The sequence below is a fragment of the Chrysoperla carnea genome, chromosome 2 (assembly GCF_905475395.1).
Source record: "Chrysoperla carnea chromosome 2, inChrCarn1.1, whole genome shotgun sequence".
In the NCBI taxonomy this organism is placed as follows: Eukaryota; Metazoa; Arthropoda; class Insecta; order Neuroptera; family Chrysopidae; genus Chrysoperla; species Chrysoperla carnea.
Window position 1 is genome coordinate 96,607,365 of NC_058338.1, and position 124,531 is coordinate 96,731,895.

The 124,531-nt window shown below is 30.0% G+C and overlaps 6 protein-coding genes across 6 annotated transcripts; 1 reads left to right on the forward strand and 5 right to left on the reverse strand.

Annotated features, from left to right (window-relative positions):
- Window positions 1-6,321: 6,321 nt before the first annotated feature.
- LOC123293102 (gastrula zinc finger protein XlCGF49.1-like) lies at window positions 6,322-11,805 on the reverse strand. The gene is made up of 4 exons (XM_044873817.1): window positions 11,647-11,805; window positions 9,695-9,812; window positions 7,774-7,998; window positions 6,322-6,503 (listed from the first exon to the last, which is right to left on the reverse strand). Exons 1-4 carry the CDS (start codon window positions 11,782-11,784, stop codon window positions 6,322-6,324), a joined length of 663 nt encoding a protein of 220 aa, XP_044729752.1. The 5' UTR covers window positions 11,785-11,805.
- Window positions 11,806-14,461: 2,656 nt separating this feature from the next.
- Window positions 14,462-23,368, reverse strand: LOC123291783 (oocyte zinc finger protein XlCOF15-like). Its single transcript, XM_044872202.1, has 4 exons — window positions 23,171-23,368; window positions 21,501-21,618; window positions 16,175-16,399; window positions 14,462-14,962 (listed from the first exon to the last, which is right to left on the reverse strand). The coding sequence occupies exons 1-4, from the start codon at window positions 23,366-23,368 to the stop codon at window positions 14,781-14,783; spliced, it is 723 nt and encodes a 240-aa protein (XP_044728137.1). The 3' UTR covers window positions 14,462-14,780.
- Window positions 23,369-25,353: 1,985 nt separating this feature from the next.
- On the reverse strand, window positions 25,354-40,817 carry LOC123293103 (zinc finger protein 569-like). The gene is made up of 9 exons (XM_044873818.1): window positions 39,591-40,817; window positions 36,577-36,697; window positions 35,088-35,309; window positions 34,268-34,299; window positions 32,306-32,515; window positions 31,580-32,170; window positions 29,948-30,068; window positions 28,219-28,440; window positions 25,354-25,638 (listed from the first exon to the last, which is right to left on the reverse strand). Exons 1-9 carry the CDS (start codon window positions 40,740-40,742, stop codon window positions 25,457-25,459), a joined length of 2,853 nt encoding a protein of 950 aa, XP_044729753.1. The 5' UTR covers window positions 40,743-40,817; the 3' UTR covers window positions 25,354-25,456.
- A 4,264-nt stretch (window positions 40,818-45,081) lies between these two features.
- LOC123293104 (zinc finger protein 91-like) lies at window positions 45,082-51,259 on the reverse strand. The gene is made up of 5 exons (XM_044873819.1): window positions 51,042-51,259; window positions 50,341-50,976; window positions 46,695-46,815; window positions 45,334-45,555; window positions 45,082-45,266 (listed from the first exon to the last, which is right to left on the reverse strand). Exons 1-5 carry the CDS (start codon window positions 51,186-51,188, stop codon window positions 45,082-45,084), a joined length of 1,311 nt encoding a protein of 436 aa, XP_044729754.1. The 5' UTR covers window positions 51,189-51,259.
- Window positions 51,260-55,907: 4,648 nt separating this feature from the next.
- Window positions 55,908-64,089, reverse strand: LOC123293105 (zinc finger protein 615-like). Its single transcript, XM_044873820.1, has 5 exons — window positions 63,940-64,089; window positions 63,240-63,875; window positions 59,491-59,611; window positions 57,446-57,667; window positions 55,908-56,092 (listed from the first exon to the last, which is right to left on the reverse strand). Exons 1-5 carry the CDS (start codon window positions 64,087-64,089, stop codon window positions 55,908-55,910), a joined length of 1,314 nt encoding a protein of 437 aa, XP_044729755.1.
- A 43,659-nt stretch (window positions 64,090-107,748) lies between these two features.
- Window positions 107,749-110,290, forward strand: LOC123293267 (pathogenesis-related protein 5-like). The gene is made up of 4 exons (XM_044874029.1): window positions 107,749-107,760; window positions 108,711-108,868; window positions 108,946-109,173; window positions 109,918-110,290. The coding sequence occupies exons 2-4, from the start codon at window positions 108,728-108,730 to the stop codon at window positions 110,257-110,259; spliced, it is 711 nt and encodes a 236-aa protein (XP_044729964.1). The 5' UTR covers window positions 107,749-107,760; window positions 108,711-108,727; the 3' UTR covers window positions 110,260-110,290.
- Window positions 110,291-124,531: the final 14,241 nt, after the last annotated feature.

Sequence of the window (124,531 nt, forward strand, 5' to 3'; positions counted from 1 at the left end):
ATAGGTCGAAACGTGATTTTTGATGAAAAGAAAAATGTAAATTCGGATAGTATTAGTATCGAAAAGGAGTTGGTATGTGTTAAAGAAAAAAGGGAAACGAATGAACGTGAATTAAAAGACGAAAATGATATTAATGAGGATATAGAAACTCAAGACGAACAAACACCGGGTATTGCTGAAACGCGAAGTGGTAGAAAGGTTAAAAAACCAGGTTGGTTAGGAAACTATACAAATTTTTGTGAAGACGAAAACATGTTTGCATTTTACGGGTTTGATCAGAATGGTGTAGACGGGATACCGAAAAACGTTGAAGAAGTAGAAACGTGTTTAGATAGGGATTTTTGGAAAAATGCGATGAAAGAAGAGTTAGAAATTTTAAACGAAAGAGATACTTGGGAAATAGTTGAAAAACCGGTTAACGTAAAAATAATCGAAACAAGATGGGTTTTTACAAAAAAGAATGTAGGGACGAAGGATGAAATTTTTAAGGCACGTTTAGTAGTCAAAGGGTTTCAACAGATAGATCAACAGGATGAAATCTATTCACCTGTTCTAAGGTTCCAAACTTTACGGATTTTATTGGCTATAGCGGCGCAAAAAAATTTCGATTTTTGTCAAATGGATGTTAAAAGTGCGTTTTTGTATGGGAAAATTAAAGAGGAAGTTTATTTAAAACCACCGATAGGTGTTAAAATTAAAGATAGCCAAGTATTAAAATTAAAAAAATCTTTATATGGTTTAAGAAAATCTCCAAAATATTGGTACGATTTATTTAATGAAGTTATGATTGAATATGGATTTCATAGATCGGAAAATGATTACTGCGTATACATTAAAAGTGATAATTTGTATTTGTTATTATACGTCGATGATTTGCTTATCTTAAGTAACAATCAAAATGAAATGATAAAAATTAAAGAGTTTTTAAGGTCAAAATTTAAAATGAAAGATTTGGGAAATCAAAACTTAAAGTATTTGGGAATTCGTATAAATAAAGTAAATTCAAACATATTCATTGATCAATCCGAGTATTTACAAAAAATTATATTAATGTATGGTATGGAAAATTGTAATTCATCGGATTCTCCGATGGAGGTAAATTTCAAAATAGATTCAAATTGTAAGGTAGATTTGAGTTTAGAACATAAATGTAGATCGTTGATAGGATCACTCATGTATGCTACTATAGGTACAAGACCAGATTTGGCACAACCTGTGTATTATTTGGGTAGATTCCAACATAAGCCTAGTAATGAACTATGGGCGGCATTAAAAAGAATATTACGGTATGTGAAGGGAACGACTCATTTGGGGTTGAAGTTTTCATTTTGTGATAATATTAGAACATTAATAGGGTATGCAGATGCTAATTGGGGAGGTAATGATGACAGAAAATCAACGTCAGGTTATATATTTAAATTGTATAATAATTCAATAATGTGGAAATCAAAAAAACAAAGTACGGTTGCTCTAAGTTCCACTGAATCAGAATATATTTCTCTTTGTGAAGCAACAGTTGAAGGTTGCTGGATATTAAAAATGTTAAATGATTTAAATGTGAACATTTCAAATGTATTAATATATGAAGATAATAAGAGTACAATATTAACTGCTAAGAATCCTGATCAGAAAAGATTAAAACATATAGACATTAAGTATAATTTTGTGAAACAAAAGGTAGAAGAGGGAGTATTAGAATTACAATATATAAAAACAACACAGCAATTAGCCGATATGTTAACAAAACCTGTTAAAAAAGATTTTTTAAAATATGTAATTGATAATTTGGGTTTGGTTAGTGTAGAAAATAAAATTTGTAAATGAATTTGCAATTGAGGGAGAGTGTTAAAAGTACAATTGCAATCTCATAGATGGCACTAGTGTGATGTAATTATTTTGTAATATGAGAGTAAGTGTGTGTGTGTTACTGAGTCATTGCAACCGGCATAGAATAGAGTCTGGTATTGTAAGTTGATCTGTAAACATCATGTCATTATGTATTTGGAATAATAATTTATTTAATAAAATATAATAATACTTTAATTAAACTTAAAACTGTATTAATACTTTATTTCATCAACAATAAAATTAAAACAAGCAAAATTAAAGTAGGAGATTTTGTAACAATAAATTTTAAGGGAAGACAAAGCAAACTCAATAGGCAAAACAATGGCCTGTATAAAGTATTAAAAATTACCGAAAATAATGCTACCCTACAAATATCATCAACTACAACAAAAGAATACCATTTAAATTTACTCAGAAAATATATTGTTCCAGATGAAATTTAAAATAATATTATTCGCTATATTGTTACAAACCGTTACTGCATCGGAACCAAATTATGAAACGAAAAAGATCGCTAAAGGATGAGGATTACTCTTCAAACACCTAGAAAATGCCGAAGTATGTACTAAGAAAATCTCTATATTATTAACATATAATATGACGATATTATACAACTATTATAAAAATATAAATCGTCACGTTGGAAAATTAAATGATATGTGCCAAAGTGATTAATTATAATAAGCAAATAGATTACTGTAAAAAGGAACACGCAAATCTGTTATATCTACTTACAAAAATCTACAAGAAACTATCTATATTATCTGAACACATAACGTTAAACAAAATACTCGATGGATTATCATATCCCATCAAATGGATATTTGGAACGCCGAATGCCGACGACACTAAATTTTACGACGAATCATTACATGATCTAATTAATAACAAGAAAACCGAAGATATAATTTTGAAGAATCAAGCTGATATTATGCCGCTACAGAAAATCTCGACAACAATTTGATAAAAATCAATAACCAATTAAATACGAACACAAAGAAGATAAATCAAATAAAAATTCAACAAACGCATTGGAACAAACGAACTACCTCAGAGACTCAATGGATGATTTAGATGAAATGGTTTCAAATTACTTAAATGACTACAATCTTATCCAATATGGAACCGTCAACTACAATATCTTACCACCGTTACAATTCAAAGAAAAATTATACCAAATTGCAAAATCTTAAAAGTTACCGATCAGCCCCAAAAACATAATGAATTTCTACGAATAATTCAAGCCTAGAGCTTTCATCCAAAATGACAAACCGAATGTAATATTAGACATTCCAACATGCAATCAATAATACCAATTATACACCGTTAATAATTTACCAATACCTACGAAGGAACACGTATTCTCATATATAGATTCTGAATATAATTATTTTCTATTAGAAATGGAAACAAACCAATATAGTCTTATAAAAGAATTGAATCAAGATATAATTCAATTGGAAACTACATATGTAATCTTGGAAAATTTACCATTCTACACAGCTACCGCCAATAGATGCGAAGAATTACTATTTTTCGAAAAAGGTATTGACAAAGAATGCCAATTTAACACAATTAATGCTAAAACAAATATTTGGGAAAAACTAAACAAACAAACTTGGCTATATGTTCTTACGGAACCTTTGGTAATGCAGATAAAATGTAATGAAGTTTTAACAGATATAATTTCCTTAAATGGAATAGGGACTTTAAAAATAAAAACAAATTGCATAGCAATAAGTCCTATGGTCATACTAACTGCAGGAATTGAACCTGTCGAAAAATTAAACATTTCTTATGTAATATCTACATTAGGAACCCCAGATGAGTGTATCGAAAAAGAAACGGAATCTGACAATATTAAACTTCAAACAATAGATTTGGATAATCTAAACTTCGACAATTTGGACATCACATTGAAGAAACTAAAAGATCAAAAACAAATATTAGACGCACACCTAAAGGAACCATTTTTAGTGCATCAAGGATCAAATACAATCTCTATAATATTAAAATTACTAGGTGTAATAATTATAGCAGTTATCAGTATAAATATAATGAAATGGCTGGGCACTTGCCGATTACTAAGAAGGATGTTTAGAAGCAAAAAAAGTTGCACCAGTCCTTGTATTAAAGTCTGCCAGACATTAGTCTCTTGCGGGCGTGGATCAAGAGTCATCCATACACATGATGATGAACTCGATTTGGAAGAACTAGGAACCACTCGAACCTGAGTGTCTCCTTTTAACGGTCGGGGTGTTGTATAAGCCATAGACAATAAGGCTCATTGTATTAAATTAATTAATTAAGCAAATCAAGCAAAATATTATCTTATCAGTTACTTATTAAGCAAAATATTATCTTATCAAATTAATTATTATATGTGGACTACCCACACTTAAATAATATAATGTATTAAGTAATTATTTCTTTTAACACGTATGATAATAAAATTATTATTCAAAATAAAAATTGTTTAAAATATAAACAATAAAAATTATTATAAATAAAAATTGTTTAAAATATAAGCAATAAAAATTATTGTCCAAAATAGAATTATCTAAAATGTAATTCCAAGAATAGACATAAAATAAGGCAGGAAATCAAGCTATCAAAATTCAATACACAGAAATTGATAATCGTTATGACTATTCTTCGAAATTAGAAAATATTGTACGTGTAATCACAGGATGTTGATTCCTGTGATTACACAGGAATCGTTATTACTAATAGTTATACTAAACAAAATTTAAAGACAAAGGAAACCTTTGTCTAAAAACAGTATAAATACCAGCATCCAAACAAGCCAAAAACCACTCTTTGTTAACTCTTTGTTCAACTCTTAGTCTGACGCTAAGTTACGTTCAAGTATTGATTCAATTGTTAAAGTGTTCAATCTATTATTTTGTAAATAATAAAAATATTCAACTTAATAAAATTAATTAATTTAAAAATTATTCAAAATCTTATTATTTTCAACAACGCATTAAAAGTGAAGTAAATACAAATACAACGAACACTAAAGTTATCATCAACTTTATCCAAGAAGAAAACTATCAACATCAAGTGGAAGAACCATCCATTATTGACTTAGAGTCGCTCGATGTCAATTGTCGAGTGTAAACAATTCATTGACTGGTGACAGCGAAACTGCAACACAAGAACCAAAAACATTTTGGTATATTGGAACATCTCCGGGATATATCACATGCATTAAAGTCTGTCAGACGTTAGTTTCTTGAGGACGAGGATCAAGAGTCATCCATAAACATAATGATGAAGTCGATTTAGAAGAACTAGAAACCACTCGAACCTGAGTGTCTCCTTTTAACGGTCGGGGTGTTGTATAACCCATAGACAATAGGACTCATTTTACTAAATAATAACTAAGCAAAATATTATATTATCAGTTAATTATTATATGTCCACACATAAGTATTAAATAATTATTTCTTTCAAGGTCACACGTATGACAATAAAATTATTATTAAAAATAAAAGTTATCTAAAATGTAATTCCAAGAATATGCATAAAAGGTCAGTAATTAATTAAGTTATCAAAATTCAATTCACAGAAATAGCCAAACTTTAGGACAACAGGATGTTGATAATAGTTATTACCAAACAAAATTAAGAACAAAGGAAACCTTTGTCTAAAAACACTATAAATAACAACATCCAACAAGCCAAAAATCATTCTTTGTTCAACTCTTAGTCTGACGTTAAGTTACGTTTAGTTCAAGTATTGATTCAATTGTTAAATCCTCAAAGTGTTCGATATACATATTATTTTTGTTACTAAAATTATTATTGTAAATAATATTCAAAATAACAAAATTCATCAAATTAAAATTTATTCAAAGTCTTATAATTTTCATCGACTTATTAAAAGTGAAATAACTAAATCTACAACGAACACCAAAATCATTATTAATTCTACCCATGAAGAAAACTATCATACGATCTACGTATAACGAAAAACAACATCAAGTGAAAGAATCATCTATTATTGACTTAGAGTCGCTTGATGTCAATTATCGAGTGTAAACAATTCATTGACTGGTGACAGCGAAAGTTTTACAACGCAAGAACCAAAAACCCTTTTGGTATATTTGGATCATCTTCGGGATATATCAATCTAACTACACTAAAAACAGTTTTAAATGTAAAACAAAAGAGTTTAGTTATTTGACTAGAAATTTGATATAAATACTAAAGTGTACGTAGCTTTAAAACTCATTATTAAGAACTATAAAACAGTGATATTTCAAATCTCATCCATTCTTCGTGTTAGAAGCTTTTGAGATTCTCTCACCACTTGTTACAATATCACACCGTAGCTTTATTTGCTTCATTATTAATCTCTGCCACCAAAATCATCCTTGTGCCATTTCTGTTGTATTTAATAATTTTTACTTAGGAATGTTTGAGTTATTTTCCAGGTATAATCACTTCATTAAACTTTATTTTAGAGTTATTCAAGCACTTCTGAATGAGTTTTCATATGACTGTTAAGTATAAATTTTTGATTAAACTTTTTTCCACATTTAGTACAAGTAAACGGTTTTTCTCCTGTATGCGTTCGTAGATGCATTCTTAGTTTATAACTTTTAATAAATGCTTTATTACAGTACTGACAAACGTGATTTAATTCTCCTAAAATTAAAAAACAAAAATTTTAATAGAATTCCTTTTATTATATAACTATCAACTAACAGAATCACTTATTTCGAACTATGGAGGGTAGAAATAAGGAGAATCATCTTAAATGGAGGTTTAAATAAAAAAGTTTCCAGCAGAAAAAAGCAAATAGCAGTTCTAAAATTGACCAGAATGGCGCTTGTGTAGCAAAAAGTTTTTGATATGAACTTCTCTATCGTTTTTTAACAACTAGCTTAGATTTTTATCTTACTCTTATTAATTTGTATTTGATGTGAACTTCTCTATCCTTCTCTAGCAACTTATTAGAAAACAAGTGAAAACAAACAATTGACTGAGTTAATTGTTGAAATACCATGTATAGGCAGTGTTGATAACATCACATTTCACATACATACATATCTGACATATTTAACTGATATTCTCATATAATGCGCAAGTGTTGATGCGCAATCGTTTGTTTTTTTTGACGTCATGTAAATAACAAAAGATATTCACTTTGATATTCCTATATTAATACATACTATAAAATTTGTACCTAATTAACGCCCTCGTGGGTAAACAGTGATGTTTACAAAAAAATGTTTCAAACAAAAGTTGTTTATTTTTTTGTAAGGAACATTTTTTACATTTAAACTTTTATTCTATCTCTAACGGTTTACAAGATGGGTACTACGGACCCATGACCCAATTGACCCATGTTGCTCATTTACGAACTTGACCTCACTTTTTACGTCCTAAGCACGCTGTAAAAATTTCAGCTTGATATCTCTTTTCGTTTTTGAGTAATCGTGACCACAGACGGACGGACGGACAACCGGAAATGGATTAATTAGGTGATTTTATGAACACCTATACCAATTTTTTTTTTGTAGCATCAATATTTTTAGGCGTTACAAACTTGGGACTAAACTTATAATACTATGTATATTTCATATATACATGGTATAAAAACATGGTGGAGAAATAATATATAGGTTAATTAAGTTAATACATTAGAATTTGTGAGCACTTCATTTGAATGTTTACATTTGCATTCACGAATATTGGGAATAAACATTCTCATTTGCCAATGTACAAATTTCAACATTCGTCCCATCACTAACTAATATATATATATTTATATATATGACTGTGGTAAAAGCCAAGTAAATACCATAAAATAATTGGAAAATACTGCGTAGTTTCGATATATTTATTTAAATACGGTTTCAATACGACATAAATGTAAGATATAGAAATGATTCCGCTAGGATATGAATTTTACCTGTATGAATTTTTTCATGTTCACGTAAATAATCTTTTCTTTTAAATTCTTTATTACAAATATCACAAGAATGTTTTTTGCTATCTAGATGTTGAATACGTCTGTGATATTCTAATTGATCTTTACTTTTAAATTTATTTTTACAAACATCACATTCAAATTTTCTTTCGTTTGAATGTGCTGTGTAATGCCTTTGTAATCCAGAAATGCATTTAAATCTTGCATCTAAAACCAAATTTTAATTCCAATTGATTGTAGTTCTTATTTTATCGTAAATTTTAATCTGTAAGATTGTTATGAAATAATACTATTTAATGGCTAACTTTCCAAAAATTTACAGTCAACTTCATATAATAAGAAAAGTATAGCCAGTCAGGTTAACAAGTTCAAATTGGCGAAATATAGAAATAATAATCATAAAAATATGTGTGATAGGTAGTTGGATTCGAAATGATGTCTAGAAAATTGTGCCAGAACCATTTTTCAGTACATAAAAAATTGCGAAAGTTATAAACAATTAAAGGTGAAGAAAAAAAGGTATTTCGTTTTTCGACAATCACTACTTCTTTTTAATAGATAGAGTGATTCAAGAGGAAGGTTTTTATGTATAATACATCCATATTATAGTAGAGTAAGGGGTTGAAAAGGGGGTTGAAAGGGATATGCTTCAAAAAATAAAAAAGTTGTGCATCGATTAAGCTCAAATATTGACACGATATACAACCAGCTTCAAAGATCTATTGTTTTTATCTACTTTTAACCTTCGGAGGGTAGAAAGCTGTAGCGAGAAAGTGGGAAGGAATTATCGAATATTTACAAATATACCTAAGTGGGGTATCAAATAAAAGAGCATGACGTGTACATTACAAAACTGTTATCCCACGCAAGGAAATGTGGAGGGAGTGCAAGTGGGGATGTTGCCCAGCAAAGCGGGTAGTTCATAGCTAGTATTTCATAAAATATTAATATTTAAGAAATTTAAAAAAAAAAAGGTTTTTTAAAGAAGGGGAAATTTCCCACTTCCGAAAGTCTATCTCGATTATTTATAATTTTTATTTAACGCTGAAAATAAGTCTTATTGCGTCAATTTTAGATTGTTTTTATATTATTCAAAAACGAGTCCCTGGTGGAAAAAATATTTGAAGAAAGAATAAAAAATTCTGAAAAAGTCTTAGGATCTTTGAATTTCTCAACGTTTTCGGACTTGTCTAATTCAGAGTTATTCAGAGTTCTTAATACTTTTTTAAAGTTTCTAAGACTTTTTCAGAGTTTCCTAAGACTTATTAAGACTTCCACCAGGGGTATCTCATACTAAAATTTTTTTTTTTCATATTAAGTATTAATTAAAAAATTTGAATCTATTACGGTGTATTCTGAACACTTTAAAGAATTTATTATCGTTGGAAATTTATTTAAAGTTAATTTTTCAAATTTTTAAATTAATATTTAATACTTAATAAAAATTATTGTATGAGATACTCGTTTTTGACAATATAAAAACAATCTAAAAATTAAAATGAAAATGAATAAAAAAGACCTATTTTCAGCCTTAAATTAAATTAAATTTAAATTATATATTTTATTGGAAATTTCCCCCTCTTTAAGAATCTTTTTTTAAATTTCTTAAATAAAAATATTTCATGAAATATTGGCGAAAAACCAAATACCTTTTTTTCTTCGGTACAAAAGCAATAGCTCTATTTCCTGCGGATTTTCGCTCTATTTCATGAGGAAATTCGCTCTATTTTCTTCGGAAATAAAAAGACAAAAATTTTCTTCAAATTAAAATGTAAAAAATTTGATTATTTAAAGTTGGCAGCAGATATTTTGTTCTATAAATTTTGTATGGGACTAAGTGAGAGGGGCAATAGCACCCTCATGGAGTTTCATAACAACCCTTAAATTAAAAATAAATATTTACCACATTGAGTACAGTGATATGGTCTCTCTCCTGTATGAGTTCGTACATGAATAATGTAATTCGTACTAATGGCAAACGCTTTTCCACAATATGTACATAAATAACGTTTATCGTGAGTCTAAAACAAATTAAAAGTTTATAAGCTATACATTTCTTATCACTAGTCGATATAAAATATATAAATCTGGACTCGAACCCATAACCTCTTATATATCGTCCAAGTATTTTCCTTCTTCTAAGCTAATAGATTATGGTAAATATGAAAAATATTTTTATTATACAGTGTGTTGCATTTAAGATAAATACACTCTTATATTTTCGTTATTTAAAGGAATATGGGTCACATTTTTTAAGATACTTCCCAAAATAATAATTTTAAACACAACCTACTACAAATGGCAAATGGGGCCGATTCTTAAAATTTTGTCTAGCACCAGAGATGGTTAGAGATATCGAAAAAATATTATTAGAAAAAGTTGGTTAGAATATTTTTTTATATCCATATTCCGATTTTCTTGACAAAATTCGAATTTTTAATTTTTTCATTATTTTGGTATGATAAAATTTCAAATCGATATTCCTATAAATAACGAAAGATTACAACTGATTCGGTTTAATCAAAATTGTATATATTTTTCTTTAAGATCTAGTTTTAGGGACGGATTATCCGTCCAATTTAGGTTAATTGTAGAAATCAATGATTTTTTATATAAGATTTTTCCATTTAAGAAACGATGTACAATGTTTATATATTTCGATGTATTTATAGACCTTTTCCACATTTTTTTTTAAATGAAAGTAAATGTCTTAATAAATGGGCCAATTTCTTATTCTCCGATTATTTTTAGAGCCATATGACCGAGGAAACAAACAATGAAAATCATTAAAATTCAAATTGGTGAAAACGATCCGGAAACTCACGAACTTATACCAATGGAGGCTGTGACGTCGATTAATAAGAATTACATATTTTCAAACACTGTTTTGACATAGTTTGTATTATTGTTTATTGATAACTCGTTTATTTTCAATTTTACACGAAAAATGGTTAGTATCAAAATTATTTGAAATTTAATTTCCTACAAATTTGGTTCTTATCAATTTTTCCTAGGATAGATATTTTTCGATTTAGACCCGAAAAAAAGTGTAAAATTAAAAATAAACGAGTTATGCAACAAACAAATATTCACGACCACCTTTTTTCGGGTCTAAATCGAAAAATATCGATCCTAGGAAAAAATTGATAAGAAATAAAACTGTACGAAATTGAATTTCAAATAACTTGGGAAATTATCATTTTTCGTATAAAATTAAAAATAAACGAGTTACGCAACAAACAAGAATTCACGACCACTTTTTTCGGGTCTAAATCGAAAAATATCGATCCTAGAAAAAATTGATATGAACCAAAATTGTAGGATATTGAATTTCAAATAAAATCAAATTTGATACTGACCATTTTTCGTGTAAAATTGAAAATAAACGATTTATTCAATAAATAAAAATGCAAACTATGTCAAAACAGTGTTTGAAAATATGTAATTACAATAACTAATTGGCATCACAGGCTACTAGCCAATAAAAAACGTTTTAAATTATTTCAAATATCGTGACTTTTTAACAATTTTTTTCGTAGTTTTTTTATTGTTAAAAATGCGTAATTTTCTAGTTACAGGTTCTACTCGACCTATATTTTCATTAAAAAATTAAAAAAAAGCATTTCAATTTTTCATGAAAAAGGTCTATTTTGTAGGTAAACTTAGGCTAGGAACTATAGATTCTAGGACGTATTGTAATTCAACATTGTAAACTGACGATATTAATAAATAATTTTCAACTTCAACTGTCTTCATCTTAAATGCGACACACTGTAGAAACGATTCGTAAATCGTAACCATCCAACTAATTTAAAGAGCTCTTTAAATATATTGTATCAATATTGTTATACTTACTCTTTTTATGTGAAGATTACAAGCTTGTACACTTTTACATGTTTTGCCACATACGTTACACGTTGTGTGTCCCAGTATATGAACTCTTAAACTAGTTTTACATCCACAATCTTTTTTGCATATTTTACAACGAACCATTTCCGGTGAATGTCGCTTCACATTTTTTATCATTTCAAAAGTTTTATCACAATACATACATTTTACTATTTTGGAATGTGATAATTTAAAATGTTTATAAAATTCTACTTTTAATTTAAATACTTTTTCACATTCTGTGCATTTATAATTTTGTACCGTACTGCTATCATTTAATTCTTTATTTATATTTTTATTTAATTCTTCCTTAACAGAAATTAATTCTTTTTTAATAACTTCATTTGGAGATGATTCTCGTGAATTATGAAAATTAAATGAAACATCTTCATCCTTAAAATCATCATCTTCTTCAATTGAAACTTCTACTTTTATATTTGGTTGCGTGCTTGAGATAATTTCTTCTAATAATTTTTCAGTTGATAAATATTGAATTTTAAATTTATAAGATTGTTCTAAATATTTTAAACATTCCAAGCAGATATTTTTTGGTAATAAATCATCAGTGGATATCTACGAAATTATACAACTTAACTTAATAATTAAAAGTTTCAAATTTTAAAATTAGACAAAATAGTTAAAACTAATAACAATTGACGTCATGGAGAACTATCTATTTCTAATCGTTTTAATTTGTATAAAATGTAAACAAAGTAAACTGATATATTTGTAACGTACATGTACTGAAGCACATTCTTCTAACATTTCTCTGTATGTTTTTATTGTGTTTATTAAATTTGGAAGTAAAGAACTTTCAAACATTGAAATCATGTTTTCTTTTTTGCCCAAACAAATTCTACAAACATATTCGAAATCATTCACCCCAATAACTTTATCATCCATCGTTATAAACAATTTCTTTAAATTTGTAAACAAGAATGGTTGTTTAACCCATATGAATATAAAACCGCTTCACTAATGTAGAAACTTTCTAATAAAAAATATTTTTTCCATTGAAATTTGAGATTTTCCTTTATTAAATCGTTTTATTCAATGCTTTCATTATAAAAAAATGTCTTACTGTAATTTCAACAAATTTTCTAATTGGTTAACATGAAAAAAAAAATCGTAAAGAAAAACACATTTTATTTTTATGAATTATTTACATTTTATTCTAACATTTAAAATATATATTAAAAAAAAAAAACATAACTTTAATTTGAAAAGTCAATCATTTGAAAGTAAATAAAAACTATTAAAAGGAATAGTGATTTGAGTAACACCCCTGGTGGAAATATTTTCTACCAATAGTCTAATTTAGTCTTACAGTGTTCTGAAAAACAATTCTAGAAGAAACAGTAAGTCTAAAAAAGTCTGAAACAGTTTGAAAAAGTTTGAAAAGATCGTAGGTTTTATCATATATATACATGATTTTATTTTATACTTCTCGTAAGAAATATAAAAACTTGCCAGGAAATTATTAGGTAGAGAGAGTTTTTCTGAATTATTTATTCGCTTTGAAGAGAAACCAGATAAGATATAGTTCATAATATATATAAACATGACGCCTCTGACCTGAAATACTTCATGTGCGAATAACCATACATTTAATATAAACTAATATTGAGTACATAAAGGACTATAATGCTCAAATTTTGACAAAAAAGTTAAGCGCAATTACATTTTCGAAATTATGGTTCTTAAAGTTCTCAATATTAGTTTATACTAGAGTGGTACCCACCCGCTTCGCTGGGTTTAAAAGTAAAGATTGATAAAGATTGCTCTCACTTATCCCTTTTCTATAACACTCGAAATAATGGTAAGGGTTGTTTTACGCAGGTAAAATATATGTATGGTTTTCTATTTTTTTAAATGTATAGATGGCCGTGAAATATTTTATATTGACTATTTTTACAGAAATCTGTAATTTATGACATTGTCAAATGACTACTTTTACTGAAATCTGTAATTTATGGTAATGTCAAATGTCAAATTAAATTAAATTTTTTTATTTTTTTCAAATATATCTTTATAAATTATAGTTCAGGTGTTATTCTGATGCTATATTGCTGTACAGATTCATTAAAAACCATTCGCTAGTTTAAGCGTGAAAGCGAAATTAAATATGTTATTCCTCGCACATGAGGTATGTTGAAGTCATGTATATATTTCAACAAATATTATTATCAATTAATTAAAATTATTTACTAATTTAATGAAAATATAAATAGAATTAATTGAATTTGTAATAGGATTTTGGTAGTACATACTAATAAATAGAATTTATATAAAATTAAAATTTGTTTATTTATTTTAAATTTTCTACTAGCATCGCTATTTGGAATCGACATATGTGGCGCTGTCTAGTGTTTAATAATTTAAATAAAACATTTTCATTAAGATTGGATTTGTCAGAAGTTAAATGACTTTGTATATATTATATGACTGTAGTTCATATATTTATGAAACAAATAAACAGTCACTCTGGTTTCTCTTCAGAGCGAATAACTACGTCAAAGAAACTCTAAATAATTTCCTGGCAAGTTTTTATATTTCTTAGAGAAGTATTTAATATGATAAAACCTAGAGGAATTAATTTTTCGAAAATCTGAAATGTTTTAAATTTTACTAATTAATTCTGAAAAGTCTTACTCTTACTTTAGCTTAAATATTCACGAAATTTCTGATTAATTCTGAAAAAATCTTCTAGAAAAGTCCAAAAACTCAAAATAAAAGTAAGTAAAAATGCAGTCTTCAAACTGATTAATAAGTTTACATAGATCTTTTCATACTTTTCAGAATGTTTCAGAAATTTTTAGACTTACTCAAATTCTTCTATTATTGTTTTTCAGAACACTACAAGGCTAAATTGGACTTTTGGCAGAAAATATTTCCACCAGGGATTATCCAAAAATTCCTGAGGAAATGAATCACCGATTCTCTTGATACAACACTATTTTCATTTAATTAATTGAATTCGCCCTTTAGTTGCATCTCCTGTCTTTAATTGACTTCAGGCGTATCTACATGGAATCTCTATTGTATTTATACTTTCCAGATATAATCATAAAGGAAATTTTAAAGATATATACATATTAAAGTTATTTAAGCACTTCTGAATGAGTTTTCATATGACTGTTAAGTATAAATTTCTGATTAAACATTTTTCCACATTTAGTACAAGAAAAAGGTTTTTCCCCTGTATGCGTTCGTAAATGCATTTTTAATTTATAAGGTTTAAAAAATGCTTTATTACAGTATGTGCAAATACAATTTCGTTCGCCTAAAATATTAAAACAATTTTTATACATCAATGTCATCAATTCGCGTCCATACTATTGTAATAATATAAACTTATTCGTAGGAAAGTGGGCAAGATCGTGTTTAATAATTATACCACAATTATTATTTTAGCAACGTTTCAATGTTTTTATTAGATCTTCATCAAGCATCTAAAATTAACAAAACACGTGCTAATTAGTATAAGAGCCCATAACAGAAAAAAGCACATAATTTATAACAAAAGGTCTGCCTGAAGTTAATTAACAAAAATTCTCAGACAGACAAATTTTGTCAAAGCAGGTGTTTTGGAAAAATTATTCTTTTTTTTTTTTTAAAAGTTATAAAAAATAACAATTAAGAAATTTTTACCAGTCTGGGAGTAGTAAGATGTTTTTGACATGTTTTTAGCCATTTTTATACCATGTTATGAAATATATAAAGGTATATAAAGTTTAGTCCCAATACTGTAACGCTTAAAAATATTGATGTTACGAACAAAATTTTGGTATAGGTGTTCATAGAATCACCTAATTAGTCCATTTCCCATTGTCTGTCTGTCCGTCTGTCATCACGATTACTCAAAAACGAAAAGAGATATCATCTAGTTAAAATTTTTATAGCGTGCTGAGGACGTAAAAAGTGAGGTCGCGTTCGTAAATGAGCAACATAGGTCAATTGGGTCTTATACAAAAGCTTAAACTTGCATTCACAAAAACGCTTGTATGCCAAGTCGTGATGTCATTCAAGACGCCATGATACTCGAATCGAAAACGATTATTTTCGAAGTAAATTTGAATTGGTTTTTAAAAATGCAAAATACATAATGCAAATAATTTTTTTTTTTATTAATACTATTTTGGTGTAAATCAGATTACCAATGTAACGTATAAACTAATTTTTTTAATTTAGGACAAAAGCTTTATTGATTTTAGATGTTTGATGATGAAGATCTAATAAAAAGTTGAAACGTTACTAAAATAATATAATTGTGGTAAAATTATTAAACACGACCTTATTCACTTTCCTACGACTAAAATGTTTTTTATACAATTTCATTCGATATAAAGTTGTAACTATATCCTAGCAGAATCATTTATTTCAAATATACACTACATAAAAACCGAGAAAGTAAATTTCGCGTAAATGTGGTGTATGTGTGCGTACAGTACTTATTTATCTAATAGAATTAATTCGACTAGAGTATTAATTTTACCTGTATGAATCTTCTGATGTTCACGTAAAGTGTCTTTTCTTTTAAACTGTTTGTTACAAATTTCACAAGAATAGGTTTTCCCATCTACATGCTGAATACGTCTATGATTTCCTAGTTGAGCTTTGCTTTTAAATTTATTTTTACAAACATCACATTCAAAATTTCTTACGTTAGAATGCTTTGCAGAATGTCTTTGTAACCCAGTACTACAATTAAACCTTGCATCTAAAAAAATATGATATTGTTGATTATAGTTTTTGGTTGTTCGTAAAGTTTAATCTTCAAGTATCCTGGTGGCAATATTTTCTGCCATTAGCCTAATTTAGTCTTGCAGTGTTCTGAAAAAACAATTCTAGAAGGATGAGTAAGTCTAAAAAATTCTAAAACACTCTGAAAACGTCTTAAAAGATCTATGTAAAATTTATTAAGACTAAATTTTTATAAGTTTTTGGACTCTACTAGAAGACTTTTTCAGAATTAATCAGACATTTTATGAAAATTTAGCTAAAGTAAGATTAAGACTTTTTCAGAATTAATAAGTTAAGAATTTCATAAGTTTCAGAATTAATGAGTTAAATCTAAAACATTGCAGACTTTCGAAAAAATAATAACTGTAGGTTTTATCATATTTAATAATTCTCGTAAGTAATATAAAAACTTATCAGCAGGAGGGTTATGAGTAAAAAAAATTCGTATTTTATACATTTTTATATTTTATTTACAGATTTATTTTGCTCTTGCTCCTTAGTTATTTAATATAAACGGTTGCTTGGTCATTTCTGGTTTACATACTGATGAGATATATTGAAAGGCGCCTGAAAGAATTTATAACATTAGATTACAATGAAAAACAATTTAAATACAAAGGCATACTTTTCAATCTTATTCTGTATATAGCAAAATCATTCACATTTCACATACATCATCATACATTACACTTTTAATTTTCCATTTTACTAATCTACGCTTACGGACTGCTGTGCTATATTTATTTATTTATTTATTTATTATAAACGGGCAGCTAACCCTTTACAAGTATAATTAGTATGTACATAAATAAAAATAATTAAAATATAAAATATAGAAATACAATAAATTTAGGAATAAAATAAATACAATAATTTTAAAAAAAATGATATAAATATCTACAATAAATACAATAAAAATTGTTATAAAATATAATTTAAAAGAACAAAAAAAATTTGTATATATAAAATAAAAGAAAGTGAAAACTTATACATTAAAGCAATGAATTTTAGTGCTATGGCTAAGAATTATTATTTTGTATACTTCTCTTAAATGTATATAAATTTTGCTGAAAAAAATCAATGGAATCACAGAAGTTATTGGCATTACGCATTATTCTATTAATTGGTTTGTGAAATAAATAATTACTTTTGGCAAATGGAATATTAAATAATTGATTTTTTCTTAAGTTCACATTAGGAACATTTAAATTAATTAAATTTAAGAGGTAGGAACTGTCTATTGTATTGTTAAGTAATTTATATAGAAATACCATATCAGCTGTATCTCGTCTTTTACTCAACAAATCAATTGAAAATCTACTGTACAACTCCTCATAATTATGGTCGTCAAATGTATAGCCAAGTCTGAAACCAATCATTCTCAAAAATTTTCTTTGTACGCTTTCAATTCTGTCGATGTAGCATTCATAGTGCGGGGACCAAACTAATGTACCATATTCTAAGATAGGACGAACTAATGCAAGATACAAGGTAAGTAAAACGTTCATGTCTGTAAAGTTAGAAGAAGTTCTAAAAATAAAGCCTAGCATTCGATGCGCCTTTTTACAGGTGGTATCGATATAATGAGCAAAGGAAAAATCATGACTCATAATTACACCTAGATCTCGCACCTTCTCATACCGAGCCAGTGTGTGACTATTAATTGTGTAGGGATTGAAAATTGGGGATTTGTTTTTATAATAACTAACGATGGAACATTTGGAGTAATTCAAATATAATTGATTAATTTCGCACCAGTTATCTAATTGATTAATGCAGTTTTGAAGAATTGCACAGTCATTATCAGAGGAAATAGGCAAAAATAATTTAAGATCGTCTGCGAATAACAGAAAGGAGCAACGTTGTAAGAATGGTTTGATATCGTTAATATATAACAAAAAAAGGAACGGTCCAAGATGTGAACCTTGGGGTATTCCTGAAGTTGCTAAATAGATAAAAGAAGAAGAAGAAGATTCCAAATTAACGAATTGCCGTCTTCCACTTAAATAACTGGATGTCCAGTCCAATAATGGGCCGGAGAAACCATAGGCTTGGAGTTTGGAAATAAGGATATTATGGTTTACTTTGTCAAACGCTTTACTAAAATCCGTGTAAATGACGTCCAATTGATTGCCTCTTTCAAATGCATTAAGAACTTCGTTTTGAAATATTAAGAGGTTTGTATTAGTTGAGCGTCCTTGAGTAAAACCATGCTGTTCCGAGATTATAATATTTTTGAAAAATGGAGTAATAAAATCCAACACGCAACTTTCAAAGATTTTCGCAATTGTAGATTGAATTGTGATTGGGCGATAGTTACGAACGTCAGATTTATTGCCAGATTTATAAAGTGGTACAACTCTACTTATTTTTAAGCAGTCAGGAAACACACCAGTTGCAAGAGAATAGTTGAAAAGGTATGTAAGAGGATTGACTAAGATTTCAGCAAGATTTCTTAGTAATAACAGAGGAGCGATATTATCAGGACCTGACTTCTTATTCACATCTAAAGAATTTAGCTTTTTATAAATAATTTCTGGAGATATATAGCATGAGTTAATATTAACAGATGATGGGTAACTGAAATTCGGATTTGTATTTGCTGCAGTTTCATAAACAGAAGAGAAATTAGCTGCGAACAAGTTGACTATACCTTGACGATCATCGGCAGTTACATTATCTAAATACATATGATTTGGTATTCCTCCTGATTTTTTGAGTTTATTAACAAAATTCCAAAAGTAACTTATATTTTGAGGAATAGATTGTTGTACTAAATCAATATAAGAGTTATGGTGTTGTTTTACCAATAATTTACAGGCTTTTCTAGCTTCAGTAAAGAGATCATAATAACGAATTGAATTGGTTTGTTTGTAAAGCTTATGGTATATTTTTTTATTTGAAATAGCTAATTTAAGTTCCCTAGAAAACCAATCAGGATAGGTCTTATTATAAAGTTTCTTAACAGGAGTGAATTGTCTTACGTTATCCATCAGGCAGTCATAGAAACTATCAAAAGCTGAATTCACTGATAAATCATCAAACACATCAGTCCAATCAATACTATTAATGGCTAGAGATAAATCATTATAATTACAATTTTTATAATCTAAAAGGTGGCAACTTTTATTCATTGTGGAAACATCGAAAGTTATATCTAAACTACATGAAATTGCAGGGTGGTAGCTATCCTCAACAAGCAAAGGTTCAGCTCGAGTAACAGATAAATCATCAGTAGATGAAAATAAGAGGTCAAGAGAATCATTAAAAGAGTTAGTTATAAAATTACGTTGATACAGATGAAAAAATGAAAAACTATCAACTATTACCTGAGAATTACAAGTATGATTGGGGATAGCTTCGTTTGACCATGATATGCCCGGCAAATTATAGTCACCTACAATTAATATTTGGCTGAATTTTGAATCATTTCTTAGAATTTCTTTAATAGATTCGCAATGCGAGGTATAAGAACCCAACCCTGACGATGGAGGAATGTATACAGCACCTAGGAGTATACTTTGTTTATTGCAGACAACTTTGATAAATAATTGTTCAACATTTTCATTTTTTGTGGTTAAACTGAACGAAATAAATTTCTTTTTAATAGCAATTAATACACCCCCGCCGCACTTTTTATGACTAGTTAATATATCACGATCTTTACGATATACATTGTAAAACTTAGAAAAATTAAATTCACTATCTAAAATAGAATTATTGAGATTAGTCTCGCTAGCTATTATCCCATCATAATCAGAAATAAGAATATTATTGCTAAATTGGGTAACTTTGGATCTCAGTCCTCTAACGTTTTGATAATAAACAGTAAGCTGCCCAGAAATTAGTTTTTTTGCTTCACAACTTGAGGAATTCCACGCACATATTTAATTGTTAAGTTCTTTTCACCTGAATCGATTCGGTTTTTTAAAAGGGTTCGAACTTTGTTTAGGTATGCTCTCTCTTGCGGAGTCCTATCCCGTGATGCACTGATTTTAAAATGAGGATTAGAGCTGGAATATATTTTGATATCACGTAGTAAAGTATGTACAAGAGACTCCGACGATAGGATCAATTTTAGTGGCCTCGTTTTATTTGTATCAGTTTTGCCGAGTCTGATTACTTTGAATTCTTCAATCGTTGTACTAGATGATGTTTCTTCTATTAATTTGCGCACCTTACTATTGTCATCAGCAATTCTATCAGCAACAGACGAAGATGATGATTCTTCAACATTATACAATATAATATTTTTGCCTCTTTTTGATCGATCATTTATCTCTGCAACTGCTGCTTCAATGATATCAATTTCGTCTGGAGTTTTTGATAAAACTTCTGCCATTTTGTCTAGTTTATTTTCCATTTGTAATATTGCGTTCTTAATTTGATCATTATCACTCTTGGATGACTTTACACAAAAATCACAGTGAAAGATAAGTTTATATGATACATAAATAAATTTCACAAGACAATTTTATCAGATATTCAGATTCAGTTATTAGCTGTACCAGTGTATACAAGTTACATTTCATTCAACAGACAACATACAATAGAATATACATTTTAGCATTATGTATAAGGTTGAAAGCCTTTGCATTTAAATTGTTTTTCATTGTAATCTTATGTTATATTTTCTTTCAGACGAATTTCAATATATCTCATCAGTATGTAAACCAGAAATGATCATACAGCAGTTTATATTAAATAACTAAAGAGCAAGAGCAAAATAAATAAATTTTTTTTACTCATAGCACTCCTCCTGACAATTTTTTACATTCCTTACGATAAGTATTAAATATGATAAAACCTACAGTTATTATTTTTTTCGAAAGTCTGAAATGTTTTAAATTTTACTCTGAATAATTCCGAAAAGGTCTTACTCTTTCTTTAGCTAAATTTTCATAAAATCTCTGATTAATTCTGAAAAAGCCTTCTACTAGAGTCCAAAAACTTTTTCAGAGTGTTTCAGAATTTTTTATACTTGCTCATTCTTCTAGAAATGTTTTTCAGAACACTGCAAGACTAAATTAGACTATTAGCAGAAAATATTTCCACCAAAGTAGAAAATAAATATTTACCACATTGAGTGCATTGATATGGTTTTTCTCCTGTATGCGTTCGTACATGAACAATATAATTATTACTATCAGCAAACGGTTTTCCACAATATGTACATAAATAACGTTTGTCGTGAGTCTAAAACGAATTAAAAGTATGTTACAAAACTTTACATACATATGTAGTCTAGTTAACAAGTTCAAATTGATGAAATATAGAAATAATCGTCGTAAAAATACGTGTGATCGCTTCTTAGATTCGGAATGATGTCTAGAAAAATGTAACAGATAATCCACTAAAACGGTGCACAAAAAGGGGTCGAAGTGGGAAGTTTTGGTGTAATTGTTTTGATTGGTTTATTCTATGTTTATTTGGGGTGCTGAACACGAATCTGAAATTGTCCAACAAAAAATTGCTCGGCAAATATGAGAAATCATCAAAAAAGCACTAAAAATCATGTCTTTTAGGGGTTTTCAAGCAAAGCAAGCAATTTATGCAAAAAGTGTTTATGTAGTAAAATAAAGAAAAGAAAATTTCCTATAATTTATGTCTCATAAAATTTTTTCGTACGTCGTATGGTTTCCACGCAATGATTATTAGTGTTTTTTTGATGATTTCTCACATTTTCCGAGCAAATTTTTGTTGGAAAACTTCAGATTCGCGTTCAACACCCAAAAAAAACATAGAATAAACCAATCAAAATAATTACACCAAAACTTTCCACTTCAAACTACCGTTTTATTGGGCTAGGAAGCGTTTTTCAAACAATAAAATTTTGCAAAAGCTATAAACAATTAAAGATAAAAAAAAAAATATATTTCGTTTTTCGCCAATATTTCATAAAATAATAATAATTAGAAAATTTTAAAAAGTAATTCTTAAAAAGGAGGAATTTTTCAATCAAAAATCTCCACTCCCGGAAGTGTATCTCCAATATTTATAATTTTAATTTAACGCTGAAAGTACGTCATTTTGAGATTGTTTTAATAGCGACATGAATGACTACATCACATTAAATAATTTGATTACTTTTTGTTTTTTGTTTACTTTTAATCATGCACACGATATTTATTTATCATGGTCTCCCGATAATAATTGATGTTTTTAATACAGGCGTATAAAACTAAATATTGACAAATATCTTGTCTAGTAATCTTAATTAAAGAAGAGAGGAACTGAATAAATCTGAATTTCTAAACGATTTTGGATTGTTTAATTCAGAGTTATTCAGTATGAATTAGATTAGTTCCTAAGACTTTTTCAGAGTTTCTAAGACTTTTTAAGAGTTTTTAAGACTTATTCTTTCTTCAAATATTGTTTCCACCAGAGTGGGCAGTAATTTGGAATATGATATATATCGAAAACCAACTTTCTCAGACGTCACGATCCCCAGTGATTCGCTACACCCACCAGACAAAAAGGACATCCTATCAGTCAATGGTATATAGGGCATTAAGCACACTATTGTCCACGGAGATTTTGAGATACTGGATGAAAAAAAATGAGAGAATAAGCATTTGAAACTTTAAAACTTTTTATGCTGCTAAAATATGCTCCGGCACATTTTTCTAGATATCATTCCGAATTCAACGACCATTATCATACGTATTTTTACGACCATTATTTTTTATATTTCACCAATTTGAACTTGTTAACTAGACAGCTGACATAAAATTAATAATATAATTACTCTCAAATGAAGTTTAAATGCTCGTACACTTTGACACGTTTTGCCACATACGTTACACTCAAACGTACTGTGTCCAAGTACATGAACTTTTAAAGTACTTTTACATCCAAAAACTATTTTACATATTTTACATCGAACTATTTCCGGTGAATGTCGTCTCACATCTCTAATCATCTCAAAAGTTTTATCACAATACATACATTTTACTATTTTCGAATGTGATAATTTATAATGTTTATAAAATTCTACTTTTAATTTAAATACTTTTTCACATTCTGTGCATTTATAATTTTGTACGGTACTGCTATTATTATCATTTAATTCTTTATTCGTATTTTTATTTAATTCTTCCTTCATCGAAATTAATTCACTTTTAATAGTTTCATCCCGAGAATCTTCATCTGAATTGTAAATATTCGAAGAACTATCTTCATTCTTAAAATCATCGTCTTTATCATTTGAACATTCTACTTTTATATTTGGTTGTACGCTTGCGATAATTTCTTTTAATAATTTTTCAGTTGATAAATATTGAATTTTAAATTTATAAGATTGTTCTAAATATTTTAAACATTCCAAGCACATATTTTTGGGTAATAAATCAACACTGGATATCTACGAAAATATACCAAAAAAAAAATCTGTAAGGATGTAACCTCAGCTTAACGCGCTAGCTTTGAGCGTCAAATTTTGGTTCCGCCTAGCAAAAAAAATAGAGTCATGTCCAGGTCAAATTTTAAAAACAAGTGACAAAAAAACTTTATTGGTAGCGAAATTCGTTATCTGTTATCTCGATATACATCCTCTTTTTTAATAAAACGAATGATAATGATAAATGAAAAACTATATATCCATAATGACTGCTGAATATAACTATCAATAGGTAATATTCATGAAATTTTATTACCGCATTTCCTAAGAAAATATGAAAATACCATACAAGTGATAACAAAATCAAAATCGGTCAAGAAATACGAATGATATAAGCATTTTAAACTATTAACTAGACTCATATTAGACAGAGAGATCGGACTTAGTATTTGACGTCATATACTATGTTTACCATAAGAACTTCATGTTAAATTCTGTTTTGCTAAAGATATGAACAAATCTATGATGGCTTTTAGCTTGGTGTTTTTATAGTTATTCGAAAAATAATTTTTGTCTACTCTTTGTTACATGAATGAGCTTTTATTAAAGCAATAGAAAAAAAATTCATGAATACCCTGGTGGAAAAAATATTTGAAGAATAAGAAATTCTGAAAGTCTTAGGAACTTTAAATTTCTCAACGTTTTCGAACTAGTCTAATTCAGAGTTATTCAGAGTTCTTAATACTTTTTTAAAGTTACTAAGACTTTTTCAGAGTTTCCTAAGACTTATTAAGACTTATTCCTTTTTCAAATATTTTTTCCACCAGGGTATTCCCTATTGTGGGTTTATCAGAGCCAAATAATAATTACTGTATTGTCAAATCAATCCTAAGAATCAAAGGCTACAGTAAGTCTAGCTTTTTACTATGTAACGCAGCTGAATTTTTTCCCAAGTGAAAGCACACTAAGTAGAGCACAACTTAAACTAACCACGTGACCCAATTTGACGTTCAAACTCTGCGTCAAGCTTCAGCATAAAAATACACCTTTACGTCATCCATTACTGTCTATCGTTTTCACTTTGTTGAATGTAAACAAAGTAAATTAGTTTATTTTTTAACTTACGTGTACTGAAGCACTTTCTTCTAACATTTCTCTGTATGTTTTTATTAAATTTGGAAGTAATGAATTTTCAAACATTGAAATCATATTTTCTTTTTTTTCCAAACAAATTCTACAAATAATTTCAAAATCTTGTAACCCAATGATTTTATTCTTTATCATCTTAACTAAATTGATGCGATTATTTACATCACAGATCAATTTCTTTATCAAAGTGTTTCTTCAATTAAATCATGTGAACTTAAAATAAAATAATAAAATAAAAATTATCTAAAATACTAATTTTATGAAATATTTCTTTTAATAAAAAATGTTTCTTCATATACTACATCGAAAATGATAGATATATGTATAAAGAAAATATATAGAAAATTTATTTTATTTTTTCGAATTATTTACACAAAATTTTATCACAAAATTCAAAATAAATCTAAATTTCAATACGTTCGAATGAAAAACTGTTGACGTGATTCACTCTATGTAAACTACAACTCCAAAAAAATGTAACACCAAATGTTGCAATGCTCAGCAGTGGTATACTTTCGTACTTTTGAACTATACATAATTTAAAATTTACTCAGGCACTTCAAAATGAGTTTTCATATGACTGTTAAGTACATGTTTCTGACCAAACTTTTTTCCACATTTACTACAAGTAAATGGTTTTTCTCCTGTATGAATTCGCAGATGCACTTTTAAATTATAACTTTTGCCAAATGCTTTGTTACAGTATGTACAAATATAATTTCGTTCATCTAAAATGACAAATTTTGTATAGAATTCTTTCCAAAAAACCAAAAAACAAAACTATATTATTTTTCTATATTTAATAATTGGATTTTAATACTAAGAAAGACTCTATCTAGCGATAGAAAAATGAACTATAGTTTGCAACGCCCATAGATAAATACGGAGCTCGATTTAGCTATTTAGCCGCTCCAGGCAAAAATAATATTTGCCGCCCTTTCACTTATACCATATACAGAGTGTCAAGTATAAGTTGACATATGCTTGAAACTCGATAAATAAATTTTATCGAAGAAAATGCTTTAAACGAAAAGATCACGTTTAATGCCTGCGTAAGATGTGCGCCTATACACTCAATATTTTTCGCTTGAAGCTTTTTTATGATAAAAGTTTTTGTTGAGTTTCAAGCATATTTCAATTTAAAATAAACATCCTGTATACAGAGTATATGTATTATATGTACAGTTTCGCTTAAATACATAGATTCCAATGATGTTTTTAAGTGTTTTACTTTATAAATTAAAAATAATTTTTCCATATAATTCCAGTTTTCGGAATAGCCCGATTTTTATTTAGTTCTAATTATCGAGATTACTGTATATCAAATTTAGGAATTTGTCGCCTCACATTTTTGCCGCTCCGGGCGGTTGCCCGGCTCGCCCTCTCCCCTCTGTATCGGGCCATAAAACATACGTACATACCATACACGTATAAAAGAGTACAGCACATTAAAATTTATAATAACTTTTACTTTTTGAATCAATGAAAAAATCGGTTGAGTTGTTTAAGTATGGTTTACATTTTTTTTACTCGTGGCGCTCATATCTTAGCGTTAAAATCTAATATTAAGGTAATTTAGCAGTCGAAGTCACACCATTTTAATCAAATCAGCAATAATTTTTCTTTTCAATCTATATATATATAGGAGACTTTCTATAGATATAGATAGTCACTCATCACGATATCTCTGGAACTATAAGACCTAGAGACTTGAAATTTGGCAGGAATATTCCTTTTGCCAAGTAGAGGTCAGCTAAGAAGGGATTTTACGAAATTCCACCCACAAGGGGGGTTGCGGGGGTGTTCATGAATAAAAAATTCATATTTTTCAATTATGATTTTTAATAGTTCAAAACTTGGTCAGAATGTTTTAAATTACATTTAGAAATTTTTTTAACCTTCGGAGGGTAGAAAGGTGTAGCGAGTAAGTGGGAAGGAAATATCGAATATTTACAAATATACCTAAGTGGGGTATCAAATAAAAGAGCATGACGTGTACATTACAAAACTGTTATCCAACGCAAGGAAATGTGGAGGGAGGGGTGCAAGTGGGGATGTTGCCCAGCAAAGCGGGTATATTTTACGCCACGCAAAGCGGGCGGGTAACAGCTAGTATATTATATAATTTTTTCAAATTATGTGTTTATTATTTATAATAGTAATTTTTAAGTAAAAACCTAATAGCAATTTTTAAAGAATTTAAAAAAAAAAGTTCATTCTTAATAATTCTTAATATTTCGACTTAGCGAAAAAATTGCTTAGAATATTTTTTTATACCCATAGACCGATTTTTATGACAAAAATTGCATTTTTAATTTTAACATTATTTTGGTCCACACACATAAGTTTATTGAAATATTTGATTACATAACAATATTAAATTATCAATTTGTCCAGTTTTTATATTTCATAGCACACTCTAGTTTTAAAAATAAAACTTGTAAAGTCTTTGCTAAGTCAAAAAATTAAGAATCGGTCCTATTTGTCAATTTGTAGTAGACTGAGTTTAAAGTTCAGATTTCGGTTAGATATATTAAAAAATGTAACCCATCACTCTGTTTGTACGTGCAAAATTTCAAATCGATATTCTTATAAATAACGAAAATATGAGGGTGTTTTCATTTTAAATGCGACACACTGTCTATCTCCCTAAATATGTCTTTTGATACAAAAACAAAGACAAATGCCAAGTTCAAAAATGTATATACCTTATATTTTAACATACCACTAGAGAGAGGAGTAAAAATTTGTATCTATGCTATATTAACTCTGAATAACTTTTCTGGAAGAATCCGAAATTTGGAAATTACTCTGACTTATACGTCAAATTAAAAGTTGTTCCGAGTTTATAAGACTTTTTCAAACTTTTTAAGAAAAAGTAAAAATTTGAGAACTCTCATTCGGACTTATTTTTCAGTTTTCACAGAGAAATTTTTCTACAAGAGAACTATGTATGATATTTTGAATAAATTTTTTCTAAATAGTTGTTAACTATGACCTTCGATACAGCTATATTACCTTAATTTTAGGATTTTTTAGGGTTCTATATCTTCCTTAACACTTTATCAGTGTTAGTAAATGTTTAAAGATGAAGTTCACGCGCGGCTAATGACCAAAAATAAACAAATAACCGAAAATTAATTTTTTCGTTTGTAAAAATATTTAAAAATCTTTAAATAAAAAATTTTAAAGCGAGACACAAAAAACTTACTTCTCATTAGGTATTATATTACCATTCGCAAACTTACAGAAAATAGAATAAGAATAATTCGCAAGCGTTAAGTAGTAAAACATTATATTAATATTACCTTTATGAATGACTTGGTGACGACGTAAATTTTTTTTTGTTTTAAATTTTTTATCACAAATATCACAAGAATAATCTTCTCCTTCTGCATGCGTAAGTTCATGCTTTTTTAAGTCCTCTTTACGTTTATATTTATTTTTACATATTCCACATTCAAAATTTTTTTCATCCGAGTGCGTTATGTAATGTTGTCGTAAGCGGTAACTATCCTTAAATTTGGAATCTAAGAATAAAATATAAATTGATTGATAAAAATTTTTAATTTTCTGCACTTTTACTGCTTAAGGTATATTGCGAATTATAGTCTCGCCACCTGTGAGTGAATTAAACAAGTTTTCATAAATCTTAGTCGGTAATGTACGTTAGTAAAGTACACGCAGCCTTTGCGCCATCTCATAGCTTACTTTTTAAATAATGGTTCATATGGCGTAGTAATGAAGAAAATTAATAAGTGGCTTCCAGGAAGTCCTATTAGACATTTTCCGTATAAAGAGTATTTCGAAAGTACAAAACTTCTGATCCGTTCAATTCAAAATTTCGCAATTGATCAAAACACCATCTTTAATAAAATCTAAAAAGTTCTCATCGATCCGAGATGTGGAAACAAATTTACGCGGGGTCAAAGGTCACTAACACGGACTTTTCGCGATTTTTAGCGAAACGGTTGGCATATAATCCATGGCTTACATTAAAAATTTAATAATGTTTTCTAACAAATTTAAAGCAGTAATTATGTTAATTTACATATAAAAATATTATTTTAATAATAAAAACACAATTTTTATTTGCTTAATTCCACTTTTTAATTATTTATTTGTTGAAAAATAATTGTTGACGATCGTTTCATCTTCTTATTAAGACATTATCAAAACAATAATAAATAAATAATTAAAAAGTGGAATTAAACAAATGAAAATTGTGTTTTTATTATTACCCTGGTGGAAAAAATATTTGAAGAAGGAATAAGAAATTCTGAAGAAGTCTTAGGAACTTTGAATTTCTCAACGTTTTCGGACTAGTCTAATTCAGAGTTATTCAGAGTTCTTAATACTTTTTTAAAGTTTCTAAGACTTTTTCAGAGTTTCCTAAGACTTATTATTTTTTCAAATATTTTTTCCACCAGGGTAATCATTATGGAATTCCACAAATTAAGGCTCAATACAATTAATAAATAAAAAAATATTATTAATACAATTTCGTATAATTTTTACTGGGCATTGGCTATATCATTTACATATAAACAATTGAAATTTAGCCATAACAGCCACCTTTACGACAAAATTATCCACTGCAAGCGCTGGCCTCGATTTGATTGTCCCTACCATGACTACACACCTAACGGATATATTTAAGTACAAATTGTTTATATGTAAGTTAAACTGACCGATATACAAATATTTTTACTTGTATTACAACTTCAGTGATGTATATACGTAACTTATACATATTTAACGATTACAACTCTTCCAACTTTGTTGATTCGTTATATCTCAAAAACGGTGGCTCTCAGGAAAAAAAAGTTTTGAGATAGTAGTGTATATAATTATCTGATTTACAATTTTTGCCTGAGTTAATTCTATGATAAAACTTATCGTTTTACTGAAAATCACGAAAAAACCGTTTTTGTAATCTTTATCGCCCCCCCCCCCCCGTAAATTTTTTTCCCCACATCTCGAATCGATGAGAATTTTTTAGTGCAATATACCTTAAAGTCAAAAGAAATTAATTACCACATTGAGTACAGTGATATGGTTTTTCTCCTGTATGAATTCGTACATGAACAATATAATTCGTACCATCAGCAAATGCTCTTCCACAATACGTGCATAAATAACGTTTGTCTCCATGAGTCTAAAACAATTTAAAATTATAAGTATATGCTTTGTAGTCTACCGTACAGAGAGGAGGTAAAGTTTTGTGATTAACATTCTTAGGAAACTTCGTGAGTAGCTTCAATTTAGTGTAACCTATAACGTTTATAACCTATAATCTATAAACTTTGAAATTGAGGCGTTTTCAATGTGGAAGACGGGAAACATGTCATTTAAACGACCTATTGAAAAAATATCCATTTGCGTTTTTCTTGAATGTAAGATAAATGAATATAATAAGAGAGAATAATAGTGGCCTACAAAAATATTGAGCCGTTTGGCGTGACCTCCACCTCCACCCCCAACGTGTCGGAAAAAGAAAAATTTATCGACTACCGGCAAATTTTTACAGACCTCTCAGACTTTAAACATGTCAGTTGAACGACTATGTTTTATTACGAACACATCTCGTTTATTTTTTGCACTTCAAATAAAACGTAGAATGCAATAAAATATGTGGCTTACAACATAATTGGGCCATATAAGAAAAATATATAATACAAATTTTTATTTCACGAAATATAAATTTAATGATCTTACTGACCTACAAATTTCATGAATCGCTTTCTCAGACCCAGGCCTTAAACATGTCAATTTAACGACTATATGTTTTATTATGAACACTTGTAGGCCGAGCTGTTTTATGAGCAAAAAATGTAGTGGCCTACAATCTAAGACAAGCATATATTAAAAGAAAATTATTTAGTTTTAATTTTACTGAATAATATTTAAAAGAAATCGTCAAGTCGAACATCCTAGTTTTATTGTTCAAATGGCTACCCACATACATGTATTGCAGTAGATAATTTCGGAGCCCAAATAATCAATATCTATCTATCAACATTACCGAATAAGCCGCGATAAAAAATTTTTATTTTTTATTTTTTGTAGGCTACGACATAGGGGTTAATATATTTGTAGCCACTAATTTTTTTTTTTTCATAAAACAGCTCAACTTTCATGTATTTTTCGTGGCCTACAAGTATTGATAATAAAGCATATAGTCGTTAAACTGACATGTTTAACGGGTAGGTCTGAGAAAACGGCTCATGAAATCTGTAAGCCAGTATAAGCATTCAATTTTACTAATATTTATTAAATACTTCTGTAAAAATTAGCCGGTTGTTGATAAATTTTTATATCCTCGTTTTTCCGACATGATGGGGGTGGAGGTCACGCCAAATGGCCCAATATTTTTGTAGGCCACTATTATTCTCTCTTATTATATTCATTTATCTTACATTCAAGAAAAAAACAAATTGTTGTTCATATTTTTTCAATAGGTCGTTTAAATGACATGTTTCCCGTTTTCCACATTGAAAACGTCCCAATTTCAAAGTTTGCGTAAATATAAACGTTGTAGGTTAAACTGAAATGAAGCCACTCACGAAGTTTCGTAAGAGTGTTAATCACGAAACTAGATCTCGTCTCTGTACTGTAGACTATTGATTTTTTCCGTTACAATTATAGCCATAATTAATATATTCTTACCCTTCGATGACGTTTACAATGAGGTGCAGTTTGAAATTTCTTGCCACATATGTCACACGTCGTAACGTGCTCAAATACATGATCCTTCAAAGTACCCTTACATTCACAAATTTCCTGACAGATTTCACAACGAACTATCTCTGGAGAATGATTTTTCATATTTCTAAAGGAGTCAAAGCTTTTATCACAGAATATACATTTTAGTATTTTCGAATGAATCAATTGATGTTTATAAAGTTTTGCTTTTAATTGAAATTCTTTTCCACATTCGGCACATTTATATTTTTGTTTTAGTTCTCTATTTGTAGGTTTGTTTGGTTCTTGCTTAATCGAAATGAATTCTTTTTTGATAGTTTCATTTTGAGTAGTCTCAAAATCTGAATTATGAAAATTAAAAGAACTGTCTTCATTTTTAAAATCATCATCTTCATCAATTGAAACTTCTACTTTTATATTTGGTTGTGCGTTTGTGATAATTTCCTCTAAAAATTTTTCAGTTGATAAATATTGGATTTTGAATTTATAAGATTGTTTCAAACATTTTAAACATTCGAAGCATAAATTTTTGGGTAGTAAATCATCATTGGATATCTATGGAATTATACAAAACAATATTATGTTAAATTTGAAAAACGAATTCTGACGTCATCCAGTACTATTTTTATAATCGTTTTAATTTTTATACAATGTAAACAAACTAATTTGGTATACCGATTTGTAACTTACATGTACTGAAGCACATTCTTCTAGCATTTCTCTGTAGGTTTTTATTAAATTTGGAAGTAATGTAGTTTCAAACATTGAAATCATGTCTTTTTTTTTATCTAAACAAATTCTACAAACGGTTTCAAAATCACTCAGCTCAATGACTTTATTCTCCGGCATTGTAATTAAATTTGAGCTACTAAAAGCATCACAAATCTTTAGATTTAAAAACTTTCACCTTGATTGCATATAATCTAAGACATTCCTTAAAATTTATAAAACATTTTCGTAATTAAATCAATTTTCAAATGTTTCCATTCGTACTACTCTCATTTTTGTTCAAGACAAAACTAGGACAACATTAAATTTCGACGCTTAATAACATGCATTGAGCTCAAACCTAAAATCATTCAACTAAATTACTTTATTCCCCACAGAAACTAAATTGGTGCAATTAGGTATTAAAAACATTACAGATTAACAATTTCCATTGTGGTTCTTACTAATAAAAAATGTATCCCCAAATAACTTCTATTCATTTATCACTAACTCGATGCAAATTCGTGTACTCGAAACAGAAATGGTTTAGGGTCTCTGTCTCTGGTTATGATGGTCTCTAGTCATGTGGCAAAACTTCAATATACATTAGAAAAATAATAATTTAAATAAAAAATACTTATTATTTTTCTAATGTATATTGAAGTTTTGCCACATGACTAGAGACCATCATGACTATATTTGTTTGTATATGGAAAAAATGTATAATGTAATGTTTTTGATAGATTGCCTATTGAAGTCTATGAAATTATGATTGAAACATAGATTTTGCAATTATTAATCAAAACCCCGACATACTTTCAAAAACTAAAACCCCGACGACTAAAAGTATGAAAACAAGAAAATACCCTATATATATATCCCCGCCGGGGTTTAATTTTTTGAAAGTTTGTTGAGGTTTTGATTAATAATTATCAAATCTATCAATCTATCAAACACATTACATTTTGTTTAAATATATCGCCTTCAAGACGCATAATATTTAAATAGATATATGTAGCTTGATTTATAAAATTATTATTAATTAGCTAGACCGGTTTCGATTGCTTTGGCAATCCTCTACAGTATACCTACCATTACTTCAACTAGAGTACTAAAAAAGTTCGTTATACATTACCTCAAACGAGCTAGACCATTTTTTCCATATACAAACAATTCCAAGTTAAAAATCGAGCTTTCTCGAAACAAAAATCAATGCTGAAAGGTCTAAACTGTACGTCAATGAGGTTTTGGATGTTAAAAAGGTCGAAGCATATAATAAAAATGATTTTATATTAGCACCAAAATACATGTAATTGCTATGGCAGCTCTCCATATGTTTGCACTAAAATGGCGGCCGAGTGTACTCCTCTTTATAGTACCTTACTTTAACCTAATTAAGGATATCCCAAATAAGTAAAGACACAGATCTTCTATCTTTGTCCAAAAGTGCTGTTTAATAAATGTAAAATAAATTAGATTTTCCTTAATTGAATAGTTTTTGACAACTGTCCGAAACAAAAGCAAATCGATGAAAAGGTTTTTTTTTTTTTTAAATTTTTCAAAAAAATTTTCAAAAAATTTTAAAAAAAATTCTGTTTCTTGACGTTTTGACCTGTCAAAAATTACAAAAAATAATTAATTGACATAAAATAATAATATTTTTCAATTATTGTTATTTTGTTTCTATGGTGTTAAAAATATATTTTGATAAAAAAAACTGCTATTTAAGTTAAATAAATTAAATGAAATTTTTTAATAAAAATGACTTGGCCAAATGCAAAAACTTTGGTAAACTAAAAAACAGCTGTTTTTATCGGAGAAGAGGGTTGATATATTTTTTTTTTTTGTATAATGGCACTGAAATCTTAATTGTGAAACCTACTTTCTACTTTTGTTTTAATTTGGTGAAATGTAAGCGAAGTAAATTTTGTATTTATAACTTACCTGCACCGTACAAGTACAATTTTCTAACATTTCTTTATAAGTTTTTAATAAATTTGGAAGTATTGCATTTTATTTGAACATTGAAATCATATTTTCATTTATATTCAAACAAATTCTACAGACAGTTTCAAAATCATGCAACCAATGACTTTATTCTTCATATTTATGACTAAATTTGCATTACTATGAATGTAAAAAAATCCTTTAAATATATAAAAGTATAAATTTTGAAAAAGTCCCGCTTTTAAAAATTGTTTTGTAAAGGCTTGTCCTTGTATATCAAAAAGATACGTTCCTAGGTAATGGGTTTTATCCAGGAGGCTCGGGTTCGATCCCAGATATCGGAAACAATTATGTAAGAAGTCCGCCAATATCGAGAGGAGGCAATTTAGTAAATTAATAAAAATAGATATTAATTAATTGTAAAACATATTTTACTTTTCTAAATTATTTACATTTTATAAGACGGTTAAAAACAAAATATATCGCTCTCTTATAAAATTAAGAGTATCACTTTGTGTTAGAGTCTAAACCGTACTTTAAAACTCAAAAAAAAAATATATATAAATATTTTACAATTATTCAGGCACTTCAAAATGAGTCTTCATGTGACTATTAAGTACATGTTTCTGGATGAACGTTTTTCCACATTTACTACACGTAAATGGTTTTTCTCCTGTATGAATGCGTAGATGCATTTTTAGATTATAACTTTTATAAAATGCTTTGTTACAGTATGTACAAATATAATTTCGTTCACCTAAAATGATAAATTTTTTATTTCTAATATAATCCGCAATGAGATAACGCCTATTAATACCTGTATGAACAAATTGATGACCACGCAAAGATTTTCTTGTCTTAAATTTTTTACTACAAATATCACAAGTATAATTTTCTCCTTCTGCATGTGTAAGTTCATGTCTTTTTAAGTCCTCTTTACGTTTAAATTTATTTTTACAAATATCACATTCAAATTTTCTTTCATCTGAATGTTTTGCAGAATGTTGTTGTAAGCTAGTACTATCCTTAAATTTCGAATCTAAAAATAGAATACAAATTAATGGATTGTAATCAGTGGCGGATTTAAAGGGGGTGGTTAAAAACCTCAAGAATCTAAAAGGGGAAGATGATAAAAGACACACACTTTTCAAATTTCGCGCGTAATTTGACGAAAATACAGCACGCACTGGACGCCATATTACTCTGTAGTTATGACATCAGTTGGCTGTGTAAACAATTGTTTATAATTTAAATGTTAATATTTCATGGTACTAAAAAATTGAAAACTTTGAATTGAGTGGAGAATTTACGTTGGGGGTGGCATTAAATATTCCCTCTCTCTTAGGGATTATTAATATGTCATTTTATATCAGTCATATAATATAAACAATTCATTTAACTTCTGCCAAAACCATGGATCTCTTCATGAAAATGTTTTAGTTATATTATCAAACACTAGACAGCGCCACATATGTCGAATCCAAATAGCGGTATTAGTAGAAAATTTAAAATAAATGAAAAAGTTTTAATTTTGTATAAATTCTATTTATATTTTCATTAAATTAATAAATAATTTTAATAGATAACTTGCATTGATTTTTTTATTAATTATCAATAATAAATAGTTATATTTTTGAATAAAAAAACGGCAGTGACGTATTTACACTTGTTGAGCCAGTTAGCCAATCGGAACCACTCTAAATTCACATGTTCCGCTTGTTTCTATGGTAAATTACGTTATAATATATTGAAAGCAAGTTTAGAAACAAACCATTGATCATTCTGTATGTTATTATATCATTTCTCCGTGCGGTGGCGTTGCTAAAAACGATGTGTTGGCGTCTCTGGTGTTTGAATTTATAGTTTAGAAAAAAAATTTTCAATTGTAAAATTACATGAAAAACAATTAAAAATTTTTTTCTTCGTAATTTTTAGTAAAATTTAAAAAAAATTAAAAAACATGCAAGTTCTCTATTAATTGATAATAATATTTGTTGAAATAAAAATTAATTATTAATAAATAAATTAATTATTGAGTATTAATTAATAAATTAAGTTATTGGCCAGTGGTTTGGATTCAATACTGGTGGCGTTGCTATGTATCAATTTTGGGAACTAACTTGTACATCAATAAGAAAACATATGTTCCTTATGTATTTTATGTCGAGTTAACAGACTTGTATATATATATGAGTGTGTTTTGTATATCTAAAAACAAAGGGAAGATGATAAAATACCGGTTTCGCGCCTGATTGTAGTTTTCGGTTTTTTGCTAAATTCAATTAAAGTTAAAAATAAATATTTACCACATTGAGTGCATTGATATGGTTTTTCTCCTGTATGAGTTCGTACATGAATAATATAATTCGTACCATCTGCAAATGCTTTCCCACAATATGTACATAAATAACGTTTATCTCCATGAATCTGAAAGGAGTTACAATTTGTAAGTATAATTGTTAGGGACCCGTACCCCTTATATTGCCTTATGTATTTCATTTACTAACCCTTCGATGGCGTTTACAATGTCGAACACTTTGAAATCCCTTTCCACATATGTCACACGTAGCGTGCTCACGTACATGTTCTCGTAGAGTAGTTTTGCATCCACAAACTTGTTGACATATTTTACAGCGAACTATTTCCGGTGAATGAAATTTGACGTCTCGAATCATTTCAAAAGTTTTATCACAATACATACATTTCACTATTTTTGAATGAACCAATTTTTGATGTTTATAAAATTCTACTTTAAACTTAAATCCTAAATCACATTCTTCACACCTAAACTTTTCTACCGTACTGTAGTCGTTTGAATTATTTTCGTTTGTTTCTATATTTGTATCTTTTAATTCTTCTTTAAGAGAAACAAATTCTCTTTTTACCGTTTCACTTTGAAAAGTTTCATCTGAATTATAAAAATTAAAAGAGTTATCTTCATTTTTAAAATCATCATCTTCGTCATTTGAATTTTCAACTTTTATGTTTGTTTGTGCATTTGCAACAATTTGCTCTAATAATTTTTCAGTTGATAAATATTGAAGTTTGAATTTGTAACATTGTTCCAAATATTTTATACATTCAGAACAAATATTTTTGGGCAATGAATCATCTGTTAATATCTACAAAACAATTTAAATGTTTAAGATTTTTATTAATTTTAAGTGTTCTATTATTTCTAAAAAATAATGCTAATAGAGAGAATGCAACAGTTTCATTTATTTCGTCATATGATACTAAACTATTGTTATTTCCGTTTTAATCTTGTAAAATATAAACAAAGTAAGTTTATTTATTTGAAACATACATGAACTGAAGCACATTCTTCTATCATTTCTTTGTATGTTTTTATTAAATTTGGAAGCAAGGATTTTTTAAATATCGAAGTCATCATTTCTTTTTTATTTAAACAAATTCTGCAAACATTTTCAAAATCATTCAATTTAAGCACTTTATCTTCCGCCATTATAAATAATTTTTTCTCACTATTTACTTAATTCTTCAAAATTATTTTGATTAAAGATTATTCTTAAAACTGATTTGAATCAGTATATTTTAAATAACAAATCCTGATTTATGATTTAAATTATATTTGGAGAAAGATACATTTTAAACGAAATTTTTACAGCAGTCCATAGACATTCAATATTTTTACGCCTGTGTTCAACTACCACTATTCAGCGTATTTTAAAGTGGCTTCTAGACTGTCAGTAATATTGCGCAATATAATTAACACGCTTTCTATCTGCTTTTTTTTTTTAAATAAATAGTAGAGATTTAATATATTAGCTCTGTTTGTAATAAAAACTACCAACATTTGTTTAAAATTTTTCATTAATCAAATAGATTTAGCAGAAATTGATTGTAAAAAGAAGAATTTCGGATTCAAATTCTACCTACTCTACCTAACATCGACAAAATATTTCAAATAAAAAATATTAGTTTATAATATACTCTCTTAGCAGTTACGAATACGAGTTGACTTCAAAGTGACTCCTAAGTTGAATTTATGTTTTTTTTTTTAAAGTATCTTACTTCAAAGACAAACAACTTTTCCTCGAAGCATTTTTCCGTACCTAACTTACCCTATTAATTTTTAACTAAAGAGAACTATTGAAACATACGACATTGAGTATTTCAAAGATGGTTGAAATGATTTATGGCGAAATCTGAAAAAGTAGGTAATCTTTTACTTTCAGTTTATATTTGAAAAAATATTAATCAGTTAATTTAAAAGTTTCGCTGAAAAGAAATTTGTGGGGATAAAATTACATAATACCAAATGTTTTCCAATAAATATTTGTTTTAATTTTCGCAATATTATAGATCTTAGCTTCTCACAGAATACTTAATTTTGAATATTCGTTATTAAGCTATAATAGTCTAGTTGACAGTTCCGGGAGCGTTTTTCAGCACATAAAAATTGCAAAAATTAATTAATTTAAACCCCTTATAGTTGGAAATTTATTTTCAAGTTATTTTTTTAACAAGCCAGATAATTGTTTATGAATAAAATTTTCGAATTCATTTTTACTTAAAAAAAAAAAAAAATGTTTAAATAATTGGCGTAAAATTTTTTTGGTTTTGTGGATTACTTCTTATATGTATATATTTACTTAATAAAAAATGTTTAACTTGTTGAAAAATTGACTTTAAGATAAATCCAACGATAATAAATTCTTTAAAGTATTCAGAATCGATCATACATTTTTTCAAATTTTTAAATTAATATTTAATCACCTACAAAAAATTATTTAGTGTGAGATACTCATTTTTAACGATATTACAACAATCTAAAAATAACGCAAAAAGACGTATTTCAGCGTTAAATTAAAATTATAAATAATCGAGATAAACTTGCTGTGGAAGTTTTTTATTGAAAATTTCCTCCTCTTTAAGAATTTTTTTTTAATTTGTTGATTAATATTTTATGAAATATTGGTAAAACACGAAATACCTTGTTTTTCATCTGTAATTGTGAATAACTATTGCAAAGCAAATTTTTTATATGCTGAAAAACGCTTCCAGCACATTTTTCTAGACTTCATTCCGAATCCAACTAGCTGCACACGTATTTTTACGACCAGTATTTCTATATTTCACCAATTTGAACTTCTTGACTAGACTAATAACATCAAAATTTCATTTTTGTCTTGCAATCTCAAATCTGACTTATTTTTTAAAATATTATTAATCTGTGAGAATCAAAAAATAATTGTTTGAATTCTTATTTTGATAAATAACAACTTAAATAAAAAGTCTTCTCTCTGTTTAAATTTTAAACTAATTTCTATACTTAAAAAAATGAACTTCCGTGTTACGTCGTAAATCCAAGAACCGGAACCTGTAAAATAGTCATATGATGTTGGCCATGTCGTTTTATATGTTTCACTAAACCTCCTTTTGTGATAAATGTCTTCGGACAATCTTCACATTTAAACGGCCTCTCACCGGTGTGTGACCGCACATGTTCCACCAATCCGTCATGGCGATTAAATGTTTTCTCACAATATTCACACTTAAAAGGTCTAATTCCCGTATGGGTACGCACATGTGTAGTATACGTACTCTGATACGTAAATGATTTCTCACAAAATTTACATTTAAATGGTTTTTCCCCCGTATGTGTACGCTCGTGTGTTATTAAACCATCTTGTCGTTTGAATGTTTTATCACATAATTCACACTTAAACGGTCGTATATCTTGGTGGGATTTTAAATGAGTACCTAAAGCGCTTTGAAATGGAAAAGATTTATCACATATATCACATTTATACGGCCTTTCTCCTGTATGGGTACGTTCATGGGCGATTAAATGATTTGGTTGAGTGTAAGTTTTCTCACACGCGTAACACTTGTATGGCCTTATTTCCGTATGTACTTTGTTATGCGTTATTAAATGAGCCTGCTGGACAAAAGTTTTATCACACACATTACACTTAAAAGGCCGTTCCCCAGTATGAGTACGTTCATGAGCATTTAAATTATTCTGTTGAATAAATGCTTTGTTGCAATATTTACATTTGAATGGTTTCTCGCCGGAATGAGTCCGTTCGTGTGCTGTTAAATTATTTTGTTGCGTAAAAGTCTTGTTACACACAGTACACTTAAAAGGACGTTCTGTCGTATGGGTTTTTTCATGTTTTTTTAATCTGCTTAAATTAGGGAATTTTTTGTAACAAATGTTACAAACAAGTTGAAATGCTGCGTTTGATGTAGCTTGTTCAGAATCTTGATCGTCGGAATCTGATCTCTCTTCTTTTATGATCACTTCGGCTTCGATACTTGGTTCCTCATCTTCGTATTGCTCGAAATCTTCATTTTGTTCATCTGTATCCGGTGTATCTGATCGTTCTTCTTTTATAATTACTTCACATCCATTTTCTGTTATTTCATTTTCAAATTCTTCATTAATTGGTTCAATTTTTACAGGACAATTGATCGTCTCAAATTGTGGGTTATATTCAGACATTTTTTGTTGTGAATTTTTTTGAAATAGAATAAAGATAAATATTTAGGTTTGTTCTATGTACAACTTTTAATGATAAATTTTTGACAGTTCATACATTAACAGTTTAAATAATGACCTCTGTATAACGACGATCGTTTAAATATGTTTTGCGCATTCGTTACATATTATTATTCATAATATCAATAGTTTGTACATAGGGAAGAATTTAAATCGTTGTGTTTATGATTTCAAAAAAAAATTTACATGTACGGAATATTTTTATACCATGTATATATACATAGTATATTAAGTTTAGTCCCAAGTTTGTAACGCTTAAAGATATTGATGCTACGAACAAAATTTTGGTTTAGGTGTTCATAAAATTACCTAATTAGTCCATTTCCGTTTGTCTGTCTGTTTGTCGTCTGTCATCACGATTACTCAAAAACGAAAAGAGATATCAAGCTGAAAATATTATAGTGTGCTTAAGATGTAAAAAGTGAGGTAAAGTTCGTAAATGAGTAACGTAGGTAAATTGGGTCTTGATATCGTAAACCGTTAGAGATAGAACAAATGTTTAAATATAAAAAATGTTCCTTATCAAAAATTAAACAACTTTTGTTTGAAACATTTTCTTGTAAACATCACTGTTTACCCACGAGGGCGCTAATTAGGTGCAAATTTTGTAGTACGTATTAATATGGGAATATCAGTTTTGTGTGTGTGGTTAAATAAGAGTGGAAATCTTTCTTTATTTACGTGACGTTAAAAAACAAACGATTGCGTCTTCAAAACTGTCTTTACATGGTATTTTAACAATTAACTCAGTCAATTGTTTGTTTTCACTTGTTAAATTTAAATACACTTTTTTTTGACAAATGACAGGTGTAAAAGAATTGTTCTTTTGTAAACAATTGAGTATTTTCATGAATTTTAAATCCATTGAATATAAATATAACTTTTTTACTATTTTTTAAAACTTTTAATTGTTTTTGGGACTAAATTTTCTTTTTTCTTCATAATTATTTAAATTATTTTTTGTCTAATAAAATTAAATAGAATATCATGGTAATTAAGAAAAAATTAATGCATCTTTGAAATCGACCTCTCAGGGGCATACCTATCCCCTTTTTTGGGACGGTAGTTGGAAGTTTTAATCATTTTTTTACAAATTACAGAAAAACTATGCTTCAAATTAAACAAAAATTCCAAATAAAAGTTCTAGCTGAAGTATTTGTGTATATTTTCGTTCTTTACGACTTTCTAGCTTCAAAATTGACAGAGATATGCCAATTTTAAAATAGAATTTTTTTGCTCATTCAATCAAATGAAAAAGTATTCATCTTGTAAACCGTTAGAGATAGAACAAAAAGTTTAATCGTAGAAATTACTTATAAACAAATTAATAACTTTTATTTGAAGCATTCTTCCGTAAATATCACTGTTTGACTGTGAGGGCGCAACTTAGGAAAATACTTTCGATGTCCATTTTCTCCATAACTATATAAATATAGTTTAACAACATAAAGAAGTGTGTTTCAAAAATTTCGAAATTTTTGCAAGAATTTTTTTTTTCTCAAATGTCTCACAAAGCCACTAGTTGAAGTTAACCTGAAAAAAATTAATAACACACTTTTTTATAGTTTTGGAGAAAATGGAAACCAAAGTTTTTTCCTAAGTTGCGCCCTTACGGGTAAACAGCGATGTTTACGAAAGAATGATTCAAATAAAAGTTGTTAATTGTTGTATAGGAATAACTTTTATATTTAAACTTTTTCATTTGATTCAATGAGCAAAAAAATTTAATTTTAAATTGGGCATATCTCGGTCAACTTTGAAGCCAGTCGAAAAAAAAAAAACGAAAATGTACACAAATACTAAAGCTAAAATTTTTTAAATTTTTGTTTGTTTGATGCAGTTTTTTTTTTTTTTTTTTTAATTTGTAAAAAACTGATTAAAACCTCAAAAAAAAATGGGTTGGGTACGCCCCTGAGAGGTCGATTTTTTTTACGAAGTGTTTACAACCTAATAAACAACTTCTGGGCCACAATTTTTAAGATACTTACCGAAATTCGAAATTTAAACTCAGCCTATTACAAATTGACAAATAGGGCCGATTCTTAAAATTTTGTCAAGTGTCAGAGATGATTAGAGAAATCAAAAAAAAAAAATTTTACGCTGACATACACATCATCATGAAGGTTATAAAGAAGGAAAACGACCGCTACGTGTTAAAGCATTAGCGCATCTGTCCTTGAAAATTTGTAGAATTTATAGTTCATTTTTCAGCCACCAGCCGCGCTGTCATCATGAAGTAGTATCTGCGAAGTTAGCTGTTTATGAGTACAAGTAGATGAAGTTAGTTGCATAATGTACAAATTGATATATCATTTCAAATTAGAGCACAACAGCCCGCTTTTATTGATACTATTTAGCGGTCGCAGCGCCTCACTTATTTTATCCATATTTCGGGGACAATATTTTCTATAGCGATCGTTCTCTTTCTTTATAACCTTCATGCACATCATCATGAAATTACATCCTTAGAAAAAGTTGCTTAGAACACTTTTTTATACCCATATATACGGTTTTCATGACAAAATAAGCATTTTTAATTTGTTAATTATTTTGGTCTTTACTCAAAATTTTTACAAGTTTATTGAAATAATTTAAGTGTTATGTATTCAAACATTTCAAGAAATTTAATAATTTTGAGTAAAGACTAAAATAATTAAAAAATTAAAAATGCATATTTTATCATGAAAACCGGTATATGGGTATTCAAAAATGTTCTAAGCAACTTTTTCTAACAGTTTTTTTTCGATATCTCTAACCTTTTTTGATGCTAGACAAAATATTAAAAATCAGCCCTATTTGCCAATTTGTAGGAGACTGTGTTTAAAGTTCTGATTTCGGTTAAGTATCTTAAAAAATGTAACTCATCACCCTGTATGATTGTCCAAATTGATATTCCTGTAATTAACGAAAAAATGAGGTTGTCTGCATCTTAAATGCGACACACTGTATAATGTATAAGTAATACTAATATGCACAATGGCGGTAGACCAAGCACATCATGTTTCACGTCACGTTATTATCATATAGGATCACTTTTATTTATTTATAACCCTCTAACCAAAAAAGTGGTGTTATTAGTTTGACCACTAAGTGTGCCTTTGTCTGTGGCATCGTATCGCCCAAACGGATGAACCGATTTGGATTTTTTTTTATTTCGTTTGAAAGGTAATTTAATGGAGATTGTTCTCTGTTACAAGTGTGAGTTTAGGGTTCCGTACCAGAAATTCCTGGGATTTTTTAAGATTTTGTTAAACTTCACTTGTATTTAAAAATCATTTGTTAAAATTTAATTTTAATCTAATTTAGTTATTTTATGTATATCAAAGAATTTGTTAAATTAATTTTATGTGCAAAATCACTTTCATGAATATACCCAATTCTTAAATAAATATAATGGTAGGGGAGCTGAAAAGAAATTTAAGGGTAGGAACACAATTATTTTGTGTATGAAATGTGTACAATCTTTTAGGATATTTGAACGGCTCGAATACTCAGACCTGGTCAAAGAGTAATGGGATCTCGCCAAAAATATTTTCGAACCATTTGGAAATTTTAAAACGTTCCTGATTATTTAATCGAGTCTTTATGGCTCATGTTGACGCTTGAGGCTGAGCTTGAGTATCAAACATATTTCAACTATCAAATAGAGTAGCGCATATATTGATATATAAGTCTTTTATGCCTCATTTTTTTATTATTTGCGCCTCACCTATTATTTTTTTAATCTGATAAACCCACAATTGATAACCATATTCACCAGCTGTTATGGATTATCATTACGTTTTATGCGTTTTAATATATACAGGACATTACTTTTAGTGTTTATATCTTGACATATCGACTTTCGATGTTAATGAACTTTTTTGTCGCTCATTTTTACAATTTGACGCTAACTCTATTATTGTCAGCTAGGTGAGGCTAGGGATGTGATTTTACCAGTAAAATATATTTTTTACTTAATTTATCAATAAACTGCTGGTAAATTACCGGACAATTAAACAAATAAGTTTTTAATGCCAACTAGCATATCTAAAACGTATGATCGGAGCTATGAAGCATAACGCGGGATATATAAATATTAAATGAAATTTTGTATTCCTTCTTCTAGTTTTATAATTCAAAATTGAATTGAATAAATAATTTAACTTGATAAAATAGTCAAATGAATTTAGGATAGATGAATTTGACGGGGAATTGTTAGGATTTACATTACTGGGTGGTAATTTTTCTAAAATTGGAAGTAGAAAGAGAAAACATTTTTTTAATAAACATTTTGTAAAGGTCATATATTATTTTTAATGTTACAGGTTTTCATGTGACCATTCAGAACATGTTTAGCAGAAAAACCTCTTCCACATTTATTACAAACAAATGGTTTTTCTCCTGTATGAATTCTTAAATGCACTTTAAGATTATCCTTTCTATTAAATAACTTGTTACAATATGTACATACAAGGTTCCATTCACCTACGACAATAAAAAAAAAACATTGTTGTTAGTGATCTAAATTGATTATCATACCTATTAAGCATACCTGAATGAACTAATTGATGTTTTTGTAAATACTTTTTAGTTTTACATCGTTTATCACAATAACTGCATGCAAATTCACCGTCTGTGTGTTGAGATAATTTATGTTGCTTCAAACCCCCTATCCATTTATATTTTGCATTACAAATATCACATTCGTATTTCTTTTCCTTTGAATGTTTGGTCATATGAAATTTCAAATGACAACTGTCTTTAAATTTTGCATCTGAAAATTATTATAGAAAAAGTCAGTAACACACTTCAGGCTTCATGAAATTAATGTAGGCGCTAAATAGAGTTGAATGTGCAAAATCCGATGACCATATTTTGTCAATTGATTCTTGTTCAGAAAAGCTTATAGATTAATATTCCGGATGTTGCCAGAAACCCTTTTGGTCCAATTTTTGTATAACTCTCCCCGTTCCACAGAAACAGTTAAATGTAATTTTTTTTAACCAAATAATGCTACCGGGGGTTTTTTTGGGTAATTTTATGTCAGAAAAGTTCCTTGTTATTTTTCCCTAAAGTTCACCGTTTTTTGAGTTATTAACAGTTTAATGTTTGGAAAAACTCCAGGAAAGTTATTTTTAAAGTTGAAAGTTAATAAAAATAAATTTAATTTTTGAGCTTTTCAAAATCTTAAAATCATCTTTGAACATCTTTTATAAAGTTTTGAAGAGTAATTACAGATTGTTTGATTTTAAAGAATCAATTTTTAATTGTTAAAATTTATAAATTATGAATTTTTAAAAGTGTTATAATATATAATAGCTTATTTTATTTGTATTCAGATATCACCGTGGTGAAAAAAATTTGAAGAAAGAATAAGTCTTAAAAACTCTGAATTTCTAAACATTTTTGGACTGTCTAATTCAGAGTTATTCAGACTTATTCAGTCTGAATTAGACAGTCCAAAAACGTTTAGAAAATCATAGTTATTCAGACTTCCTAAGACTTATTCAGACTTCCTAAGACTTTCTCAAAGTTTCTAAGACTTTTTAAGACTTACTAAGATTTATTCCACGAGTATGACAGAGTACATGCGTTAAGCAATGCATCTAAGTAAAATACGGTGAACTTTGCTCAAAAACGGTGAACTTTAGGAAAAAAGCACAAGGCATCTTTTTGACGTAAAATTACCTAAACAAATCTCGGGTAGCTAAAATACGTGGTTGAAAAAATTGACATTTAACTGTTTCTGGGGGAGGAGAGTGATATACAAAAATTGTACCAATAAGGTTTCTGGCAACATCCAGAATATTAATCTATAAGCTTTTTTGAACAAGAATCAATTTACAAAATGCGGTCCTTAATTTTGCACACTAAACTCTATCTAGCACCAGTTCCAAATAATAAAATATTTACCACATAGTTTACACTGATACGGTTTTTCTCCGGTATGAGTTCTAGTATGACTGGTCATATTACTTCGATCTCTGAATGATTTCCCACAATAGGCACATAAGTAACCTTTTTCTTTATGAATCTTTAAAAAAAATTACATTTTTACGATAAAAAATTATGTTTATCTCAGAGTCGGATTATTCATAAAGCTAAGTATTTATTTTTATTAATAAAGATCCTACTAATATTATAAATGTGAAAGTTTTTCAGAATGTATGGATGTTCGTTACTCTCTCGCGTAAAAACTACAGAATGGATTTTAATAAAACTTTTTAACAATATAGCTCATAAATCGGAATAACACATAGGCTATAACTTATATATAAGAGCAGTTATCCGCCTGTTTCGCTGAACGATTTCGATTTTAAAAGAAAAAAAATTTGGTTCATAATAGCTGGGTACATCTACCGTATTTTGATAATCAATACAGAAAATTTTGGGAGAAGGCGAATTTTTTTTAATAGGTTTGTTTCTTTCGTTGTAAAAAACAAGGAAAATGAATTTTCCGATTCTGGAACGATTCGACCTTTCCTGCTATCGAACTCTGAACATAACAAAATAACTTCAAAATCTCAAGGAAACCGCAGTAACATCATATTTTCAACTTTCTCTGATAACGGTTTCAAAACTGAAGGAATTGAGTTGAAATTCTGGAAAAAAAATGCAACTTATGATCGTTAAAAAAAGTGTAAAAAAATTTAGCCCGATACATAACCTCAATGTTGAGAAAAACGAATTTTTCTGACCGTTGAAAAAATCGTTGATCCTATCCAAAAGTATATAAAAAACCTGCAATTTAAAAAAAAGGTTAAATTCAATGATTTGCCTGAACTGTACGAGCTGTTAAAATTTTTAAGAAAAATTAGTTTTTCTCAAAATTAAGGTTATGTATCGGGCTAAAATTTACCACGCCTTTTAACAATCATAAGTTACGCCTATTTGCAGAATTTCAACTCAATTCCTTCAATTTTCGAAAAGTTACCAGAGAAAGTTCAAAATATGAGATTTCTTGATTGAAGATCCTTTTGTTTTTCTATTTAATCGTTTAAAAATGGAATACAAGAACCAAATAATTTTAAATTTATTTTTTATGCATAGGAAGTGTGGCAAAATTATTGATAGAACATACATTTCTGCAATTTCGTCGAATAAGTGCAGAAAGAAACTTCCCGAAGTTAATGATTTGGCATATTTTGAAATTCACCCCACTTCTTCCATTATTTCTGCAGATCAAGATATAAGTATTACAAAATCATCTATTCAGAGAATATTATCAAAACGAAATAAAAAATTGGTGGTCCCATTTAAAATAAATTAGTTTTGGTACAATTTAACTCTTGTTGAATGAAAGTGATATTTCAGATACTTCAAAGAGGAACTTGGTGGTTTTTTAAATCGCACGTGAGGCAGCACCTTTTTGCTCTTTAATAAGTCGGATATGAACGTTCTAACTAATTTAGTATGGAAGTTACAGCCTTTTTTCGACACCTCTATTTGCACAAAAATTTCCAATAAATATCGTTTATCTAGAAAACTTTAAAGATTAAGGGGGGTCAATTTATTATAAAAGATACTCATAATTATTGACTTAAGCGGGTTATATAAAAATAAAAAGGGCATTCCATTTGAAATAACGATGCTACGGTCAATTTTCGGTATAATCGGAAGTGTCAAATCTGAAAATATTTTAGGCGGATATATCCCAAGCAGTTATGGTGGAATACCAATTTTCAGATTGCTATTATGTCAGGTTCTTCAGAAACTTCTAATGGGCGGTCACCGTGGGACACCCTGTATAGAAGAAGGTGATCTTGTTGGTGAAACCAATGAAAACTTATAGCGGTGGGAAAGATATTTCTCATGTATTCTCAATGCAAACAAAGAACATAATGAACAACTTCATGCACAAAATCAAGAGTTTTGCGCAGGACACCCCCACTGCAACAGAAATTAAAAACATTATACATAGGCTGAAAAATAATAAATCATCAGGACAAAACGGTATACCTTCAGAAATGTTAAAATATGGAGGGAATCCATTACAAAATATAATTAGTGAACTTATATGTGAAGTGTGGAAACAAGAAACGATGTCATCGAGATGGATTGAAGCACTGCTATTACCCTTATTTAAAAACGGGAATCGAACAATATGTGAGAACTACAAAGGAATTGCATTGCGAGATATTACCTACAAAATATTGGTCATAAAGATAAGGGATAGACTAGAAAAAGTGATTAAAAATAAAATAGGGGACTATCAGTGTGGTTTTCGTGGGAACAGGTCAACTATTGATCAAATTTGTATAATAAAGCAGATAAAAAATAGCAGTTACAATCAAAATTTCTCACTACACATTTTGTTCATTGATTTTAAACAAGCATATGGCTCCGTTAATAGAAAAAAACTTTACGAGGCTATGGAAGAGTTAAATATATCAGCAAAATAGAGTACTTTCGGTACTGAAAAATAAATTATGAAATTAGATAAAAATTAAAATTTACGTAGAAATATACTTAAATATTCTGATTTCGAGTCATAAAAGCACATTATTGTTTTATTATATTAAATTAAAAGTCGTTATTTTTTTTAATCTGTATATCTGGTAACCTAAAACACGAGCCGCCATGATGTGACATCATATAGGAAAACTGTTGTATTTAACAATATTACGTCACCAAAATAGCTGATAGCGTTTTTGAGAGAGTAAAAAAGGTTTAAAATTTAAGTTAATTTTGTGGCAAAAAAGGGTGTTAATTTTGCCGAAATTTATTTTTTGTGACTTTCTATTAAAAAAAATCAACATTTTGAAGTACTTTTTCAAACATAATAGAATACCCTATTTTGATAGCGTTCGTAAAAATGACACATAACGAAACCAAAAACAAAATTCTGGCTGATGGCCACGTCTCAAGAAGATTTTACGTTAAAAATGGGCTAAGAGAAAGAGATTCGCTAGCTACTAGGCTATTTAATATAATGTTAGTGGTAATTAGAGAGAGTGGGATTAGTTAAGTGGTAATTAGAGACAGTAGGACTAAGACAAAAGGGACAGTGTATGACCATCGAAACTAATGCTTGACTTATGCAGACGACATCACAATAATGGCAAGAACCAAAGAAAATCTTGTAGCCGCTTTTAAAAACCTTGAACGGGCAGCAAGATCAAAAGGGTTGGTTATTAATGAGAACAAAAGTATATAATATAATTTCGACTAACAAGCAACTCATCGGATACTTGTAACCCGCTAAAGGTTACAATAAATAACGACACGATTACTATATGTAACCAGTACGACGAATTACCAAAAATCAAAGAGAATAGCGAAATGTTCTAGAAGCCTTAGAGCATAGAGGCATTCTAAGATTATGTCTGCAAACACAAAAATTATAGAGTATACAAATTAATAATTCGCCCAACGATAACGTATGGATCCGAGTTATGGAAATTGAATTAAAAAGAGAAGGATATCCTTAATATATGGAAACGAAAAATATTAAGAACTATATTTGGAGGAAGAAAAGTGGCGCTAATTTTTTAAACTGCCTAATGGCGCTAAATTTGTTAATCCGCCTCTGATTTACCCACTGAATTAAAAATAATACCTGCATATGTTTTCGACAAGCTTCAACATTATTAAATGTTTTTCCACATTTATCACAAACATTATGTTTTTGTTTATGTTCTATTAAATTAGTAAAACAACCACAATCTTTTAAACACCATTTACAAACACTGGGTCCAGAACAATGAGTTTTAAAATCTTTTCCTCTGTTAAAATCTGTTTTACAAAACTCACACTGTACCACCGATTTTGAATGAACGTCTTTGGCATGATCAAACAATTTAATCGTACTTGTAAAACTCGCTTCACAATCTGTACATTTATAATTCACTACTTTACTACTTTTTTTAGAATTTGAACTACTGTGAGGAAAATCGTCTGTGTCCTCCTCTATTAGAATGTATTCAACTGGATCTGTGGAATAATTAATTCTGGGATAGTAATGATTAAAATCATGCTCTTTATTATCGTCATCATCATGAAAATCAAAATCATTATCTAATATTTCATATAGTACAATTGTTTCTTCTTCTTTTATTTTATTTTGTGAATTTTCAACTAAAGTTTGTAAACGTTTTTCTGATGATATACATTTGAGTTTAAGTTTGTAACTTTGTACTAAATGTTGCGAACATTGAAGGCATAAGTTTTTAGGCAGGGAATCATTTTCGAAAATCTGAAATTAAAAAAGGAAAATTGAAAGAAAATATAACGAAAATTTGTTTTTTATTTATAACTTACGTTAACAGAAGCACATTCTTTTAACATTTCCTGATATGTTTTATCTTCTAAATTAAAAATTTGAAAAACTGAAATTAAATGTTCCCTCTTCTCTAAACATATTCTACACAAAATTGGAAAATCAGTTAGTTCAATACTTTCTTCCATTGTTTTTCAAAATTTATTTTCCCACTTTCTTTATTTACGAACACATGTAGGGTAAAGGCGGCAACAGTGGCTATAGCGGGAACACTGGTGCAATAGGCATTGCTTAAAAACCATAAGAGATAACGTTTTATCTCTTTCATGCTTTAGACGGCCTTTCTATGCGTAGAATATCTACCGCCTGCGCCTGCAATGTAAATAAGTCGTGTTATGAGTGTTTCTTTGTTTTGACGATAAAAAAGTGAATTTTAAGGCAAGATATACTTTGAATTTATTCGCGAAAATTTCGTTATATCAAGGTATTATTAGTTTTGCTGGAAAGTAAGTTTAATTGAAATTATTTTGGTAAATACTGAACTTCGACTCACGCAAAACTGCGGCGCGTGGTGTAGCTTAATTCCAAAATGGCGGTTTTGTACACAGTGGCTCAAATCACTTGAGGTCACAGTGGTTCATGCCCCACTGTGTACTTACTATGTCTACTAATAATAACATTACTTTAGCCAGAAGCCAGAAAAAATGTTGAGATTATTTTAAATACTGTGCGTTACTCTTTTACGGATTATAAGTACGAAAGAATGCCGAAGGTTCTTTTCAATAATTTAAAAATGCCAGATTTATGGAAAATCGAAATGGCAGATAAGAACTGGCTTTAAAATTTTAAAAGTTGAAATCCAGTACTTACTTTAAGAAAACTTGAGTGCAGTCTCGCAAGAGCAACGGCATTCAATAGAACAAAAGTAGAAAGATTCTATAACAACTTATAAAACCAAATGAAAAGGAGTCCAGCATTTGCAGAGAGAACAAGAATATTTATTCTGGACGATACTTCTACAACCACGATTCAAAAACCGCAGAAAGTAATCGCACCAAAAGGTCGTAAAAATATAGGTAAAGTAACAAGTGGTGAAAGAGGCACAAATGTTACCACCTGTTGTATTATCAGTGCGAGTGGAGTAGTGATGGTATTCCCTAGAAAAAACTAGATGGATTTTATGATAAAGAATACACAACCGGGTACTCTTGGGCTTGTAACTCCAATAGGGTGGATGAACTGCCCAATTTTTTCCAGAAGTAGACACTTTATTTCAGCAAACTAATAAAACTCCAGAAAATGAATAAATAAAGACTGCTTAAAATACAAAAACAGCATTATTATTTTACTTATATTATTGGTGATTCGCTGTGAACTTGCCTGATTCACTGTAAAATGAGGGCCTATTCACTGTATCCGACACCCAGTACACAGTGGTTCAAAACGATTTTTTTTTTAAACACTGCCTATCTCCCAATATATTACTCTGTTGAACTAAATCGAATTAAATAATCAATATATATTAGTTACACTATACACTACTCCTATTTGCATCTTCCTAGCAATCTTCTAAGTCAAGTGAGGGGTGCTTGAAAAAAGTGAACCACTGTTGCCGCCTTGACCCTAGTCTTACGTCAGTAAAATCTTAAAAAAAAAACAGCTAAAATCACAAAACGCCATGTAAAGATACTTTTTTGGTATGTTATTTGGACCTCTTGTCGGTACGGAAGCCTGAATGGCTCACAGTCAATTTATGAGAAAGTGGCGCTACACTAGCTTATTTTTTAAATGTGTACTACCCACAAGTATTCGCGATTAACTGTACCTATAGATGGCACTGCCAGCCTTTCAATAGGGCCGACAAGAGTGATTGTTATTTAAATGTTTTTAAACAAGCAAGTGATTCAAATATTTGTTAAAATTATAAAAACAATTGGAAAATGTATTCGAAATTTAATATAACTTCTGAAGATATTTTGTCATTGTCACGTGTGACGGCGCGGCCTGTGGTGAATTTTGTCTGCGAACGAAAATAGTGTTAAAAATCCAAGCTTCTTGCACGTCTAAAAACAAAATATGCATCAGAAACACATATGATTCAAGTGAAAATCGAATTTTCCGGCAATATGAAAAAAATTGTTTGTTTTTGCTCTTGTGTGGCCGGGGCGGGAAATCAATGCAAACGTTCCTACGCCACTTTGTTTTCTTTGAACAGGTAAAATTTTAAACAATAATTAATAATTGCGATAATGAGCCATTAAGATGCTACAATGTTTATATTAATTTTCAATAATTTAACCAATTATTATGCATGCTTATTAAGTTTATGTCCCTTTTATTTTGTAGGCACACACTCGAATATCTGAAGCAGCTTAGTTGTGCTGATATAAGATATAAATGGGGACAACTGAAAAAAAAAACTGTTGAATCTGAACGAGTCATGCCATGGTATTAAATTGGATACCAACAGGGAAAATTGACAGTTGGAATCGCAATGGCTTTCAGTCGTTTCAACACTGTGTTTTCATCTAAAAATTTATCGTAACATTGTAGATGTTGTTATCAACCATTTTTATTCATTTAAAACATTAATTCTTACCTATAAAGTGAAAATTCTCTTTTTTGAAATGCTCACTGCATACTCGCATGCTGGGCTTGCACTCTTTAATTTTCAAATTAAAGAGCCTAGATTGCTTAAAATTTTCGTCCGGTGGAAAAAGGTGGAAGCTTACACTATCTAAATTTGTTTGCGGACACCCACTTACACAGCATTTTTGATTTATTTTAATTTATTCATTTTTCTAAAATGTAATCAAAACGGTAAACAATCACTCTTAATGTTTCTACAGAAGTTCACTTGGCGGCGCCACGAGATTTGTTAATTGCGAATAAAACTAACTTTTAAAAAGCCACTAGTTCACTTGCAAAAAGTGCACTTGTGACTTGTGGTATTATGGAAACGAACCTTTTTGAAGATGTCGGTATTTGTCATGTGCAGATTTCTAATTATAACGTCATAATAAAAATTTAATAAAACTTTTAAGGGTTAGAAATTAGAAATGTGCAGATTCAAAAGAAAGATATCAACAATTAAAGCATTATATTTTTTAAATAATACTAAAGAAAATTTTGAACTATCTACATAAGACAAATTATAAACATTATCATATTATTATTAAATTCAGACAAATAATTATTAATAATTCCAGATAGTTTCGGCAGTGTGAAATTAAAGGATACCCTGGTGGAAAAAATATTTGAAGAAAGAATAAAAAATTCTGAAAAAGTCTTAGGAACTTTGAATTTCTCAACGTTTTCGGACTAGTCTAATTCAGAGTTATTCAGAGTTCTTAATACTTTTTTAAAGTTTCTAAGACTTTTTCAGAGTTTCCTAAGACTTATTCTTTTTTCAAATATTTTTTCCACCAGGGTAATCATCACCGGCTGACATCTTCAAAAAAGTTCGTTTTCATAATACCACAAGTCACAAGTGCACTTCTTGAAAATGAAGTACTGACTTTTTTAAAGTTGGTTTTATACTTGTGGGTAGTACACATTTAAAAAATAAGCTAGTGTAGCGTCACTTTCTCATAAATTGATTGTGAGCTATTCATGCTTCCGTACTTAGGGGGGTTGTAAAACCACGTTTTGCAAGCAAAAAAAAAGTTGTGCTTCCTGCGTAATACGTGAAAAACTTTCGTTTTTTTTTTCAGTTTTTGCAGTTCAATTCAAAAACTATGAGCTTTTGACATAACATGCTGTATCATTTTGAGAGTATACTTAATTTGGAAAAATTGAAGCCCACCTACAGTTTCGTATGTCTAATAGTTTTTGAGATATAAAATCCTTGGAAAATTTCAGAAATTCTAAAATTTTCAGTTTTGTTTATGTTAAACCGTTAGAGATAGAACAAAAGTTTAAATATAAAAAATGTTCCTTATACCAAAATAAACAACTTTTGTTTGAAAAAATTTTTCGTAAACATCATTGTTTTCTCGTGCAGGGGCAAATTAGGCCAAAACTTTGGTGTCTATTTTCTCCCAAAATGTAAAAGATAGAGAGATGAAAATTCAATATATGTAATATGCAAGGTATACTATGTTTAGTCCCAAGTTTGTAACGCATAAAAATATGGATAGTATGAACAAAATTTGGGTATAGGTGTTCAACACGATAACTCAAAAACGAAAAAAGATACAAGCTGCTCAGGACAGCGTGCTCAGCACATAAAAAGTGAGGTCAAATTCGTAAATGGGCAACATAGGTCAAATGGGTCTTGGGTCCGAACAATTGACTGAGTTAATTGTTGAAATACCATGTATAGACAGTGTTGATTACTCTACCACATTACACATATACTTATACATGTCACATATTCATAACTAATATTCCCATATAATACATACAATAAAATTTGCATCTAATGTGCGCCCTCGTGATTAAACAGTGATGTTTACAAAAAAATGTTTCAAATAAAAGTTGTTTTACACATAAACTTTTGTTCTATCTCTAACGGTTTACAAGATGGGTCCTACGGACCCCCAAGAACCAATTGACCTATGTTGCTCATTTACGAACTTGATCTCACTTTTTACGTCCTGAGTACGCTGTTAAACAAATTAAACAAATACGTTTTTAATGCCAACTAGCATATCTAAAACGTATTATCGGGGCTATTAAGCATAACGCGGGATATATAAATATTAAATAAAATTTTGTATTTCTTCTTCTAGTTTTGTAATTCAAAATTGAATTGAATAAATAATTTAACTTGATAAAATAGTCAAATGAATTTAGGATAAATGAATTTGACGGATAATTGTTGGGAGTTACATTACTGGGTGGTAATTTTTCTAAAATTGGAAGTAGAAAGAGAAAACATTTTTTTAATAAACATTTTGTAAAGGTCATATATTATTTTTAATGTTACAAGTTTTCATGTGACCATTCAAAACATGTTTAGCAGAAAAACCTCTTCCACATTTATTACAAATAAATGGTTTTTCTCCTGTATGAATTCTTAAATGAACTTTAAGATTATCACTTCTGTTGAACGACTTATTACAATATGTACAAATATGTTTCCATTCACCTACGACAATAAAAAAAACATTGTTGTTACTGATCTAATTCTTCTATATACTGGTTGTTGATTTTACATCTTGGCATAGTACATCTTCCACGAGTATAAGAGAGTACGTATGTATACATTAAGCAATGCGTACAAGATAGAGGTGTTGTAGGTATATTTTCTAGCTGAGTTGAACGTAACATCAATACGCGTTGAATTGTACACAGCATACACAGCAGCAGTAGAACCATTGTACAGCTTAAAGGGAATTGAAGCTACAACACTTACTAGAAAAATATAACACCTATAACACCTCTTTCTTACACGCATTGCTTAACGTATGTACTCTGCCATACTCGTGGGAGATGCCTATACTAAGATGTAAATTAAACCCATTGTATATAAAAATGTTATGTTCGTTTGTGTATTGCTTAGGTACTCAAAAAGTTCTGCATCGATTGAGCTCAAACTTTAACCCAATATACAAGCAGCTTCAAGGATGGTTTTTATCTATACTTAACCCCCAGGGAGTAGAAGTGAGGATGAAATTTTGTGGAAAACTCATGTCAATAATTTTATAGACAAATACAGATCAACGTTTGCCTGAATGTCGTGTTACTAGGATTTTTTTTGTTATTTCATGTGATTTAGAATATTTACAAAAGATTCTGTAATTCTTATTCTCACCAGCAGTATGTTAGGAATGCTTATTAATCGAAAATTTGAAACTAGATTTTATCGTTTTACGATAAATTTGAAACAATAGTTATAGATAATGGTTATGTAAAGTTCGAACCGATAGAAATTGGCAAACCATTGAAGACAGACACTTATTAAAGAATTTTTTAACAGATTTCTAAAGTAAATACAGATTGAGTATATTTGAAAATATAAAAGATTTTCTTATAAAATCAAATATCGTGGAATGAATTCGATACAGAACTACTAATATGGTTCCATAAAATATCAACTAAATTTTTTCTTTCCTGTCATGGGCACGCATGTTCTTTTTATTCATGAACAATCGAATATTTTCAAATATACCCAAGTGATGGGATATAAATTAAGAGACAATGACGTGTAAATTACAAAACTGTTACTCGGGCGCAAGGGGGTATGGCGGTGGAGGTGAAAGTGGGCATGCATGATTGAATATTTCAAAGATACCCAAGTTTGGTATCAAATAAAAGGGGATGATGTGTACATTAAAAAACTGTAAGTTACATGAAAATCAGTTCAGCCTTTTAAAGGTTTATCAAATTTCATAAAATTTACTAGATACTTCTAATCTATTTCCATGCAACCATAATGTCCCACAGCGAAGTGTGGCAGGATACAGCTAGTTTCTTATAATCATCTTTGAATATTGTATACCTGAATGAACAAATTGATGTTTATGTAAATACTTTTTAGTTTTACATCGTTTATCACAATAACTACATGCAAATTCACCGTCTGTGTGTTGAGATAATTTATGTTGCCTCAAACCTTCTTTCCATTTATATTTTGCATTACAAATATCACATTCGTATTTCTTTTCCTCTGAATGTTTGGTCATATGCTCTTTCAAATGAAAACTGTCTTTAAATTTTGCATCTGAAAATTATTATAGAAAAAATCAGTAACATTTCAGGGCTTCATGACAATTTATGTAGGCTTTAGATAGAGTTGGGTTTATAGATTAATATTCCGGATGTTGACAGAAACCCTATTGGTCAAATTTTTATAACACTTCTCCCTCCCAGAAACAGTTATTTTTAAAGTTGAAAATTAATGAAAATAAATTAAATTTTTGAGCTCTTCTAAATCTTAAAATCACCTTTGAACATTTTTTTAAAAAGTTCTGAAGAGTAATTACAGATTGTTTGATTTAAAATCCTCAATTTTAATTGTTAAAAATTGTTAAATTTTTAAAAGTTATTATGAATTCCTAAAAGTTTTATAATATGGAATAGCTTGTCCTAAGACATTTGAAAAAATAATAAGTCTTAAAAACTGTTAGAAATTCTGAAAAAGTCTTAGGAATTCTTCATTTCTAATAACTCTGCATTTCTAAACATTTTTGGACTGTCTAATTCAGACTAAATAGGCCCTAAGACTTTTTCAGAGTTTCTAAGACTTATTCTTTCTTCAAATATTTTTCCATAGTCATATAATGTATACAAGTCAACTTCTAACTCTTAATGAAAATGTTTTAATTAAAGAGAATTGAAAAAAATACACTCGAACCCGGACTTCTTGGATTCATGTCAAGCGCCCTACCAATTAGGCTATTCGAGTTCTAGACACGAATGCAATTTTTTCAACTCAATGAATTTTTGAATTTGTTTATCCACTTATTTATTAATATTACTTATTGATGTTGTTTACATTTAATCATGCACACGATATTTACATCATGGTCTATTCGACTATATTTTGATATAATATGTTACATACAGGCGTAAACTAAATATTGACAAATATCTGTTCTAGTAATCTTAATTAAAGAGAATTGAAAAAAATACACTCGAACATCTTGACATGAATCCAAGACAAGATATTTGTCAATATTTAGTTTACGCCTGTATGTAACATATTATATCAAAATATAGTCGAATAGACCATGATGTAAATATCGTGTGCATGATTAAATGTAAACAAAAACAATAAGTAATGAAAATGTCTTAGTTACATTATTAAACACTAGACAGCGTCACGCGTGCCGAATCTAAATAGCAGTATTAGTAGAAAATTTAAAATAAATAAACAACCAAATTAATTAATTAATTTTAATTTTGTATAAATTCTATTTATATTTTCATTGAGTTAATAAATAATTTTAATTAATTGATAATAACATTTGTTGAAATAAAAATTAATTATTAATAAATAAATAAATAAATTAGTGGTCAGTAGTTTGGATTCGATACTGGTGGCGTTGCTAGTTAGCAGTTTTGGGAACTAACTCGTACATCAATAACACAACATATGTTTCTAATGCATTTTATACTGAGTTAACAAGCTTGTGTATATATCACTGTGATTTTTCCACCAGGACATATTTGAGTTTTATTGTAGTTAAATGAGTTATTGTTGTTTTGTTTAAACAAAAACGTGAACAATGTCGCTACAAATAATAAATTTGAATTTTAAGAAAAAACCACATGGAACCTTTTTGACGTAAAATTACCCAAAAAACCTCAGGTAGCTGGGCTTTATAAATACCTAAACCTAGCTTTAGGTGGTTGAAAAATTAACATTTAACTGTTTCGGGGGAAGGAGAGTGATATACAAAAATTGGACCAATAAAGTTTCTGGCAACATCGGAATATTTATCTATAAGCTTTTCTAAACAAGAAACAACTAACAAAATGCGGTCCTCTAATTTTGCACACTAAACTCTATCTAGCACCAGTTCCAAATAATAAAATATTTACCACATAGTTTACACTGATATGGTTTTTCTCCGGTATGAGTTCTAGTGTGAATGGTCATATTTCTTCGATCTGCGAATGATTTCCCACAATAGGCACATAAATAACCTTTTTCTTTATGAATCTTAAAAAAAATATATATGATAAAAATTTCTGTTTACCTCAGAGACGGATTATCCATAAAGCAAAGTATTTATTTTTGTTAATAAATATCCTACTAATATTATAAATGCGAAAGTTTGTTAGGATGTATGCATGTTCGTTACCCTTTCACGCAAAAACTACAGAATGGATTTTAATAAAACTTTTCAACAATATAGCTCATAAATCAGAATAACACATAGGCTATAACTTATATATAAGAGCAGTTTTCCGCCTGTTTCGCTGAACGATTTCGATTTTAAAAGAAAAAAAAAATTTGGTTTCATAGTTGGGTAAATCTAACAGATTTTGATATTCAATTCGGGAAATTTTGGGCGAAGTCTAATTTTTTAAATAGGTTTATTTCGTTGTAAAAAACAGTGACAAACAGTGACTTCGATAGCAGGCAAGGTCGATGCACAAATTCATAAAAAACAATTTTGTTTATTCTTATTATATATATATATATATATATATATATATATATGTATATATAATATATATCAAGGTATACTAAGTTTAGTCCCAAATATGCTACGAAAAAAATTTTGGTATAGGTGTTCATAAAATCACCTAATTCTCAAAAACGAAATGAGATGTCGAGCTGAAATTTTTATTGCTTGCTCAGAGCATAAAAAGTGTGGCTAAGCTTGTAAATGAGAAACATAGGTCAAATGGGCCCGCCAAATTTTTGTTTGTTTGATTAATTTTTATTTTCTTATATCGTTAGTTCATCTTTTAAGCCTTGTTTGAATGGTTTAAGCTTTAGAACTCTCAATAGTCAAAGAATATGATAAAGACACAAAGAGAATACGGAAGAGAAAGGTCACAGCAGATGAACCTGTCGAAGATATTATTTTATTACAACGCGATTTTACAGGTTCTAAGGATTAAAGAACTTAAAACTAAGAAATAGAAAGTAAGCACTTCAGAAATGTTACCGATGCAAGAAGTTATAGAGGTGTCGATGCCAACCTTGATTACATAATGATAGCAGCTAAAATCAAAGTTCTGAAACAGAAGGCAGTAAATAAAACTAAAACAAAGAGAAGGTTTAACACGAAGCAACTGGAAAATGAAATTAAAAGAAATGAATTCCAAAAAATCATTAGTGTTAAATTACAAAAGAACGACGAATTTAATAACGTAGAGCAGACTTGAAAGATCTAGCGTACTGGAGATAGCGGGGGGGGGGCACCCAGTAAAAAAGAAGAAAAGTCAGTAGAGCAAAATGGCTAAACAACAACACGAAAGTCAATGAAGAAGAGTACAAGTTACTAAGAAGAGCAGTGAAGAAAGTGTGCCGTCAACGAAAAAGGTAGTTTTTTGAGAATATACTAAAAAATATAGAAGATAATTTTTCCAAAAAGCAATCAAGAGAATTTTTCTAGGGAGTTAAAAATTTAAATGAAAGCAAACAAAGGAACTCAGTATATATGTATAAGAAATGAAGAAGGTGATCTTGTTGGTGAAACCGATGAAAAATTATACCAGTGGGAAAGATATTTTTCAAGCATTCTCAATGCAAACGAAGAACATAATGTACAACTTCATGCACAAAATGAAGAGTTTTCGCAGGAAACTCCCACTGCAACAGAAATTAAAAACATTATACAAAGACTGAAAAATAATAAATCGTCAGGACAAAACGGTATACCTTAGGAAATGTTAAATTATGGAGGGAATCCATTACAAAATATAATTAATGAATTTATACGTGAAGTGTGGAAACAAGAAAAAATGCCATCGAAATGGAATGAATCACTGCTATTACCCTTATTTAAAAACGGAGATCGAACAATATGTAAGAACTACAAAGGAATTGCATTGCTAGACATTACCTACAAAATAATGGCCATAACGATAAAGGATAGACTAGAAGCAGTGATTGAAAATGAAATAGGGGACTATCGGTGTGGTTTTGGTAGTAACAGGTCAACTATCAAATAAATTTTCATAATAAGGCAGATACAAAACAGCAGTTACAATGAAAATCTTCCACTACACATTTTGTTCATTGATTTTAAACAAACATATGGCTCCATTAACAGAAAAAAGTTTGACGAGGCTATGGAAGAGTTAAATATACCAGCAAAATTGATAACGCTCGTAAAAATGACACTTAACAAAATCAAAAATAAAATTCTGACTGATGGGCACGTCTCAAGAGAATTTTATGTTAAAAATGGGCTAAGGCAAGGAGATGCGATTTCTACTACGCTATTTAATATACTGTTAGAAGTGGTAATAGACGAAGAGATAGAGACGTGTTCTGCTCGTGATCTGTAGTCCTTTCAAATGTTGTTGTCATAATGTAAGGAACATAATGGAGGGAACATTTTTCGGTAATGAAGGATAAAATCATTGATGCAGGGGTGGAGGATGCGAGAGTGAAAGTGAAAATCTGTTCGTGATATATAATATGTCCGTCCTTTTTCCAATATAATTTGCGTTACCTAAGAAGCAAAAAATGAAGTGGGCGGATGACTAGGTCTTGCGTGAGGCGTGAAAAAAAGAAATTAAAAAAAAGGGGGGGTAAAAATGGGGACAAAGTTTGCATGGGACAACGTGAATCCTTGGCCCAATCTACTTTAAATTTTGCATAAGCATTCTATAACAGAATATTTCAACCCCTTACTCTTTTATACGGCGTATTAAAATATATATGTATTATGTAAGCCTATGTCCTTTCTTAGACTTAAGAGTTATTTTCTCTTTTATAATATTAGTAAGGACTAGTAAGGATTTGTTTATTACATAATATATTGCTTAACGTATAGGCAATTACATTATTTAATAAAAACTCCAAACTTTTAACATTACTTACATTATTATTAACAGATGTCCATACATTGTACTTCTTCACCCTAATTTATGAAATGGCAAAAAAAAAAATTTTTTTAACTCACCCCTTAAGAAAAAGGTTCTCCTCACACCCCTTTTAGATAATGACAACAACATTGGAAGGACTACGGATCACGAGCAGGACACGTCTTTATCTCTTAGTCCATAATTAGAGAGAGAGTGGGATTAACACCAAATGGAGAGTGTATGACCATCGAAACTAATTAATGGCTTATGCAGACGACAACACAATAATGGCATGAACCAAAAAAAATCTTGTAGTTGCTTTTAAAAACCTTGAACGGGGAGGAAGATCTAATGGGTTGATTATTAATGAGAACACGACTAAGTATATATGAAACTTCGACTAACAAGCAACTCATCGGATACATGCTGCCCGCTAAAGGTTACAATAAATAACGACACGATTACTATATATAACCAGTACGACGAATTACCAAAAATTAGAGAGAGAACAGCGAAGGGTTCTAGAATCGTTGGAGCATAGAGGCAATTCCTTCATTCTAAGATTAGGTCTGCAAACACAAAAATTAGGGTATACAAATCCATAATTCGCCCAACGGTAACGTATGGTTCCGAGTTATGGAAATTGAATCAAAAAGAGAAGGATACCCTTAAAATATGGGAACGAAAAATATTAAGAACCATATTTAGAAGACGAAAAGTGGCGCTAATTTTTTAAACTGCCTACTAGCGCTTAATTTCTTAATCCGCCTCTGATTTACCCACTGAATTATAAATAATACCTGCATATGTCTTCGACAAGCTTCAACATTATTAAATGTTTTTCCACATTTATCACAAACATTATGTTTTTGATTATGTTCTATTAAATTAGTAAAACAACCACAATCTTTTAAACACCATTTACAAACACTGGGTCCAGAACAATGAGTTTTAAAATCTTTTCCTCTGTTAAAATCTGTTTTACAAAACTCACACTGCACCACCGATTTTGAATGAACGTCTTTGACATGATCAAACAATTTAATCGTACTTGTAAACTCCGCTTCACAATCTGTACATTTATAATTCACTACTTTACTACTTTTTTTAGAATTTGAACTACTGTGAGTAAAATCATCAGTGGCCTCCTCTTTTACAATGATTTCAACTTGATCTGCGGAATAATTAATTTTGGAATCATAAAAATTAAAATCATCGTCTTTATTATCGTCATCATCATAAAAATCAAAATCATTATCTAATATTTCATTTTGTAAAATTGTTTCTTCTATTTTTATTTTATTTTGTGAATTTTCAACTAAAGTTTGTAAACGTTTTTCTGATGATATACATTTGAGTTTAAGTTTGTAACTTTGTTCTAAATGTTGCGAACATTGAAGGCATAAGTTTTTAGGCAGGGAATCATTTTCGAAAATCTGAAATTAAAAGGGAAAATTGAAAGAAAATATAACGAAAATTTGTTTTTTATTTATAACTTACGTTAACAGAAGCACATTCTTTTAACATTTCCTGATATGTTTTATCTTCTAAATTAAAAATTTGAAAAACTGAAATTAATTGTTCCCTCTTCTCTAAACATATTCTACACAAAATCGGAAAATCAGTTAATTCAATTATACTTTCTTCCATTATTTTTAAATTTATTTTTCCCACTTTCTTTATTTACGAACACATGAAAATTACGAAACTATGATTACCTCATATATTTGTTTTTGCAAATATCTCCTAAACTATGAAATAATTGAAAATAATTCTGATTTTTTGAATTTTCGATCTTTTGATAATAAAATTGTCTCCGAAATAATCTCTCGATGGCCTCTATAACGTTCTTCTAGCGACGTCTGTGATTCTTCTTCAATGATTTTCGTCTAGTGAACAGTACGTGATCCTTTAAGGAATTTTTCTTTAATCCTAATTTTTAATGCGCTATAGTAAAATTTTTAAATCAGGGTAATAATAACTACATTAATAGTAGTGCCGTAATAGGGTTGATAGCGTCTAGACCTGTCCAGCCGCTGGACTCCACTCCAGCGTCCTCTTTGGTAACATTTTGATACCCCCCCTCCCAGAGAAAGCAATATCACTTGGAGAAAGTGATGTTTGAAACTACAGAACTTTGCCGAGACTAGAAGCATCAAGGAAAGTAAACAGTTTCTCTACTTAAACATATCTGAGTCCTTGTTTAAACAGATTATTTACAATTAGCTTTTGTTCACGACTTCGCTCGTGATAATGATTCATTTAAATGGATTTCATACAATAATCATTGATTCATTTAGAGAACCTGCCTTTACCTCTCTTATCCTCTCCATATATTACTCGCAATATAGACAATGCCAACTTTGAAGACCCACTTACAATCCTTCAATCCGCTTGTCCTTGCGTACCGTGACCCCTACTAAGCAATAACTTTAGCATTCGGTCATGGAATTCACTGTGCTACCTTAAAGAATTAAATAAAAAAATGATAAGTACAGTAAAGTTAAACCTCCTGGTGGAAATATTTTTTATCAATAGTTCAGTGTTCTGAAAAACAATTCTAGAAGAATGAGTAACTAAAAAAATCAAACATTCTGAAAAGTATGAAAAGATTTATGTAAAACTTATTAAGCAGTTTGAAGACTAAATTTTTGGACTAGAAGACTTTTTCAGAATTAAGATATTTTATGAAAATTTAGCTAAAGTAACAGTAAGACTTTTTCAGAATTAATCAGAGTAAAATTTAAGAGATATCTGATTTTCAAAAAATTAATTGCTGTAGGTTTTACCCGAGTAGAAATTTTAATCCGGGTCTGATCCAATTGGCCGTAGGTTCTATCCGGCTTGGATGTGGAAAATCTGATCAGATTCGGACAAGTTGTGTAACGCTTGAGTCGCTCCGGCCCGGAGCTGGTACACTCATCCGGCCCGGAGCTGGTACACTCATCCGGCCCACATCGACTCTGCTTTTACGGCCCTGATAGAGGTATTTTTATCCCTCCCGGATTGGTTCTCGACTGATCAAAAACTGATCCAATTTTTCTGAAATGACATCATGCTGAGAAGTGGTGGGCCGGATCAAATTCGGATAAGATTTGTAACACTTGAGACAGTCCGGGCCTGAAGCTGGTGCACATATCCGGCCCACATTAATTAAGCTGTTATGACAAATTTTACTTAAGAAGCTTGAGTTTGTATTCACATTTTTAAGTAATAAAAATGACTCTTTTAAAATGCTTTGCAAGTATATAGGCAGGTTTGTGTTTCTCTACATAAATGTTCTAAACAAAAATAATATATTCACATAAGTGACCACATGTTTGTTATTTCCAAAATATAATCTATCCAAAAAGGACAAGATTCAATTTTGTTTATATTACAAATTGATAGTATTTATACTTCTTTAGGTGACAATAATATTACAATTACTGGGCAAACACTAAAAAAGGAAAACCAATTTACAACTATCCATGTTCATCAGAATCATTAAATATGTGGAATGTGACTAGAAGAGATTCCAATATTATCACTTGTTCATTAACTAACATTGAGAAAAAAATGATTTGTATTGACTTAATTGACATTTAATATCATAGCATACTTTGTTATTAAGTTATGTCATTATTATTAAATATTTGTTGAAATTAAAATGAATTGAAACTTTATTCATTTTCAAGGTTTTTGATGTGAAACATCTATAGCCACGTTATATGATGGTGTATATATACAGTCTATATGCAGTAGTGTGTAGACAGTAGTAGTAGCTATATGATGGTATATATATACAGTGTGTGTTTGAAGCATCTTGGGATATAAATATGTCTGTAGTATGACTGAATACAGAATACATTCGTTTAGTAATGCATCTAAAAGAGAGGTATTATATACATGCATTGAATTACTTGGAAGACACTTGGAGGTGGGAGTTTTTTAGTTACAGATAACTATTAAGTTAGTATGCAACAAATCTCCCACTCTCTGCATGCATACAACGCAACAGCTTGTCCTATCGTATCTGTTTATCGTATCTGTAGTGTTACAATACATGAATAATACCTCTCTTTTAGATGCATTACTAAACGAATGTATTCTGTATTCAGTCATACTACAGACATATTTATATCCCAAGATGCTTCAAACACAGGCTGTATATACAGTCTATATGCAGTGGTGTGTACAATAGATGCTGTATTTATTAGATCCCACCAAAAACATAAATGTGTAAAAAGGCGTAGATGTCACAGAATCCCAATAAACTCAATTACGTCAGCCCAAAAAAGTTGTGAAATCCCTTAGAGAAAAAAATTCTTCGAAAAAAATTTATAAAAATGACATAAATTTATTGAGTAACTTTTCCGTAAAGAAGCATTAAAGTATTACATTAGCAACTTTTCGGTGACTTCATACCTACACGCACCTGTATAGGAGAACAAAAGATAATCGTTACCTACTTTCTCCCTCCTCCCCTCTAATGTTATGACGTTATAATTTTTTCACAACTTTTATTTAACATCAAAATTTAAATTTAAACAATCAAAGTATTCTTTATATTAAAGTCAAGCACCTACTTAACAAAGGCCTAATTTTTTTTACTAAAGTACGAAAATTATTGCTTTAAATTTTACTTCGCAAGTTTTTATACCATGTATATATGAAATATACATAGTATTATAAGTTTAGTCCCAAGTGTGTGACGCCTAAAAATATTGATGCTACAAAAAAAAAATTGGTATAGGTGTTCATAAAATCACCTAATTAATCCATTTCCGGTTGTCCGTCCGTCCGTCCGTTCGTCCGTCTGTGGACACGATTACTCAAAAACAAAAAGAGATATCAAGCTGAAATTTTTACAGCGTGCTTAGGACGGAAAAAGTGAGGTCAAGTTCGTAAATGAGCAACATGGGTCAATTGGATCTTGGGTCCGTAGGACCCATCTTGTAAACCGTTAGAGATAGAACAAAAGTTTAAATGTAAAAAATGTTCCTTATCAAAAATTAAACAACTTTAGTTTGAAACATTTTTTCGTAAACATCACTGTTTACCCGTGAGGGCGACAATTAGGGCGGAAATTTTATAATATGTACTATACTTGATTATCAGTTATGTATGTGTCACATGTTGGTATATGTAATGTGATAAAGAAATCAACACTGACTATATATGGTATTTCAACAATTAACTCAGTCAATTGTTTGTTTTCACTTGTTTATTTTTAGATTCGTTTTTATATTCCGAATACTTGCGAAGTAAAATATTAAATAAATACGTACTAAGGACAAACTTACACAATAAATTTAAAGCAATAATTTTCGTACTTTAGTAAAAAAAATTAGGCCTTTGTTAAGTAGGTGCTTGACTTTAATCTCCTATACAGGTGCGTGTAGGTATGAAGTCATCGAAAAGTTGCTAATATAATATTTTAATGCTTCTTTACGGAAAAGTTACTCAATAAATTTATGCCATTTTCATAAATTTTTTTCGAAGAATTTTTTTCTCTACGGGATTTCACAACTTTTTTGGGCTGACGTAATTGAGTTTATTGGGATTCTGTGACATCTACGCTTTTTTACACATTTATGTTTTTGGTGGGATATAAACATTACTCGTAGATAAATAATATTATATATCATAACAAGATTATACATATTTGTTTGAATTATGTAGGGCAGGCAGTGTCTTTCTGTCTATAAGCAATGCACGCCACTGCCAAATACTAATTATACCATGTATATATGAAATATACATAGTATATTAAGTTTCGTCCCAAGTTTGTAACGCTTAAAAATATTGATGCTAAGAAAAAAAATTTGGTATAGGTGTTCATAGAAACACCTAATTAATCCATTTCCGGTTGTCGCAAATGAGCACCATAGGTCATTTGGGTCTTGGGTCCGTAGGACCCATCTTGTAAACCGTTAGAGATAGAACAAAAGTTTAAATGTAAAAAATGTTCCTTATAAAAAAATAAAAAACTTTTGTTTGAAATATTTTTTTGTAAACATCACTGTTTACCCACGAGGGCGTTAATTAGGTGCAAATTTTATAATATGTATTAATATAGGAATATCAGTTGTGTGTGTGTCTATTTAAAAGTGAATATCTTTTGTTATTTACGTGACGTCAAAAAACAAACGATTGCGCATCAACACTGTCTATACATGGTATTTCAACAATTAACTAAGTCAATTGTTTGTTTTCACTTGTTATAAATAAATTTCGTAAGCAAAGTTTCGTAAACGAAACCAAAGATCTACAGATCTTTTTACAATTTTTAACAAAATTTGTATACAAGTTTCTTTATTAATTTCATTTTCTAGTTTTGTTTTTTCTAATTCTATAATTTCATCGTTTTTATTTGTTTTATTATTCAATTTTTGTATTTGTTTATTTATTAATTCTGTAATTTTATCAAAATAAAATAATGCTTGTTGTATTAATTCTAAATCTTTTTTAATAGTTCCTATTTTCTCATAAGATTTAGTTAAAATATTATAAATTATATATTTTTCATCAAACTTTAAATTTGAATCATTTAATTCAATTTGTTTTAAATAATTTAATGATTCATTATAAATTTGTAAAGCTTCTTCTGTTTTATTACATGATATGTATTTATTACCTAAATTATAATGTTTATCACCTAATTCTATTAAAATTTTAATATTCAATTGATTATATTTAATATTATTTAAATTTAATTTGTATTGTTTTATTAAATCTAATGCGTGTTTTAAATATTTTATTGATTGTTCATATTCATTAATTAATAAATTTAAATGTTTAGTTTTAGTAGCATAATACCCACAAGCACATGCTAAATTAAAAGCACCTTCCTGCTTATCTGTATTAATATTTATTTTAATTAAATAATTGTTTGTTTTTGTAAATAATTCTATAAAATCATTTTCACAATTAATTAAAAGAAAAAGACAATTGCAACTATATGTAAATTCCTTATAAATTTTATTTAACGCATTGTTAATTATTGCATTAATTACTTTTATATTTTTAATTAAATTATTGAATTCATTTTCAAGTTTAATTAATTGTAATTTTAAATTATTTACATTATAATTCATTTGATTTTTATCATTAATAATTAGTTTTACATTTTCATAAAATAAAATAACTTTTAATTTAATAATAAATAAAGGAATTAAATTAAATTCATTATCATAATTATTTTTGAATTGATTTTCTTTTAAATTACTTAATTTTATTAAAATTAAATTAACTTGATTGATAAATTCAATTTGATTTGAATTTTTAATTGTTTCTATTAATAAATAATATTTTAATTTAAATGTGCGATAAATAATAATGAATGGATTGTTTGAATCATTTAATATAATTTTAATTAAATCATTTGCTTCCTCAAATTTATTAAATTTAATATAATTTTCAATTAAAATAATTTTGTATTCAAATTCTAAATTAATTCGTTTACACTTTTCTTTATTTAATTCATTTTCTTGTTTTATTTCTTCTAATTCAATAATTTCATCATTTTTATTTGCTTTATTATTTAATTCTTTTATTTGTATAATTATTAATTCAGTTAATTTATTAAAATAAAAGAATGCTTGTTGTATTAATTCTATATCTTGTTTTATAATTCCTATTCTTTGATAACATTTAGCTATAGTCTTATATAAATTATATTTTGTTATAAATTCATCATTTGAATTATTTAATTCAATTTGCTTTAAATAATTTAATGATTCATTACAATTATTTAAAACTTCTTTTGTTTTATTACACATTGTCATGTTTTTATTACTTAAATAACAATATTTAATACCTAAATTAATTAAAATACCATAATTAACGTTATTATAATTTAATTTATATTGTTTTATTAAATCTAATCCTTGTTTTAAATATTTAATTGATTCTTCAGGTTCATTATCTGATACATGTTTAGTAGCATAATAGCCACAACTCTGTGCTAAAAAATTTGCACTATTATGTTTTTTTAAATAATTATTTATTTTATTTAAGTAATTGTTTGCTTTGTTAAATAATTCTATAAAATCATTTTCACAATTAATTAATTTAGTTTTAGTAATAATAGAATTATAAGCAAGAATAAGATTATGTAATGCATCATCAATATGAACTGTTAATTGACTATTCAATAAATTATGATTAAATAATTCATTAATTTTATTTTCAACATCAATTAATTTTAATTTTATATTTATATCACAATTGATTTGTTTTTGTTCTAAATCAATACATTTATTAATTAAACTAATATTAATTATAATAATATAACAATCAATTAATTTATAATTATCACCATGATATTCTTTTATTATATATTCATTTTCTTTTAAATAATTTAATTCAAATAATATTTCTTTACTTACATTCACACATTCAAGATCAGTTGAATTTTTAAATAATACTTGATGTTTAAGATACAGAATGTCACATTTATCCTTTAAATATAAATTTGAATCATTTAAAATCATTTGAATTAAATCATTTACTTGATTGAATTTATTGAATTCAATATAAATATTGACTAAATCTATTTTATATTTTGATACATTATTTAATTTTATTAATTGTTCTAATATTTTTAAAACTTTTTCATAATTATTATTTTGTTTATAAAATAAACATCTTGTAATAAAGAAACAAGTGTAATAAATAAACAAATAACAATCTGTACATAAATTATTAATATTATTTATTTGTGTTGATTCAATTTGTTTATAAATTATTTTTAATAATTTATAAAGTTTATCGTAATCTTTAATATTATCATAAGAAAATGATAAAGCAAGTATTACAATTAAATATAAATCATTTATATTATTTTTTACATTCCATTTTGTATTTGTGTTAAAATGAATACAATTAATATTATTATTTTTATAAATTAAATAATTAAATAAATTAAATTCAATTGTATTATTTTTAATAATTAATTCTAAACATTTTTCATAATATCTGATAGCTTCATTATACATAACCAATAAATAATAACTGCAACCTAAACTAAAACATGTTTGAATGGATTTAGGATAATTAATATCATATTCAAATTTATATATTTTAGATATACAATTCAAATGATTTAATGAAGGTAAAATCTCTTTTTTAATTCTTTCTGATAACGATTCTCGATTTAAATTGAACACATCGTGTACTAATTCTGAAGATCTTGCATTTTTAGAGGAACAACTAGCTTCATAAGTAATATTTGATGGTCTTGGTGATATGAAATGATCATCAACTTTTAAAATAATGTTTAATTGATGATTCGTTTCATCTAAATCCCTTTGATATTGACCAATGATTGCAACAATATGATCCATCACATAAACTTGTTTTTTATTTTTTTTATTTTGTTTTTCAAGTTTTGTTAAATATTCCATTTCTTCATTAATTTTTTTCAAGATATTCTGTACTTTAGAACGTAGCATCTTTTTTTTTTTATTATTATTTTCGTCAATAATTTCCTTTTTTCTATTAGCCGCTTCTTTTTCACGTTTTGTTTTCAATTCATCACCAAACTTAATTATTGTTTCTTTATCATTCTTTGACAAAGTTTTAATAAAATTTAAAGTTTTTAATTCTGTCATTGATTTTTCGAAATCTTCAGAATCATTATTTTCTTGTTCTCTTATTAATTTTGTCTCAATTTCCTCATAATATATTTCTAATCCTTTAATTAATTTTTCCATGTTATCCTCAGAATAGGATTCTGGTTTCTTAGCTGCTGGGTTTTTAATTTTTTGATAATTTAAACTCAATGTTTTCCATGATTTGGTACGATCTTCAGAATTTTGAGATTTCAAATTATTAGTTAGACATATTATTAAATTTATTAAAATATTTATTAATTTGATAATGTCTGAATTAACTGTAGATTTACTTTTATTAATTTTATTTAAATATTCAGAACCAATTATAACTGAGAGTTCATTTTTATAATCATTATTAATTATGATCATATTATTTTCTTCATCATTCTTAATCAATATTTTTAATAAATCTGGATTTTGGGAGCTATGAGATTTTAAAGTATTTGCCAAAGGTATTATTAAATTATAAAGTTTTATTAAGGTTTCCTCAAATTTATTTTCTTTTTCTTTGATTAATTTTTTCATTTCATTATAATAATACAGCAGTCCAATAATTAATTTTGCCAAATTTTCTTCAGAATAATGTTCTGGCTCCTTAGCTGTTAGGTTTTTAATTTTTTGATAGTTTAAACTCAATGATTTCCATGCTTTGTCACGATCTTGAGAATTTAGAAATTTTAAAGCATTTATTAGAATTATTATCATATGAATTATTTTTGATATTTCTTCGATAAAGTTAGATTTAGCATCATTAGATTTATTTTTAATAATTTGATTTAATTTTTCCGAATTAAGTTTTAATGACGTTGCATGTTCCAAGTCCTCGTTATTTAAATAAAACACATTATTATTATCATTTTTAATAATAATTTTTAATAAATTCATTTTTATATTCATAATACATTCTTCTATTTCTTGTTTACATTCTTCATAATCTTCGACTTGTTTATGGTGATGAATTAATAAATCTCTGGTCATATTTAAATTCTTGAACGCACTATTCAAATCTTTATTCTTTTCAATTGTTTGTCCATCATTAATCTCATGAAATAATTCACCAGTTATTGTGAAGATCCTTCCAAAATAATATAAATCTTCTTTACTGGTTAAATCAACGTCTTCGAATGAAGAAAATTCTTCATGAATTTTCTTTAACGCCATTTGTTCATAAAGATGATCAGACAATTTGTAAATATTTAAAATTTGGTGAAGTTTTGGTTCATATATTGATTTTAAGGATTTGATTTGTGTTTGTAAATCAATATCTGACGTCATTTCATTTTCTTTGTACAAAACTAGGGCTATTTTAATTTGCAAATTAAACAGCTCACTTATTATTAACTTTTTTTTATCACTCTCATTAAATATGAAATCCTTCTCGGAATCATTTAATGTTGATAAAGTATGCTTAAAGCGATACAACTTTTTAAAATTAAGCCCTTCTTCATTGAGTACTAGCTTTGTTCCAGTTGTTCCGTCTACTTGAACTCTTTGTTCGTATCCATATTTGTTTCTAATAGATTCAGAATCTTGATTATTGAATGATATCCTTCCTGATTGCTCACCAATATTAATTAATATTTGAATTAATTTAGAGTGTATTGCGTCTTTTTTTAATTCATTAATTTGTTTAAACATTTCAATTAGTTTTTTTAAATCATCTTCTTTACGTATGACTTTAAGGTCAGTCATTTTTAATAATTTTAAAATTAAACTCGTTCAAAGACTGATTTCTTTCAGGTAAAGTTTCCACTGTAAAAATGTAACTAAATTGTAACTAAATTTATGAAATCAGTAAAAAACCTAATTCATTTTATTTAAAGTTTCGTAAAGTTCGGATGTAAAAAAATTCGTTCCTAGCTACGTGAAACATCGCTTACGAATTATTGAAATTACTTATTAAAACTAATATTCAGTTTTAGAGACTTACCGTGGGGAAATTTTTCTTCGTTTGGTAAAAAAAAATTTATTCTTCTGGTTCAGTAAATAATCACACACCACGAAAATGTAGTAAAAAGTTAAAATTTTATCGAAAACTCTTTAAATAAAGCAAATACAATAACATTGATGATATCGAACTAAATCTATTACTACTGCTTAGCCGATTTTAAAAATTATTTCACCTGTAGAATGCTACATTATCAGTAAGTAACATTATTTCAAAAAAGTTAGGATTCTGCACCAAAAGTTAAAATCCATAAACAAGTGAAACCACTTAACCTATTTTAAAAATTCTTTCGTCTATAGAATGCTACATTATCACCAATTAACATGGTTCGTATTTTATTTTTAAAAAAGTTAGGTTTCTGTAACAAAAGTTAAAATTCATTTTTATTGTTATTAAGTTAAAAAACATGTTTTGTGTAAGAAAATCACGCAATAGTGATTTTTTTATATAAGTTGCACAAATATTGTATCAACAATATAAATAACTAGCATTTATCCGCGTTATAGTCTTCAATTCCCTTACCTTCACTTTTGTTCATTAATTAATAGATTTTAACTTTCAGTGTGAACTCTAAAAAAGCATAATTTTTTGAAAATAAACTGCGGCCCTGTCACTTGGTGTTTATGTAGCATTCTATAGATGAAAGAATTTTTAAATCGATTTCACTTTTTTATGGATTTTAACTTTCGGTGCTGAACCCTAATTTTTTTCAAAATAAAATACAACTCTTGTTACTTGCTGTTAATGTAGCATTCTATAGATGAAATAATTTTTCAAATCGGTTAAGTAGTATTTATTTTCATACAAACTTTCATTTCGAACAAGTGAAAAGAAACAATTGACTGAGTTAATTGTTGAAATACCATGCATAGTCAGTGTTGATTTCTTTATCACATAACAAATACAAAAATGTATAGACAGTGTTGATGCGCAATCGTTTGTTTTTTTGACGTCACGTAAATAACAAAAGATATTCACTTTTAAATAGACACACACACAACTGATATTCTTATATTAATACATACTGTAAAATTTGCACCTAATTAACGCCCTCGTGGGTAAACAGTGATGTTTACAAAAAAATGTTTCAAACAAAAGTTTTTTATTTTTTTTATAAGGAACATTTTTTACATTTAAACTTTTGTTCTATCTCTAATGGTTTACAAGATGGGTCCTACGGATCCAAGACCCAATTGACTTATGATGCTCATTTACGAACTTGACCTCACTTTTTACGTCCTGAGTACGCTGTAAAAATTTCAGCTCGATATCTTTTTTCGTTTTTGAGTTATCGTGTCCACAGACGGACGGACGGACGGACGGACAACCGGAAATGGACTAATTAGGTGATTTTATGAACAGCTATGACAAAATTTTTTCCTAGCATCATTATTTTCAAGCGTTACAAACTTGGGACTAAACTTAATATACTATGTATATTTCATATATGCATGGTATAAAAATGCTTCTTTAAATGACACTTACAGGATAAAATAGTATAATTCAGTATATAATAGTATTCGAAATTTTAAAATTCTATCATTAGCGATTTAAACTGGGCGTATATATATATCAGTCGGGCATTGCCTTTCCCCCCTTTAGATTATTTCCTCTCTCTGAAAGGTTTTTGATTTTAAATAACATACAAAAAGAAACATTTTAAAAAAAATCATTAAAATCGGAGCTGTTATTGAGGACTTCGGAGTAAACCATTATTGATGCAACTATAGATAGAAATAAGTGTGAAAAAACAATGTCATGTTATTATACAAGTAAATTAGTTTGTAACTCATTTTTCATGACATTTTCGCTCACAATTCCTTTATTTGGGGAACTACCCATGCACAAATTGTTTACTTTACTTTATCATAAATAAATATGTATTTCGAGTACGCTTATTAAAATTATCTACACACTTGAGAGATAAAAAGTGTTACAAATTTATGGTATTTTATTTTTAATATAAAGAAGTATTGATATGAGCATTATAGGATGAGTTTGACATTTTATAGTTTTTGTATAGAAAACCCTGTCTTAATTATGAACAATGAATATTGGATTCGAATTGGTATAATTAATTTAAAAAAAATATTATTCAAAAACAAAGTGTTTATTATTATAATTCTCTACGTTACACAACATTCTTCGATATCGTTGTGGGGACAATCATGGTAGGGACAATAAAATCGACGCCAACGCTTCCGGTGGATAATTTTGTTTCATTAAACGGAGCTGTTATGGTAAATTTGCAATTCTTTATATGTAAATGTACAATAAATGTCAAATTAAATTTATTGAAAAATAATAATTAATTAAACTTGTTGCATTAAAAATTGTGAAAATAAGCGACCAAATTGCACAAATATTATTTTATAAATGTAAATTATCATAATTACTTATTTAAATTTGTTAAAAAATATTATTAGATTTTCAATGTAAGCCAAAAATGCAATTCCTACAATTATATTAATAAAATAGTGTATCATTACCACAGAAATGCCTCCAATAATGCTAATGCATGGTGCGAATATGAATAGGTTTGTTGGTATGGCAATACGGGAATAGGCGACATACAATTGGCCATGGGAAAAATATGAATTTTCAAGATTGATTCCACAAACACTTAGTGACTGCCCTTGCGATTTATTTATCGATATTGCAAATGCCAGATAACCCGGTAAACTTCGTTTCACCTACAAATTGTTAATTGTAACTATTGATCTGCGATTATTAATCTTACCCCATCCGGAAGCTCAGCCCCTGCATAACCCATTATACATAGTACATAAAATAGTAGAATTAGACAAGGCATCTCACTCATACTCCAGGTGGGAGTAGGATGAGCATATTCTCCCACTCTCGGTAATTTCTCTCGCACGGTACCCAGTCACCGCCATATGGATTATTTGTTTACGTTCGAGCTGTCAAGTTGGTCAATATTTTGTTTACATATTTGCAATGTCGAGTTGACTCATAAAAACTTGAAAGATATTTTTTACAACATTTGAATCAGGAAGCGGGAACAAAATGCGAATTGGAGCGAAATGAGCCAAAGCTCGTCCTCCATCGAACAAACATTATCTAATTCTACTATGGTACATAAGAAGATGTAATGGAATGCGGCATTGCATTTAATATTTTTTCATATATGTTCCGCTAGCTTCCTTAATTCATTCTTTCACGCAAACCTTCACCAGACAATAATTAACACAACAGAAAGAGAATTCGCAAAATTGTTCCATCCGCTCACGTGTTATTCGATACCTGATGAAAAATAGGGGCTCATTTTTATATACAGGTGTCTTTTGCGTGAAACTCAAAAATAAGTTTAATCGAGGAAAATGCTTCAAACGAAAAATGTTAATTTCAAAGGAATACATCTTATACGGGTATTGAATTCAAACAAGTTTTACGGTTCAATTAAAACCTCTTTCTAATTCATAACTGGCAAACATTAGACGAAAACGAAATTAGAATGTCGTTCCTTATAAAAGTGCAAACACTTTTTTGTAAACCGAATAGTTTAGACAGTAATTGCAGAGAATATATCGCTAAAACAGAAGCGAAAGTCAATGTAAATTTTTATCGCATGGGATTTTTGAACAGAAACACAAACTAAATTAGTATAATCGACCAAATGGATCTCATTATTATCTTACATGATAGGGTTCTTAACTTGATTAGTAGAATTGTTGTGTTGTATAAAAATTATTGTCCATTATTATATTAACATAATACTGCAGACTACAGAGAATTTTTTTCTGTATTAAATTACAGGAGTTATTTTTTTATTCAAATAGTTACAGTATCACGTACTGAATGTAAATGCACAAAATCCTTACAAAAATAGGCGGTGGGAGTGCCCGCATTTCAAGCAAAACCGTTTTAGGCTATATCTCCATAACTGTGCATTTTAGACCAATGGTAATAACCTTTATTGTAGATAATTAAATTACCTACACTTTTGTTAAAAAATTTTTTTTGGTCACTAACTTTTTTGTTTAATCACTAACCGTTTATGACTTATACGACCTTGACGATTCACTTTTTGACTATTTGACCGATATGTCTTCTAATATTTGTTTAAGCAAGAAAATGATAATAACTTAACTTTAAATCTACAAATTTCCTAAAACATTAACTGTAAACTTTTTTTTCTAAAATTAATATTTATGACGTTATAACGCGTTTAAAGTTGCATTACAGCTACAGGTAATTGACAAATTTTTTTGCACTAATTTACAAGAGTTATTTTTTTCTAAAATTAGGTTTATGATAACGTACTGAATGTAAATACACAAAATTCTTACAAATTTGAAAGGGGAAAGTGCCGTTATTTTGAGAAAAACCGTTACGGTCTATAACCCCGCAACCATGCACTTTAAGCCAAAAACGGTAATTATCTTTTTTGTAGACAATTAAATTTCCTCTCTTTTTAGTCAATTTTTTTTCTTATCTTAAAAAAATTTTCAAGAGGTGGTCGCTACTTTTACAGGTAAGAAGGCAAATTACTTATTGCTTATTATATCACTAACGTTAGTAGATATATTTCATAAATTGATTGAATTTTTATCATTACGTTATGTATACTCCTTTTTTATTAATCTTGCACTTAGAAAAAAATGGTAAAGTAAATGTTTTATGAAATTTGTAGATTTAAAAGTTAAGTTATTATCATGTTCTTGTTTAAACAAATAAAAAAAAAAATTAGTTAACAAAAAAGGTAGGTAATTTAATTATCTACAATAAATGTTATTACCATTCTTAGTCTAAGGTGCACGGTTATGGAGATAAAAACGGTTTTCCTTGAAATGGAGGCACTTTTCCGCCTATTTTTATAAGGATTTTGTGCATTTAGTTTCAGTACAGTGATACTGAATCTATTTAAATAATAAAATAACTCCTGTAATTTAGTGCAATATGGACAAGAGAAACTAGCTTCTACAGAACCTGCATTATAACATTAGAAAATTTATAGTATTTAATTAACTTTAAAAACTTATTTATAAAATTCATTTATAATAATTAAGTTGATGGTAATTTTAAAAATTGAATTTTTTAGATAATTTTGCAAAGTTAACTAAATATTATAAGTTTTCTAATGTGATGTAAATATAATAGAAGCCATCATTTTTGTGCAAGAAGAATAAATACCATTTTCATACAAGCTGATTGATCACTTTATTTTGTGATATAATTAAAGTTTTAATTGAAGGTTGTTTCTAGAGTATGAAAAAAATATTTAAATTATAAGAAACATAAAGAAAACATTTAATGGAGCTGAGTCTTTACAAAACTCAACACACAAATTGAGAAGAACGAAGAACGACCGCACGTCAATTTGATGATATTTAAAAACAAATAATAAGGATGAATCGTCCGTCGAATAGAATTGATGTTGGTCCAGTTTCATGTTGAGACGACATAAACCTAAAAAATAATTTAGGTTAGTAATAGACTAGAAACATCAGTTAAAAATCGTTCACTTTCTTCAATAGCAAATGCATATTGGTCAAGAAAATTCAAATAAACAAGTTCACGATCTAGTAAATTTTCATATTTAGAACTAATGTATTTTAATAAAGATTTATTAAATGTCTGAATATACAAATTTTGATGCGAATCAAAAGAATGAAATTTATTAATTTTAAAGTCTAACTTAAGCTGTTAAGCTTTAAAAGAAAAGTACCTGAACGACCGAGCATTGTTCGGTATTTTTTGAGTTAAAAAGACACAAATTTTATTACAAATACATGAACCGTATAAAATATCTCCACACAAATACCAATTTTAATGTCCCGGTAAAGTACTTTATTTCGTTAACTACGATAAACACCAATAGATGTCAGGAAGAGAAGTATTTTGCAGTTTGTTTCAATATGTGCGGGGGCCAACTTCACGCTAGCGCCCGCATTTTTTGTACTGAAATTTTAATGCCACTATTTGAAATAGCATTCAGAATAAAGGGTTGATCCAGAATATAAAGGGGAAAAATATTAAATACGGGGTAGGGAGTAAAAAATATACCAACCCTCTAATACTAGTTAACATGTTACAAATTCAGTTGAATTAAATATAAACATTGATTTCTTAAAAAAACACTCTAAAAGTGATATTGTTATTCATTTTGAGTAATTTTTACTAAAAACCGTAGCCATGGGGAGGATATTTATGGGGGGGGGACAATTATATGATGATGGATAATTATGTATATACTACTTCTTGTGACGTTTGCACTGGGATACTGTATACGCCAATTAATAGATATACATTAGAAGAGGATTGCTTCAGAATATGAAATGAATCCAACCTCAAATGGTGAGTGGGGAAGGTAAAATAATATAATTTTTTTGAAAGATTACTTATAGAATAGCTTGGTTTTTCATTTTCACTATTTTTAAATAAAGGTCGTACCCACAGAGAGGTTACATATATGCGCGGGCCAACTTCATGCTCGCTGTGCTGCTTCCTGTGACGGTTGTACTGGGATTCTGTATAGTCCAATTGATAGATATACTTTAGAAAAGGATTGTTCCAGAATATCAAATTAATCCAACTTCAAATGGGGCGTGGGAATGGAAAAATTTACTCCCGATACAAGAGTAAACACATAGCGCATTCGTTTGTGCCAGACTAATAATATAATTTTTTGAAAGATTACTTATAGAATAGCTTGGTTTTTCATTTTCACTATTTTTTAATAAAGGTCGTACCCAAAGGGAGGTTATATATGCGCGGGCCAACTTTACGCTCGCTGTGCTGCTTCCTGTGACGTTTGTACTGGGATTCTGTTTACGCCAATTGATAGATATACTTTAGAAAAGTTTTGTTCCAGAATATCAAATTAATCCAACCTCAATTTGTAACATGTGAACTAGTATTTGAGTGTTGGTATAATTATTGCTCCCCACTCCGTATTTTAAATTTTTTCCCCATTTCGAATGGTGGCATTAAAATTGGGGAATAGCGTGAAGTTGTCCGCCGCACATATAAAATTGATTATGTCGAGAATGGGGCGGTACAAAAAGATGAAATTCTAGAACAATCCATCTTTATGCGAGTACAATCGAACCATATGGTCTATATTCTGGAACAAAAAATGCATTGGCCAACTTCACGAGGTACAGTACTTTATATCATTAAAAATAATTCAGAGTTTATAATACTTTTTCAGACTTTTTAGTCGCTTAAGTGCAAATTTAATGAAATTGCGATATCGTTGTTCATTAGCCCAATATCACTACATAGTATAAAACAAAGTCGCTTTCTTTGTCCCTATGTCCCTTTGTATGCTTAAATCTTTGAAACTACGCAACGGATTTTGATGCGGTTTTTTTAATAGATAGAGTGATTCAAGAGGAAGGTTTATATGTATAATAACATCCATTAAATAGTGGAGAAGTACTGCTATTTTTGAGGTTTCTAAAGTGATGTCGTAAATAATTACATTTTTTCCGCATACATTGCAAACGCAGGCTGAACCCTACGAGTTTTATCAAAATAATGTACTAAGTATTGTACAGGTCTCATTGAAAAGGTCTACAGAAAAGTTGCACCTGTGCGAAGCCGGGGCGGGTCGCTAGTTCTTAATAAAAAAGATAATAGTTTCCAAGTTCATACCTTTAGATTAACAATTAGTAATGATGTATATTAGGCCATACTTCAGCAACAGCCACAGTGGCTGGTAAATGTAGGTGACTGTTAACAACCTCATCTTCGTCTCGACGACTATCATCTTCATTATTATTATTTCTACATTATTTGGATATGAAATCTCGGGGGCACTGTTGTGGCATTGCCTCCACCAAGTCGAGCGCCAAGCAAACACTGCCGTACCATCCTTTAATGAAACCATTTCGCCGCATTTTCAGGTCCTTATTTGAGAATCTCTGGATAAGACCAGAACGCAGAAATTTTCGTCATCCAGTAAGCTATAATCACATACTTAAAATCCAAAATTTCAACTCTGTAGGTCATTTAGTTCCGAAGTTAAACTTTCGCATTTATGACACTCACTCACTCATGATCATTAGAATAGAACTAGTACTTCCCATAAATCAGAGAGCTGAAATTTGGTACAGAGTTAGGGTTTAATGGCCACATAAAGGGAAAACTATAAAAACTAGGATAATCGAAGATCCGGAGTACCTGGTGATCCTGAAAAAAATAAATCAATATGCCCACGTTTCTACAAAAAGAAATGAAATCCCACCAAAAATTCCTCTAAAAAGTAATGAAATCTAGACAAAGTCGTACCAAGTTTAAGGTTCCTTACTGCGATTTCTTTATTATTATAGTTAATGTTGTGTGAATTGGCCGTGGACGTTGGCGTGGTCTCAGATTGGTGCAAACTGCGATTTCTTTATTATTATAGTTAATGTTGAGTGAATTGGCCGTGGACGTTGGCGTGGTCTCAGATTGGTGCAAACTGCGATTTCTTTATTATTATAGTTAATGTTGTGTGACTTGGCCGTGGATGTTGACGTGGTCTCAGATTGGTGCAATGGTGTCATGGAGCACCTGGTTTTGCACCCTTGTGTACCCTTCAACGGCCAAATCACACAACATTAACTATAATAATAAAGAAATCGCAGTAAGGAACCTTAGACTTGGCACGAACTTGTCTAGATTTCATTACTTTTTAGAGATAAACAAGCAGCTCCATCGAGACTTGGCTAGTTTTTTACAGAATGTTTTTGGTGGGATTAATATAACATAATCTCGTTTTGAAATATAAATATTTCATCATCTAAAAACTTACTTAGAAGTGAAAAGAAGTCTTAATAACATGTTTTTGTTGATTTTGTGAACGTTCTCAACACTTGACGAAATAAATTTGAACGAATTGAATACAATGCCATATGCATAAAAAATAATTTAAAATTATTTAAGAATTTTTTATAAAAAACATTTACACTGTACTTTAACTGCGCTTAAATGTATATATAACCTCTTTCGACTTAAATTTTTCATAGTCAGTTGTTACCAACCACAATATTGTAGTTGTTACAAGGGTTGCGATTTTACCGGTAAAATACATATTTTATTAATTTACCAATAAACTACAGGTAAATTAACTAATAAGTTTTTAAGCATAACGCGGGATATATCAATTTTAAATAGTAAATGATATCTTTATCTTTTCATCTAACACTTCAGTGAAATGATTCCAAATTGAAGATTTAGGATTTGGCATATTTAAATTTTTAATTTCTCACATGTTTATTGTCTTTAACTTTAAAGGTTTTAAAAAGAATGCGTATACGCCATTTGCATTTTGGGTTTGACGTTTAAAAAAATCAAACAAACAAAACAAAACAAAACAAAAAACCAGCCTGCAATCTACATTATCTACTGTATAAAAATGATTGGTTAATTATCATTCAAAAATTTATTTTACCGGTTAATTAACCAAATAAATTACCGGTAAATAACCGGACAACTGTCTTTTAGAATCACAAGATTTGTTACCAACTAAAATTTTTTTTGTTATATTTATAATTTAAGCTATCCATCATTGTACCTTTGAACTAAAAGACGCGTATAACTTGCGCATTTAACATATTTATTTGTTTACTGATGTAGTCTCTGGTATGTTTTATGTAATCAAAGAAAAACAGATATATTTAATATTTTGTGTCGCAATAGAATATTATTTAACGAGTAAGTTTCTGAAAAACAGTGGTACAATGGAACATGTCCGAATTAAATAATATAAACCAAGAGTACGATAACTGCGGCGCCACGATTTGATTTGATGGAATATGGTTAAACATAGTAAAACAAATCGAAAATGAAGAGTACCAATTTTCGAGTTTCGGCTTAGTTTTCGAGCAATCGACTCTTAAAATCTACATTTGAAATTATACATTTGGCCATTTTTTAATGTTTAATCGTTTCAATTTGGCAGGTTCCAATGGATACTAAAATTTAAAGCTAATATTTTGAAAGAATTCTGAAAAACATACCTATAATTCTTTCAATATGTCGATTTTGAACTAATATTAGCGATTTTCAATTATAACATTACACTACCCACTTTAGCTAATTTAAATATTAAAACAATGCACTTTCGTTGATTTGAAATTGTAATAATACACTTTCGTTGTACACGTTCGTTAATTTTTTTCTTTGGTTTTAAATTGTAACATTATTTTCCTCGATTTTAAATTATGGCATTCCTCGATTTTAAATTATAGCATTCCTCGATTTTAAATTATAACACTCCTTGATTTTAAATTTAAACATGGCTCAATTTTAAATACAAGCCAAATTTTATTTATTAATTAATAAAAACAAATTGATTTGTCTGAACTGTACTCACTGAAATGTATTTTTATACCATGTATATGAAATATACATAGTATGTTAAGTTTAGTCCCAAGTTTGTAACCCTTAAAAATATTGATACAATGAACAAAATTTTGGTATGGGTGTTCATAAAATCACCTAATTAGTCCATTTCCGGTTGTCTGTCTGTCTGTCGTCTGTCTGTCATCACGATTACTCAAAAACGAAAAGAGATATCAAGCTGAAATTTTTATAGCGTGCTGAGGACGTAAAAAGTGAGGTCAAGTTCGTAAATGAGCTACGTAGGTCAATTGGGTCTTGGGTCCGTAGGACCCATCTTGTAAACCGTTAGAGACAGAACAAAAGTTTAAATGTAAAAAATGTTCTTTATAAAAAAACTAACAACTTTTGTTTGAAACATTTTTTTCGTAAACATGACTGTTGAGAGCGCAAGTTATGCGCAAATTGTAAAGTACGTATGTTATGGCTATATCAGCTATATATGTGTGACATGTATGTATGTGTAATGTGACAGAGTATTCAACACTGTCTATACATGGTATTTTAACAATTAACTCAGTCAATTGTTTGTTTTCACTTGTTTTAAATCATGATTTAGACAATTTTGGCTATAAAAAATTATTTAACTTTTTAAGTAACAATTAAGTACCTTTCCGTTACTGTTAAAATCATTTTCCTGTACCTACATTATTTCTAATTTTGGCTATGAAAAGCTTTCTATTTTTCAAGTAACAAATAAGGTATTTTAATAAATATTTATAAATGTTTTGTTCATTCACTGATCTGCGGTTTGGCCATGCTTTTAATGGGGTCGAGTTAGCACAGGTCTGCGGGTTTTTAGTCCTTGCGTTTACCCTGTGATTGCGTTCATTCACTGATCTACGGGTTGGCCATGCCTTTAATGGGTTCGAGTTAACACAGGTCTGCGGGTTTTTAGCCCTTGCGTTTACCCTGTGGGCCCCTAATTGTAAAATGGAAATGTTCAAATATTACATTAATTTTGGATAAAATTGAAGTATTTTAAAATTTTCTTGCTACAATTATATATGATTCTTGAATGGCAAGAATAATAGGCTATGATCGTCGTTGTATTGTTTTGAATGTATAAAGCTGATATCGTTAGTTTATAAATAAATACATGGAATCACAACACATAATGTTGTTCTGGTTGCAAAGATAATCTTCTTGTTGACAGATGCATTTGTCAAGACGCTCGTCAATATCAACGCGACCTGAGTATGACCTGGGCGGATTATAGGAAAGCATTTGACACTACCTCTCACCAACTCAAATTGGTGCTGCTCGAATGCTTGAAAATTCATTCCGATATCATCAGATGCATCGAAGAGCTGTTACCTTTGTGGAAGACCAAGTTTATCATTGGATGTGGTAAACGTACTGTCTCAACAGAACTGGTAACGTATAAGCGTGGTGTCTATCAAGGCGACAGCCTTAGCCCGCTGCTATTCTGCATCTCCCGCCGCATGCCCCTTTCCTTGAGCTTTCAAGAAGAATCCGGTTACCGTTGTGGACTCCCGACAGATAGGAAGCATCAGGTAACTTATCTATTCTATATGACCTGAAACTCTATGCTTCTTCTAAGAGCAGTCTATCTCAAGCTCTCAAATCTGTCCACCAGTACACGAAGGCCATTGGCATGGAATTCGGTCTCGATAAATGTGCCGTCATTCATTGTTAGCGTGGTCGTGTCCCTGTCTAATCGTGATCTTGATGATAACGTGGTCCTTCTCTCCAAATCTCGACTTCGTTCAGTTGTGAAACGAGCTGAAATACGATCCCTCTTCGAATATCATCGGAATCGTCACCATCAGGGAATGTTCTACTGTCATGTAGACACCTGTACTCTTTTCGTTGATCTTACGTTCTCTTTTCTTCGATCAGCTGGAGCAAGTCCGAAACAGAAGGTTTTATCATCGCTGCTCAAGATGGTGTGATAGCCACTCTAACTTACCAAAAGTATGTATGTAAGGAAGCAGTCTCCACCTTTATGTGCAGATCGAGCAAATCTCAGCCGGAGACGCTGATGCACAACATCTCGGCATGCCTTTTTTATGCCTTGAACACCTACATACATCGTCATAACGGTGCCCTCCGCGTGCTGTACTACTTCCTGAGACACAAGTATGAAGTGGACCCTACGCCAGTCCTACCATATGCTCCAGGCGAGATCGAATCCGTCGTCAAGAACGAGAAATGCATTATCTTCTGAAATTTCTCGTTCCCAACTATCAGGCAGCTCTCAGCTACTAAGCTTGGTATAGTGCTCCAGGATATCTCATTAAAGACTATGTACGTTATCGAGTTCTCTGCTCCCGCAGAAACGAACATTGTTTCGAAGGAGAAGCAAAAACGGACTAAATATCTTGATCTCTTACAAGAACTACGACAACTACACCCTGGCTACTCAGTCAAAATAGTTGTTCTCATTATCGGTTGCCTTTGCAAAATTCGTCCTACTCTCGAGACGAATGTTTCTCAAATTCCGGTCTGCAGGTCTCATCTTCGTCACCTTATCTCTTCTATGCAGAAGGCTTATCATACAGCCCTTAAAGTAGGTTCCACGTCGCTGCGGTGCAGGAACCGAGCCTGCTCCGCATCAGGACATCAGACAGACTAACGTACCACTGACTCGGAAAACAGACGGACCTACGGACGTCGCGTGGACTGACGGACGTACAGACTACATGGCCACAATTCAGTGAACTTTCTTTAAAAGACGTAGCTGACTTGTGAAGATTTATGTCTCTCAAGGAGATGGGTAGCTCTGGGGTGTATTCCCTGTATCTACTCTACCCCCTTGGCAGGCATGAATTTGTTTCTATATCACATTTAAATAATAATAATAATAATTTATTTCCAAAATATATATACAATACTCTACTGGAATATACTCATGATATTTACAATTAGCTCACATAACGTACAGAAAATCTTTAACTTTATATTCACACCTTTCAGTCAATAAACTTTTTAATTCTTTGTTAAATCTTGAGTCACTATGTTAACTACGAATTTCAATTGGCATTTTATTAATAGAACAAAATAGGCGGGGCCATGCGCGGATCTAAGGGGGGGGGGGGGTCACATGGGTCATGACCCCCCCCAAAACAGCCCGCATTTCAAAAAAAAGAGCTGAATCAATATTTTACAAACCGAAAAACAAAAAAAAATCTTTGTTTATTTGGTTTTTTTGTTATTTTATTGAAAAACAAAAATGACAAAAATCCTACGACCCCCCCCCCCCAAAATTTCTAGATCCGCGCCTGGGCGGGGCGAGGTTAAGGTAAATCAAGTGACCTGTTTATGAGGGTCAAAAGAGTAACAAAAGAGTTGAGTTTTCTTCTGTCTGGAAATTGAATATAAATACTTCACCGTGCACAAGCGCCTGCCGCCTCCATAGCCTCTCAGTTAAAGTCCATCTGTAGGTGCTGATATTAATTTTGAGTTGGTAAAAAAAAAGTCGTTGGAATCTTGGTAGAACTAGACAGGGTATGCTCAATGTAGGACGAGTTTTGGTTGAGTAGGCGCATGTACCCAGTCGACGCCATTTAAGCTTTTTCCCGCTTTCTGATTCAAATGTTGTAAAAAACATGAAAACGTTTGTGTGAACAATCTTTGTGTGAAAAATAGTTCATGACAATGAATAAATAATTAATGATTAATGAACTTTTTCCGCCTCAGATTTTTTCAATTATTAATATGTAAACAAAACACTGACCAATTTGACAGCTCAAATGGAATAGTGAAGGCGCTGAGTGCCTACAAAAAAAAATTCTTAAACTAGAACAAATTTGCAATTTTCTCATATATAATTATGTGAGATTTTCTTTCGCTAAGGGCTCGCTATCGACTTATAAACTAATAATGGGCCGGAAAAATGATGAAACTTAATAATTACAATCGTACTAGCTTCGTTGTTATTTCATAAAACGTATTATTATGTGCATAACATTAAAATATAGACTTATACCTTTAAAATGAGTACCTTATAGTACAAAAATAATTTTAATTGGCTAATATACGGACTTTTCAAACCAAACGCTTCGCGCCGATTTTATGCATTATCATTTTTTTTAACAATTTTAATCATATCTCCGGTTCTATTGGTCCTATCAAGACGAATAAAAAAAGGAAATATTTGCTTTTACATGTATTTGCATCCTAAATTTTCAATAACTTAGGAGCTATGGCCGTATAAACAATTTATTTGTTTATAACAAATTTCCCCCCACTTTGAGCCATGAGCAAGCTGAAAATTCAAATTCACCGGGTCAAAATACGTCGATACAAAATACAATACACTCCTTGTTCGGTAGGACCTGTCAATGTATACAAAACATACTCAGCGCCTACACTATAAATAAATAAGCAATAGGGCGCTGACTGGGTACCGTGCAAGAGAGTGGGAGAATGTCCCCATCCTACTCCTACCTACAAAAGACCACACCTTGTCTAGTTCTACCATGGTTGGAATTAATATGAACCAATGATATATTTGATATATTTTTTTTTTTCGGTACGGCATTCATAAATAATAATTATTAATTTTTTAATTAGTAAAGATTTGTTTTAGAGCGGCAGTAGTATCTGGTTTTTTATGATAAGCAGATATATATTTAGATATGTGTTGTGAAGAAAAAATATTATTTATTCATAGTTAAAAATTTGTTGGTAGTTATTAAAATTTTATCTCAAAGGAAATGCAAAAATATTCAATTGGGTGTATTGATTGAATGACTTTGAGGATCAATCAATGTCAATCACTAATTTGCAAGTTTCAATTAGTTAGAAAGGCAGCAAGATTTGGTTTGTGATAACGAATTTATTTTTTCAAAATTATATTTCATTGAAAATTATGTACACATAAAAACATTTAATTGATTGTGTTTATTAATTGAATTTGAGGATGACGTCCGACTGTCCAAAGTCCACCTACAGGAAGCAGCCCAGCGCTTGCGCTAGTGTGTCTAGTTAACAATGCATTATGGGGAAAACCTGATTAACATAAATCCATTGCAGTCGGATCGGTCAGATCGTTATTTAGTTTCTGTTCAATCAGTTCACACTTTAATGACTAAAGCTTCACCATGAATAAATTTTGTATTTATTATGACAAATCTTATTCTAATCTATCTAATTTAAGAAGATATCAGAGGCATTGCTGTGCAGATGTTTTATTAACACGTTATATATGTCCCATTTTAAAGTGCCGCATTCAAGAAATGATGATATTGAGAGGCATGTGTTAAAGAATTATGCGCATCCAACCAAACAGGAAATACACCGTTAAACCAACAAGAGTCAGAACCTCCACAAGTGTTAGATGAACAATCATGGGAGATAGTGAATGAATTGTAGAGATATTCTCGAAAATAAATTTGATCTTAAAAGACACCAAGACACCAAGTGTATTTTAAAATTAAAAGCATCTCAAAAAATAAAATAAACCCTGTTTTATGGATAAAACATGCAGTGAATGGCATAGTTGGGTATATTCTCGAAAATGTTGGAGTTGGAGATAAAGTGGGTCTTTCATTTACATCAGAAAAGTTTACTACTCCAGTGTGGTTATCATTTAGGCAAACTGACAAATTAACGTTTGCAGATGATCTGATGGACTTAATACCGATAAATTTGAGCTTACTATGACTCAGATAAAATTGCCAAAGAAAAATGGAAAACGGAAAACAAATTACTATGACAGCTGTTCAAGTAACTATGGCAGAAGTGGTATTATACAAATAAAGAATAGTGGTAATTTATGTTTTCTCAGAGCTATCTAAGTTGGGAAAGCATATGCAAAGGAGAATCCCCTTTAAAATCAGGTTCAACAAGCATGGAATTCTAGACATACAAGTAAAATAACTTGTTAATAAAACAGCAACTGTGACACCTGCGGAAAGTGGTGGATTGGTGGAATAAAAAAAAGAGCTTTATCTTAAAAGATATAATGTTTCCGTGTACTAATACGAAACCAAAGCTACAGAGGCAATTTTTGAGGTTCCAGGTGCTTCATTAAAAATTAATCTCCTGCACCGTAAAAATCATTTCAATGTCATCACATCACTAACATCGGCATTTACATGCAGATATTATTGTGAAGCATGTCATGAATCTTTTCATACAAAGAATCGTCATAGATGTAAATAATCATGCCTTGCTTGTCAACAGAAAACTCCATGTCAGAAAGTAAAACAACTCAGATATGGCGGCTTCCTCTTTATAATTCCAATTAAACACAACAACTTCATCGTTAACATCGCGTACAACGTTAAATTTAATTTAATTGAGGGGTTGGAAATTATCATAAAATTCCTGACAGGTGTCTATTATATTTATTTTTGATTGATTTTCTCGTTGGCCCAATTTTCTCCAAAATGAATTTAAAATTAGTTTTGCAAAAGAACGCAATCCAGCATTATTTATTATTTTGCCAAATCTCAAGTTTATGTTCTCCCTTTGAAAATAATCATCTATATATTTAATCTTATCTTCAACCGGTACACAATTACTTGGCCATCCTGAGGCTTATTGCTTTATTTAAAAAAATTTATTGATAAAATTTTTATACAATCCTTCCATATTTTCATTTAGTACCATTGCTTTGTACTTCCATATTTCTTGTACATCTAATATCTGATTACCTTTTTCAATTACTTTGGTTACTTACCCAAGTACCGTTTAGCGATCGTTCCGAGTCATTATGATAACAGGTTTGTAGCTGTGCACCACATATTCGACATAAAACAAACATTTACTAGTTATTCATTTTTATGGGTTGGTTTAGCATTCAGACAAATTAGTTGCAACCCTTTGTTATTATTAATAACCCGAATATGATAATTGATGGCATTCTGTGGACAATGAGATTCGACACTTTTGGATAATAGCTCTAGATTGATTGCAGAATTGGGAATGGATCTTGATAGACATAATATTTTTTTAGGAAGTTATGCATGACAGTGTTTATAGATCTTTGAGAAATGATCTTTGATATTGCTGATATTCAGAGTCCATCCATATTTCTTTCACTGCCATACGTTAAACTGGTAATAACAACGCGTTGCATAGTTTAGTAGTTACCTGTATAGGAAAATTGTCATATTCGTAAACGTATTTAGGAACACTAATTAAAATTTTCTTTGATTTTTAATACGACTAGCTTCGTAATACGACTAAGTGTTACCAGTTCGACCACCATAAAATGTGTCACAAGGATTTAATGTAAAATTCTTCAATAAGGGATTTGAATAACCGATGTTTGGCTCGAAAACACAGTCCCACATTTGAATCACCTAGTACCCCAGTTTTTGTAGTCGATCACTTTTCTTTGAGTTCTGAGCCGTCACGAATTTAACGTTTCGAAAGGATCATCATGAAGCGTGTCGTATCGATTTGTTACTAAACACTCATGACTGTGAATATAACAACCGTTATACTCGCGACTTGTTTGGACTTGCGCTCGTGTTTGGCAATATCCATAAACTTTCATACCGTTAATTGAAATTTCCCGGCAATTTGCAGCATGTTTAATGGTGATTCCACGTTTTATAGACTCACCAATTAACCATTTAAGAGCGTTTTTCGATTTAATATCATCTCTTCTGTAACCTCTTTTCTGTTCTGTATTTTGAGGAATCATGCCTATTTGGTTTGACTGTAGAAAATTTCGGCGGTAAGTAGATAAACTATGCCGATACGGGACCAATTTGATCTATTTTAACATGTAATTTCCCATAAGGAATTCTAAGGTTCGTTTTGCACTTTTTTGTTCCTTTAAGTAATCATGATTGCCTAACTTTAAGGTATACTTACTATTAATTTACATTGTTTTCAGATACAACCTAGCTGAATACACTTGTTAACCATTATAATATGCTATGCTTGTTAACTAACTCAAGATTATTCACATACTGAATAGAGGAATAATATTATTCTATGACGTAATTATTTCTTAACATAATTTTGAAGAGTATTTGTTTTTATTAAAAAAATTTTACTGACAGGTCTTTATATATTAGAGTCGGGTACTCTTCCACACAGCCATGAATCTAAGTTGATATGAATACAAAAAACTGAAATAGTATCATAAAAATATAGCTATACAAAATAATTATTGTAAATACAAAGGTCAACAACATATTAATACTTCCATCTATTATTTAGCTATTCATTCGTTCATTACTATCTTAACATCCATATAAAACTAACTATAATTACCTGCAAACGCATACATCAAAATTTTGTAATAAACTAATTTTATCGTAACAATGTTACTAAAGGTTTTTATAAAGAAAACTCAATTTTCATTTAAAAAAAAAATTTATTGATAAATTTAATATACAGTATAATATTAATACTAAATTACCTTACTAATTTACATGATAATAAGTCTATAGCTAAAGAATACTCTAATTAATTTTTATTTATTAGTAAATAATTTAATATTCCCAGATTCTACAAACTTTGATAAATTTTATCACTAAACATTTTTATATATTAATATAATAGACAGATTCAATTTGTTTTAGAAGTTACAATATTATTCTTTTAATATTACATACATAATCACACCTCAATGAGATGACATTTTAAAAACTGGCATTAACATTTTGATATAATATTAAATAGATAATAATTACTTAATTTAAGTTTTAACATATTTTAACAATATTGTGATTATTATATTATAATAACTTATGAATACAAGAACTAAGTGATATTAATGTTGATCTCATCAACGAAAAAGTGATATTGTCTTGCTCACGAATTAACTATACCTTTTTCTTTTTGATGCAAGGTCCATCTATTTCTTCAACTTTTCGTTTATAAGTAGTTTTCAAAGAATAGTGACCCCAAGGTAGTGTATTATAGGAACCAGGTACGAGAAATCGCTTGTCATCATAAGGGCTTAGAGCAATTTTTGTTTGAGTTTGGGTATAAAGTTTAAGTTTTTCAGATTTTATGAGGTTTTGATTAACAGATATCTCTTTAAAGTTCTCCAGACATTCAACATAATCTTCAAATGTTATTTTCGTACTAAGAACTCATCTTTTAACTCCCTTAGCCTTTTTTGTTAATCCAAGATTATTAGATTCTTGTACAATATCCCCATGTTCAAATGTAGCATCATCATGTGATTTTGCTTGTTTTTCTAGGGGGGGTGCTATTTTAAATGTATATAATTTAGATCTTGTTGGAATGAGAAAATTATTTTGTACACATTCTATTAATAAAAATATGTGTTATTATTAAGTTGGCACTAGTGTAAAAAAGCCGCCTTATATTTTTAGTTGTCAATATACATAATGTAACAGAGTTGTACATTTTCAGTTTATTTTTACTTTAATTACAAATCATTAATTATTACTTGTGTTATTTCAATTATCCTGTGATCATCAAAACCGACATTCCAAGAGGTTATGGGCCTTTAAATTGGATATTTTTTGGTGACACTGAAAATTTAACCTCAAGTAGTGTATCCGTTAGCGAAGTAATTAGTGAAGTGTATCCGTTTTTATACACGTGAAAATGTCTGGAAACAACTTACCGGTTATTGAAAAACTTAAAGGTAGGGAAAATTATAACACGTGGCAATTTTCCATTCGAACTTTTTTGGAATTAGAAGATCTTTGGACATGTGTTCTCGGTACCGATTCTACCGCTGATGAAGAAAAAAAGATCAGGCGCGATGTTAAAGCCAAATCAAAAATTATTCTGTGTATTGATCCCATCAATTATGTGCACATTCAAAATGCAAATACTGCGAAAGCAGTTTGGGATAAACTTAAAATAACGTTTCATGATTCTGGACTTGCACGCAAAGTCAGTCTTATTCGAACTTTAATAACCACAAATCTTGAAAGTTGCGAATCCGTAGAAGACTATGTAGGAAAAATTATGTCAACCGCTCAAAAATTAAACGACATAAATTTTGAAATAACTGATGAATGGTTGGGAACATTTTTATTGGCTGGTTTACCGGATGAATATAAACCTATGATCATGGCCATTGAAAGTTCTGGAATCCCACTGACGGCTGATTCTGTTAAAACAAAGCTACTACAAGAAGTGAAAAACAATAAACCTACAAACTCCGTGGCATTATACAACAAACAGCAAAATTACAATAAGCATCAATATAGAAACACAAATCAACAAACCAAGGGTCCGAGATGTTTTAATTGTAATGGATATGGGCATATTTCAAAACACTGTTCACGTAAGAAAGTAAACAATTCAAATTACGTAAAAAATAAGCAGACGACTTTATTATCATGTTTCAATACATCCAACTCAAAAAATAACAGCTGGTTCGTTGATTCCGGCGCTTCAGCTCACATGTCGCACACCAAAGTTCAAAATTTAAAATCTGCAAGTGTTGCTGACATTATGGTAGCAAATAGTCATCGAATTAATGTAAAAGGGATTGGAAGTACAGAAGTAAACTTAAATAATGTTTCCGTCAACATCAAGGATGTGCTTTATGTTCCGGATTTATCAGCTAATTTACTATCTGTCAGTCAAACTGTTAAACAAGGAAACACTGTGATTTTTGATAATAAAGGTTGTCGTATTCTTGACAGTGATGGTTTTCAAATAGCTAGTGCTAGTTTAATAGACAATATTTATAAACTTGATTGTGAACCTAGTATTAACCAATCGTTACTTACCAAGTCAAATATAATGGATTTATGGCACCGTCGACTAGGACATCTCAACTATGAATATATGAAAAAACTTAAATGTATTGAAAATGTTTCAAACGTAAATTCCTCCGAATATAATTGCGATAAGTGCGTAATATGTGTAAAAGGTAAACAAACACTGAAACCGTTCAAAAATGCAGGAACCCGTGCTAAAAATATTTTAGAGTTAATGCATTCGGATTTGTGCGGTCCAATGGAGAGTGTTTCGTTAGGTGGTGCACGATATTTTTTAACATTCATTGATGATTTTACTCATAAAGTTTTTGTTTTCACTCTTAAAAATAAAAGTGAAGTATTTGAACATTTTAAAAATTTCAAAGCATTTGTTGAAAATCAATCCGGTTATAAAATTAAAATTTTGCGTACAGACAATGGGGGAGAATATTGCTCGAATGATTTTACTCGTTTCTTACAACAATCAGGAATACAGCACCAATTGTCTACACCGCATACTCCGCAGCAAAATGGGCTAGCTGAGCGTATGAATAGAACAATTGTAGAAAAGGTCCGGTGCATGTTATTAGATTCAGGTTTAGGGAAAGAATTTTGGGCAGAAGCGGTTTCCACAGCCGTTTATTTAATTAATAGGTCACCCACAAAATCTTTATCTAATGGCATCCCTGAGGAAGTTTGGTCAGGTACTAAAGTGAAACTAGATCACTTAAAAATTTTTGGTTGCAAGGCAATCATGCACATACCCAAACAAAACCGCAGGAAACTTGATCAAAAATCCAAAGAATGTGTTTTTGTAGGATACAGCTCAAACTGTAAAGGATATCGTTTATATGAACCCAAATCGAGACGTACCCACATCTCTCGAGATGTAGTTTTTTTGGAAAATGATAATATTTCTAAGAAAACCGATGTTGATACTGTAAATTTAAATTTAGTGGGAGGTAGTCCTCTGGACATAGACAATAATTTTAATGAAGATGTACTTGAAGTGGGAGAAAGTGACTTTGTTGCAGAAAGTGATGACTCAAGTACATATTTCTCTGAAAATTCTTTGGAAGACCCGACCTTCGAATTTCCACAGGAAGCAATACATTCCGCAGATAGCACTTCTACAGATATACGCCGATCTGAGCGACCTAAAAAACCAAAAGTATTGGATGATTTTCTGTTATACATGACAAAATCAACTAACTTTGATCCAATATCCGTGGAAGAAGCTCTAACCAGGCCCGATGCAAATGAGTGGAAGTTAGCTATGAAAGACGAGTACGACTCGTTAATAGCAAACCACACTTGGGATTTGATTGACGTTCCGATTAATAAAAACGTCATTAAATCAAAGTGGGTTTTCAAAACTAAACGTTCAGGGACAGGGAAAGTTCAGTACAAAGCTAGACTGGTTGTGAAAGGTTGCGCCCAGAAACCAGGGATCGATTACGATGAAACTTACTCACCTGTAGTAAGATATAGCTCAATTCGATACCTTATGGCTCTGGCTGTGCGATATGACTTATGCATAGATCAGATGGATGCTGTCAGTGCCTTTTTGCAAGGCGATTTATCTGAAGAAATATATATGTCACAACCCGAAATGTTTGAAGTCAATGACAAAGCTTGCCGACTCCGAAAAACTATTTACGGTTTAAAACAATCTAGCAGGGAGTGGAACAATAAATTGAATGATTGTCTCCTTCAAGCGGGACTCACGAGGAGTAGGACCGATTCATGCGTATATTACAAAATCAAAGAAAAAAAACTGACATTTGTGGCCGTATATGTAGACGACTTACTGATTTTTTCTAATGATTCTACTTTCAAAAGTCATTTAAAACTCCAATTGAGCTCTAGATTTAAAATGAAAGATGTTGGTGAAGCGAAACATTGTCTAGGTTTCGAAATTTCTCGGGATCGTTCCAAAGGAAAACTATGGATTGGTCAGAAAAAATATATTGAAGACATTTTAAATAAATTCAATATGTCGGATTGCAATCCAATAAGTACGCCATTAGATACGAATCAAAAACTTTCCAAAAATATGTCTCCGAAAACGCCTGATGAAGCGAAAGAAATGTTGAACATTCCATATCAACAAGCTGTTGGAAGCCTCTTATATGCTGCACATGGCACTCGGCCAGATATTGCGTTCGCGGTTAGTGTAGTTTCGAGGTTCAATAATAACCCAGGAAAACCTCACTGGAATGCAGTGAAAAGAATTTTTAAATATTTGAAAGGGACTGCGAACTATAAATTAGAATTTTGTAAAGATGAAACTGACGATCTAGTTGGCTATTGCGATGCCGATTGGGCGAGTGATGTAGATGAAAGAAGGTCAGTTACGGGATACGTTTTTAAATTCCAAGGTGGTCCCATAACTTGGTCAACTAAAAAGCAAATCACTGTCGCTTTATCGACAGCCGAAGCTGAATACATGGCCTTAGCGGCAGCCACACAAGAAGCCATGTGGCTTAAAAATTTTAGCAAAGAGTTTAAGCTAGGTCCGTGCTCTCCGACGGTTATTTTCTGTGATAACCGAAGTGCAATTGATTTAGCGCATTCTAATGCTCATCATAGTCGAACCAAACATATTGATATTCGACATCATTATATACGCGAAAGAATTATATCTGAGGATATAAAATTGGTGCCAACAGACACTAATAGTATGTTAGCGGACGTCTTAACGAAAGGGTTAGTTCAGACAAAACATGTCAAATGTGTTAGTGGCATGGGAGTAACGGGGTTTAAAGAAGAGCTAGAAAAATAATTTTCTAGTGGGAGTGTTGGAATGAGAAAATTATTTTGTACACATTCTATTAATAAAAATATGTGTTATTATTAAGTTGGCACTAGTGTAAAAAAGCCGCCTTATATTTTTAGTTGTCAATATACATAATGTAACAGAGTTGTACATTTTCAGTTTATTTTTACTTTAATTACAAATCATTAATTATTACTTGTGTTATTTCAATTATCCTGTGATCATCAAAACCGACATTCCAAGAGATCTTAGCCCAACAAAATGAGTCATAGGAGTTCCACTGTTTTCATCCTTCATCATGCCAAGCTCTTTTTTATTAGCATGAGGTATATTGTAAACATTAGGTAGAGGGTAGTCGCTTGTATCGAAATACTTGTGACAATCTCTTTTTATTAATTCATAAGGGTCATGGTTTCGAATTTCATAAATTATCGAGTCGGTATCGGTATAGGTAGCGATGGCTTCACTACCCAACTGTGGAATCATATAACCATAATGAAAATGGCAAATTGTAGTTTTAGCTAAATCTAAGATTGCCATACCAATATACAAGGGCTTATTAAAGAATATCTGCATCTTTTTCAGCTCAATGGCTACCAAATTTGGATTAAAAACTGTGCAAGAATGAAAATCCGGTTTAGATATATAAGCTTCCGCCCCATACCGACCCTCCCATTTTGTCACAAGCTTTACATTAGAATGTTTCTTAATATTTTCCATTGTTTTTCCAAAGACGGCATTATTCATTAATTTATACAAATTTTTCTCAAAATCATTATTGGCATTCTTTCGTAGTTTGGTATTTAAATCAATATATGATTGAAGCCAAGGCGACTGTTTAAATTTTAAAACTTTATGAATTTTTGTTAATTTTAGTCCATAGTTGAATGCTTGCTTCAACGTCCTATAATGAATTACATATCGCTCTTTATCATAAAGGGTACTCATCAATTTACTCTGTTTAGAATTAGGTGCTGATCGATGTTCAAGGCAAAAAGGTAAATCCTTATGTTTATCATGAAGTTTTTCAGGATATTTGAGATCAACTTCTAGGAAATATCCATTATCGGCATCATCCAAAATCATCGAAACATCAATATTTGTATCACACCACTCAAAACCACTGTAAGGAAGACACTGACTCATAGCCCATCCATATTGATTGTTAATATCTGTATAAAGTAAATACACTTCAGGCTTGGATGGATCAAATCCTGGAACGTATTTATTATTCGCTGTGGAACGTCGTTTCATGCATTGACTTAAACCACCGCGAATTCCTCGTTCAACAAACATCATCATATCTATATCAGTCAACAATTCGAGCTCAATATTTGTATACTTCAACATACATTCCCACGTATATCCCGGAAGTGTATAGTAATTCCCCAGATCAAGGTTATAAGTAGACAGGCAGGCTGTTCTAAGCGTTTCGAAAATATCCGTAAGTAGCATTATATCCGTTTCCATATAGAGATCTACATAATCCCCTAAATTTGAACAATTAAATGCAGACCATACGTTTTGCGCATGATTATAAAGCTGTCTAGAACACTGTTTCTCTTCTAAGCTATTATAGAATTCATCGATATCAGGTAGTTGAGTTTCATTAAATTTATTAAACGAATCAATAAAATCATATGGCATTATACACCTTTCTTTTTCAACAATTGAAACTGATTTTCTGAAACTTTAGAAAAACGCTTCTTCATGTTAGGAAATTCCGACAAGTTATCAAGGGAAGAAGCTAAAAATCTGTATGAATCTATGAAACGAAACTTGATAGATGAATCCTCAATGTTTTTAGTAAAAGAAATATATTTTTCTTTAGTAACAGGTAGTAGTTCAACACGCCCTCCAATTTTTGTTGCAACATCCTCCACTATCAGTATCCCATCATAATTTGACATATTATGGAAGACTACAGGAACCACGTGACTGTCTTGATAATTAATATTACATGCTTCATGTGCAGGACCTCTATAATTAGTACCATCTTTATATCCACCACTTTTCGACATAAGATGAAAATGATCTCTAACTTTCTTCTCTCCATCCAAAAATGGTTTATTACATATATAACAGTGCGTAGATTTCTGAAAATCTTCCTCTTCAATAGTAGTTAATGGATCCATCTCATATGAACACAAAAGAATTGTCTCAACTTCTTCAGACAATCGCTTTAATTCCTTTGTAAACCAATCCATACAATCCATTCCACGATATGAACGATAATATGATAGTGAATCATCATAAGCACACTTAAAATAATACCCCACAACAGCCGGTATATGTTTCTGATATTTATTTTGACTATTTATGGGTTCTAATACACTTTCAATATCTGAATAGATGATAAACGGTGTTTTCTCTTTATTTTTAAAATTCTTAAACTTTAAAATATTTTCTCCTGTTTTTGGCATTCTTATTACACAATCATTAACTTGCTTGCAAATTTCATAATGGGTATTCAATTTTTCTTCCGAGTAGAAATAGTGTAAGCATCGCTCACAGAAAAACGTTTTATGACCATGTTTATTCAGCTGCACAGAAACCAAACGAGATAGATTTTTAATCCAAACGTAATGATAACGAATGGGTAATAAATTTTTATCATCATCATCAGCATCTTCATCATCATATTGATTCTGAATCATCAATAAGTTTATATGCTTAATCATTTTATTTTTGCTCAGATAGCATGGTACAACATGAAAGTTTTTTCGATGTTTCTTCAATACATAAACATTTATTGATATTTCATTTTGATTTTCAAAATTTGGAATTTGTTTTAATGTCATTGGAAATTGAACACCTTTCAATTTCAACACTTTTGAATAATGCGGATATTTTAATACACGATCATGATGATCCTCAACAGGATACAATGCGGATGTCACAGCCCACGCAAAGCAAGGATCATCATTATTTTTAACGTTAATAAAAGCTTATTTTCTCTTTATTTGAGCAGGTAGTTCAATATATGAGGATCCAAGTAGTGGTGTATATTTATTTATATTAACACCAAGGTTAATAATATTTACGAGAGTCCAACCACTGTCGCGTTCCTCAAATTCTTCCAAATCATGTGTTATTGGATTGATAACATTTTTCTCAAACCATTCATCCATGTTAGTATCTTGATATATTGGAACATTTGAAGTTGTGAAGTGTTTTTACTCAAAAAGTGTTTTATTTGCAGTCATTATTTGAAATTCACCACAAAAAACTGCGTTCACTTTAATAGCTTCATAATTTTTCAAAGTATTCTTAATGCGGCTTCGGCAAAGTGCTTTACAATCCTTTAAAAACTCTTTAGGATCTTTATGTTTAAGATTACTTATAATACCAGTTCTGATTCGACTTTTGAATGCAGATACAGAATCATCCCACTTTACTCTTTTTATAGCAGTCTCTTTTCGACTTTGAACACCCTCTCCATGCTTTAACATACACTTAAGGTTGTTGCAACGATAACTTTTTACAAGAGCCAAAGTTCCTAACAAATTCTGCTTTTGACCATTAGATTTTACAGCTTTCAATGTTTTACATTTCCTTCAAACTGCAATATTACAATTTTTCAATCCATCTCCTATCTTGAATTTATCAGTATTCATGGTGTCGATAGATTTTATTTTCTCTAACAAAGCAAACATTGAAGACGCCATTTTCACTATACGAAACCTAGAAATGATATAAGAAAAATAGGTTTTAATCATATGATTTATAAACAATAATTATAGCTCTATTTTATTATTATTAATACACGAAGATAATCGAAACTTCACGAAGATTATCAATATATTATTATAACATAAGAAAATAACGTATATATTTTTACAATCGCTTATGAATATAATAAAGGTTATACACTAATAGAGAACCCAAAACCTAATAGCGTAGATTTTCATATAAACCAAACATTCTCAATATCTATGTTTTATATACCAAAGTCATACAGATAGCTGCCCGTTTTGTAAGCAGATCTTACAAATATCATGATTTGATACATTCACCCATGCTAGACTACTTCATTAACGCATAGATAGAAAACGTTGATTTTAATAGTATACAATCTAATCTAAACAAAAAACTATTCCAGTTTTCACTTTACTTCAAACTCTTTACAGCTCTAATATCTAGATCTATTCTCATATAAACCAAACATTCTCAATATCTATGTTTTATATACCTAAATCATATAGATAACTGCCCGTTTTGTAAGCGGGTCTTACAAATATCATGATTTGGTACAATCACCCATGTAGAGCTACTTCATTAGTACACAGATAGAAAACGCTGATTTTAATAGTATACAATCTAATCCAAGCAAAAAAAATATATTCCAGTCTCCACTTTACTTCAAACCCTTTTAGAGTTCTAAGATCCTATGAGTAAGTCTAAGATTTGAAATGAACTCACAAACTTGAAAAAAGTTTGTTTTTTTTTTTTGTTTTTTTTTTACTTAAAATATGTATGAATCCATAACAATAAGAAATCCATACAAAATTTTTTTACGTAAAACGCAAATAAATTTATCATTGCAAAAGTTCGATAACATGTTTTTTTTAAATATAGTGCATCAAAATACTGCATCTTATGAAACTAACCTTACAATATTCAAACCTCACAAAACATATATTTCTAACTAGCTTTTGAAACAAATTAACTGTTAATGTATCCACTCCCACTCTAAATATGCAACTAATTAAGTTCAAGGTGAACTACTACTTATATATGATTCACAGTTTTAGAATATTTGGAAAACATGTCTTGACTAGTTAAAAGTTACCCTCTTAACTTTAAAAATTTTCAAATTTCTTGAGAATATTTGATTTTATCAAAAAGTAAATCAAAATTCGCCCTTTCTATTCGATCTCATATTATAGTATACAAATACCATACAAATTTATTAAATTCAGAAGAAGTTTAAGAAGCATACAATTTTATAAAATACATTAAACATACATTGAATAATTTTATCAAATGTTAGATATCAGGATGGTTAAATAAAACACAAATAACTTTCTTTATTTAATTGCTTTATTCATAACTTGTAAGTTCACACATCTATTCCATTCGAGTGCTACTTCTAAACTAACTCTACTTAGTATGATTGATTGGGTTGCGGGGAAGAATTAAGGTATTGAATACCATGCGCTGCCATAATCAGGGCAGTACTCTAACAGTTCGGTCATTCTGACACGTATTGTCCTCAATGACAGAATCACTAACAGGGTCGTCTTCAGTATCACTTTGGGGGAATAATTTTGTATAAATCTTCGAAAATAACTAGTTAAACCAAGGAAACTACGTAACTGTCTAACCATTTGTATAGGGGAAAAATTAAGAACTGATTTAGCTTTGCTCAAACTAGGGCGGATTCTACCCTTTGAGATTATAAATCCTAAATATTCGATTGTTGTATATAGGAATCTGCATTTATCGATTCTTATCTGAGGTCCGTAATCTGACATTCGAATGAAGAGTTTTTCTAATAAAGCAAAGTGTTCATCCAAAGTTTTAGTGGCTACAATGATACCATCCATATAAATTTGGAGACTTTTGCTTTGCATATCCTTAAAAATATCTTTAATAAAACGCATGAAAACTGACGGGGCATTGGTTAAACCGAATGGCATTTTTAAATATTCGTACTGACCATCGGGGGTTACAAATGATGTATGAAGCCGTTTTTGAGATCCAAAACAGAAAAATATGTAGCTTCATGTAGTCCATTCACCAAATCATCAATATGTGGAAGCGGAAAGTGTTCACGTACTGTAATATTATTTATTTCACGATAATCGACACACATTCTCAGTTCATTGTTCTTTTTGCGTACAAGCACAATAGGGCTAGCGTATTCCGATGAACTAGGTCTGATGATGCCTTTTGATAACAAACTGTCTATAATGTTTTTCACTTGATCACGTTCTGAATAAGCGAGGCGACGGGGTTGACGTGAAAAAGGTTAATCGTTTTTCACTGATATTGTCATTTTAACATCACTTGCTTTTATCAGTTGAATATTTTTAATTATTTTAAAAACTATACATTAAAAAAACCCGGCAAGGTTAGAAAAATTTAGTGGAAAAGATTTTAAAAAATCAGAATTCAGGAGATGATTTTAAAAAATTAGGATAAAATAATTAAAAGTCACATAGTGGTAGCACATTCATGTTACGAAAACCTGTGAGCGCTGGGGGACTTGTCTTCCTCATGCACTATTGGCGAGGAAGAAAAGTTGAGATTAGTGGTGTCCTCACTCTCATTATTCGTATCAGATTCGTTGGTGTCAGGCTGAGAGATATTTTTGCATGCTGTGCCCACGCAGTGCTTGCATTCTGCAGAGCACAACAGACCAGCCTGCAGCCTGCAGTGGCACAATCGCTCGTACAATTGCAGTTTATTATCTGAAGCATCTGTTCTAGAGTAGCGTCCTACGTTGTAATGATGGGAACGAGACTTGTAAACAAATGAATCAGTCAATTAATGCACGTGTATTGTATATGATGTTACGAGAATGTTTAGCAAAATACCTACCTTATTTGGTAAACTTTCATCCCCATTGAGAAGGGAAATGTTGATGGCTTGCTTGGCTTCCCATCCACGCTTGAACTTGAATGTAGGTCCTGTATGAGTGGTACTTGGCAGCATCTCTAGTTGATGGTAGTCTGACAAGCCGACATTTCATTTGGAATGTTTTCCAAACATCAATGAAAATTTGTGGGAAATTCGATAAAATGGAAAATGTTATCCCAATAATCGATACTTTTTTTTTTCATTATTAATCAATCAATTATTTAATTACACGACGGTAAACTTGATTTACAAAGAAAGAGAATATATTTAAAACTTGGTTTTTATTACTGAAAATCATACACAATCAGTAGAATAATGTAGTTGTTTACATTTCCCCACAAAATTTCCAAACTTTTCCGAATTTTTTGAATGTATAATGTTTTATATAAATAAAAACATTCATAAAACAAAATTATTTTGAATGAAAATAGTTAATAATAAAAAATTAGTATCCTGAAAAAATAATAATGAAAGTGTGGAAACTGCAAATCAAAACAATAATTTTGGTCAGCGGAACCTCCCCCACCCCGTGACATCACATGGTGTGTACAACGTAAGAGTATTTGGTGTGAGTGGAGGTTTCCAAAAATGCACTTCTTACATTAAAATGAGACACATTCACGTTTGGTGGTGGGGAAAGTTGGGGAAGAGGTAGGGGGCTAGGGCTGAGGTCATAGATGTACTAGGCTGTTGATATTGATGTGCAATTAACATAATTAACACGATATGATCGTAATAAATAGTTGTTAGGAAAAACCGTCATTTTCCAGCTACTTTTTTCAAAGTTCTACAACTTTGTAATGGCTATAGAACACAAAATGGACTTAAGTAACGAGATATAAGCGTACAACTGAAAGACCGAAAATTTTGGGGTTTTTGGCCTTCCCCCTCAATTAAGCACAGGGTGCTCGAGGTCACAAACTTAGGATCGACATCCTAGAGTACCCTTAAATAGCCTGTAAAAATTTCATTAATTACGGAGTACTTTCCAGGTAAAAAGTACATATCTACTGGCGTATGTACGATGTATCACATTACGTACAATGAAGGCTTTCAAAACCACATGCATCTATTGTAATGCGTATAGTTCAAAAACTACATGACGGATTGTAAAGCTATTTTTTTATTTTGTAGCTAATATTATCAGCTTTTATTTAAAAAAAAAAATATGTGACCATATCATAGGATATTTAGTTGTTATTTTCACTAGAATGAAAAAATTAATTGAAAAATTACACTCTTTTCTTAATATACGGCCGCCATCTTTAATTTTTTCAATGGTATGATTTTCATTTGATTGGAAATGTCAATACGAATCGATGGACACCCCAATCACTTAAATCGGTGAAACCGTTTCGAGCCTATAAATTTTTTAAAATATGCAACCGCCATTTTGGAAAAGGTTCGCCATCTTGAATTACAGTGGATGTAATTTCCGTTTACTCGGATGAAATCATTCATATTGGTCCCTAGTAGCACTGGACAAAGTGGCTTGCTTTCTGCATAAAAAGCAGCTTCCGATGAAAATATCGGCGTAAGCCCTAAGACTAGAGGGCCTAACGTCATGACCGAAAAAATTTAGATTAAATGATAGCGTGTTTGGTCTCTAATTAAAGGGCGTAATTAGCACTTTTCAAAAATATATATATTGTTATACTTAATCACGATATTATAACCGCAATTTCAGATGAAAATGTTCTCTTGTTTTCACACTTTTAAGAGGGCGATTTTGTAAGAGCGTCAAGGTTTTAGTTTTTGAACTACATTTTTTTTTAAATTATATTAAAAATTTTTTCGTGTTTTATCCTATTTTCGAACTATGTGTACTATGCATCACAGAAATAGCACTATATACTACAATTTTTGGTCGTTATTTTAAAAACAAAATACTTCATACAACTATACAAATTAGTGAAGAGCCGTAAGATTTATACTTCGGAATCCAAGAACCGAAAATGAATCTTATTAAAAACTTTGCGACTGCATTGTTTAAAATTGACTTAAAAAAGTCAAAAACAAAATTTTGTGTGATCTTGCCCTGCGGTGGGAGCCACCCCTTCTTGAGGGTGGAAAAATTTATGCTGAAAATGACAACGAGAATCGATATAGGAATGAATTCTAAGCAAAAAGCAATTTCTGCAAAAAGGACTTATCAATTCAATTTAAGCAAAAAGTGCTAAATACAAATCCGAGTTATTGGCGATTAAAATTTGAAGAATTTAACATCAAATAATAGAAATATTTGACGTTTTTGGAAAAAAGTAAATCATACTCTTTTACTACTGATAATAGCTTAAAGAGCTTTTATTTACGATTGGGTAAATAACCTTTCACTCTTTAAGCTTTCACTTAGACGTAATTTTGCTTACAGGGATATGGATATATATATATATAGATCTTAGGTATTTGAAATAATTCGAAGCGTTAATTTTGCGCCCAGCATATTTTTAAGCTGTAGACTACTAAACGTCTAGTGAGCGTTTTTCAAGGATTATAGTGTTCACTAACGCGAACCTTATATAAAATCGTGAAAAGCGCGCTTTCTTAAAGCTTAATTAGCGTTTGATTATTATTATTAGATATTTATTGACATAATACATTATAATACATTCTACAGAAAGGCAATAATAAAATACAATTTAGCTAACCGTTAATGACTTATACGACTACGATGATTTTGTTATTGACTGTTTGACCGAGATCTTCTAATATTTTTTTTAAACAGAATAAAAGGCTATTTATTAACTAAAATTTTAAATCTACAAACTTCCTACAATTTTAACTTTAAACTTTTTTTTCTAAAAGTTATACACATTCAATGTTGCAATGCCGGGTGTACAAGGTTAACGAAAACGGGGTATACATAGTGCAATGACGAAAATTCAATAAATATGTAAAAAAAAAAACACAAGGACATTAAAAACAATAAATAATTTTCCTTTTATATGCAAAAACAATGACCATCCGTTAAATTTTTACAAAAAAAAAAAAAATTAGTAAAAAAGATAAAAAATTTGATTGTCTACAATAAAGGTTATAAACATATTGGACCTAAAGTGCACGGTTACGGAGATGAAGGTCGAAACGGTTTTTCTCAAAATGGTGACACTTCCGCTCTCCAAAATTGTAAGGATTTTATGTATTTGCATTTAATACTTGTTACTATACCTATTTAAAATAAAAAGTAACTCCTGGAATTCAGTGCAAGAAAAAATTTCCTATTATCAGTAGTAAAAGGAAATTGACAATTTTCATAATCTTTGATAAATACATTAATTAGTATTGATAAGTTATGAAATATACGAAAAACTTAAGTAGGTATTTATTTGATAAAATATCAAAATACGATAGTAGGTATTATATATATTTATTTAACTTCGTACATTTAATTACTTACAAATAAACATAGTAAGAGTTTGCTCAGACATTGCACTGTTTTTATACCATGTATATATGAAATATACATAGTATTATAAGTTTAGTCCCAAGTTTGTAACGCTTAAAAATATTGATGCTACAAAAAAAAAATTGGTATAGGTGTTCATAAAATCACCTAATTAATCCATTTCCGGTTGTCCGTCCGTCCGTCCGTCTGTGGTCACGATTACTCAAAAACGAAAAGAGATATCAAGCTGAAATTTTTACAGCGTGCTTAGGACGTAAAAAGTGAGGTCAAGTTCGTAAATGAGCAACATGGGTCAATTGGGTCATGGGTCCGTAGTACCCATCTTGTAAACCGTTAGAGATAAAATAAAAGTTTAAATGTAAAAAATGTTCCTTACAAAAAAATAAAAAACTTTTGTTTGAAACATTTTTTTGTAAAGATTATTGTTTACCCGTGACAGCGCAAATTAGTTCAGAAAATAATTGAAATGTTATATATATATAACACATAGTATCAATTATTTGCATAGCAACAACATTGTTTATTTCAAACATATACGTCACTTATAAGATTGTATTATTTGTTTGTGTATCCGTCTGTGGACACGATAACTCAAAAACGAAAAAAGATATCGAGCTGAAATTTTTACAGCGTACTCAGGACGTAAAAAGTGAGGTCAAGTTCGTAAATGAGCATCATAGGTCAATTGGGACTTGGGTCCGTAGGACCCATCTTGTAAACCGTTAGAGATAGAACAAAAGTTTAAATGTAAAAAATGTTCCTTATCAAAAATTAAACAACTTTAGTTTGAAACATTTTTTTGTAAACATCACTGTTTACCCGTGAGGGCGACAATTAGGGCGGAAATTTTATAATATGTACTATACTTGATTATCAGTTATGTATGTGTCACATGTTGGTATATGTAATGTGATAAAGAAATCGACACTGACTATACATGGTATTTCAACAATTAACTCAGTCAATTGTTTGTTTTCACTTGTTGTATCTGCGTTCATGTTATGTATATACAGGGCTAATGGAGCTGAATTTATATTACAAAGTAATTTTGGATGGCCATTATGGATAGGAATAGCAGGTGTTGACGGATGGCCAGCTCTAGCAAATGGTGGTGTAGAGTTACAACCAGGAGAACGAGTAAGTTATTTACAAAAAATTTGTTTATGAGGAACTAATAAATAATAAACCTTTTTCATGATATATATTCAATTTAGAAATCAGTTTATGCTGATTATAGCTGGCGAGGACGTTTTTGGGCTAGAACAGGATGTAACTCGGATAATAATTGGTGTGAATCTGGCGATTGTGGTGGAAATGGACCTCAATGTGAAGGACGTTGGGGAGAACGTCCAGCTAGTTTAGCTGAAATTGGAAAAAATCAATGGCTTGGCTTAGACTTTTATGACATCTCTTTGGTTGATGGATCCAATATTCCAATTTCGGTTGGTTGTAAAATTTATTTATTATTAAATGATTATTTAATTTAAAAAAATGCGATTAGCTTCCTTTAATGCTTTAAAATTATCACTTAGCGTGGACCATGATAAATTAGGATATAATTACATTACGATTGTTTTCAAATGATAGGAGTTGTCAGCTAGACGTCCAGTACTTTTAACGAGCGTTTACGCGCTTTCGGACAATGTAAAATAATGGGGTTAAAACTTCGTTTTCAGACATACATCTATATTATTATTTATCTTAAACTACGTTTACGAAAGAATGTTTGAAAAAAAGTTGTTTATTTAATATTTTATACATTTAAACTTTTGTTCTATCTTTTACGGTTTACAAGATGTGTACTATGTACCCAAGACCTTGACTTATGTTGCTCATTTCGTTGCCCAACTCGTGCCTCACTATTTACGTCATGAGCGCGCTATAAAAGTTTCAGCTTGATTTCTTTTTAGTTACTGAGTAATCGTGTTCTATTAGTCTATTCCCTGTTACAGAAACAGGGAATAGACTAATTAGGTAATTTTATGAACACACGCCAAAATTTTATTGGTAGCATCAATATTTTTAAGCGTTACAAACTTGAGACTAAACTTAGTATACCTTCATATATTTTACATATATACATGGTATAATAACTCTCATTTGTTGGATTTTTGTAATAATATATAAGTTTCTAATAATAATAATAATAATTTTTATTAATTTCTTAGTTTGACTTTCTTTAACAGATGGAACCAATTGGAGTTGAAGGTGATGGAAGTCATTATAGTTGTACAAATGCCCAATGCGGCCATGATTTCAATTCTGATTGTCCTGAAGAATTAAAGCTATACCGTGGAGACGATCACCATGTTGTAGGTTGTATGTCTGCATGTACAAAGTATGGTACAGATCAATACTGTTGCGAAGGTGCTTACTACGGAGATGGAAATTGTCGTCCTAATGAGTGGCCAGTTAATTATGCTGCATTTTTCAAAGAACGATGTCCTGATGCTTATAGTTATGCACAAGATGATCAAACGAGTATGTTCGCTTGTAGAGCAGACACATACTTAATTACTTTTGGATAAATACTAGCATAAAAATTAATTAATTAAATTATTTATAATTCTTTTTTTTAACCATTATGTCTTGAAAGAGGACGAAGCTTGAAAAATCCTATTTGTAAATTGAAATTCGACACTAGTGTATGTATCTATATAAATAGGTTGCTCTTTTCAAACGACCACTTCACTATTTTTTCATGAGTTCTCAATTAAAAAATCACCTTGTCAATAAAAGTTGCAGACTCGAAGTGACACATGTGATAGAATACCATTTTTAACTTAGATACATCAGGTAATTGAAAAGTCGTTTCTATCTTACAACTAGTAAGAGATAGAGGTGCAAATTAAATTATAAAGTTGTTTCTACATTAAACTATAAAGTTACAACAAATAATTTATGTTCGAATTTCTTTTGATTAATTTTTTCGACAAACCGAATAGATTTGCCTAACATTTCGCTGGAAAGTACTTACAAATGATTTGCATGCAAGTTTTTCCCTGTTTCTTCTAAATGGAGGACCAAATCAAGTAACAAAAGTAATGCACCTGTAGCAATGGTATAAATTTTAAAAAAGGTGCTGAAAGTTATAAGAGGGGAATAGAGAAGTAAGTTATAGGAGTAGTTGAGAGAAGATCACATCAAACACACTATTTCTATACAATCGTGATTCTGATATATTCTAGAACTGTTTATTTAAAACTTTCAACTGGACACTTTTTAATTTGAGCCTTACTTTAGATGGTCGTTCTTAATACCCTTTCCATCCATAAAAAAACTATTAATTTTTTTTGGAAGATTTTTTCGAAAACTGAATAGTTTCGTCGGTAATTATTCGAATAAGTTTTGTTGCTTGTAAAAAAACTAAAATTTTTGTTTTGAAAACCGTCGATTTTCCAAATTGAAAGAAGATTTTCGATTGAAAAACCGTCGCATATTGACCAAAAGGAATCGATTCCTTTATTCTGGGTCCATAAATTCCCGCATCAGATAGATCTCCGGCTCTTGACCCATCTGTATAAAGATTTAGCTCGGGACGAGTTGGAAGGTTAGGCACAACTCGATTCCAATCTTCACTGGAAGGAACGATTACCTGAAATTTGCGATCAAAACGGTAAAGCGGAACAGTGGAATCCTGTACCATTTCCACAAGTGTGGTCACAGTCTCCAACCTGTTCATTATACTCGTATGACCTGTGTTTGTCTTACAATGCCACTGTCAGAAGATCCTAAATCGGTAGGCAGCTGTCATGGTTTCCGCTTTAATCATTAGGTAAATCAGCGGAATGCCTAGAAATACGAACAGAGCAACGGTAGATGTTGTTTGCATGGCTGCTCCGGTGACACTAAGGCATACAATCTTGAGCAAGTGGTCCAATTTTTTTCTGGCTACGGCCAGGCAGGGTTTTGCCCACCATAAATAACCAGTGTATCATGTTATGTTGGAGTCCCCAAGATTGGTCAAATATTCTCATGCACATCCAGAAGACACTATTTGCCTTGGTTAGTCTCCAATCCAAATGATCACTCCAGTTCTGTTTTTCGTCCAGGGTGACTCCTTTATGCTTGACGGTTCTGGTTTGTGTAATTTGAATGTATGCTGATCATTCGTTGAACAACTCTTCGTCTCCTTGCAAACAGTAAACAACCTGCTTTTTTGGGTTTGACAGAGACTTCTTTTTCAATGCATCAACGCTCCACATAAGGGAGCGCTTGTTGCATCAAATGCCCGAGTAGATAGTGCCCGCGTCTCTGCCTTTGACAAGAATGGATATGTCATTAGCGTAGCCTTCAGAAAATATCCATAATTCCTTGAGACCGGTTAGTAAGCCGTCCACGACCAGGAACCACAGTATCAGCGGAAGAACCTCCACCCTGCGGCATATACCCACAAAGCCTCTAACTGATTGTCCTCCCTAAAGTTGTGGTAATGCACTGCCCTTCAAGCATGTCCTCTACACCGCGCTCATTAACTCAGTGCGTATTGCCCCAAGCGTTGTGTTATTGAAATCTCCCTCGATAGGAAGGAAGACCCCTAAAGTTATTGCCTTTTCTGATAGCTCCCTCTCTATCTCACGCCCACATATAAATAAATAACAATTTTTTTATTCAAAAGAGTCGACTTAATTTATTGTTTTTTTATTAAACAAAAATAAATATCATTGAAAGTGATTTCCATTTGTGTTTTAATTAATGAATTAATACGAACACGTAATAGTAACAGTACAAAATGCTGTCATATCTAAAATTTTTGACCCGCACGTTTATTACAACGGTCATCTACAGTTGGCGACCCGCATGCTAAAAAACCGTTTGGAAATTATAACAAGTTAGTTCAAAAATTGCAATTGGTTATCACAATACAATTGGTGACCATTCGTCAATTACACTGGTGTTTACGCCTTAAACGAAACAACGAAAATAACAATTAAATTTCAAGAAAAGCAATCAAAATATCACCATTCTGGAATTAAAACGTAAATTTATGGTTGACTCGAGTGGAATTACAATTCGTCATTGCACGTGTTACAAACAAAACAACAAAATTCTACCACGTGCTAGCAGCCGTTGAAAGCGTAATATTAGACGAGGTCAGTGATTTTGTTACTAATCCTCCATAAGGGGACTTCATTTATTCGCAATTCAAAGAAAAAACAAATTTCGGATTCAGAAGCTTGCAAAATAAAAAATTACTAACCGAAATAGAATTTGGAGATAAATATCCATCAATACTTCTACGCCAAATGAAGCAACTAGTTGGATCACAACTCAACGAAGATTTCCTGCGATAATTATTTCTACAACGTATGCCATCAAATACTCGATCGATATTAGCAACTAGCTCCGAAAGTTTAGACAAAATAGCTGTCCTAGGTATTTGTAGCTGGTTACATTTTCGATTATTTGACCATTGAGGGTGATAATTGAGTGTTCTCCTGTATTGGATATTATCTTAGTCTTCTCGATATTTATGCGTAGCCCGACTCGGTTACTATAAGTATTTAGTTTATCGAGTGAAGTTTCCAGTGATGGGATGTCCTCAGAGATCAAAACAATGTCGTCTGCAAAACGTAAATTAAACAATTTTTCACCGTCAATTCTAATGCCAACATCTTCAAAATTCATTAGATGGAAGATATATTCGAGGACAGCATTGATCAACTTTGGTGACAGTGCTTGACTCCTCTTTTGACTGGAAATACTGGTTCCAAACGTTCTAATTTTATTTGCGCTGTGTTATTGTCATACAGTGCTTTAATAACGCGTATGTATTTGTCATCAACACCAAAAAATTTAAGCGACTGCCAGATGTATGCGTTTTCGATGGAATCAAATGCTTTTTTACAGTCGATAAACAACAAGAACAGGGGTTTTTGGTGTTCATTGCACTTTTCGATTAGTTTGTTTAGTGTTTGTAGGTGGTCCATTGTAGAAAAGCCTCGGCGGAAACCAGCTTACTCTATCGGCTGATGAAAATCCAAAGTTTTTTCAATTCTTTTCAGCAAAATTTGAGAGAAAAGCTTGTATATGTTTGACGTGATACTAATTGGTCTGTAGTTATTAATTGATGACGTCCCCCCCTTTCTTGTATATTAAAGATATTGATGCGTGCATCCATTGTTGAGGGAAGCATTCACTTTGAAGCACATTGTTAAATAGATTAGTTAGCACTTCCACTAAACACTGACCACAACATTTTACAAATTCAGTTTTTATATTGTCACACCCAACACTTTTTTCATTTTTTAGGTTATTTACAACCGAAGTTACTTCGCTTATATTCGTTACTTTATTATATTATAAATATAATAAAGTATTGTGATCGAAAAAAAATCGATATCGGGGTTTCAACGGAAATACACGTTTTGAGGGTCCCTGATTCCAAAAAAGTGGTTTTTAAAATTTGTTGCGTCCATCGGTATGTCGGTATGTCTGTTACCAAGCTGGGGCCTTCAATTTTCAACCGATTTTTCTCAAACTCGGTACATGGTTACAAGTTCAGTTTGGTCATAATTCCAGACGATTTTATCATTTTTTCCCTAGGCCTTTTTTAAGGGTACTTCCCTCTAGGCCAAAACAGGATTTTTGGGGTTTTCTCAAAAACGGCTCTAACGATTTCGATTAAATGGGGCACAAGGCTAAACCTTAAGGTGTTCCTAGGATTGGTATAAGCCACATATCCGGGAGAATTCGAGAAGGCCCGCATCCTTGGGAAAAACTTTTTTTTTGGTTTTCATAAAAACGGCTCAAACGATTTCGATTAAACTTGACACAAGGCTAGACCTTAAGGTGTTCCTAGGATTGGTATAACCCACATATCCGGGAAAATTTGAAAAGGCCCACACCCTTGGGAAAACCTTCTTTTTTGGGCTTTTCTCAAAAATGCCTCCAACGTTTTCAATTAAACTTGGCACAAGGCTAAACCAATACAGAGCAAAGTTCAATTCTTATTTTGGTGAATATTACTAATTTCCTAAAATCACTGCATTGTTAAAAATAACAAATATATCAAGGCAGATGCAAACTACTCAATATTTCTAGTAATTAACTTTAAAAACAACTGCATTACTGGCTTCTAAACTCGGTAACAGAGAATACACGGGTGTAATGACAAAAGATCAATTCATCTTTCCATAAATTAATTACTGATGGTTTTCGATAATTAACATGTAAAAAATCGCTGCATTGTTGTAATGACGGAGGATCAATTTTTCTTTCAAAAATACATTACTAAAGGTTTCTGGTAATTATGTAAGGCAATTTAGATTTTTTCGAGACTAAAAACTAATTCTTACAGGTTTTTATTTAGTAAACTGTTTACGTTCAAGTGCAAGTGCAATAAAACCTCAAAAATCGCAAAAATCGCATGATAAAAATTGTTTTTAAATAATTCTTACAATTGGCTGCTTTCAATCAAAATATTACAACAATAATATATCAATTTTATAATATAATAAAGTCTTGTCCGATGTTTCGGACTGTTTATTAAAATTGCTGGAACGTTTTTAATATTTTCCAGTACACGTGTTAATGCCATTTGTTCTGCTCTTGTCATTTGGCTTTTGTACAAATTGCTATAGAAGAATGTGGCAATATTAAAATCAAAACAAAACAAATACAGATCTCGTAGTCGATTAAAACGCGACGCAATTAATCTACCCACTTGCTGGTATCATTTCAAATACGGGGTGAACGCACGGAAATGCATAACGCCATGCAATTTCAAAACTCCACGAAATGAAACAAATAATACAAACAATTCGGGAAAATAAAGTATTTGTTGCTATGAACGGCGGACTACGGATCCGCATCACGCCGTTTATTCATTTTCAACAAAAATTCGATATTTCAGTATTACCAGCCAAAAACTTTTCAAATCGCTAATTATCCGAAGAAAAACTATTCGCGGCAAACTCCACCCCAATCAATACTTATGGCGAAGAAGTATTTCTACTTAATCTCGGGCTACACCGGGCATTAAGATGGATTTTCTTCATAGCAGACGTTGGACCAAAATATAACCAGAGCCGATTTTCTCAAAAATATTTATTTACTTGTCGACTGAAACACGGCAAACTAATCGATGGTACAATTTCAATTCGCATATTCGGTAAGAAACAGATAACAGTAAAAATTGCTGTCACATCTTCAGATTGAACTAGTTGTTACAACAGTACGCATTATTTTTGTACAATTATTATAATTTATTAAATTTTCATGTTTTATCTAAAGATTTTAATGAAATAAAACGTGGAATAAATATAAATATAGTTAAGGCGTGATAATATATTTATAAATTGCGTTGAAAATACTTTGTAAAGAGAAAAATAAAGTTTTTTTTTTTTTTTAATTTTTCGTGTGAGGTTGTTTGTGATATTTTGTTTAGGCTGAGCCTTGTAAGTTGCGACTAAATTTTGAAAACAACAAGCACTATAAATTAATAGATACGTGGAAACCTTATATATGTGGAAAAAGAACAGTGTTCTGTAGCTAAATGAGTAGAGTGTTGGATTTATAAACTGTATAGACACAGCTTATCGCGTTCGAATCTACTGACGCGAATTAAAATTACTAGAGTTCGAATCTAAATTAAAATTACTAGACATAATATTTGTCAATATTAAGTTTACGCTAAATATATTACATTAAAATCGTTACTTATAATCGAGAGACTTTGATGTAAATAAATATCGTATACATGATTAAAAGTAAACAACACAAAAAATAATAATAAAAAATAAGTAAATAAAGAAAGTAAAATAAAAATGAAATGAGTTGAAAAAATTGCACTGTGTGCCTAGAGCTCGAATGGCCCAATTGGTGGGGCGCTTAGCATGAATCCAAGAAGTCCAGGTTCGAGCCCTAGTTCGACTGTATTTTTTTAAATTCTCTTAAATCAAAATATAAATGTTGGCCAAACAAGCAATGCAGCTAAATATAAATAACAATGCCATCGATAGTAGAATGGAGAAAAGTAACCCCTGGACGAAATCGTTAAGATCTGGCAGAATGGTAAAAAATTCAAATAAGGAAAAAGATAATTTAAAAAACTAAGAGATAAAAAGGGTGAGAGTGAAAATGTAAATGACATCAAGTGTAAAAATAGAAAAAGTAGTAAATTAAGAAATCTTAATATATTTAATTTAGTTTATTCAAATATTAAGGGAATAAATAATTGCGATGGCGGAAACAGGTGGATAAGGAGGAAAATATCAAATTAAATGGATACGAATATTATCAAATAGACGCTATAAAAAGAGGCAAAATAGGCAGAAAATCGGGAGGAATTATCCTATTTTATAGAAATGAAATAAAGGATAATATTAAAATAATACACAATAGGATGAATGAGATTTTATGGCCTTTATATGAAAGAGACGGAGAAAAATAGATTATAGCAATAACCTATAATCCGCCAAGATATTCCGAATATGCAAATCTTGATGGGAAACAAGTGGGGCACAATCAAAATATCCTAATATGATGGAAGATTTGGAATATAGCATACCTAATATAAAGGAAGGAATGAGTACGGAAACAGGCTAATTGAAATGTGTAAAAATAATGATTTTATAATATTAAATGGAAGATGCGAGGGAGATAGACTTTACATAAATACCAGAAAACGGGGAAAGTAAATTTGGTTCTAATAAAGAAGGAAATGCATGGAGATGAAATCAACATCGCGATAGGGGAAAATGTAACACTTTCCTGTTGGAATATATATGAAACGATAGTCGTGAAGTGGCAGCGAAATATGAGGAAAGGGAGCGGAAAATTGAAAGGTTTAAGTGGAACGTAAAAAAACATTAGGAATTTTAAAGTAGAAATATCTGGATGACCGAGCTTCGCTCGGTTATTCACCAATAGATGTCAGCAAGAATCATATTTTTCACTTTAGACTACTCAAACGCCTCCTTTTTGTTATGTTATAATTTGCATTGTATTTCATTAACTACGTTATACACCAATAGATGTCTGATGAATTTTTCATGAAAAGACGGATAAAACGACATTTCTGATAAATGAAACCTAGCTAGATCGACTTATCGCCCCAAAAAACCCTTACATACTCATTTTCATGAAAATCGTTGTAGCCATCTGGATGACCGAGCTTCGCTCGGTTATTCGCCAATAGATGTCAGCAAGAATCATATTTTTCACTTTAGAATACTCAAACGCCTCCTTTTTGTTATGTTATAATTTGCATTATATTTCATTAACTACGTTATACACCAATAGATGTCTGATGAATTTTTCATGAAAAGACGGATAAAACGACATTTCTGATAAATGAAACCTAGCTAGATCGAATTATCGCCCCAAAAAACCCCTACATACTCATTTTCATGAAAATCGTTGGAGCCATTTCCAAGATCGTTGATATATATATATATATATATATATATATATATATATATATATATATATATATATATAAGAATTGCTCGTTTAAATATATAAAATAGGAACCAAATCATACAATATATTCATGAATGGGATTGCATTTTACATGCAACAAAATGACATAGCTAAATGCTATGACATTCTAAAAAAGGCATTCTTATGGATAGGGAATTTAATGAGAATAAACCATAAACAAAATATAAACCAAATACTATATAAATAGACAAGAAGAAACAAATGGTTTCACCAAGAATGTCTAGATGCTAAGAAAAAAGTGAAAAGAATGTTAAGAAAATTTAGAAGAGAGGGAAAGTGATTTGAATGAATTTAAGGAGTACAGTAAAAATTAAAAGGAATTATGAAAAAAGGAAAAAAGAAGCACTGAATGATACAGACAAATGAGAACTAAAGAATATGCGATGTATATTATTGCAAACAAGGATGAAAGAAAATTGTGACTAATTATGTGAAGGGCATGAAGAACAACAATCAGAACATTAAAATAATGATTATTCAAGGAAAACAATTGTTAGAATTCTACGAAAACTTATTTAGAAATCGGCGCGAACAAAAACAAACGAGAGAGGAGCATGAAATTATTCAAGGCATAAACGAAAATTGTTATAAAAATAATGAAATTCAAGATAGTGAAATATCTTGGGAAGAAGTAAAGAATGGTATAGATTACTTAAAATATGGAAAAGCAGTTGGCAATGATGGAATAACAGCGGCATTTCTAAAATTTTCTGACGAGAAGGACATGCATATGGTAGAAATTTTTATAAAAATGTTAAATTTAATAAAGAAACCAAACAAATAACGCAGGATTTTAAAACTGGCATTATCTGTAATGCATACAAAAATAAAAGGAATAAGACAAACTTTTCAAATTATAGGGGCATAACATTATTACTTATTATAAGTAAAATTTAAAAAAAATAATAATAGCAGGCAGACTGCAAAAGTGATCGTCAAGGGACGAAATTTTATCCCCTTTACAAGCAGGATTCAGAAAAAATTATGGTACTCTAGGCAATTTATTAATTTTTAACGAATTAGTGGAAAGGACGTTGGTATTGACATGGAATAGACTTTTGATTTTATTGAGAGGGAGATGCAACGAAATAAGTTAAGAAATTTAAATGTACCAACAGAAATGATAAAACTATTAAAAGCTATGTACCACAGCTATGATATTTGTATAAAAATCAATAAGAATAAAATAACAGAACAAGGAGTGACAGTGTGATATTATTTTCATTTATCATATAGCACAGCAGTGCGAAGCGTAGAATAGTTTAAAATGGAAAATCGAAAATTGAAAGTGTAATGTATGATGATGTATGTACGTGAAATGTGTATGCTTTTGCTGTGACTATATATACAGGACGTCAAATAGCCCTTTTTCACACCCTTATATATCAGAAACTACTTGAGCTATAATGTTGCGCTTTTCAACTTCAGTAGATATATACTCTGGGACGCCGTAAATCAAATTTCACGTTCACGACTCTCATCGTTTCCGAGCAATAACGCGTCAAAAAACGGCCACGCCCCGAAATTTTGTCACTGACTGATATAAATTCACAGCAAAACTGAGAAATGGTATAAAGATGCGGTTTTCGTTAAAATAAATTAGAGAAAAATCATACCCCAGAAAAATACCAAATATCAAAATTTTTAACGGGAAATGGGAAATTTCGCTAATTAAAGGTGCATTTTTACCCCATTTAAAAAACAATGTTAAAATATGAACCAATCAGATGGCTAGTTTTTTTTCCTATACACTTTGTATGAGAAAACTAAAATACGCTTAAAAATTTGTTATTTATATAATTTTTATTAAATTTTGATTAAATTTGAATAAATATTAAATAAATAATTAAAAATTAATTGTGTATTTCAATATTTCCAACTTAAAATATTATAAAAATTAAATAAAATATTTCGAAACAATAATACCCTATCAAATTCAAAGTACCATGTAGAAAACAGATTAAAATGATTTTGTCACATTAATTAGGAAAATTTTAATTTGCCTTTATAGCAAAAACTGTAAGAGATAGAACAAAAGTTTAAATGTAAGAAATGTTCCTTGCATAATATTAAACAAATCTGTATGAAAAATTTTTTTAGAAAGGAAATTGTTTTCCCGTGAAGAGCAAATAAAGTAAAATATTAAATTACAATTTTCGAAAAAACGGTAAGAGATAGAACACAAGTTTAAATGTAAAAAATGTTCCTTACATAAAAATAAGCAACTTTTGTTTGAAACATTTTTTCGAAAAAACAACCATTTTCCCTCAAGAAAGTAAATAACCAGTCCTGTTTTTTTCGTTTTCCTTAAATTTAAAAAAAGTATAAATATATTCGCACAAGAAGTTTTAAACCATTTTGATCATATCTCTTGTAGCGTTCACTACTAACCGTTGCTATGGCAACGAATTTTATTTTCTTAAAAACAATGGTATTGTTATGTTCAACAATAAATAATCTTGCAACCCAATTTTGAAGGCGACACCCTCAATCGATTGCGTTGAAATTTTGTAAGTACGAATTTTCCCGTCGTTTCCGCCATATTTTGTTAAATGGGGGGAATCTTATAGCTCAATTTTAAAGCAGATATCTTCAACCGATTGAGTTGAAATTTTGTATACACGTTTATATTTGATAAAAAAACATGGTAAGGTTAGAGGCATTATTATTTTTCCATCATTTCCACTATAATCGATTTATCTATAAAGGGAATGATTCAGCTATACCGATTCTAAGGGACTTCTAAATTATAGAAAGATGCGATTTTGGACGTTCGACAGAAACTTACTTGAATTCAGGGTCAACCCATGCGCAGTACTATTACATGTAATCCACATGTGCGCACTAGCAACATATAAGGCCTACATATGCGCAGTAGCAAAATATAAACTAAGCTAATGCGCAGTTCCAGGATTCAGGTTAAATGCATGCACAGAACTATAATTTGTGATTAATTTATGCGCTTTATTAAAATTTAAGGACCGAATATGCCCATTTACAAAATATAAGGTCCCTGTATATGCAGTTGTAATATTTAGGATCAACCCATGCGCAGTACTATTTCATGTAATCCACATGCGTGCACTAGCAATATATAAGGCCTACATATGCGCAGTAACAAAATATAAATTCAGCGTATGCGCAGTTGTAAGATTCAGGATAAATGCATGCGCAGAACTATAATTTGTGATTAATCTGTGCACACTTCCAATATATAAGACCCAAATATGCGCACTTACAAAATTTAAGGTCCATGTATGCGCAGTTGTTATATTCCGGATGATCCCATGCGCAGAACAATTATATGGGATCAAAGTGTGAGCATTACCAATATATGAGACCCAATATTTTTTTTTTTAGAAAGGAAATTTTTACATTTAAACTTGTGTTCTATCTCTTACCGTTTTTTCGAAAATTGTAATTTAATATTTTACTTTATTTGCTCTTCACGGGAAAACAATTTCCTTTCTAAAAAAATTTTTCATACAGATTTGTTTAATATTATGCAAGGAACATTTCTTACATTTAAACTTTTGTTCTATCTCTTACAGTTTTTGCTATAAAGGCAAATTAAAATTTTCCTAATTAATGTGACAAAATCATTTTAATCTGTTTTCTACATGGTACTTTGAATTTGATAGGGTATTATTGTTTCGAAATATTTTATTTAATTTTTATAATATTTTAAGTTGGAAATATTGAAATACACAATTAATTTTTAATTATTTATTTAATATTTATTCAAATTTAATCAAAATTTAATAAAAATTATATAAATAACAAATTTTTAAGCGTATTTTAGTTTTCTCATACAAAGTGTATAGGAAAAAAAACTAGCCATCTGATTGGTTCATATTTTAACATTGTTTTTTAAATGGGGTAAAAATGCACCTTTAATTAGCGAAATTTCCCATTTCCCGTTAAAAATTTTGATATTTGGTATTTTTTTGGGGTATGATTTTTCTCTAATTTATTTTAACGAAAACCGCATCTTTATACCATTTCTCAGTTTTGCTGTGAATTTATATCAGTCAGTGACAAAATTTCGGGGCGTGGCCGTTTTTTGACGCGTTATTGCTCGGAAACGATGAGAGTCGTGAACGTGAAATTTGATTTACGGCGTCCCAGAGTATATATCTACTTAAGTTGAAAATTTCAACATTATAGCTCAAGTAGTTTCCGATATATAAGGGTGTGAAAAAGGGCTATTTGACGTCCTGTATATATAGTCACAGCAAAAGCATACACATTTCACGTACATACATCATCATACATTACTCTTTCAATTTTCGATTTTCCATTTTAAGCTAATCTACGCTTCGCACTGCTGTGCTATATGATATCTTGATAATGTTATATCCAATACTTTTGTAACATACTGTTACAAAAAAATTTATATATTGCAGAGATTGGATATATAAGTAAGTTTTTACTTGAATAAAATAACGACACTTAAAAAAAAACTAATAATTAATGATTTTAAGAGTTCGATTGGTATTAGAAGCGGGTGCCAGATGTTAAATTGGGCCCAAGTGGGAATTTAGTAACCAAACCCAATTCATTTCCAGAGGATTTATCCCTAGATCTAATTCCTATCAGAGGAACCCCTATGCATCAGAGTCAGAAATGAGTAATTAAGGCAACGTCTGAAAGAGAAATACAATTGATAACGCTGTACTCGGATATATATAAACAATTTATTTCTAGTAACGATAACGTGTACTTGAACAAAATATTAACAAACTTAAGCAACTACCTTTAAATCTATAAACAATTTCTTTAGCAGCGATAGCGTGTACTTGAACAAAATATTAACAAACTTAAACAACTACCTTTAAATCTATTAACAATTTCTTTAGCAGCGATAGCGTGTACTTGAACAAAATATTAACAAACTTAGACAACTATCTTTAAAACTACAAACCAAAACTTAACATGTTTAAACCTACGTGGATTTAAATTACAACATGGAGCATGTCGCCCAAATAAATCGTAAAAACTTAACACGTTTAAATCTACTTGAATTTCAACTACTACATGGACGTACACGAAATGAATTATACTATATAGCAATGTCCACGCTCGGGAACAACGTACTATAAATTATACTTTACACGCGTATTCAAATAAAGGAACCTCGACTAAAATATTAGTTAAAACGATACTAAATTATTGCAATACCAAAAGCAATAGAATCTCCACGGATACCATTATTTCAACCCGGCATCGATGATTGTTTCAGCATCTCACGAATAATTATCGCGACAAATACACCCAATATAATGTACAAAAATGTATTAAGTGAGAATAAACATGTTAGATTCAATGAAATTGTATACATAACATGGACGTCGTTTTTCGACAAGATCCATACAAAAAAAATGCGTTTATGTCATCCTTGGATCTTAGGTTATGTGTTGTCTTTAAAATTATTTAACAAATATTATCTCTACGTTGAATGAGTTAGCAAATTACCGTACACAAGCAAAACCAAACAAATGAAAAAAAAGCACATTACCTTTAAAACGCCTTATTCTATTTACCGCACGTTACATTATATTATATTACAAGTTATCCATTGTGACCGCCGGTATTCAAACACGGCGTCCCGCCTATTCAACCATAGTCAACCTTCCAGCTAAGATTTCAGACCTGTCCGCAAGGCGACCAAAACGAGAAGGAGGAAGCCCTATATTTTTTTTTACATCTAATCAAATTATCTCCCACTACATTTATTTAAAAACAAAAAAAAAACCCTAGAATTTTTTTGACAATCAACTAAAAAGTTACTAAGTAACTATGTGAAGGCAGACCCTTACTACAAGGTGATCGATATAAAGGCTGTTTCATACTACGAACGGTTACATCGTAACAATACTTCAGTTACCATCGACCAATTGTCACAGTAATACCGTCCTCAGAGGCAACATCGGATATAACTATTACCGAAGTCACTGATTAAACGAATTAAGTAGTCACGATTTGAAATAAATTCGTAAATTTATGTATTTAATGAAAATAAATGTTTATTCAATAAATAGTCATCGTTATCTGGAAAAAAAATCGTAATTTTTTATTTTATCATTATGACATATTTAATTCCTATCACAATCTGTTCTTTTCTGCATATTACTTTTACAAAATAATATCGATGTTTCACATCTGCCAGGCGTCCCGTGACGGCTCACATTTTTTTTTTATAATACTTTAAATACTACGAATTTCAATCGCCAATAACTTGGAAAGTATTGATTTTTCGAAATATGTTTCAATAACACTTTTTGCTTAGAATTCATTCCTATATTCCCGAATTCCCGTAGTCATTTTCAGAATAAATTTTTCCACCCCCAAGAA

What these genes read in the sequence shown, in the direction of transcription:
- LOC123293102 (XM_044873817.1), bottom strand. Translation starts at nt 11,784, where the DNA reads ATGGTTCGTTGTAAAATATGCAAAAAAGATTGTGGATGTAAAACTAGT. An exon ending in ATATCACTGTACTCAATGTG is followed by an intron (nt 7,999 to 9,694) that starts GTAAATATTTAT and finishes ATTTGGTTTTAG; the next exon opens with ATGCAAGATTTAAATGCATT. An exon ending in ACATGAAAAAATTCATACAG is followed by an intron (nt 6,504 to 7,773) that starts GTAAAATTCATA and finishes TTTTAATTTTAG; the next exon opens with GAGAATTAAATCACGTTTGT.
- LOC123291783 (XM_044872202.1), bottom strand. Translation starts at nt 23,368, where the DNA reads ATGTATTGTGATAAAACTTTTGAGATGATTAGAGATGTGAGACGACAT. An exon ending in CATTTAAACTTCATTTGAGA is followed by an intron (nt 21,619 to 23,170) that starts GTAATTATATTA and finishes AATTCGTTTTAG; the next exon opens with ACTCACGACAAACGTTATTT. An exon ending in ATATCAATGCACTCAATGTG is followed by an intron (nt 16,400 to 21,500) that starts GTAAATATTTAT and finishes ATATTTTTTTAG; the next exon opens with ATGCAAGGTTTAATTGTAGT.
- LOC123293103 (XM_044873818.1), bottom strand. Translation starts at nt 40,742, where the DNA reads ATGTCTGAATATAACCCACAATTTGAGACGATCAATTGTCCTGTAAAA. An exon ending in TCATCAATTTGTTCATACAG is followed by an intron (nt 34,300 to 35,087) that starts GTATTAATAGGC and finishes AAACTTATAAAG; the next exon opens with AAATGTTAGAAAATTGTACT. An exon ending in AAGAATGTGCTTCAGTACAT is followed by an intron (nt 32,171 to 32,305) that starts GTAAGTTACAAA and finishes ATAATTCCATAG; the next exon opens with ATATCCAATGATGATTTACT.
- LOC123293104 (XM_044873819.1), bottom strand. Translation starts at nt 51,188, where the DNA reads ATGGAAGAAAGTATTGAACTAACTGATTTTCCAATTTTGTGTAGAATA. An exon ending in AAGAATGTGCTTCTGTTAAC is followed by an intron (nt 50,977 to 51,041) that starts GTAAGTTATAAA and finishes TTTTAATTTCAG; the next exon opens with ATTTTCGAAAATGATTCCCT. An exon ending in CTTGTCGAAAACATATGCAG is followed by an intron (nt 46,816 to 50,340) that starts GTATTATTTTTA and finishes TTTTTTTTAAAG; the next exon opens with ATTCATAAAGAAAAAGGTTA.
- LOC123293105 (XM_044873820.1), bottom strand. Translation starts at nt 64,089, where the DNA reads ATGGAAGAAAGTATAATTGAATTAACTGATTTTCCGATTTTGTGTAGA. An exon ending in AAGAATGTGCTTCTGTTAAC is followed by an intron (nt 63,876 to 63,939) that starts GTAAGTTATAAA and finishes TTTTAATTTCAG; the next exon opens with ATTTTCGAAAATGATTCCCT. An exon ending in ACATCAATTTGTTCATTCAG is followed by an intron (nt 56,093 to 57,445) that starts GTATACAATATT and finishes TTATTGTCGTAG; the next exon opens with GTGAATGGAAACATATTTGT.
- LOC123293267 (XM_044874029.1), top strand. Translation starts at nt 108,728, where the DNA reads ATGTTATGTATATACAGGGCTAATGGAGCTGAATTTATATTACAAAGT. An exon ending in AGTTACAACCAGGAGAACGA is followed by an intron (nt 108,869 to 108,945) that starts GTAAGTTATTTA and finishes TATTCAATTTAG; the next exon opens with AAATCAGTTTATGCTGATTA. An exon ending in GATCCAATATTCCAATTTCG is followed by an intron (nt 109,174 to 109,917) that starts GTTGGTTGTAAA and finishes TTTCTTTAACAG; the next exon opens with ATGGAACCAATTGGAGTTGA.